Here is a 144179-nt window from a genome sequence, read left to right as displayed (position 1 = left end):
CCTCAGAGCAGTTAGATTTTGTACTGCCTAGCTCCTGCCTTTAGATATTTCATACCTACTCTTCAATATCCTCTCTGAAAGACTTTATGGTTCTTTCATGTGGATTAATAAGACTCTAATCAAACACAGTAAAATGTCTATGGCCAATTCATTTACAGAATATCCACGGAGTAAAAATAATGGTACAATAGTGCTATTTATATTACAATCTTTTGCAACTCCGTAAGTTCTTCCTATGGTTTGGCCTGCTGTGAGAATAGGAACTGATGTCGCCATCTGTTACTTTTAGGGAGCTCCTTTCAATCCCATGTGCGTCAAATGATATGCATGCGGTCCCAGGTGTCACTCATGGAGACATGAAGCAACATTTTCAAGTTCCTAGTGCATTATACTACAGCAGGGAGGGCACTGAGGTCATTGGAGCTTGGATGAAAAAGGCTGTGAGGGATTTTCATTTTTTAAATGACCCTGCAGAGAAGACAACACACAAATGGACATTAATGTCTTGTCCATAAGTTTGGGCTTTTCTGCTCACCAGACATTTGTGATTTGAACATTTGTTTTATGGAACCTCACAGAGTCTGTGCTAGTGCCAGGTCCTTGTGCACTGTCAATGCTTCTGGGCTCTGTTTTATAGCATAGATTTACAGCATAGATTAGCTTTTGAGGCTTTCCTTTACCTCTGACGGCTTTTCTTTTATTGTGGGATAGTCAGGGGTTTGTAAATCCAGGGGTACACAGCTGAATGGAGTCAAGCTTCTGGGGATATTTCTAGCTTATGTGTCTTTTATGTGATTTCCTGCAGTTGCAGGGAAGTGGCTCAGCGACCTAAAGGATCCTTTCCTGTCACTAAGATAAATGCTTCCGTATTGAATCTATAATGTTCCAATTTCATATAATGAATCACTGCTACCGACATGGCATAAAACAATATAAAAATATGCAAGAGGACAAAAGTATAAAATGATATACCATATAGCAGTTTTCCATACCCAATTTCTTTTATTTCCAGGACATTTTGGGGTTTTGCTTGTGTTTTTGTTTCAAGATAGAGGTGTTTTTAGAAACATGTGTTTAGAAACATTTTGCAAAATAGAAGTTCTAAGATTTGACAAGCTCTGTGAAGTGAAACATGCATAACTTTGAATGGTGAGATACAACCCAAGCTAGATTTGGTACGTGGTTCTAGCTAGAGGTGAGATATTTCAAATCTGATCTTTTACCTCTCAGATGATTCCTTCTAATGTATCCATTCCTCTGGTGTCGACTAAGTGAAGGCAGCAAAAGATTGATTATGCGCCCTCTCAGTTAACTTGGTGTTAACTTTTGAAAGGGGTTTTTGGAAAAAACATTCCTCTTGTAATCAGGCCGTAAGCTCGCTGTCATTTTGCAGCATTGCAGCTCAATTGGGTGACATATGTGAGTACCCAGATGAGCCCTCGTGTTTTAGCCATTGTGCAGCTCCAGAAAAAAGAAGTCAGGTCAGTCCAGGCAGTAAAATGTCTCATTGCAGGGGATTTATTATGTGGAAAGAAATGTTGCAAATGCGTCAGTTTCTTACTGGACCCTCTTGCTGATGGCATTAGTTTTTAAAAGTCATTTCTAGTGGATCCTCAGGGGTGCTAAGGCATTAACCTACAAAATTAATGTACATCTTGCTTCATAGAGGAGTTTTGGCAAGTTTACCAGGGCAGTTGGTGAGGCTGGGTTTTCAGGTGTCTGTTAGGAACAGAGGCCCATTGAGCATTGATGGGATTTGAGTTCCTAAATCCCCGTTACACTTCTGAAAATTCTGCCTTGTAGTCTGTGGGTTTAGTCACACAGCAACTTACAGCTGTGAGCAAGTGAACTTTAAGTGCTAAAAATTCCACAAAATAGCTGCCTTCTCATCTTTTTTTTTCTTTTTCCCCTTTTGTGTTTCAAAGAGACTGGCCTAAAAGCAGTATCCAAGTCAGCAGATTAAAAGGGATTGTTCACAACAGAAAATCTAGTAGGAGGAACTTCCCTGAAATAAGCTGTTCTGGGAGGAAGCCAAGTTAATAGTTTTTTATCAGTACTATAACAAGGCAGCAGGGGTACTCTAATTACTAGTGCTTAATGAGCAACCCAACACTACATCAGGGAGGATAGCTGTCCTGAGTCTTGTGGCCATTAAGAATGTAATTTTTAAAGTAACTTTGGGGTTTCAGTCTTTTGGTGGGATCAAAAAAGTGGCATCAAAAAGCCAAAACAACCTTGCCACACAAGCACCACCCTCATGAGCTGTTGCAGGTTCCAAACAAGAGGCAAACTTCAAGGCACAGATTCCTAGAAATGAAACTTCAGTGTTTCAGCTGTTCACAAAACTACAGATTTTTCAGTTAAAAATAAAAAAATTGCCTAAGTGGTAGAGCAAGAACAACATGATTTGACCAGATCTTCAGCTGGTATAAAAAGATAGAGACCGTTGACGTGTGTCAATGAAAATATCATCCGAAGCTGAAGTGGAATTGCAGCCAAGAAACTTTCAAGTAGTCACGCAAGCCTTAAAGAGTGAAAAGCAATATTTCCAGAATGCCAAAGACCTTTCTCTGAGGGACAATCTTTAATTTGCTGATAGAGTTTCTGTATATTGGGTTTTTAGATAATTGCTGAGGTGATGTCCACATTCACTAATGAAGAAGCTTTCAATGAAGTAGTAAGAGGTCTGCAGATCTCATGGGCATTGTTACGGCCTTCTTTGGGCAATGGTGGCCACTGCATTCTTCAGGAGGAGAGCCAGATCTCTGGCACATCAGTTCTTGCAGGTTGCAAGTTAATATATGGTCACACTTCACCAGGTGGCTTTATCAGGGTTTTTGTTTGTTTTCACTTGGAAGGCAAGGAATAGAAGTACCTTGATTTGGTAGAGCGCTGCATGAGGAAGAGAGAAACACATTTTTGTGAGCTTATATGTTCTGGACTCTGATAGGTATTGGATAATATTATTGTTTCACCGATGAAACTTTGCAAAATGGATTATCCAAGCATTTGTTCAATTGCCTGACTGAAAAAAAAAGTCCTGAGAACAAATAATATCTCATTATACCAAGCCAGATGACATTAGAATAAAATTCATGTGATTAAAAATATCAAAAATCAATTTTTATGCTTGGAATTAATTTTCTGGATAGGGAACCACTGAACATTACCATAATTAGTGCATTCCTCATAAACCTATTAGCACATCTTTTTCAGGGCTGAATTTACCATATAGTTACAGCTCCACATTTAAGTGCTCACCACTATCAGCTGCAGCCAGAATTTCAAGAGCACAATTTTAATATTGGCACCAAGAATGTGGCCAATGCATTTCTAGGTCTAAGAAGGAGCTCACTGTATTTTTTTAATTTCAACTGGTTCTGACTTCATTAAACAAAAATGAAGTAACTTGTGGTTTTTTTCTGGGCTTATAGGTAATTCCCAGGACACTGAACTAAGGCCTGAGACTCACGGGCTCAGTCCTGGCTGTTGAAATAGGAACAAAACACAGGTTTTCTCACACAGGTTTTCAGCGAGCCCCTCAAGATGGAGCATTGATTGCGTATTCTGCCCCCATGCTGTCTTTGTCTACAGGAGAGTTAGCATTTGTGGTGTCACTCAAAGTGAACTTTTACTGCCCACAACAACCTATTTCTGTATCAAAGGTCAGATTTGTTATCTATCAGGATGTAGCAGCACAGTGGAATAATGAGTTGCCACAATGAACTGGCCTTTTTACCTTCTGAATGGGCTTCTAAATCAAGCAGAGGGAGCATTGACTGAAAATCATTGGGTCTGTCTACTTGAAAGGTCATAGTCTGAAATACTGCAAGATAATTTCACCCTGGTTTATATAGCGAAGCAGTCTCTAGTACAGAACCCACCACCTACACCAGTTATTCAGTTCTCTAGCCTTCTTGGGATTTGAGATGGTGATGGGAAAAAAGAAAGACTACTTGGATCTGTCACAGACCTAAATTAGTCAAGGAAAGATAGAAAACAATAATGGTTTGGCTTTTTTTTTTTCCTTGTGGCAAAAGCCACCACAGCTTGCAGTGACTTTTCTTAGAGAAAGCACATGCTTCCTTAAAGTCCAAGTAGAGCTGCCTTCCTTGGCCAACAGTAGAGCTTACCACAGCCCACGTGTGGGCAATACATCTTTCCAGGCCTTGCTTTCACAAGTACTTTGTCTTGCTCAATACTCAGTTAATTATACCCATTTCCTTCCAACCTTACTTCTCAGTTCTTAGGCCCTTCTCTTTACACTCCTCAGTCAAGACAGGGTATTTCTTAAACACAGGGCTGCAACTTCCAGTGTAGCCAAAGAAAGATGTCCAATTCTCATATTCTCATGGCCCGTGACAGCAGTCTTTGGGTTTCAACCAGTCAAACATTCATCAGCTTTGTCAAACGGAGATTCTACATAAAAGCAATGCTCAGCATTTTACAAGTGAAAAATAAACCTCAGTAACTGGTAAATTAAGCTCTTAATAAACACAGCTGCTCCTTGATCTGTTTTGGAAGGGTGTTTGGCCCTTGGCATATGGATGAGCATCCAATATTAGGCAAAAATTTCTCTGTCTCCTCTAGCTCCTGTTTCTTTTACAGAGAAGCCAAAGCTCATTGACAGTAGCATGTGAAACAAACAAAATTCTGCTGTTTAAGTGAAGAATATTAGTCTGGATAGGGTCCAATTCTCTACCTGAAATTGGCTTTGCACTGCTGTGTTATTTACCTTTATGATGTTGCGTCAATACACCCAGCTTTTTCCAGTAGCCATAAAAATATTTTGTTTTACTGCTGCAAGACAATGCTATGACTTGCAAAATATTCTGAGCTCCTGGACCTGAGAATTTCACCTGAGTGAATTTGTCCTCCTGACACAAATCCCTCTCTGATACAAGGCAATTTCATCTCTTTGGTGCAGGAGGCAGAGCTTTTTTGGCTACTGGTCGGAGGCTGCAAAGCAAAGTGCTAAGAGTAAATGATTACCACAGACCTTTCCATCTTCCCTAGCAAAACCCACCAGGCGTCTCTGAATTACCCTTTTCTTCACTGAATACAGAGCAGTGGGTAGAAAAACCCAAACCACATGCACCCCATGAAAAGAAAACAGAGCGCTCCATGTCTCACACAGTGCTCTCCAGAGGCAGGATGAAAGAAAAAGGAATAAACCATGTCTGACAGATGTTAATGAAACACAGAGACTCATTTTAATGAAGCACTGGAAAGTGGCCAGTCTGTTGTAGTTAGGACATTATAAGCTATACAGAAAAAGGAAAGGACACAAAGAATTTAATCTCTTTTCTAAAAAGTATTCTTCTTTAAGGATACTTTGGGAGAGTTTTGTATGGTTGCGTGGTGGTGCATTTCTTCCCCCTCTCCAGGCTGATTTACGAACTTGGGAAGTCTTGCTAGCCCTTAGCATAAGTGTAATGAGTCAGGCAGTTAAGTGACCCTTGACTGTGCCAGGAACTTACAGAGCTAAGACAGGGAGATACACTGTGCGTCCCAAGGACTGCTGCTGCCCGGCGGAGGCAGAGGACAGGAGTAGAGATAGCCAGTTCTCATAACAACCTGCAGCCAGTTCTCATAACAACCTTGAGACATTACGGTCCTCCCCTGACAATCTTGGAGCATCCCGTATCTGTGTTTTAAGTTATTCTCAGACAGCTTCAGAGCTTCCCTTATCTGCACGTGAAATGGTACCAGTGCAGCCGTGATTCCAGAAATTCGTTGATGACAAAAGTCAGTCATCTCCCAAACCTACAAACAGTGGTACTAAGTGAAGCCCTTTGAGTTCTCCTGGACCGCAGCAGGCTGTGACCAGCATGTCCCTCTGAACGGGACGCCTCTCGGAGCTCACAAACTTTCCTGTTTGTGAAAATAGGAGATCTGTTGCCGAAAGCCAACAGGACCTGGGCTGATACTCTCCGCTCCTTGAGGCTCGACCCTTTGCCCGTTGAGAAAGATGCCAAAGCATTCAAAGTGAATCTTTTCACTGACCTCAAGGGGAATTTTTAACAGGTATACCTCTTTTACTCTCTTATATGTATATCTCTTAGTGTCTTTATGCATCCACGTGTACTAACCTGAATAGTCTATAATAAGCATATTATAGCAAGTACATTATAAGTTATTCCTTCCAAATTTATACTTAAATTACCGTTGTGAATTTTATTCAACTGTGAATTAATTTTAGGCTGCTATTATAATCCCTTTAGATATAAACCATTGCCCAAGTCTGGGACTAGGAGTTGATCCAGCCACACCTAGGCTCTGACAAGAGTTTAGAAATCAAGGGGATCTTCTCTGAACCTTGTGACTCAACAGGAGGATCTCCCCTACTTTTCCACATTCCTGATCTTTGCACAGATCACGAGAAAGTAATTCTAACTTGAGTTTTCTTTGTAATACTTATTTTTACCCTATTACATTTTCGGTTTCTATATACATACATTTAGTCTGATTCTAACCTAATTTTTCCTGAGTGCATTTCATCCATGTACTAAGTAATAGAGTGAACCTTGCCATTGAATTCTGTGAAGTCACACTTTCATATAAATTTCTATTAAATTATTTTTCTTATTGCTAATACAATTGGAGGTGATTCTTTAAGCGATCTGAACCTCTTATCTCTCTCATATCTGCCCCCCCACCCCTGTGACAGGTTGTCACAAGGCATCTTCATGTGCACACTAGCAGAAACCCCTACCTCCTGAGAAGCAGCAGAAGTGCTCTGATGACATTACAGTTCTTGGGTACCAGCACACCTCCATCCAGATCTGCTTGTTAAATGCTCCTGTAGCTACCTGGGGAACAGTTTCAAAAGGTCAGTAAGCACCACAAATTCCAAATGACAGTTCATGAATTTGGTTCAGAAGAAGCGGCTGGATTTTTCTCTGTTCTCCCACTGTAAGTGCTACTCAGGTCTTCCCAGGGATACCCCAAAAACCTCCTGCCTTTCTCTGCAAAGGTATCAACTGGTGACATGGGCTGCTGTTCCTTGCAGCAATACAAGACTCTGCCTGGCTGCTTTGAACTAGATTTGGTGTTGCATGCAGCCCACTTTTGTTTTATCTGCCATCACCCAGGGAGATTATGATATTTAAACATATTACATTTGAAACAATATTAGGAGGAATGAAATATTAAACTAAATGTAATAAAGAGATAAAGAAACATGTGCACAAGGTAAAACGCTAACTTTAAATACTAAAAAACCCCAAACCAAACGAATTGAGGGAACTTGTGGATCAGCAGTCTCAAGATTTATTCCGCATTATTATATTAACTTCAGGATTTAAATTTGGCTTTTGTTCCAAGTAGACTCCTTAAGGAGTTGTGGCTAATTTTCAACATATTTAAGAGTGTACACTGAACCCTCCCAAAAGAGTAGTTTCGTTAATTGCTTGGTACTGCTGCTGCTTGGACTTATAATCCTTTTTTTAAATTACAAAGAGTATTCAAGCCAAGACATCTTCCCTACATGCAGCACCATAAAAGATTACCCTCTATGATTCTGCTGCTGCTGTTGACACAGTGGTCCTCTGCAAATTTCACGATATTTCTGGAAAGGGATCTGTTTATAATAATATTAATGCACACATGATCTCTACAAGCCTTCACTTTAATCTTGGTTAAATAGCCAAGTTATTAAATAGTAATTCCTGGTGCTGGAAAAACATCATCATCCCATGAGACAAAACAGGAACAGGGAATGTTTAAGGCACTGGCATTTTAAAGCTAATTTAGGGAGAATTTATTACAATTAGAAAAAGAGTTAATGAGGGATATCTGCACATTGTCTGGCTAATAGCGATCCACATTCTACAACCGTCACCAAGCTGAAGCATGGGTTAGAAGGGCAAACTCCTGCCCTGTCTGCAAACACTGATGTGACTGCCACAGCGCAAGCTAAGCATTTCCAACATCACTTTCCAAAGAATCAGTGTGAGAGCAGCTGTGAGTAGTATTTAATAGCCCAAGACAACTGAAATGTTATTGAAAAGAATAAGAGAATTTCTGTGGCTGAAGGCAATATAATTAACCTTGCCTTCCACTCCCGTTTATCTACAGAAGAAATACCTAGGACAAATTTTATCGACTGCACTCGTGATTTCTGCAAAGAACGGTTTGTGAAAAGGTGAATGCTGGCTTAAGTCTTCATGACTAAGTTCTTTAAGTATCATCTGACAGGCGTTCTGCATCTCCTGCTAGAGCTGCCCATCTGTCTCTCTTGAACAGATCGGAGTGCAGGTACCAAGTTCAGTGCCATTAATACTCTGCAGGCTCCAATCTCAGGCATGCCTTCTAAAACTTCTGGTTCCTAGTCTACTTTTAGTGATTATATAGGCATTATTCCTGTCCAGACTAAGACAGAGTTTTCCCTGTAAAGCTAAAACTGTGTGTCTATGTAGATAGAGCAATGGGTGAATGGAAGAAAGAAAGTAAAGTAAGAAAGCAAGACACACAGGCAAAATAGCAGGGTTTTTGAGCTCTCTCCAGAAGCAGCATTAGTATTATGTGAGAATGGCAGCTATGCTTGGCAAGAGCTGAGCTGAAATCCGGCTCAATGGTAGGAAAAAACAAAGAAAATTGGGCCATGGAAAGCAAGCTATCGGATGGATGTGAGAGGTGGATATTTGAGAAGGTTAATCCTAATAGAGAAGGCAACAAAACATATGAAAGGAGTCTAATGTGTGTCATTTTCCAGGAAAAAACATTTTTAACAGCCATTCTGCTACAGCAGCAAGCTCTAAATAATGGGCAAGCACTGTCAAAGATTTGGCTGACTAGATCTTTCTCTGCAGCAATACCAAACACACTGCTTATAGAAAAGAAATTAGTAAAAGAATCTGATATTCCAGATTTTATTACTTTTGGCTAGGTGTAGCTGAAGGTGAGACCTTGCAGAAGACCTCTTCAGAGTGTGGGGTTCCATGTGAAATGGTTTTAAGGTCTAATGAAAACCCTGGGTAGATTACCTAAATATATACTAAAAAATCAGTAACTTTGGTGTCAGTGTTAGCAGTGGATTTTGTTCAGTGTTACGTTTTGCTGCATGTTTTTCTTGGGATTGTGGAGAGGAAATACCAGCATCTTTAAAGTACATTAGCCCAAATTTGGAATACTTACTTTATCCATTCCCTCCATGTGACAAATTAAATTTCAGGGCAATCTGAATTAGATTTTGGAGCAAGTATCAGCCTGGGGGTTTGTAGCCCCATCAATAATGGAGCTTGTGTTCTAATATGAAATTAATTCAGCACATCCTGTTTTACGTGGGTAATTTAACACAGCAGCTTTCGAATTTGCTGAGACTGAAGGCTAAAGTCTCAATAAGTCATTTAAAACATTTTCAGAAAATTGAGATGTTGTAATTTTTCAGCTTACCTGACTCACGACTAGGTTTTGCGCCAAAACCTTGGAATAGAATCATGTAACTCCTTTTTAAGCTCTGCACTATTTAGAGCCTGTACTGATTTAATTTTTTTTTTAAAGTGCAGCTATAAATCGTTTGTTGTGACTGATAAGCAGGCAGCAAGAAACACACTGTGTCTTTGTAGCTTCCAAGTGTACTTACCACTATAAAAACCAGCTTGATGCAAACTTAAACTCAAGCTGCTGATGCAGACTCTTCACAGGAAAGCCCTCAGAGGAAGGGATGTGCGTAGAAGAAAAGCAGAGTTGATTGAAACAAGGAGGTCTGAAATTAAATGCGATGTTTCTAGCCTTTGTTACAGAATCAGGAGATGATTCCTTTCCATCTTGGATTCTCCTTATTCTTCTCCTGCTGGTCAGCTGCTTGGATATTTTTTTTCTGTGCAATCATCTAGAAATTTTTCAGGAAGGTTTTGCTTGTGTTTGTGGGATATTGTAGGTTAGATAAAAATTCCGTATGTGTTTCAAATGTGCTTCAAATAAATTTAAAACTTGAAACAGTTCAATCTTTTGTTACCTTTCGATATTAACACTGCTAAATCCTTCTTGTTGCTCTAGTGAAGCCGAATTTGCCCTTTCAGTTTTTCTGCAGAACTAAAACCGGGGTAAAGCAGAAGCAATATTAATCTTCTTATGCCAAGGGGAAAACAAGTGTCTGCCCCTGTGGTCCATCTCTAGGCTAGAAGTAGAAGAGCTCCCACTTTGTTTAGTGCAGTCTAAACTTGTCACTCTAAGCGGATTTTTGCCAGTCTGGTCTCCCAGTCTGTCCCTGCTGTCCCTGCAGCCTGTTCCAATTTCAGCTCCTGTTCTGTTCTCTTTTTCAGAGATCCTCATACCTTTTTCCTCACCTTAGACATTTTCAGTACTGCACTAAATTACATGGCTAACATCTCCCAGGCATGGTTTTGTTTCTTCAGTAAATACCAGGAGATGGGAGTCAGAAATAGAAGATCACTCGCTGTGCCACAGGGAAAAGGTGGTAACATGAATACAGTCTCTAGCTCAAGTTTGTGGGATTTTCCCCTCCTCCATCCTCCTGGTCCCACACTCTGTAACCGTGTCAGGAATATTAAGAAAAACAGGTAGCCAATATAGTGCAACCATTCTAAAGGAAACACACAGTTATTGAAGTCTGAAATAACTTGGTCTTGACAGAAAATCCCCACCAGGTAAGCAAATCCAGTTGCCCTTAGCAAGTAAGGGTTAATACACCACAAATCTTGCTTTGAGCAACACTAACTACTGTAACAAGACTGAAAATCATGTCCAGTCCCACAAATGTTTTCTGCTTTTTGGCTGTTTCAGTTGTTTCTTCGTCATATTAGCTCTCTAGAGCAAGATAAAGATGCAGATGTCTTGGGTACGTTTACATGGTGCATCAGAGATCTCTGACACGCTCTGTTCCCCAGACACAGACCTGTGCGGCTCTGCACGAAGATGCCAGTTCAAGTCCCAAAAGCAACACAGAAGCTGCATCTGCACGGTTTGGTGTACACTTCAGGCTTACTTCTCAGCGCCGGCTGTAAATGCAGTGGGTCTTCTCCAATCCAAAGGCAAGCCGGCCCTGGACATTTACAGATCTCCGCATTTACTGATTTTTAGATTCCTTGTTTCCCAACAGTTGTTTTTGATTCTGAGTTGGAGCATTTTCATGTCTCTCATGGAATAGGATCTCTTTGAAATGTTACTTTTAATTCTAGTGTTTTTCCGTTCATAAATACAATATTTTCTAAATGGAAATTTGTTTTGAAATAAAAAGAGGTTCTCTGTTTTCAAGCAACATTTAGAGGGCAGAGAAGCGTTGAGCATTTGGTAACTTGTGATTGGTTCTTATTCCCTAAAATCTAGGAGCTAAAAATCATCATTATTTCCATAGCATCTTAAAGACATTAACAAGGACTGAAAGCAGGCAGAAAATATTGCATCACCATCCCTATTACTTACTTTCTGTTAAAAAAAGACAAGCAGGTATAACCAAAAATCAGAATAAATGGGGCAAAAGTCACAGCTGTAGCGAGTGGCAGGAGATGCATGCCCAAGGCCTTTCGAGTGTGATGGTGCTGCTGTGCGGGGCTGAAGGTGGTGGCTTTTTTCCACATGAGATTTTTGCCACATGAGATTTTTTTCCATGCAAGTTCAGCTTAAGTTGCTAGCTGGTACTTTTTCTCCTCCCATGTTTTTTTCAGCTCCCTTCCTAAAATTTTTTTTGCATGAGCTTTGTCCTTTTTTAGGACAAATTAGTATCATGAGTGTGATGATTTTACAGTCATACAGCATGCAGCTAATTTGAAAATCATCAAGTGGTCCAAAATGCAAACACGTGGAGTGGAGCTGTATGGCATTTGATGCTGGAGAGTCACAGCCATGCCGAGCCATTCTGTTCTCCTACAAACTAAATAATTTATTGGCATGTAAAGTTAACAATTTTGTTCACTTGTTTTGTTTCCTGTATTTACTCCAGCTTGTGGTATATCTATGAATACAAGCTCTTCAAACTTGCATTTTTATCTCATTTTTTGTAATGTTGGCAATAATTTTGCCATTTCAGTAACTCATCTTACTCACCTGCTGCTAAAAAGGTTTGTCATGTTGGATTCGCATTACTCTCCTCTTTCCTTCTCCTCTTCTCTTCTGCCATCCTTGTTCAGGTGGGTGAGGGTGCGGGTCACCCAGGCACTCCTGCAAAGGTGCCTGTGTCTGAACTCTGACACTGAGGACTCCTTCCTAGCCTTCAGCTGAACATTTATTTCACACCAGCGTTCAGATTTCTTCTTGTTCATATTCACTCTCCACCACACCAGATTGCCTCCTCTAATTATTATTTTGATGATGGTTCAGCTTGGCTTAGCTCCGTCTTCCTTATCTTTCTTTTGCTACCTGTTTTCCAGCTGCTCAAGTTTAGTCTGGTCATGACTTTTGTCTTTTTTTCAGATACTAACTTTTGCATCTTCTCCAACGCAGAATTGCTACGTGACATGGTTTTGTCAAGGAGCTTTTTGGGGCCTGGGTTGCTGAAGCCAAGGTATTCTCAGAGAATATCTTTCATTTAAAATATTGCTTTGTGGCTCTCCATAAGAGAAAAGGTTTGACAATGTGAACTCTGCACAGCCTGGAGACTCAGAAGGCAAATAAGCCTGTCAGCATTGTGTTCATAATGATGTTTGGGGTTAGGCCATGACATTTAGAGCTGGGTATATTACAACACAATTTGAGCTGCAGCTTTCTTACACCTCCAACCTCCTCTCCTTTGAGTCTCTCTCATCAAAACGTGCTTCTTCATTGAGACTGAAGAGTCTGATCATGTTTAATCTTAGGTAACTCAGTTAAGCTGATATCTAATCTTTCCTTGACATCACCTTAGTAAACCTTAGATGGGAGGTGCATGGGCTGACGGACCATCATCTGCAGCTGAGTGGATATGGGATAAAAATGGTGCAGTCCTTTGGCCAACTCTCATTTGTGTTCAGGCTCATCTCTGATGAGGGCGCAACCTTTTCTGGGCCAGGGCACCATCATCATTTGTTTCCTAAAGCTTCTTCAAAAGTGGACATGCTGCCATGAGCACCAGTATGATGATTTAAATAAGCTAAATAATAATATTTTAATGTCAAAAAAGTAAGAGGAAGAAGGGGAATACCAACAGACATTTAAGGCAGATTACAAATTAAAGGGCACAGTATAATATTTGGTGATGTTTAAGGGTAAAAAACATTATGCGGAAAGCATGTTTTATGCCTCACCTAAGTGAAAAGAAGCAGGTTATATTCCTGGGATTGAAGCAGGTTAAATTTCACAGCAAAATCTTTCTACGCTGGTCATTTCCTCAGGGACTACAAAAGTTTCCAACAAAATGAAGTCTTGGCATTCATTTCAACAAGTTTCAAAGTAGGTCTACCTATAGGTCCCAAACAAATTCACAATTCCTGTTTCTGAGTTTGATACTTCTTATATTTATGTAGTGGTCCCACTCCAAGTATAATGTGGGTGAGACCAACAAAATTTGAGTATAAGCTTTGGAATAAGGTGAATTAAAAATAGAAATGAACAGGGTCGGTTTATTTTTTTCTTCCTTGCAATATTGTGAGAGACTGAAAGAGTTAACGTCTCAAACATTGTGGTGGGGCAAGTTCCGCATAACAACAAACCGCAGGTGAGAAGCTGCTCAGCACCGCTCAGCACGGGACATCAGCAGCAGGGTGCGGACACCGGGCTGTGCTCTGCTGGCGCACGCGCAGTTCCCTCTTTGGATACACTGAGTGGGGCCACTCACCAGGTATGACCACAGGTCAATGGTCACGCCTGCAGGGAAGGAGAAGTGACTCCCCAAACAACCCCCCAAGCCCACCGACCCATTTCCGGAAGGTTCTGAAAGCACAAACCCCGTGTGATACCTAATTAGCCTAATGAGTTTGAGTGCCCACCTGAAGGAAGAGCAAGGAGACGATAAAAGGACACATATTGAAGCCCCACACGTACGCACCCTCCAGAACTGGACCCCTCGGCTGGTGGGACTGACGCTGGACCCAGGACCGGTGACATCTTTCTCTTTTCCATTTTTTCTCTCTTTGTCTCTCTCTCCCTCTCTCTCCTTTTCCATAATCCCTATACCTCATCCCTTTAGACACAAAACCGCTGACCAAGTCTGGGACTAGGAGGAGATCCAGCCGCCCCTAGGATCCTCTTGGAGAAGAGGATCTGCTCTGAACCTCATGACTCAACCAGAGGGATCTCCTTATTCCCTGAATTGATGTATATGGTTACTGCGGGTTACATGGTTCACTGAGGTAGTTTGATGCCAATTCCTGTTGTGAGAGACCCCACCACCTACTGTTAACGCCTCCCAAGCTCAGGCTGCTGCTGCAGTCAATAAAACGTTCAACTGATCGTTTGGTGTCACTTCACCTTAATTTAGCCCGAGGGAATTCCGACCTCACTGCAACACCTCCCTGGTCTGTCCAGCATGGGTTGTGACAAATATTTCGGTTTTCATTAGCCTTTTCAAGTTGGAGACTAACATTTAAATTTCCAAGCTTTGCTCTCTGGCTGGGAATGCTAATTATTACTTCTGAAAGATAAAAATATGAAACTCTTGGATAGTAACATGGCTGTAGGGATTTAATGAATTCCCGTGGGACTCCCCAAATTGCAAGAGTGGCCAGCGTTACATCACTTGATGGGGACACAAGATGTGTTTGGAATAATCATGTAAAATTAAGGCAAGTGATAATTTTAGTGGTTTCCCCTTTATTTTTCTGTACATAAGCGAACTGCCACTGCTTAGGATTTGTTGATGTAATAAGCAACCAAAAAAAAGAAATCAGCTTTTAAAATGAAAAAGAGCATCCTTATGCTTGTTTACAATGATTCTTTAGTAAAATTACCTAACAATGTTATTATTGTTATATTTGCAATATTTTAATATAGTAAAGTTTCTATTACAACCAGCAAAGCTCTAAAAGGAAAAAAATACCAAACAAACTAAAAATATGAAGTCAGCTGAACCTGAATGGAGCTCCAATTACACCCATTTTTTTTAAGCTTCTACAAAAGTGTTTGAGCTTAATTAGGTTAAGCTATTTCAAAGCATGCCCAGTTGTTGTAATTTGTTTATGATACAGAGTTGCTCTTTGATCATAAATGTTCATTTTTATAGAAACCCTGTTATCAGTCTCAGGATAAGAAATGAAATGAATGTTTGTGGTAAGAAAATTTAGAAAAGTTTAAGAAGCTCAGAAAATAGCTGTCATTAATAAAAGAAAGACATGACTTAATTTAGCATGTGATGGCAGTAGGGTAAGCAAATTATTTTTGGGGAAAGAGAGGGAAACTAAACTGTGTTCACTTATGCATCCTGCCTAAGATACAGTAGCCATTGGAGTATCTTTAATAACCTGATATCTAGTCTGAGTTTGAAATTCACTGGTTCTTGGGTAAATCACCTACAATATCAGCTCATAATTTCTATCCTTTGAAATCCTTCCATTAATTCTCATAGAAAAAGAAAACAAAGCACTCTCCATCCTTGAAATTGCTGTTTGATTCTGATATTTTTAACATGTTACCAGAAAGGTGAAAAAGGTACAATATAGGGTAAGTGTCCCTAAGAAAATACTCTGGCTCTTCACTTTTAAAGAATGAACCTTAGCTGTTGTTGGAATCGAGTGATAAGAACATATTCAGACCACCTTTATTTAAAAGCATTAATTTAGGTTAGAGGCCGTAGGCTGGTTTTTTTCAGATTATCTCTTTTTTTTTTTTTTTTTTTAATCTTTTACATGGTAAGATAGGTGCATTAGCTGCACAGTTTTCTAGCTGAAGATCATCCAAAATACATGAATACATCTTGGCCTTTGGGAAGGGCTGTATTCACAGAGCATTTAAATGAGTTTTTTCAGATATTGCATGAAGATATTTTTGCGCTCATAGGGGAATAATGCAGATCTGTCTAAGGTTCCCTGTACCAGCAAAGCTATCTCTCTCTGGAACATGCTGCAGAATGGATAAGAGCTTCATATGGAAAAATTGAGAATTTTAAGACCATATTTTAAAACTGCTTCAGCTTTCTTTTTTTATGCAACTGATAACTTGAGTTGCCTATATGCATCCTTGCCCATCCAAGGATGCCATGATTGGTCATCTCTGTGAGATCTCACCTGATTTATGCACATATCAGTCACTGATGCAAATTAGACATGCAGTATTTGTACACTTTTTTAAGTGTAGGTCACCTTCATAAATAAAATTTCATGACAGTGGCCTAGCGTGTCTTTGCCAAGCTGAGCATGCTGTTAGCCTGGCTCCACTCTATAAAACTATAACACATGCGGTACAGTAGGTTAATGATTGTACGAGTGAAACTACTGTTACCTTCCCAGCTGAAGGTTATCAGCTTTGACAGCATTTGCTGATGTCCAGTGAACCATAAGCCATATTCTAAGAGTACTTATCACTTTACTGTCTTACTGCCAAGGCAATTCAGGAGCAGTTTGTGAGGTAAAAATGTGAGCAGGGCTGAGGAGGACACATGAAATTTTGGAGGGGAAAAAAAAGTATTAGGTGATGCTAACTCATCAAAATAGGCCAGGAAATAGGCCATAAAAGAGATGGAACAATAAGAGAGGCATCATAGTGGAAGTAACTTCAGCAACATCCATGTCAGTCTGGTACATACTTTTCGCTCGCTCCCAAACCTGCCCGATTTCTTGCCAAGAGATCGCTGTATAGTTTCACAAATATTATTGAAGCCTTGCACAGTGCCTGTGAGGTAGATCAGTGAAGTTATCTCATTTTTTCAGATAAGCAAATTACAACATAGAGAAGTGAGTGATTTTTTTTTTTTTTTCTTTTTTCCCTGAGACCATAGCAAGGCTGCTTGAAAGTCAGAAGCGAGCTCCCAAGAGTCCTGGCTCCTTCATCCTGGTTTTATAACCTGCACTGCACTATCTCTGATTTAACAGAGTCCTGGTAAGTAATTTTTGTGCATTTTAAATATCATTTCTGATTATGAGTCAGATGTGTCTATACTTGGTGCTAGTCCCTATGCATTAGAAGAGAAGGAGGAGGTGCTGCTCAGTAGGATTATAGTTGCTAATGTTTTGCCAATCAGCCTAAAATATTCTTTAGTAGTCAGTGTCTGTTGTTCTTACCTAGATGCCAGCAGTGTAGAGAAATATTTGGAAAAATCATTGGTAATACTGAAAGGTTGAAGAGCTTTCCATATTACTAAGCTCATGGATATCCCATGATTTCATGTGATACCTCATCCTGAGGGAAAGCTGTGATTTCTCATGATAAAGACAGTCCAAAACCACTTCCATCCACAGAGTAGAAACTTGCAAGCATCTGAACTGTAGCTCCTATGAGGTACAGCAGTGCTTCCCACAGCTACAGAAATGTGTATTGACTAGAAATAATACATTTTTGCATTAAATAAAGTACACATTAAGTAAAACATTTTTATTTGGGAATGTAGAGAGAGTACTGAGTGACTGTTTATTTGTAGAGGTTTGATTGACAACTTCATGGTCCTAATCAAAAAGAAATGCCTAGTAAGTTTCCTTTTAAAAAGCAAAGGGCTAAGCACTAAGATTTTCTGGCTAAAAATATAAAATCAGTCATTCTGTGGAATGTATATTTACAGTCAGTCATTAGAAAATAGAAAGAACTGGAAAAAATTACAGGGGAATAAAGATTGACTCAACTGATAGCTAAATATTAAATATTAACAGTGTTCATAAGAACGAGGGAAATTACAAATGGCTTGCCAAATTGTGAATTGTCCAAAATGACTGACTGAATCAAGAAGTTAAACATCCTTGGGCAAAGCAAACTATATACCAGCAAAGGTCATTACTGTTTCCTCATAGGGTTTAGCTCTTTCACTTTGCAATTGAGCTGGGTTTTTAAAAATAGTTTCAGTATGCAGACTTGAAGGTCTTGGTCTGTGTTAAAACAGAAAGGCTTTGAAGCCAGTTCCGTCTAACAGTTGTTAATGAATACTAGCAGGTTATTAGGATGTTACTTGTAGCAGCTACACTGTGTGATATTGTGTGTGAAGGCTATACCAGCCACACAATGGTTAAGGATCAGAGGTTTAATTAGCCGTATTTTACTGGGCTTGCCTTTAGGCCTCAGAAATAAAAGGACCGAAAGAAGAGCAAAGGAAAGATTTGTCTTCCATGGGAGCAGCCTCAGGATCGCAGTCTGCCAGCATGCTGTGCACTGCATCTATGCTGTTGCACCTATTACCATTGTGTTGCTGTTTCAGGTTGTGGCAGTAGAATTAATTTCCTTTATTATAGCTGTATTCCAGTGGCACAGGATTTACTAAAAAACTAAAACTGATGTGAAACACTGAGAAACTAGCAATCGCTTTCCTGGTGTTTATGTAAACATACATCTATATTCAGAAGTCTGCTGACAATATTGCACAATATCGCATATTTTCTGCAATTTATTTGAGCAACAGGAACGGCAAGAGTCTAACTGCAGCTCAAGTAGCTTGTTCACAAGATGATGGTGCACTGTTAACTGATCAAAGCTAAGACTAAGCACTACTTGAAGCTTATTACCATTCAAGTGAGACCAGTTAAAAAGCAAGCACTAATTTAGAGCTAGTGACCTTGAGCTGTGAGTGTTGTATTATCAGATGCAGTTGAATACGGATTTGGCTCAGCTGAGGGCTAGGCATGAACTCACAGTAAAGAAATTATAAGTAACAAGCCACTGCATGAGAGGCTCTGTCTGCCTTGCTTTCAGCCCTCATTCCCCACAAAATCAGAAAATTGATGGTAAATGCACAACATCTTATCGTCCATGGGTGGTTAGAGAATTCCAAATTGAAAGGGGCTGAGGTTATTCTTGCCTAGCAGATGAAATGCTAACTATATTTCAGTGCATTTGTGTATAGCAGTGGAAACCATAATTTATATGGGATGTCAGGAATGACATTGCTTTTCATTAACCTTAAATAATGTTATGAGGCTTTGCTCTACTACTATGTAGGTACACGTACTGTCAATTTCTATGCATACATATAGATACAGAATTAAGACAGTGTTGGAAATTCCTCAAAACCTTGCTAAGAGAAACCTGTTAAGAGCTTATAGCAGGTATTTATTTTATGTTTTAAAAATTCAATAGACTGCAGTTAATCTGCCCTCTGGTAATCCACAGAATAGTGATTGAGCCAGACACTTAGCCGGTGTAATGTAGTGAAGCTCTTCTGAAAGCAACAGTCAGGCTTCTACTCTAAGATATAAGAGGCTTAGGCTCAATTCCCTAATTTACCACAGATCTCTTGTGTAACCTTGGGCAAATTCCTTATATCTAGATGAAAAAAGGAGTTTGCAGGCATCGAACAAAGTTCGAATCCTGACAATGCTCAGACTTGTACATGTCGCGTAAGGAGAGCAAGGCTCATTAAATGGAATGCAAAGTAAAAAACACAGTGGCCAGACGCTAAGGAGGCACCCTCAGCATCCTCACATAATTTCTATATGGCTTTAGGAAGCCAATTCTGTGAAAGAAGGCATAATCCCACATATTGCCAATGAGAATCCTCTGGAGCTACTCACATCAACAGCAGAGCACCTAGTTTCTTACTGCTCCTGAAGATAGGTGTGAATTAGGGGCCAAGCTGTTTGGTTCAGTCATGACAAAAGACTTTGTGGGCAGGCATGGAAGCAAAACTTTCCAGTCTCTGGTCAAGCCACAGCTGAGAGCATGTTTCAAGCATCAGATCTCTGGAACTAAGCATCAAAAGAGGGACTTCAGAGACATTAATGACTCTAACATTTAATCTTTCTATTGTTGCTTCACAACCTCACTATGGAATTGGAAGGTAAATGCATTACGGAGTATAAAGCATTCAGTTACTGTAGCAATGGGGACCATATAAGTAGCTAAAATTAATAGGTGCTGTCATTTATAATTGCTGAGAGTTTGAGCACCAGAGTGCATTACAAGTGAGTACGGTGGGAAGGTTTGAGCTCTTCAGAGTTAATAGTCTGATCTCTGATCCATACAGGTAGAGCTGTCTGGGGGGCCATTGTATGGAGATGTGCCAGACTATAAAGGTCTACCCTGCAGACAAGACTGCAGAATAGACACCGTATAGCAGTGATGCAAATACAGGATGTAGATGCTCTGTAAGCAAGTGGTCAGGTGAGTAGCGACGTCAGCGCCTTTTTTGTAGCTTTGTGTTTCAGTTCATGACGGAACAAATCTTTATTGTGGACACAGTTCCAGGAATAAGTGGATGGAAAACATTTTAGGGAACAATTCTCTCATAAGAAAGGCTGGAGAAGTGGACCTGGTAACAATTTTAGCGGCCAAAAGAAAATGAAAAACAAGTAGGAGAAAATACGAAATCGAATGAGAAATGTGTGGCGGGCCTTCTGTGAAATTAAACAAATGGTTTTGGGCAAACTGCACAATTACCACAGCACAAGTATCTAAAGAAGGTGAGTGTGTGAGCATGCATGTAGTACATCAGGAAACAAGTTTCATGCTTCCCACCTGCGGGATACTGTTTTGTCGAATGACATCTCACCATGAACTGAAAAGTTATTTGCTCTCTGTTACTCTTGATATTGACAGCATTTTCTCCAGCCTCATCTCCCCCTCTTCACATTTGACCAAGGACAGGTATTGATACCCACTTTGACTATTGAGGAACATTTTCTGACACAAAATCTCACTTTAAGAGAAGTGTGGCAATTTACAGTTGAGTTACTTATTCCTGGATCTCAAAAGCTCCTTTAAGTAGGACTGACAAAAGACAGTGATTTGTCAAGTGTGTCGGTGGGAGCCCAGAATTGTCCTTAGTGGTGAGAACAACCTGCACTGAACTACTGATAACTCCTGGCATTAGGCTTTGCATAGAACAAAGCATGTATGGGAGAGCTCCAGTCATCTTAAACTGGTCCTTCTGTAAAAGACAAGCAGAAAAGGCAGAAACGGTTACTGCTCTGTGCCTGGCGTATTTTCCTTATTCATTGTATGTGCTGTTAAACTGCACAAAGTCCCTACCAAAATCAGCGTGAAGTCTGCTAGGCATTCCCTGTCTCTGTAAGAGGGATTGTTCAGGTAGGGAATTCCTGTTCAAACTGGTGGTCCTGAGCAGGCATTTGCACCATCCAGCATGTGTGTAACGAGTTGCTCCTTTTGCCTCTCCCTTATGACCTCTGATACCTACTTCTATAGGCAATGCAAATACCCATGTCCCTTTTTCTCCCTGCCAGGACTGTTTGTTGTTCAGTGGTTAGCCAGAAAAAACACGGACCGTGACAGAGCAGGAACCAAGTTTAGGTTTGCTGGATCCTAGCCGGGTTTCACGAAGACTGCTTTCATGCTGAAATTCATCAACAGTTTTCAGAAAGCATCAGTTCAAGGCCAAGGATTATGATTCTTCTAAGCTGAGAGGTCAAAAGTATAGTTTGACTCTGAATTTCATGCGTCTTTTCAAGCAGAGCTATGTGTACAATTTAGCAGTCTTTCTACTCATAAGATCAGACGTAGGGAGTGCACATAAATGAATGTCATTGCAAGGAAAAATGAGTGTCCTGTATTAGTAGAAAAGGTGGAAGAACTCTCGCTTGTTTTCAGAACTAACCAAATTAGTAAGTAGCAACAGACTTGATGTAACGGTCTAGCATGGGAAGACCTGACATATTGATCACAGTGGAAAAAGCAATTCTTGGAGCCTCTTCCTCACAGCTGTCTTCACAACAAACAGTTCAAATAATTTTGATACTCTTCTAACTCTACTCTGCATTAAATATTTCAGTAAAGAATTCCTACATTGCTGACATTGGTGCATTGTTACCCAGCAATAGCTGTGGTGAAAACTCAAGTACGGACAAGCTGAAATTTCCAGTTTGCCTGCAGGACATGTGCTGTCTGTTAGAGTGAGCATGCACAGTGCATCCAAAACTGTTCTCTGCTTTTGGAAATACCAGTGGGATCCCTGCAGTGTGTGAACTGTACCTTTTAGATGTAATGAGAATTGTTTCACACAGCATTAAATTACTGGTAGCTTCATGGTCTTGCAAATGCCAGCGCTCCAGCTCCCTGGGTAAAATGTACTGCACAGAAATGTTTGCCAAAAACATCAGTGTGGAGATGCAGGCAAAGCAGTGAGTATATTTTGAGGTTTACAGCTGTTCTGAAGAGAGATTTAGAGATTTTTACCTTAAGTTTCAGAGGAGCAACCAGCAACAATTCCACCCTGCTCCATCCTGATACAGAGGACGTACCTTCTGCAATTTCTCTCCTTACTGAACTTAATCACAGTGAGCTTAGGCGCTATGACAGGTCACTGTACAACCCGTTTGGTTTATATACATGCTGCAAAACCCAGTGAACTGCAATGAAAAGTAAGAGTCTGAATTCCATGAGAAATGTAAGTGATTCCTCTGCTCCACAGTACTCGAGGCTTAGCATGACACAGAGGTGACAATGCCATAACTCTCCATTTAGGCCACATGCATTAATCTATTAGCACCAACTGTGCAGAAGCCCCGTAGGTCAGAGCCATGCACACTGGACAGCAGTCACTAACCATGCAGAATTGTGGTGAAAGTAAAAGAAATCCAAATACTTCCTTCCTTAGAAGAGAGCTCAGTCCAAACACGGGCAGACTTGGTTTCTGTGTTCAGATTAAGAAACCGGATAAACGTTCGCCTCCCTTGGCAACAGGGAGAGATGTTCTTCAGCTTTCATTGAGTTACAGCATTATAATCTCCATTCATTTGTTTCTTCTGTTAACTGGCAGATATATAGCTGATTCTTTCCATTTAACAAGTTGACAAAATTGTCTCTACATCCTCCACTGTGACAGCAGAAAAATCACTGCCTTTGAAGTGGGTCTTTTGGTAGGTCCCCATAGCTCTGTCTCCACTATTGGAAAGTGGGTTTGGTTGCAGTTTTTTAAACTTCCTAGCTCTGAGGCAATTAATGTGTGGTAAAATCTACAGCTGGGGGGAAATTTTTCCAACAAAACACCTCTGATGAGCAAATACTGATTTGTCAAAATCAAAACTGTTCCTGGGAATCTGTTTTCACTCAATTCTAATTCTGAAATCGTCAATGTGTCTGGTTCTGCATTCTCAAAATGAAACCTAATGATTTTTTGGCTTTGAATAATTTTTTGATTGATTTGGATGAGAACCATAGTTTGAACTGTCCTTTTGTTAAAGAAAAAACAAAACCACTAAGGAAATCCTAACATGGGCAAAACACTTTGTCATTTTTTATGTGGTAGTAACACATGAAAAAAATGGCTCATTCTGAAGAGGATTGTACCATAAATTGTGTATATGTGTTCAGTTTAAAAAAAAAACAACACAAAAAAACCCCAAAACACTCAAACCCTGTGACATTTCCTTCCTTAGCAGAAAAACACCAAAACAGAGACACAGAACCCATATCCCAATGACCCTCTTTAATAACAAACTGTCTACTGAAAGATTGTTTCCTCAGTTCAACTAAGAGACTGTGTATACCATCATGATAGATGAGACTTGCTGAGACTTTAGATAAAGACTCCTGTGGAACAGCATAATTGATGGAGAGCTCAAAAGCGTGGCACTGGCTTCTTCTTGCTTTCCTTAAAATATTGACCTTGGTAGCTTTTCAGGCCATGTCTGTGTTTCCTGTAATGCATTTATTTGATGTGAGCTAACATTTTTCTAAGCTGCTTTGTCAAGCGATCGAAGTTATTAGTAAAATTATGACAACATTTGTTGTGCCTTATAAGAGATGAAAATTAGTCTTTTACTTCATGTTATATATATATATGCTCAGTTTGAGTAGCAATAATTGTAGAGTAACCAACTACTTCTGTCATCTACCTTGGCATGACACAATTTTTTTTAAACTAATAACCTAAGAAAATAGTGGATTTTCTTTTCAGAGGAAAGAGTAAAATGAACCCAGCAAAAGCTATAAACCAAACTAAGAACACAGATTTATAAGCTTCTTTACCTTTAAAAATTAGAGCAAAAGCTGTTGCTATTGTTATTTTTATCCTGAGAAGTCACCCTGTGCAACAATATACTAAATGGTACTATGCACACTATCCTCTGTAAAACAGCTCAACATCCATGAGTCATTTGCTATCATTTCTGAGTTTTTATGCCAAGCACCTGCCTTTTAATTTGCTACGACCAACCTGAAACATCTGTCAATTTTTTCCCCATGAATTAATAACTCTGTAATTAAAATCCAGCAGAGAGCTCAGCTGAGACTCCTGGTTAATTAGGACAGGAGATAGCCATGTGAGCGGCATGGCATTACATTAGTTGGAGAAGACTTTAATTTGAACCAGGGCTCAATGGGTGACACAGAGCTACCAGTCCATGATTTAACTATGAAGCTTTTGGATATTTGTTCCAGTAGCCAGTACGTCTATCTGTGGGCAGTCAAATATTGCTGAAATTATTTAATCAGGATGCAGTGCCTGAAAACTCTTTTCTTTAAATGTGTATTTTGAAAGGATCTTGGTTTAGTTATTGCTATTTTCCAAATACTAAGAAAATGAGAAGCAGCGGTGCTGAACTAAGCTCTTGCCTAGAGCTGTTTTGCACTTTAAGTGGCAGTGGGAGTGTCACAAAGAGAAAAATTACCTTCTTGGTAAAGGCCATACCTCCTGCTAATGTGCAAAGGTTGAGGATTTTAGTTTCTTCCAGGATTGCTTTCTACACTGATAATTGCAATGGTGTCCAAATCATCAAGATTGTTCCTGGTACTGAAAAGAGCAGCTTGATTCAGGTTGATACCTACAGCTTTTGAAAGGATTCTTCTATCCCATACTTGATACATAAGGATTTGGGGATTGGTTTTTTGCTTTTTGTTTTAAAACAGCAAAAAAATATATTTGTTGTTATATCATATTTCAGTACACCTATAGATGAAAACATCTGAAGACCTCATCACTTGTCAAGTATTTTTTAATTTTAAAAAGTGCGCCAGTTAATATCACAGAATTTTTCAAGCTTCTTCATTGAAGGCAAGGAAATTTGTATTGCAGCTAAGAGTGAGATATGAAAGATTTTTGTCATGAACTTCAATAATTTGAAAACAAAGTTAAACTAAACTTGTAGCACACAGTAATGTATACCATATGTAATCTAAATGTCCTGTGTACCACAGAGAAAAAAGTGTCATGATAACTCAGAAAGCATTCCTATTTTAATTGGGCAATTGTGTTTTACTACTGTCCAAATCCACAAAGGATCCCCTATGAAATAAGCTTCTTTAAATAGCCTCTAATGTAGAGAGCGGTTTGGCCAATTCATATATTCTTCATTGTCAGCTTAAATGCGAACCAGTTATTTGCCATTTTCCTTTGCAGGCAAGTTCCCAACTTCTCGTACCTTATTTTCCATTTTGAGCTTGCTCTTTACACAGCAGTATATATATATAGCAGTCGCATCACATTAATGGAAAAACTACCTACAATTCCTGTAATTTAATTAAATTCAGGGAATTTTTTATTTCTTTATAAGTTTTCCTGTGGGATTCAAGCAGAGGATTCTACCTTCTAGTGGATAAGGTATATTTAATAATTAACCTCATACAGGAAAGTTGAGTCAAGACTCACATTCTCCAGTATAATAATGATTTCATTGTTTCTTTATAAATCTAGAATCCATTGCAGGAAAATACGTCTCTGGAGAGAAGCTGGGGGAACCAGATGATGCATCTTTGTCTCTGAGAAGGTGAACTTGAGAAAAGGCTTTCGTAGGTTTCCTAAATATACAACAGAATCTATATCTCCAGCCTTGATCCAGGGAAAAAGGAGGATTTTTTCCTGAAAGGAAAGGGAGGAGAGGCAGGAAAGCTTTTGGATTAACACCACATCATGAAGGTAGAATCCCAGAGGGAGGTAATAGTAATATCTTAAAAAAAAAAAAAAAAAAGATACTTATTGCTGAATGATTTTACACTCAGCCTTATGTAAAACAAGGTACACACGGTTTTAGTTTCAAATTAGCTGTGACTCCCATAGTGTGTTATTAAAAAAAAAAAGTTTTTCACTTGGAATTCTCAGTGTTTTAGAAGGGGGAGAAATACAGATTTGTCCAACTTCACATGAAAGTCCCAGGGCAGTGGCAGTGTGCTGAGGCTGTGTGGTCCAGGAAATGCAGCACAGAACCGAGAGTGAGAAAACCTGACTGTCATCCACTTGTCAGTCCTGAAAAATAACACATCCCTTACCCTCTTCTACCTTTCGAGACCTTTGCATTGCATATACAGAGAGATTTTTTTTTTTTAATTTCAAATGACAAGAAAGCATTATAATGCTAAAGAGCTGCATCTGAACCACACTGTGTATATGAGAAAACCCAATATGGCTGATAGGGTATGGCCTTTTCGATAAACCATCCTTCACTCCGAGTAGCCACCGCATGAAAAATGAGGAGATTTGTTGAACAAGATTGCCCTCTGCAGGCCACAGACCCCTCCATCCTTCACTGCGGTATTTGATCCCCTTTTCTACACAGGTAAATTAATTATGCTGTTAACATAACAGGGTTTGGATTATATTTTTTTTTTAATAAAACAGTAGTTACTTAAATAGATATTTGGGGACAGCTCTGTATTCTTAGTGAGACTGTGTCCCAAACATTAGTTTAATTTGCCCAAATAGCTCCCGATTAGGTTTGCTGTTATCTGAAGGCAATGAGCTAATGGAGATGATGCAGAAGGGATTTGATTTAGCCCTCTAGCTGTTTGTTCAAGTTGAGCTACCAGCACAGGCCATAACCAGCATCTGGTCTAATGAGCTACAGTGAGAATCCCGCTGATTGTATCTTTGTTGTACTGGATAACAAGGTAAAATCACACTAAAATAGACTTCTGGTGAAGACTGTGAGAGTAAATACAGCTCTTGGGAGATGGAGAAGGGAATACTTTGCAATTCCTCACCTAATCTCTGCTGAATAATGATCTTTAAGAATCTTTCTCATTTTTTAAACCAAAAAGCATCACCATGGTTTATAATTTTCATATAACAAATAACAGCAGGTACAAGTCAATAGCATAAATCAGTTTATGAATATGACAGCTGTTAAGTATTTCACTCAATGTGTTGTGTATGTATGCGATTCCTTGAAGATAGGACTGAAGACTAAATAAGGCAAAGGTGTGATTTTTAAAAAACTAAAATGATGATATATAACTCTGAACTTCAAACCCAGCAGAACTAGATTGAGAAAATCTCTGCATAGCTATAGCAATTCGGGATGTGATTTTATATTTGTAATTGACATAGCAACATGAAGAAAATCTCTAGTACAAATAAAATTACATTGACAGCCCTGCTTATGTTGGTATAATACATATTAGCTCAAGAGGCAGAAATAAACTATGCCACTAAACACTTTTCTTTCAAAACATTTTGCAAAGAGAAATTGTTTAGCCTCTTCCTTCTTTCTTTTTATAACATGCTATGTGGGCTTGCAAAATACAGAAAATGTCCCTTAATAGTAATAATTAAGTATAATACTATATCTGCAATAATAGTAAAATTGCAAGGAGTGCAGTAGGACTCTCCTGGGACTTTTCGACCACTGATTCATAAATACCAAGGACTCCAGTCCAGAGAAGGCTGAAGAGTCTGGCAGGCTTGTTTCAAGCAGAACCTGAAGCCCACTAGGAGTTCATAGATCTAGAACAGTGGCTGATTTCAGTGAGTAATTTTAATCAGTAAATTCCAATGAAAAAAGTCTTAATCAGATTTTTTTCCCGAGTAGCTCAATAAAATATGCTTTCTGAAACAAGATCTGACTCACATTGCAGGTTTAGCAAGGGCTAATTTAAATAGGCCCTTATTTCAGTTTTGGTGTTAAAGAGCAAATGAAATAAACACCTAAGTTTAGAGGATGTCTTTCAAAATTCTGCAACCAAGAATAAATAAACGAACTCCTGTTTTGACAGATGATGTCTGGCTTATAACCAAATGACAAGACTAACAGAAGTGTGGAAAATTGGGATGTGTTCATTAGAAACAGTCTCAAATGGAACCTCACCAAGCTGTGTGATGAACTCCACCCATTTGCTGTAGAAAGAGTAAGAAAAAGACTCAGCTCCTACGTTCATTGTACGTGACTAACTTGCCTAAAAGTTCTTGTAATAACTTGTTTTTTGTAGAGATACTCGCAGGTACACAAAAAAAATGTTCTTCTCCAGCCTTTATGTTAAAGCCATCCAGTAGATGGGGCCATAGAGTTACACAAAATGCAAAAGAAAGTAAAATGAGTTTATCCTAGGAAGAACATCGTAATCAGTGCTAATAGAGCTTTGTTAATTCATGAAATTCTAATCTCAGGCAAATAATTTATTTGGTTATATCATGTTCTGACTGTATGACTGATTAAGCTGTATTCAAATGCTAGTTAATATGATTCCATATTTGTTTGATACTGAAATAATTATAACTCTCAGTCAACAAAAATTACAGCTGAGGTTTTTAATTTTCATTCATGCCACATTCGTTCCCCAAGTATTGTGTAGGTCTGAGATACCGTCAGACTTGTGATGAAGTGACACAATGAGAGTCATTGATGGTAATTGTAGCAAGAAAGTCCCACATGTGGAAACATGTATGTGGTGAGAGGAACGTGTTAGTGGTTCCTACATAATACAAAGGATGACTTTATGAAAGTAACTTACATGCACTGGGTTTTTTCCCCCTGCTTGTTTGAGATCTGTGTACCTGTTCCTGTTAAATCTGTGAAACAGAAAGGAACGTACGGGTTTGAAAAAACATGTATGAACGTTCCAGGAGCAGCGGTCAGCCCCGGTGATTTCACAGTGGTGGATCCTAAAGTTTGAAATGAGTCTGCACGTAGTGTGCAGTATGGCATAGCAGAAGTTGCCACTCTCACTGCATCTGCAGTCTTCTTTTAAAATGAATGAATTGTGTGTAATCAATTTAACCAGCAAATTGCATCAGGTATCCATTTAAAAGCGCACATTCTAGTTTGCTTCATTTGAAAAGCCTGATTTTCTGCGGTCTCGTACCTGAAGTGAAGATCTTAACACTTCTGTCGTAAAGCTGATCCTTTAAACCCAGTTCTGCTATAAAAAGTTCTTCAAAATACCTGAAAAGACAAAATTACCATTCATCTTCCGTGCAGTCACTGAACAGATGGATCCATGGTGGTAAGTGCTGCAAGGCAAGGTATCTTTTTTTTCCCTTTCCGCTAAAGTTAACATAGGCTTCCGAGTCACAGGTGCCAACAGGCAGGTTGGAGCCGCGGGGTGGGTTCAACCCGGGTGTTCTGAGCATTGCTTTACGAAACGCCACGTTTCTCGTGGTTTCCGCTATTAAGTCCCATTGAGGAGATGGCCGAGGAACCTCTGACTTTGCCACATGTTAAATACTGGCCAAGCAGCAGGAACAGGAGGAGATGGCTACGTGATCCCGCGTGGAAGTCGGCGGCGGGGGGGGGGGGGGGTGCTCTGGGTGCGGGACAGGGGTGCGGGGCTGACCCTCCCGTGAGGCACAGCCGTGAGGGACCGGCCTGCCGGAGCCCCCAACGGGCGGGGCCGCGCTCCGGGCCGGCCCGGGGCCGAGCGGGGCTGCTCCCCCCGTCACCGCGTTAGCACTCGTTTCCGCGGGGACAGAAGCGGAGTGGCTCCGCAGGTGCGGCGGGGAGCCCCAACCCGGCCGGGAGCCCCAGCCCGGCCGGGAACCCCTGCCCCGAGCCCCGCGGGGGCGGCGCTGCCCGGCCCGCACGTGATCAGGCGGCGAGGAGCCGCGATGGTACCTGGAGGCGGCTCCGCCTCAGTCCCAGGAAGGGAGCGGCCGGATCCGGCGGGACGGGACGGGACGGGACGGGGCTGCCGCCCCTCAGAGGCCGTGAGACGCTGCCGGCAGCGGCCATGGCTTTCGCGAAGGCTCCGAAGGACCCTTTCGGTACCGCCGTGGGCAGCCTGGTCGGTGAGTAACGGAGGGGGGGGGGGGGCGCCGCGTCCCGCCCTACCCCGCCGCCCGCCTGAGGGGAGCCGGGCGCGCGCCGTTTCCCGCCTCGCCGCCCGGGGCCGTGAGGGGTGCGGAGGGACGGTGCTTTCCCGTTCTACCCGCCCCGGCCGGCTCGGCGCGGCTTTGGCGGTGCTCGGGGTCCGCGGCCGGCTGTACGGGGGCTGCTTTTGGCCTTTCAGACCGGGCGACGTTTGGAGCGCTGCAGGCGGAGGAGTGGGGACAGTTTATGCACATCTGCGACGTGATCAACGCGACGGAGGAGGGGTGAGCGGGGGCAGGGGGCTGTGGGACCGGGGATGGGGGGGATGCCGGTGTCAGAGGGGCCGGCAGTGCCGTGACCTGCCCCCTTCTCCGGTGGGAAATGACAAGAGCCGGTTTTTCGTCTCGGAGGTAGCACCGGCGTTGCTCGAGGGCAGGGCAAAATCGAAAAGGTGGTGTGCGTAAAGTTACCCCCAACGAAACAGCAGCAGGGAGCAGGTCTTTTTGGTTCCTAGGGAAGAGTTTTGCCTGTCTCGGTGCCTTGTGGTCAGCCATCAGGACTTGGAGGGATTAGACTTGTAGGCTGTTCGCCACAGACAAGCGCTAGCGAAAGGTGGTAACCTAGGTTTCTCACCCAGGTCTGACGTCTTTCGTGTAACCCATACCGCTTGTCAGGCTAAATGGGTACCCCAGTGCTCTGCAAAACCCAGCCTGGAAAAAGAGCTTGAGCGTTTGGTTGCCTACAACACTATTTAAAACTCTGTGCTTTTAACTTAAGCCGAGTTCCCCACTATGCAATTTCTCAGCCAGCCTACATCACAGCAGGAGTGAAGCGACGGCTGGGTTTCTGTGCAGTGAGATCCATCCTACGAAGGCATGTACCCAGGGCTCCCAGGACAGAGGTGGCCTCTTGCACTGAACAGCCACGTCCTGGTTTGCTCAGCCACTTGCTGCCTTGTGCTTCCTTGTTCCCACCTGTAAAAGGGGGGAGAAGGAAATTTGTTCTCATGTAAGATCTGCTTCAGCACTGTACTGCAAGAACTCACTGCTAGCAGTGGCATATTTTAACACTGGAGAGCTTTCTCCAGGAGAATGAGGTATGCCTTAGTTTTTGCACAAGTATCTTTTTTTATATTACCTTTTCGTTCCTTTCATTTTTTTTTTGGATCCCACACTCTCACCCATGGCTCTTAGAGCTTGGAAGGTCAGTAATAACTCCGTTCTGGTCATTGCCATAAGCAACAGCACGCTTTGACCCTCAGCGTTAGTTTTTACATGAAGCTTCTATGCAACAGAGCTTTTTTTTAAGAAACTGTTTCCTCTTGTGCACAGCTTATGCTTACAGAGGAACTCCTTATAACTTCCTCCTAGGCAACTACTACTAGTCACAGTCTGTAACAGGATACTAGGAACAGCAGAACTGCTGTATCTAATTAAGCAAATGGTTATTTTAATGCAATATCCAGCTCCTGACAAGAGCATTTCCAGATGCTTCAGTGAGAGAAGCAAGAAGCAGGAGTAGAATAGTAGTAGTACAGCTTTCTGCAAAGGTAAGTTTTCTTCTCTCTTGTGCTCCCAGCCGTCACTTGATGCTCTACTGGTATGACTGGGTATGATACAGAATTGAGAAAAATAGAGAAATCTCTGTTGAAGTACAACAACATTTCAAATTGAAAAACGCAGTAATGGTAAATACTCATTTAATTTCATTGGCTTTGAAATATTTTCAACACAGATTTCTTTTTTCTTTCTTATTGAAACATTGTATTTGTGCCTATTGCTCTATCTTAGATTCTGGAGAGATCCTAAAGAGACTTTAGGACATCTTGTTTTTGTTGATCATGAGCATTGAGCTGGCCCTAATAATTGTACACTATAGATAGCCCATATTAATCAGGCAAAACTGTTTCCCACATGTGATAAGCTTGATACCATCTTCTACCCTTTTCCTCCTACATAGATAGTTAAAAGATATAGGGTGTATATATAGAAATCAAAATGACTGGGCTAGAAATGCCACTATCTTTGGGGTGGAATGGGTTGTCCATCCGTACATGGTGATTACTCAGATGAGTTTAAAAGCATCCTGCAATTATAAGATTGGAAGTTAGCCAAGACACCCCTACTCCTGACAGCACTCCCAGAAGAATATTTTTTAATTGCATCATATGTGAAAAATAGGTACCAGTCAACTCTTGATGCAGCTGGCAATAGTTATTCCCTTTTATAGCAATAGAAGCTAGATAAGTAAATCTGTTTTACAACAATGAAATAATATAATTTTGGAGGAGGCTTTGCGGAGGAGAATAACTTTATTTCTCTGCACAAGTCTCTGGAGTAGCGCACAGCCTGCAATAACAAACCTGATTCACTGCTTTGTTACTCTAGCTCAATGCCAAAGTGATTTTGCTGAAATCAATGGGGCAATTGCTCTAGTTTTATGTGGGTGTAAATACAGGGATGAATTTTGTCCCATATCTCAGGCCAGCATTTTTGGCTCTTGGATGAAGTTACGAACTAGAAAAACAGTCTAACTTTACTGGAAACTTTCTCTACTTAATTTCTTGTCACAGGCCTAAAGATGCAGTTAAAGCACTAAAGAAAAAGCTTTCAAAAAATTGCAACCATAAGGAGATCAGGCTTACCCTGTCCGTAAGTACAGCCATATTTATATTAATTAGACACTGAGAAGGTAAACATTTTAAACGATAAGGTGGCATGCAAATTATCACTGACACAACTCTCCAGGATGTTTTCTTTGTTGTTTGCGTGTTACATTACTACCCCAGTGCAGATCAGATGGTCTACTGGCGTTCCATGGAGTCCTGGATGATGCAAATTCTTAAATTTATTGTTGCATTTTTGTTTTTTTTAAACTTGTACTACGTAAAAGTAGTATAGTTCTTATTTACTCCAGTGACTGTCCCTCTGTCAGTGCCCTACCTGTTTGTGAAAGATAAGGAGGTTGATATATTACACAAAAGTGACATTTGACCATTCTATTACTTGCCTTGTGGTACTGATCTTAGTTAAACTGAGCATGGTATGCAGCATGGTGGAACATGCAATACCTGTTTTGTAAAGGTAAGTGTTATCGTGTATAAATGAGAAACTTGAATGAAAGGGTAACAATGGTAAGTTAAGCAAGGGAGCAAGACTCAGGCTAAGCCACGTAAGATTCAGATGTTATGACTGAAGTTTGGAGTGGCTGGGAATATCCTCAACTGAGGTAACCTGGCCTCCAGGATCTGACAGTGTTTCTGAACTATCCCAGTTTGGGGAAGCATTGTGATTTCAGTCAATTTAAGATTTACTGGAGTATGTTAACATAGTTCTCTGCTTTCCACTACACTGATAATGTAGGCAGCAGCAGGAAGTTCCTAACGCTGTCCTAAGTCCAGAGTTGCCAACTTGAATTACTCTTGACTGACAATAGTGCAACTGTGAGAAGTATCATGCCATTTGTATTTTAAGTTGTTGGGGATTTGTGTCTTTCATTGTTTGTCTAGAAGTATTTTCTTCACCATTTCCTTTTTTGAGGTTGTAGAGGCCTGTCTGCCTTAGACTAAATACTATTACTCATGGGTTTGGTATTTGTTGTGCAAAATCATTATCTATATCAATATGTGCTGAGAAGTGATGAAGGAAGATAGGTGATCGATAGTGTCTAATTGTAGGACACTTAGCAATTGCCCAAGTGTCTCCTAACAAGTTAAGAGGTACAGGTAAATGTGTTAAACATACCAATGTGTACCTTCAGCTCGTTCCATTTCCGCACTTCTTTCCTGGCTTCCTCCTCCACTGTCTCATGAGTCACCTTTCTGTGTGTTCTATGTGTTTGCATAACAGAAACACTTGGTTTCCGCTGTAATTGCAATCCCTGTATCAGATCTGCTTTCTTTCTCCTACAGTCTTTGTGCACGTAGGTCCTTTGCTGAATACCTGACACAGTCAGCTGGAGTTATGATAATCCAGTGCTTACATTTAGGAGCCTTTCTTTGGATGTTTACTCTGCAGATACACCCAAGGTGACATTATAGCTTAGCACTTAAGAACATGAAAGTGGGAGAAGCATCTTGTTTCAGGTGTATCCAAGGAAGAACTTTATCACGTTGACCTGGAAGCTCATTGTATTTGCTCACAGATGGAGTGTGTACTAGGTTTCAGTTGTGCTTGTAGTTCAGCTCTTTCTCACAGTCTCTTTACTATTCCAGGCCCCTTTCTCCATGTCTGTTCTCACCCACTCACGTGTACGCATGTTACTCTGCCTGCCAGGCAATCGCATTCTTTTGGCCCAGCTTCTGTTTTCTGACTGTATGTTTCTTCTCCCTAAGTTCCTTAATTTTTTTGTTGTTGTTGTTGTTTTTTAAAAAAAGAAGTGCCAGCCTTTCCTCTAACTCCCCCTCTTCCTGCTTTTGTTCTTATATAAGGTCTTCTATCCTTTGCCTCTCCCTCTGCCCTGGCTCCTTTCCTTTTTTCTGGTTTTCTACCAGTACTGCCATCAGTTTGGCATGTGTAAAACCTTTCCTTTGATCTCATTGCTGACCACATATGACTTTTAACTCCTTTGTTCCCAAATCAGTCTTTCTATGTGCTATATCTTCTGGTTTTATGTTCTTGATTGCCTTAATGAAATTGTTCCTATTTCCCATTTTGAAATGCTTAGATTGGAACAGCAAATCATTGCAAATGGAAAAACAGAAATAATGTTCAATTCCTAAAACACAAGCCCCCCCCACTTCCTGTGCAACTCTTATCTCTGAAAAATTGTTTTTCTCCCAAATTGCTACAAAAATAAGGGCTCTTTTTATGATGAACTGTAAATTATTGCCTGTATTTCCTACAGTAAATGTGGCCCTCCAGCTTTTGACACTCTACATCAAATTGTCTCTCCTACCTACATTAGATACAACTAAGAAGGCACCAGATCTACAAATAGCTTTTCTTTTGAAATGTACTTTGATCCACTTTTATTTACTCAACCTTGAAATTCTGGAATTTAATCTTTCTAATGAAAATGCTTAAGGAGCTTATTCCCAGAGATTACACACAGAGCAAAATGTGAAAGTCTTCATCTGAAGTAACATGACTGCACGTGTTAGCCCTGATTCTGTCACTGAGACGTGTTAAATCTCAACAGTGTCTTCTTCCTTCTGGCTCATAGATGCTTATTTATTTACTCGGAGGAAGAAGGGTGAGTGCCAGCTGTATAATGTGTTGGCTATGGCTTGGCTTTGTGCACTCTGATCTACTGAAGTTACCTGGTGCTTGTGAAGTCACGTGGATCGAGGTGTATGTGTCAGGCCATGAAGTTGCTTCATGCACAGTTTTTGATAAAGCCAAGAGATCAGGCTTGGCAGTGGTGATTTTGCAATCAGAGTGGAGAGGATTAGAACTTTTAGGCAGGAATCCAACAAAGTGTGTATGTGTTATTTGACTTCTTATTAGTAACAGACTTAAGCTACGTAAACTGTTTACGTAGTGAACGCTGACACACTTGTTCAGTTGTCTCTGTAGATCTCCCTTGGTTTTGTAAAGCATTTACTGCAGTGCCCCAGTTCTCGTGCCTATAAGGTCTTAGGAACTGAACAGCACATAGGGAAGTAGTTTATGGAATGTGTCCCTCTGTACCTGTGTCCACGCATACACTCTTACATGCAAAGCAGTGGGCAGAAATTTCAGATGGATTTATTGTTTCATTTCTGCATTGTTGGAAAATATTTTAAAAGAAGTCATTGGTTAGAATTAAATTTTGGAGTTTGTTTTTTTTTTGCCTTAGGCTTTTTTCTCGTTTTCCTTTTAATATTCTGTAAGTTTTCAGATATAAGAAAATTTTAGCATGGCAAATGTGGCCTTCAGATTTTCCTTTGTTAAATTAACATTTCACAAAGCAGAGGATCTAAATAACCAAAACCATGAGAGAGCCCTCCAGTTCCTTAAAAAGTCCTAGTCAATTTTATTACACTTTGTTATATATAGGCAAAAAAGGAGAAGAAAAGGACATTGAGTGGGAGCAAAAGACTTCCATATTTCCATGTTTTTTTAATATATATATGTAATTTGAAAAATTCAAGAGTTCTGAAAAACTAATATTTTTGAAATGCAGAATCTTGGTAAAGTCTACATAGCCACTACGCTGTATTTGATGAATGCTGCTTGTACAGGTTTCTTTTAAATGCTAGCACTTGGAAACAGTGTCTTGCTGTTCAAAAACTCTACTGGGTGGACATCAGTATATGTTTAGTGGAGTGTAATCCTGTAGATGGATTAATGACTTGTTCCCTTTGAGTCAGAAATATGAATAAGCAAACTGTTCATCTGTGTTTTCTTGCATTCACCTTAGGTCTGAGAAGTATCCATCACAAACTACATCCATTCATTACAGCTTTATGGACAATACCTGGCTGCTTTAGGAGCAGATAGTCCTACTGAATTCTGAGTGAGGTCTCTACTGATAAGGAATGTAGTAGACTTTCTGTTATACCCACCAACTTCTCTCCTTTTTGTTGCTGCCTTACAGTTTGTCTTCACCTCTGTTCAGATGCCTTTTATCATTTTAGATTTGTATTGCTGTCATGTGAACCAGAGGGCTTTGGTTGTGCAAGTCGCCCCCATTTTCACTCAGTGTGGATCTCTTCTCAGCTGGATGTTTGGTATCAGCTAGCCTGGAACATAGCAGGGCTGTCAATTCCAACAGTTCTCAGGTCCTGCCTGTCATTTAGAGGAAGTTTAATGGTTTGGTTGAAGTTAATTTGCCAGTTCTGTTATTAAAACATGTTTCTGTTGAGATTCCATTGTGCTGTGTGGAGCAGTGGTTGACCTGGCCATCTTGGATCTATTAATTCCAATGGAACTGCTTGGGAAGGTGGAGTCCTATTTACAACGATAAATAACCATACTGAAATTCTAATGAAAGGTGTTATTAGCATGAAGGTGGCTTGTTCATGAACAGTCCAGTTAAAAATAATTGAGTCAAATTCTTCTTTTTCTTACACCAGCTTAGTTTCGCTCTAAGTGAGTGGGCTGGATTGGCATAATTGAGTAGAGGATCTAGCCCATTAGTTCAGCACTTTCATTCAGAGGGTAAATACTCAGTCCCTTAAGTAGGGAATTAGTAATAGGGAGTTGCATACCAAATTTCCCATGCACTGGGTTGAAAATGTTTTACACAGACCATCTTTGAAGTACTGCACAGGCAAATGACTTGGCTTATTAGCATATGTTTCATGTACTCTTTCAAATGAAAAATAATGATCCAAGCCAAGATTTTTTTGTAATTATCTCTCAGTTTTTTGCACAGCAGTCTGCCAGCGTCTCTTTGTTCTGCCCTGTTTTCATTTCAGCAATGTATTTTCTTCTGGTCTTAAACCTGTTCTCCCATAAGTTCCTGATCACACTGGGAGAAAAATCCCCAAGTCCTGAGGCTAAAAAATGAGTTACTAAAATGATTTCAACTTAGTCAAATATAGTCTGCTCTGAATAGGAAAATGTATTTAACCTACTTCTATCAAGATTACAATAGTGTCCCTTAAAATATGTGTATCCTTTTGAGAATATAGCCTATCTGTTGCATGATTCGGGGGAAGTTTTGTCTCAAAACCCATGAAATTTTGCAAAATTTTGTTAATTTCTACCCTTTGCTTTCACCTTTCCATCTTCCCTCTTAAATTGGGAGGGAAAGTAAAGATATGGTTGAAGAGCAAAAAGCAGAAGAGTGACCACTTTTCATTACATGGGGCATTATATTGCTCTGGTTGATCTCCAGATTTGAGCCAGGCAAGATGCGTTCTGTTCCTGATTCTGCCCCTGCTCTTACTGACCCCAGTTTCCTATCAAGACTTGTATTGGCCTGATTTCAGGTGACTGGGATGTAGTGACAGCTTTTGATATCTCTTCTGTAACGTGGGAATTGTAGTCAGCCACCTTGAGCTGTACAATGGAGAAATACTATGTCATTATCACATACTGCTATATTTGATAGGGCAGACATGTTGCTTGCAGGGATCCTACTCTAAGCATTCCAAGCAGAGTTTTGGAAGTAGACTTCTTTCATGAAGATGAATCTGACAATTGGAACAATTCAGCTGTTCTGTTTCAAATCAGGGTGACCTTTAAAACGTGTGGAGAAATTGTACTCCAAGTTCTTGAAGTTGTTCTTTTCTTTTTTTTTCATTAGTCTCTCACTTACAGGGCAGATTAGAAGAGAGGCATTTAGTAAGCTTATTTTCTTCTCCTGTAGAGCTCTTCAGAATCTGTCAGACCAGGGTACCTATGTGGCAGGCAATGAATTAATTCTATTACTGAATCTGTACAAGTAATTTTTTAAGCTATGGACAGATTTCATGCTGTTAAGGTACTCTGTGTTCAGTAACTGTTATGACATGGAAACAAGTGTGACCATACTTCTCTTAAAACTAGTATAACTCTGGCTAACACATCTCATTTTGTATTGTATATGTCTAACAGTGCACACAGTGAGCTACTGTTTCCCTGTAGTAACCTCATCAGACATTCTAGTGAGATAGCTGGCAATGACCTGTTCATATCCATTCGTACTCTTCCCCATAACACCTTGGAAAAAATTAAACAAAAGGAAACAAAAGCAGTCAAGTTGGGGGGTTTTTTTTCCTAGTATCTGTGTAACAGAAGCTTTTTGTGTGTGCAGCTGCTTGACATGTGTATAGAGAACTGTGGCCCAAGATTCCAGTCTTTAGTTGTGAAGAAAGATTTCTGTAAAGACAAGCTGGTGAAACTACTGAATCCAAGATACAATCTGCCAATTGACATGCAGGAGAAAATCTTGACCTTTATCATGGTAAGCCTAGAGTAAACAGTAAGTATTTGTGTGTCTGCTATATGGTAAACTTTTAATGATGCAGGCCATTTCTGTGATGTAACATACTCATGGGAACCTCTTCCTGGAGCAGACTTTATTCTTGCTGCTCCCCCTTCATGCAGGGGTAGCACAGACTGGAAGACAGAGGGAGAGAACTGGAAAACTGTCAACCTCCACCTTTTATATTCCCTTCCCAGATTGTGTATGTGCTCCCTCTGTGGCTTCACTTAGCAAGCAGGATGAGAGGTAACTTCAGAGCTTTTGTGGTTCCTGCTGCTTTGAATGGAGTTAGCTAGAGTGGATAGAGGGAATGACCTGCCTTTAGTACCACATGTTTTAGAAGCACTTGTCTGATCCACTGACTGTCCATTTCTGTGACTGTTATTGTTCCTGTTACTTCAAAACTAGACGTGGGCCCGAGGTTTCCAAGGAATGGTGGATGTGAGTGAAGTAAAAGAAGTTTATCTAGAATTGCTGAAGAAAGGAGTGGAGTTTCCGTCTTCTGACACCGGCAGAGGGGGACCTAAGGTGGGGATACACAAGGATACTTCATTAAGCATTGTAAATCAGAAACAGGTTGTGTTAATTGTATGAGCTCTGTAGACAAAGAAGGTGTGTTTGGTTTTTGTTTGGTTCTTTTTTTTTTTTTTTTAATTTAAATGCTTCAGGGCAGAATATGACCAACCCACTTAAGCATGTGAGCAGGAATCGGTTTCAATTGTAACAGCTAAGATGACAACAAAGAAACCTGGCCTATATAATAGTTGTGGATATGTTTTCAAAAAGGAAACCTCTCTCTCTTGAGACTTTCAAAGTGTGTAAAGGATTCAGGCATACTGTTTAACTCAAAATGAATGAGAGCTGAGTGCTACAAACTTGTTAACTTCTGAAAGCCTCAACTAAAATGAGCAAGTTTTTCAAGAAAACACATACTGTTCAGAATATGAGCATTATCTATCTTTAAAATTAAACCAGGAGAGGTAGAAATCTGGAAGAAAAGGTTATTGTCTATATATCTCTCCAGCTGTTTGCACAGCCTGTACACAATAAATGTTATTTAAGCGTATGTCATGTGTAGCATCTGGGACATTAAATATAAGTAAGGCTTGAGCACTGGACATCAGCTGAAAGTACAGGTCATGTGTTAAAGCCATTCTTTCCAGAATTCTTTTTCTATTAGAAGAGTTTTCACAAGAGTTTTGAGAAGTGTGAAAGCCATCCACCACTGAGTGGAACCTTGCAATTACAGAATTAGATGTCTATAATCAGTGCAGACAGGACTGATTCACATTTATCCTGAGTTTGATTTGATTATTGAATAGTGGAGTGCACAAAAGCTTATGTATTTAAAGGTTGTTTGAACAAGCTGTGTGGAGAATACTCTCAATAGACAATAATTTTTTTCCTCACCAAGTACAGTAGAGATGATTCTGTCTGCCATGTGTATCTGCCAGTTAAAATCAGTGGCAAACCTTCTGTTGATCTCAGCAACAGCAGATCTGAACACAATGTTTACCTCGGTCTCTAGGAATTGAGGGACTTTAAGTGTGTAGTCTTGTGCAGGTTGGGTTTTGGATTCAGATTTTTTTTTTATAGCAGTCGGTTCAAATTCAATGCAAACAAAGCTTTCTGCGGATGAAGTGTTCCAGCTTTTCAATCCAGAAAACCTTTGTAGTTCATCTACAGAGACCCAGACTTAACGCCCCAACCTTTCCACTGCTTTCAGGTGTGATGACATTCTAAACTATACTTCATTGCAAAATTGCAGTGGCACTTTGGGAAGGGCTCTTGGCTGTTAGATGGCTTAAGAGCTCAAGGAGCTAGCCTGTTCTCAGCCATTCCCACTTTATCCTGTAATGGAATTTACTTGCAAACCCATTTAAAAGATATCTGAATTCCAAGCCTCCTTTAATTACAAAACATCCATTAGATTTATTCTTGTAAATAGACCTTGCTCAACGAATTCCCAGGGAGCATTGATTATGAGAAAGCTAATGCCCAGTTGTCTAGTCTGACAGATATGTTGTGTAGCTCTCTCATCTGGATGTCTCTTTCAATTCTTTTGTTAAACTCAAGCTCTGCTCTTTTGTCTTTCAGCAGACTTCATCTCAGCCTTCTGCAAAGTCATCACCATCTTCTGCTAATCCTGCAAAACGTTCTTTACTGCCTCTTCCCACAGGCCCAACATTATTGTTGACTCCTGAACAGGTACAATACTACAGGTTTAGAGGAGGGTGGGCTCACTTGAAATGTACCATTAATGTGTGATTTCAGTAACCAGACCACTGGGAAGGACCATCATTTCAAGTGTCACAGCTCTATATCCATGGTTTTAGGTTTATTCTCCTGAAGATGTTTTATATGGTGGTATACCAAGGCAAAATAGGCAGAAGTGGGTTCAGTAAATGCAAGGTTGTACCTCAACCAGAAAGTGGAATCATTTACTCAAGCATGAGAATCTCAAATGATGTCTAATGATGTTGTTATACAAATTGATAAAAGTTACTTCAAAGATAAGTGCGAAAGCCAAACTTACTTTTGCATAAGGCTTGTGTGAAGAGATTATCCTAAAAAGCAGGAAGGAAAGGACAGTTCACTTCCATTACTGCTTGACCTGTAGGTAACTAAAAAGAGTAACAGTAACATTAGTGAGAGGGATTAACTGCAAGGAAAATGAGTACTACTATCAGATTTGGATCTTAGTTTGACTGCACGTATAAAAGCTGAGCTAATTCCATTCATTTTCATGGCATGTTACTGGAATAAAATAATGCTAATTAGGCCCGTATTATACCTAATGGGGAAGAAAGTATGTATTAGAGGCAAGAATTACTCTGCTCACTCTGTTCACTTACACAATATTCTGTCCTGTTGAATTCAACAGATTGGGAAACTGTACAGTGAACTGGATATGGCAAAAATGAACGTGAGAGTCATGTCATCAATATTAAAAGAAAATGTTCCTGGCTCTGAAAATCCAGATGATATGAATCTTTTACAGGTATGCGATAATTCATTGGTAGGGTATATTGGTTTGCTTTGGTCAAAGTTGATTTTAAAATGTGTTGTATCCTTTCTTTTAACATCTGGATTCAGATTGCCAAATGGAATCCAACAACAGGTTTCTACCTCTGGTTTTGCTCAGCTTTCTTGTCTCCTTCACCTTCCCCTGATGTCTAGATAGTCAGGAAAGGACAATACAGCTTGCAATGCAAATTTAAGCTCTAGGGAATTCCAAGGGCAAAGGAATTTCATAATGGAGCATTCTCTGTTAAGCATGTTCTGTCAAACAGCCCTGAGAACATTCCATTTGAACGCAGTTGCCTTGTGGGAAAATAGATGATGACACAGCCTTTCTCTTGTATCCGTCCTGGAGTTTTTGGTGCTCTCTTTATTATTACCAGTACCTTAAAGGCAGACTGAAGGCCAGTGAAGAATATGAAGTGTTGGTTTTATGTGCGTGACCTCAAAGATTGGGAGTTTGCTGTGCTATAGATGAATCCATGTGCTCTTAAAGTGTAGCCTGAGGGAAGCGTATTGCAATAGTCCAGTTTAGATTTGACAGTGAACATGCAGACATTCTTCCTTCTGTGATGTCATTTCTTCTAATTGCTTGTGGTGTATTTTTTATTTTAGAAATTAAAAATGCAGTATCACTTTAGTATTTCACTAGTGACCTATGTCAATGGACATTTTTCTGTTTCGTATTGTCTGCAAGAATTTAAAAAGCTTTTATCACATCCTTCTGTTTTTAAACTTACCTCTGAACTTCTATGATGAGGAAGCATTTTTGGTAATTTTTCAGCATTAAATGTGTTGGAGAACTGATCTAATTTTTGCAAGCCTTCAGTGTGCTTCTCTTGCCCAGTGGAGAGTTTCTCCTTTGCAATGAACTCTTACTGGGTGCTGTTGGTTTGCCTTCAAGGTCATGCTGTTCAGCTGTGTTCATTTATGGACTGGTTCACAACTGGAAGTGAGATATGGAGAGATAGCAGCAATTCGCCACTGTCTCTCATGTTTAATGACAGGCAGTGCTGCTGGTCTAGGGTAACCAGATAGGAGACAGATGCAATCTCTCAGTGGTTTTTGCTCCCCTGGAAATTCCTCACATCTCCCACACTGTCTCTTTTGCAGAGATTTGTGGAGCTACAAACCCAAGGAGGAAGGGCCTGCAAAGCACGGGTCTGAGCAGAGTAGACCCTAAACACGGGCAAATAGCTGTTGCAATAGGTTCCAGAGGGCTTGCTTTGCCTGCACTAAAGGATTGAGTTTAGGTTGTTCCAGCAATGCACACCACCTAAGCAGCTACTCTCTGGCTGTTCGGTGCACAATAATTGACTTCCATAGTGCTACTGCCACTAGGGAGGTTGCCAAGTTGCAAACTGGCCTTGATGATTTAACCAGCCAGTGAAAGATACCCCAGGTAGGAGAATATGCTCGTTTAATATGCTTGGCCACCTCTGTCCAGTCCACGACAAGGTAAGTGTTTCTGGTTGTGAAAGAGGAAAAGCATGTCTTTCATTTCCTGTCTCCTACTATGGCCCTTCTACATGTGGGTGCACAGATCAGGTTGCCCACAGTAAACCAGTGGATTCTTATTGACACTCCCAGTAATAAAATTGTTGGCAAAAGTTTGAGGACAGGGTGTGGAGTTCTTATTTGTGGGAGAGTGACTAAAAACTCACTCCTTCTGTGTTAATTTCACTGTTGCTCTCTCTGTTCTCTTCCCCTGTGCACTGAGTGGTATAAAGCATCAAGCATGGCTAGCCTGCTCCTTTAACAATGTTTAATGTTCCCTTTTGTTTGTGGCTCTACCTGGGTTGCTTGGATTAGGCTTTTGTTGTCAAAGTTCTTTATTAAAAGAGCTGCTTGTTTGGGCTTTGAGTGATTTGGAGACATTAGTTTCAGTCTTTCTGATTATCTGGGGTCTCTCAGTAAAAACTGTAACAGGGTAAACTTTATCAGTGCAACATATTTTCAGTTCTGTAGCTTCATTAGTGGCTAGGCTCCTCCCTTTCTCCACCCTGTTTTGGACAAGCTTTAAGATGGCAGATCTCACTTGAAATGTTGTGCTGATCAGTAACGTTAGCTAAAGAATAACTGAAACTCAGCATCAGCCAAGAAGAGTAACAAACATACTTGGCAGACATGCAGGAATTTGGGTCCAGATCATCAGTTGGTAAGAATTAGCACAAACTCATTGGAATGACTGATGATTGTTTTACCAGCTGGTAATCCATCATTGTAAAAGTCCAGTTTTCAAAATGTAAGATTGCATACGTCATTGTGGGTAGGAGCAAAGCCTAGCAAATCCATGCTTGAAATGAATGTCTCAATTTCCTTCTCTATTGAATATTGATATTTACAAAGGAGCTAGTCTGCCTGTATAATGGAGTCATAAGAAATACACATTTTTTAAATGCGGATCAGATAGTAAAGTGTGGAGTTGGAGAGGTTTCAATTTAATTACAGACATTAAACTGAATACATTTTTGTGTGTTTTATCCTGGGCTAGCTGTGGTTTAACCCCAGCCAGCAACTAAGTACCACGCAGCCGCTCCCTCACTCCCCTCCCACCCAGTTGGGTGGGGGAGGGAATCAAAAAAACAGTAAAACTCATGGGCTGAGATAAAGACAGTTTAATAGGACAGAAAGGAAGAAAATAACAACGATAATAATAAAAGAATTGGAATATACAAAACAAGTGATGCACAATGCAGTTGCTCACCACTTGCTGACCAATACCCAGTTAGTCCCAGAGCAGCGATCCACCCCCCTCCGTCTGGCCAACTCCCCCCAGTTTATATACTAGGCATGACGTCATATGGTATGGAATATCCCTTTGGCCAGTTTGGGTCAGCTGCCCTGGCTGTGTCTCCTCACAACTTCTTGTGCCTCTCCAGCCTTCTTGCTGGCTGGGCATGAGAAGCTGAAAAATCCTTGACTTAGTATAAACACTACTTTAACAACAACTGAAAACATCAGTGTGTTGTCAACATTATTCTCATACTAAATCCAAGATATAAGACTGTACCAGCTACTAGAAAGCAAATTAACTCTATCCCAGCCAAAACCAGGACAGCTATGAAGATACAGTACTGAAAGATATAGTACCCTGTAATCCTTATGCAGATTTGGCAAAGGGGTGCAAAATTTTTTTTTTTACATAAATAAAATAATTTATTTACGTGAATTATATGTATTTTGAGGAAAAATCAGATCACTTCAAAAATAATACCAGAGCAATTTCTGAATAGCAGTGTACAAATAGAGTAATCTCCCCCTCCTTTTTTTTTTTTTTTTTTTTTTTTTTTTTTTCCTTAAGAGGAGCGAGCCAGCATTTGCAAATGCACTGCGGGGGGAAATTTTAGCTGAGTCGAAGTTCCTGTTGCTAAAGAATTTGTTTCTTTGAACATGCAAAATCTGCAGTGGAGAGTAATACAAATAAGCCATCTTTCATTTCAACTAGCAATAATGCAAAACTCAGTAAACTCTCATAATTCTCTTATCAGCTGATTCCGCTAGGTTTGTGTTACTTTCTCAAAAAGTGCATAGATCAAGCGCATCCAAACTTCCCCACTTAGAGGAATAGTTAGAGCTAGAGAGTTGTGTCACAGAGCATTTCTGTCCTTTAGGCTACTATTGTCTTTTCTGCAAGCAGATGTTGAGCAGGATCACATCCATTACATCCATGTGAAGTATCCTGCTGAGTTTAATCAGCTTCAAACAGGATCGAATCAAATTTGTTCTGCATCACCTAGAGATCTTCGTTATTTTGCAGTTTGTAGTTTAGACTTGAGAGACAGATACATCTTTAGAAATAAAGGTGGGTCAAGAGGTAGGGATTAGGTAGGAGTGCTGGCTGTGATGATAGGAGCTGTCAACCTGCCTTGCAGAGATCAAAGACATGAAAATTATGCTATTTGCAATGTTTGGTATGCATGCGGTTTGTGTAAATTAAGGAATGTTACCTGTGAGTCTGCAGCACTCAAGTGTCTTATTCTTCTCCAGAACTGACAAATTTGGAGACCACTGTTACGATTTATTTTTTTTCTTCCCCTGCATTGGGCAGAAACTGTATAAGACCTGTCGAATGATGCAGGAGAGGATCATGGAATTGTTGGTGACAGTGGAGAATGAAGATGTGATAGTTGAGTTAATACAAGTAAATGAAGATCTGAATAATGTCCTCCTGGGACATGAAAGGTAAGTACAGGGCCTCTCTCCTCACATTTGCTATCCTAACTGAGTAAGTGCACCTAATGGACTCGGATGGTCCCTATGTCTAATGTTGATCCTCCACAAGGAGATAGATTTTATCCTTAAATCCAGAAAAGAAACAAGACTGAAAAAGAGAAAATTTTGTATTTGCCTTCTCCTGAACACTTCAGAAACAGTTCATAAAGGTAGTTAGAAAACCATTAGAATGGGGTAAAAGAAGTTAACAGCATAACCAGGAAATCAGATGGAGGCACACAAAAGTCATTTTGGAACTTGACATTCCTTTTTGGTAGTGCACAGTGAATTTGTAATCTGCTACAGACCCTTTGGTACTGGTGATGGTCCTTATCTCTCTTAAGCATATATGCTTCCAGGAAAGAATAGTTGTTCTCCTTTCTAAACAGCTTGACAGCTTTACTGCAGAAATCAGCCATGGAATAGCATTCTGCCTCATTGCATGCTTAAGAGAGTTGCTTGCTTTTCTCAACTGGATTGAAACATGCTGTTCTACTTGTCTTACAGCAGAAAATGTTTCTTTCTTTCACACATGGAAGCACCGCAGTGCTTGCATTGATATCCTGTGTATTTGTCTATTATGTCATGGGTAGCATGGCAAGATGCTAGCAAAACAAATTAATTTTAAACTCAAAATTCCAGTATTGTCCCCCAAAATATCATGAGTATACTCATGGAGAGTATTCTGGCTTAATAGGAACTAGCCTTCCATGTTAAGTAGTTGATCTCCTCCATGGCTAAGAAATGTTCTAGAAGTCATTATGTATCAAGTGCAATGGTTCATGATTAAATTTAGCAGATTTAGAGAATTTAGTCATCTTTTCTTTTTAATCCTCTTCTGAATGCTGCACTGAAAATATCACTAATTCTTCTAAGCATCATGGCACAAACTTTGGGCCTAATCTTGACAACATTTAGTTTTCATTTATCTTTAAATCTTATGTCTACAGCAGTGTTGCCATATTTTACAGTAACTGCCTTGAAAGGTTGTGTGCTCACTTCTTGCTTTAGGAAGTTTTTCATTTTAGTAAAGCAAAAATGGAATTCTGTTCAGCTTCTGTAAATCCACTGAAGTCAGATGTGGGCTTACATTTTTGTTATGACTGATGAATACTGACGAGGCCAAGAACCTTTTGAACTATGAATAGTAGCTTGCGGGTATAATTCAACAAATTCCTTATGAAAGACTCACCTGATGATTGAAGGAGCAATTAATTGGCCATTGTAAAACTGGACAGAAACTACTGCATTTTAGTACTATCATGTTATGGCTTATATGTAATGAGTCTTCCTGGGTGTAGATGCATTGCACTTTAGAGTTGATAAGTATTAAAATGTATTTGGTTAATGTTTGTTGCGTAAGACTTGTTCTTTGGAACTCCCTCTGAACAATGAGATGTGTAAAGGACAAACTCATTTAAAATAGCTGCATCTGTTTCATACTATATGTATTGTTTGAAGACAAGTCATGCTGCATTCTCTGTTTCTGATTATTAATATAGAGTCCAAATTAAATCAGGAGCAATCACCATTGTGCAATAAACGGGCCTCATGTACGTAACGATGACTCCCTCTAGTGTCTCTAGCAACTTTTTGGTTCTTCCTGTATTTCAGATAAATATTTTATGTTCTGCAGTTGGAAAGGCTTTTTCTTCTGTTTCTCCCTGCATATATACTATCTTTGTGGGCCTCACCAGTATGGTAACCCTGAACAGCAAATGCCGTTGTATAGACAGTGTCATGTCAATACCACTTAGGGCTCTTACTTCTGAAACAGATTGACCTTATGGATGCTGAATATCGCTTGACTGTGTCTCCTCTGGACCCAGTGTAGGACTGTTATGATTCCTAGTATATAAATATTTATGCGGGTGGATTTTTTGGTTTCCTTTTTTTAAAAAAAAAAAAAAATATTTCAAATGCCTGAAGTAATGAGAGGGCTGTGTGCCAAAACAGGTGTGTGGTTTGTCCTCAGATGCCGTGAGGGAATGTGGGGACCTCTGAGGACAGAAGGCTTCCTGGGACTCAGTTGGAAGAGTGTTCTGGTCAGGGGGAGCCGGATTTGGCATAGTGTATATTCATAGTTACCTCTCTGGCATGAACATTACAGAAATGTAAGAATGAATGTTTAACTCTGCAATTTCAACAGGTTCTCTCGAAACAGAGTTCGTTTTTTGGAGAATCAGAGAATACAACGTGAACGCACAGAGGTGAGTAATTATAGATGAACTTGTGAACTGCAGCATTGTAAACATTCCTTTTACTGTTCATTGTGGAAGAATACACTTTTGATATAAGCAGATTTTATTCTCTAGTTGAGAAGTACAGGGGACAACAGGCTGATACTACTCCTACTGATTTTCCAAAGTCTCACTTGCAGAATTTCATGCAAATTCACATAGTTAAAGTAGCAAATAATGTCAAATCTAAGATGGACGCTTGGTGAGGAGAAATGAGAGCGATATCTATTCAAATGCTGGTTTATTACCTCTACAGCTAAGCACTATTATCTGCCATATACAAAATGAGGAACCATAATGTTCCTTTCCACTTGTTCTCTTTTGAGCATTTATAGACTGGAATACTATTACACTATCAGAATTCACTATTACTGGTGTTTTTTTCTGAATTGTGAATAATGGCTTGTAGCAAATTTTTAATGACTACCCTTTATTGATTGATAATTATGGTTGTTAATTATATTGCCCAAAGTAGTTTTGCATGTTTCACCTTCTGCTAAGCCATAATTGTGTAGTCACCTAGCCCTCAATATGAAAATGACCGCATTGTGAATGCTGAAATACAGCTGACAATTATTAAAAAAGGATACAAGATGATCTTGTTTTCCTTGAAAAGTCACTATTAATACATTCTGATTATGTAGGTGGATGTTTTTCCTTGATGGATGCGCTGTTGGATTAGTTAATAGTCCAAATGGTGCAGTCTGTGCATTTTTATATTATTCAGGAGTCTCTAAGTTTAAAATGCATCATCTTTTTTAAAAAATATTTATTTATTTTTTATCTGGTGTGACCAAACCCATATAATTCAAGATGTGGTTTCATTAAAATCTTTGGTTGGCTACATTTTTAATTCTAACATGTTCACAGGCAAAGCAAATTGAAGCCTTTTCTGTGTCCTAGGAAAAAATTGTTGTGATTTTGAACTTTTCCTATCCAAAACAGGACTGAAAAAATCAATCTCCTAAGTATGTATCAAATCTCAATAACACAAATAAGTAGTATGAAAATAATTTTGCAGGATCAATCAGAAGATCGATATCAAACCTGTATGTAAACAAGATCACGGTTGCTTTTTAGAATTGAGTCTGTTCTGTTTCCTACTTCAGAATTGTTTTCCTTAATTTTTTGAAATAGCAATGTTGCTGAAACTGATCTTTTCTGGAAAGCATTTTTTGTTTCATTAGCTATGTTTCACACACACACAAAAAAATCCTGGTCTTCTCTCATACGTGCCAGTTTTTAATATTATGATTTTAAAATTTTATATTCTGTGAAAATAGCTATTTGTTTAAAACTATACAAGTTCCTTTAAAAGACAAACAAACAAACACCACCACCCCCACAATAAAACAAAACGCAGAAAAACCCCAAACAACTTTATTCCTTTTCAAATGTTAAGCTATACAGGAAACAGCCATCTGCTCCCTCGAGTGATCTACTTGACCTCTCTGTAGATTCTCCATCTCCTGTGTCAACAGTGGTGCAAACTGACTCTGCAGTGTCTCCTTCAGGCCTTAGTAAGTGATGAATGCACGTTTCCCTTGCAGTCTGATTTCCTAAAGCAAACCAACAAGAGCTTGGTGGATGAATCAAGAAGTTCCTTCTAAGAAAGAAAACAAAGATACTCCTTAACTTAAAGGATGTTCCTTAAATCTCCTTAAAAGGAGAATTGATGTGTGTATGTAGGAAAAAAAAAAAGTAAGATAGTATAAGGTTCCCTGTAATTTGTTTACAGTAGAAGCAATAATTGTTTTCCCCCATTATGTAAATTTGAACAGTAGAACATGCTCTGTTCTCTACTACAACGAAGACTGTAAAACAGTCTGGTAGTTGCTTGTTCTGTAGGCTTGGAAGAAAGAAACACAGATATGCTTTTCTCATACCCTCTTGATGTCCTAGGTTTTTTCAGGAGGCACTTGGTGTTAGAAACAGTTCACTTTGAGAAGGGTACTCATCTCTTCTAACTTCAGACTTCTTTCATAGTCAGAGGAGTGAGTAAAGCTCCTGACTTTGGTACCCAGAATTACTGTTTGCAGAAGCTCCTCCTTTATCCACTCTAGGGGAGGCCATATACTGAAGTTAAAGATGTGAATGTGCCCCCAGGAATAAATGCCTGTAATTCCATTTTAATCTTTTAGAAATAGCAAAAGGAGTTTTAAGTGGTATCTACCATGTATAGCACTACTGATGTTGTTCTGACATTTTAAGGAGATAAATACATTGCATCTAAAACCTTTTCAGAGTTATTAAAATTTTGTCTTTCATGTGATAAACAGCAACTCGTTTCAGACTCTTTATATGCCTTCCAAACAAAATTTTACCCTTTCAATGTTCATAGTACAAGTAACTAACATTTGCTTAATAAAGTTTAAATGATCATTAATTATCACTTTGAATTTCAGATTGCATATCTGCGCACCCTGAAGATAAAAACAGGCATCATCCATCAATTTATCCACAGCTAGATTTAGCAACTACAACAAAAGCTCAGCAATTCCCGTGAGTAATCTCTTATCAAAAAATTGTAACAGATAAAAGATCTTCAGAGGTATTAGTACTCTGTAATTCATCTAATGAGTTTATAGAAAGCTGTGAGAACACAGATTTACTACTTTTACACATTAGTCCAGTAAAACGAGTGAAAACTACCTGTGTGCTAGACATTGCTTAACATGTTTAAAAATACACTACTCCTTGCAGCACTGTTTAGACATAGACATAAATTTATCTCAACAGTCAAAACATACTTGAGATATATATGACTCTCTGCTTGAGTGTTGCCAGTGCTCCGGTGAAAGGGAGAAACAGATGAATTGTATGGGTTAATAAGAAGAGTTTAAGATAGCAGAGGTGTCCTTGTAGTTCCCTACCTTTTATGTGAGAATGGGACACTGGCCCACCTGCCCATGCTGCTCACAGTTGCGACATAAGGTAAAGACAGACCAGCAAAAAAATAATGTAACAATCAGAATATACAGTTTTTATAGTTTCTCAGTTACTTTCAATGTATTACTCTCTCCTAGATTTGCAGCTGAAGCACAAAACAATAGTGTAAGCAACCCAGCTGGACATTCATATAGTAATGTGAGTAATACTCATGTTCAGAATAATTATTCTGTGTTAGCAACTGTCAAATTGAGAACTCTTTGGATTTATGCCGATTGCTGTCCAATTGGGATACAAAGATCTGTTCAGTGGCCCTTCTCCATACATCAGGGAACACTCCATATTTGGTGACCAGGCCAACTTTCCTCTTTTGATACCACAGGTGCTAATATGAAAGTATATTTTCTGGGGTCCAGCACAATCTCAGGGGAGTTTGCAGAAAGCAGTTGCTCTATTATTTGTATTTAATCTGTTGCTGTGTGAAGCAAGCTGAGGTCTCCTTCTGCTGCCATTATGTTACTCTGGTGTATTTCCTATCTCAAACAAGATATTAAAAAAAAACCACAACCCAACCCCCAAAACCGCCCCACCCCCAAACAACCCACCAAAAACCCCAAACACTTAAAAACCAAGTACAGTGTAGGACAAATGGCATCTGCTGCAGGCAAAACACCCATGACAGAAGGAATGCAAATAATATGAAGGGGCTTTGAGGTGATGTAATGAATTTGAATGCTTTTCTGTGGTAGGCACTATGAAATGAGAAGTAGCCCCCAAACGCATGCGCATATTCCCTATTTTAAACTGCAAGTAAATGCAGATACCTATATTGTGAATACTGCGGTCTTTGAGCCTGTGTAGTGTAACAAATTACGCAGAAGTAAATTATACAAATGTGCTACAGGTAACACTAGAAGATGTTTTGAACGTTGTGTGGAGAATGGAGATTAGATTGGTAACTGTTGACCTGAGAATTTACCTGCTATAGTCTGAGAGTCTAAAGATAAGTCAGCAGTTATATAAGTTAATTCAAACCAGTTCTCATAGAACAATCGTTCATGCACTGTTTTGCTTGATCTCCTTAGCTGGCGACTCTTTTAAGCCCAGTGCCTCTGAATCCAGTAAATCTGCAAACTTCTACATCATTAAATGGACCGTCACCAGCAGGTAATAAATACTGCAGACCACCTAACTTTCATGGAGATGTATTTTTCTTGTTAGAACTTAAGGGCTTTACATAATGGCTGTTAAAGACTAGAGGCAGCAACAAACATTCCCAAAATCTTATACTGCTCATGGCTTCTCTTAGACATGTCTGTCCATTTTAGCATTTAAAGCAACTAGATACATAGGAGATAATCTGCTCCTTTCCGGAAGATACAAAAAAGTAACATGCAGTAAGCATGCTTTTCATTTACATTTAAATCTGCCTTTATCTGCCTGTCTTTATCTGCCTGTCTTTATTCTCCAGCTGCATCAAAGAACAAGTCACAATCACCTCATTACTACGAGATAATGGAATTTGATCCCTTGGCTCCCACTGAGTAAGTAACTTTTAAAATAGATAATATACAGTTTAGGTGTCAAAGGCAAGAAGGCTTCTGAGTTGGCTTTTTCTTCTGAGTGACAAAACAGATCGCACTATTTAGACTTGAGCAAGCTGACAAACTGGATCGCTAAATTAAATGAGAGTGGCTGCATTTTGTACATCTTCCAATATTTCTGGCATAACCAATTAAGGAATAAACTCCTATAGTGTGTTGATTGAACAGCATCTGTAAAAATGGTGGAGTAATGCTGCATCAAAAACGATCTACTAAAATCTTATCCAGTGATATGAAAAGGTGATAAGGGTCCTGGTAGAGGAAGCTCATTGACACTTCAACACAGGTAGTTCTGGAACAAGGTAACCAAAGTAATTCCTGTTCAGAGCAATTGTGATTTTTAAGAATGTTGTTCTACTGCATATCAAGAAAATCCTCAATTTAAATATAAGCTACAAAAGGGAATGGATGCTGGGGCTCTTTAGAGGGCCAAATAGTCAGAAAGTAATACGAAACTAAACAGATGGCAAAACTCTCCTTTCTACCAGTAATTGCAAAAAAATTTGAACCGTCTACACAAAACTAACTTCTGAGGAACCATCAAATTCTGAGGTAGAAAAATCTCAACAAAACTTTTTTTTTTTAACTAGTGCAGAAATTGCATGCCACGTGATTACGCCTGCCATCTGTGTTTTGCAGTCCTGTTCCCAAACTTACTTCATCAAAAGTGACAATGTCCAGAGGTATCTCATTAAATGTATAATCACAGATGCACCACAGGATTGGCTCTGTGTTTCCATGGAACCCTGGGCATCCTGCAATTGATGCTACTCCATTAGGCAAACACTATAAACTCTTGGCAGTTCATGCTTGGGCAGGATTTCATGGGTATATTTTGTCAAAATGAAACAACTGTGATGTAGGATTTGCCCTGTTCCTCCTCTTTCAGAGCTATTTATGAAGAAATTGATGTTGTGCTGAAGACAGAAGTTAAAAAGAATACAGAGTGCTGAAGCTGGAGGTGAAGTCTTCTGCTGAACACACATTATTCTCTGATGCTGGTCCTGTGCTGTGCTTCCAATAATGTACAAGTGAATAACAGAACAGGTTTTGTATTTTGACACAACAAGCAATAAGTATTGGAATACTAAGCTGTGTGGAAGTTGAAGCATTACTTGGATCTACACCTTGATAATTTGTCCTAAATGTTCAACTGTGTACTCTTCAAGGTGACTTGCATGATAATTTTTAAAGTATTTTAGGGGCCTTTAAAATATTATTTTCAAATTCACCTGCATATGAAGTAACACCTGACACAGGTGAACAAAAAGGACTTTTGCAACTATAGAAGAAAGGTTTTCTTTCAAGTTAACTGTTCCTTTGTATTGCTTTACCCCTTTATGCAGCAAACAAAACTGAACGTTATGTTTACAGAAACTGCAGAATCCAGTTTCTATTTTGGCCTCATTGCTGTCTGTGTTAATATCCCTGGGAATTTATTAAGGGGGTTTTGATATGTAGGACTTTTCTAAAATTGGGCCTCTTGATAGATGCCTGAAGACATGCAGTGTTACTTTCCTACATTCATATTATGAATACAGATTTCGTTTTCTTTCTAAAAGCCTGCAATATAATTGGATTTTTGTCTTGGTAAGAAACGGAGCTAGGCCATGAGGTGCTGTCATCCATGATTAACAGAACAGAAAAAAAACCCTGCTTGTTCCTATGTTGTTGTTGCTTTTCTTTACTGAGTAAATATTGGAGGGGGATCAATCATTTCTTTCAATGTTCCTGCCCTGCAGAGATTGTTGTTCTGGTGAAGGAAAAAATAATCATCTACAATGCAGATGAGCAATAGTTATCCATTTATTTTAATCAAGTTGTTTAACCCTGTTAATAACAGTTTTATCTTTTAATAATTAAAGTGCCTTATCTATTTTAATGCTGAATGTAAAATGTGCACTTTAACAGGTATAGTTCTCTGAATTTATAATTGATATAAAATTTGAGAACTTAGTTCATGTTCATAGCTGATAAGCTAATTTTCTGTGAAATACTGCATTTTAAATGTTAGTTATGTTAACTGTTTCAGTTCTCAGTCGGTTTTGCAACTTTTGTAGCATAAAATTCCAAATAAAAGCAAATGCTTACTGAGAAGTTAACCCTCATCACTTCTGAGTTTTTACCAGATAACATGCATATTCCATGAAATACCAAATGTAGATAGCATTGTAAGTATTTTAGTGTGAATCCCGGGAGTTTCATTGTAGTTAGCAATTTTGCAGTTTGCTGTGTGACCATTAGAACACCTTACTTCTATCAAAACAACAACCTTGAAGAAGTTTGGGGGCTTTTGTAAGCACAGGTGAAAACATAAGCTGCTTTATTCTTATTTTTCTTGCGTTATTTGCAATGGTTTGGACAGCAGCCTGAGAATACTGCTGAAAATAGGATTTGAGGTAGATTGACTTTTCTCCCTACAGCTTAATTGTATTGGTAAAACCCTAGCACGCTGAAGTGTAATAAATTAAAATAGGCTATTTCAGTATGGTAATGCATAATGGATGATTGCTAACTGAACTTTTCCATATTTAAAAGAAGCAAAATGGTCACAGATGAAAGGGAACTGGCTAATTAACTGAGCTTGTTTTAGTTGGCAAGTGCTCAGTCTCTGTGCAAAGTTCAGCTTTCAAACTCGGGGGGGAAAACCCCCCATTTTTATGAAACTGGGACCTGCCAGGGGGATATTGCTTTTTTTTCTGAAGCACGTGGCCACAATAAAGCAATGTGTGGGAAACTCCCATCATCAGTTCAACTTTCAAAAAGACAATGGACTAAAGACAACCCAGGTAATTTTTTTTTTCCTAGCCTGGATTCAAAGATTTATCTTGATTTCTGCCTCCCCCCACCCCCACAGCATAACTGGAATGACAAAGCTTGCTGCTAGCTTCATACAGATGTATTTCACTTCTGTGGGCTCTACATGTTTTGCTGGGTAAATTGCATTAGAGAGATGAAAAGTTTTAAAACCTTAATAAATACACAGTGAAGACCTGACATGTCATCCAGAATCTATTTAAACAACACATATAATTGGTACAGTAATGCATTTTAAAGGTAGCACCCATTTATTTTCAAAAAAGCACTTTTAAAATTATTGTATGCAAACACAATTGAGACTGAAGTAACTGGAAGTTATTTCTGATATACCTATTACCTTTTTAAGAGTCCAAACAAACCAACATTAGTCTTACTTTGTTAGATCTCATCTGCTGAAAGGGGTAGAAAGAACTGGCCTAGCAGATGAGATACTGGGCTGAGATTAATTCCTGTCTGAAAATGAGTAGGTCACTTACTTACTTAAACTTGCTCTGCAACTCACTCCTCATTTGCAAAGCTATGATAAAATGTTACTATGCCTACCCCACAGATAATGACCAAAAGTTACATAAATACAGGCTTACGTGTTCTGATGGTAAACAGTACCTCTGAACAACTGCTGCGCTGCTGGGCAGGCTTTGTCAGACTTAAGCTCTGAATGGAGTTGATTTTCCTTTTGGCTCTTGAGGAGACTCCTTTGCTATTAATTTAGCCTGCAATTCAGAGCAGTTGTTTACATACTGCCTTTCCCTTCAGAGCATTTCATACACGAGCCGAGCTTGTCTCTGTGTAGAGGTGCCCAGTGTACAGCCCTCTCAGAGTGAAAGAGCAGTCATTAGCAGTACAGATATTTAAAATGAGTTGAACACAACATCAAAATTTGAATATGGTATTTCAAAATGGACACCATACCACACATTTGATGTGCTTACATTTAAATTACTGTTCCTCATTCAAATGATAACAGTTTTAGAGCAGTCTGCTCTTACCAAACAAACTACTGATTCAGTAATAATTCAAGAGGGTGCCTCATCTTCTGAATCATCATGTCCTCCTGTGTCATGTGAGGGTTACATGGCAATACAGTCTAACTTTGTTTAGTTTTTGAGATTTTGTGAACTGATTACCTGTTTTTACCTTTTTATAAAGGTAACTTTCATGGAAGTTATTCTTCAGAGCCAGCAATGCAATTTTAGATGCTTAATAAACTGATTTTTTCCTCTGTATTTAAATGAAGATCTCAGTTTACACTTGGGTTTAAAAATTTGCCTCACCGTGTTCAGTTAACATGTATCATCTTATAAAAAGATGGCTTGAGAAAACCCTCTCCTCTCCAGGAACAGCATGTTCCCTTCTATTGATGAAGTGAAAAATACTATCCCTAAGAAATAATATTCCAACTACATAAGTTGTGGGTTTGGGTGGGTTTTTTTAAATAGAAATACATCCTTTTGTAACAGCAGCATGTGCCCATGGTGGTTTAATGATATAATTTTGTATTGCACAGTACTCCTGCAGTTTTTCCTTCTGCTGAAAAATGGTTTCAAAACTGGTAGTCAGGTAGAAGTCAGATTGTGCAGCGATTGCCCATTACTGATATCCAGGAAGTGCTAACTTCTGTCCTTCCTTTGCTTCAAAAAAGGTGTAAGAGAGAGTGATCAAGTCAACTTTAGCCATTTTAGGGTCCTCTGCAAATTCTGGATCAATGTAGAAAAAGACAGGCATGTCCACTTCCTCTTGAGGATTTAACCGCTGTTCTTCAAAACAGAAACACTGCATGGGGGAAGGAAAAAAAACACAAACCAATCAGACAACAATAGCTATGGTAAACTTTGTCTCTGCCAACATAACAGAAAGCTTCATCTTTTAAAATGAACTCTCATTCTCTGTACATTCCTAGAATCCTGGGAAGGATCAACCATATGAGCAACAAGACAGCAATTCTGTTTCTCTTGTGTTACAGGGAAAAAAAAATTAGCTCTCAATGAAGTGTCCAAACATGCAAATTGGCCAGGCTAGCTCATCTCGTTACCACTTGCCCTCAAAGTCAGTGGTACTAAATATCATTAATTTGGGAGCCACTCTAATTGGACATGTACTGCAGCTTGTTATGAAGACAGTAAGGCTAAGAATGAACTGATGCACTGTCATTTGAAAAAATCAAGGTATTTTCTTAAAAAGTTGGCATACAAAGAATGGTATCCAGGATTAAAATGAGAAAAAAGTTAGTGTATGGATAACGATTCTCATTCATGTAAAGAAAAATGCAATCTTTGCTTTGTTCACACTTACTTGTATTTTATTGAAATACTGTCCTGCTTCAAAGGGTATTACATTGTAGGTAGAGATTCCAATTATTGGTTTGTCAGTAGGATTTTTCGCTTTATAAAATGCCAATGCAGTCTCTCCTGGTACCACCTGTATAAAGTAATTGCACGGTCATTTTTAATCCACTGCATCCCTCAGAGTTCTTCAGACTTTAGCTAGAATTAGTTCATTTTCTCTTTTGCTGTTTCAAGTTGGTTACTTGACAAATATTTTGCTTATTGACAACTCACCCCCATTCAAAATTAAAAGCATCAATAATGTTATATGTGTGCATTTTTAACCTTAACCAGTTTGCCACTGAAGACTTCTATTATTTGCAGCAGTTTAGCAGCATACAGAGCTCTTCTAATATGCAGGTTTATATATGGTGTACACTTAATTTTTGAGGTTATCATTCTTTCAGTACTGGACTTGGAAACCAATGACTCCTGAGTGTTTTTATTAAGAACTAATTTTAAACAGCAAAGTTAGATTAAAATGTTCATTTTTTTTTTAATATAGAAACAGCCCTACAACGGTAGGTGCAAGAAGAGAAAGTACTAGGGGGGAAGTCTGGTGAAACCCCACAGGTATATATAAACATACTTTTGATGGCAATCCAGTTTTGGTAGCTTGATGGGATGGCAGGGGAGCAACTATATTTTAACTACAGCCTAAGGGGCAATAAACGTTCTGCCCTCTGGCACAAGGAGACATCAGCCCTGCCTTCCTGACCTGCACCGAAAATTAAACTCTGACGCGGAAAGGACTGCGGGAGCGCACTGGCCTAACGCGCCCTCAGTTGTGTGTTCTTCCAGACCGGGGCCCAAATACGCAAACCAATGGATCTGCGCCATCAGGACGCGAGGTGTGACAAAAAACGGAGGTGAAACCCGACGCCTTCACCTCCAGGTGCGAGCGGTTCTGTGCCAGGGCGAAAACGAAGTCACTCACGTAGATTTCGCTCTGCTGGGGTTTGAAGTTCCACTGGATGCTGGAATGCACGTCCGCGTTGAACGTGACCCTGATGACCCGGTCCCTCACCGGCTCCATGCTCTCGATCTGCTCCGAGCTGTGGCCCGCGCCCGTCGTTCCGCCCAGGCCCGTGCTCTGACAGAAAGGAAAGGCGGTGAGCGACCCGCGCCGGCCCCTCGCCCCCCGACCCCGTCGCCCTTCGCGGGCGGGAAGGGGCTGGCAGCCCCGCCGGCCTCCCGCGTACCTGGCAGTAGAGGCGGTAGAGCGGCACGGCCGCGTAGGACATGCCCACCATCCCCACGGCGGCGGCGGCGATGTAGGCCAGCGCCGACCGGTTCCGGCGCCGCCATTCCTCCTCCTGCCTGCGGGTGAAGGGGTTGGAGCTCCTTAGACCGCGGACCCCCCGCGGGGCCGGCACCCTTCCGCCCGCCGCCGCCCAGAGGCCGTACCGAGCCGTCCCCTCCGCCCGCGGGGGCTCCCACCCGCCGGTACGGCACGGCCGGGGAAAGGCCCGGCCCAACGCCAGGCCCCAGAGAACGCCCGGGCCCCCGCAGCGGGCCCAAGCCCGCCCGCACAGCCCCATACCCGGCACGGCTGCCGGTCCCGGGCGGGGCGGGCGGCGGAGCGCCGCTCTTCTCGCGAGATGGCGGCGGGGTGGGTCCGCGCTCCCATCGCTCCGCCGCCTTCCCCGCCCAGCGGCGGGGGGCGCGGGGGGCTGCCTGCTTCTCCTCTGGCCTCCCTTGGCTTGGCCCGGCCTGGCCCGGCCTCGCCGGCTGCCCGACGCCCCTTCGGCGGTGTGAGGGGCGGCCGCCCCGCGTCCGCCTTCCCGAGGAGGCGGTGGGGCTTGCGCCGCGGGGGCGGGGGAGCGGGGCGGGCCGCCATCGCGCCGCTGAGGGGAGGGAGCGCGGCCGCTGAGGGGGGTCCCTCAGAGCGGCGCTGAGGCACGGGGCGAGGGGAGGGACGGGGACGGTTCCCGCCGGTTGTCTCTCCCTCCCCAGCGAGACCGCTGAGGGCGGTGGTTTTGCGTGTCGAGGTAACTGTCGCAGCCCGTGAGGTCGGCGGGTTGTAGCCCCGGGCTCTGCCCGGGACGCTGCCGGGGCTGGTGGCCTCTGCGCCGCCGTTGCACCGAGCGGGCTTTGTCCGGGACCACCGGAAAGTCTGCCAGCAGCGGGTTAACCTAGCGAAGCCGAGGTGTGTGCGTGGTGCGGGTGGTTCTCCTCTCCAAGTACCTCAGCGGGGTTCTGTGCGGGGAGGAGCGCACCGACGGGCCGCAGGACGGGGTGGTGGACACGGGAACCTTCCTGGCTGGTTCCTCGGGGGCTGCGAGCGCACGGCCGAGTGCTCAAAGTCGCCTTTTTGCCCGTGCTCCTCATCTTGGAGCGTTGTGCTTCTGCAGGCAGCGAGCCGGCAGCACACGGTGCCCTGCACCGGGTGGTGCGAGGGTGTTTGGACAGAGAGAGGGGGAGACCCATCCCTTTGTTTTCCTGCAGGTCTCCCTGTCCCGCGGACACCGATTTTGGTTTTTTTGGGTTTTTTTCGCAGCGGTGCTTCGGTTCCTGATCAGTTTCATTTCTTTGTACTGTACTGTGTAGGGATTTGTTTTTGTTTAGGCACAAATATTGACATGCCGAAAAGCAATTGAGCGCTGTTTGTAAACAGCGGTAACTTCAGGACGGGCAAGGTCAGGCAAATTCACAAACACAACCTTTTTTCACAGGACTGGTCCCGTGCACTGTAACAAACTTCGCTGTATCAGTGCTTGAATTTGTTGCTTTAGATCACTGCTCTTCTCCTCTCGTGCTGGTTCCAGTAACATGAATCACGCAATGACTTTGGCAGCTCTTCATTTCCCATTTAGTTTTGTTGATAAAGCCCAGAGTGAATCGTTTGCCATTTAGTTGTGTTGGTAAAGCCTGGAGCGAAGCAATATTGTGGTGTTTCCTCTGTATTTAGATGGCGGGTTTTTTGATCCTTTAGCACGAGGTCTGAAAACGTTTACTACAGGAAAATTTGTGGTATTCCAAAGTGAATTTAACTTTTTTTTTTAATGCAGAAATGCGAAACTGCAGGAATTGGTCAGTGTGGTTTTGTGGAGGCTGACACTGCACCTAGGGAGCCTACTTTATTTTAGCCCAGGTTGGTAGGGTGTCACTGGTACCGCTAGCACCTGTGGCCATTTTTGCCTGTGCATTGTTCAGAGAGTTCCTTGTGCCCCTCGTACCGTGTCTTGGGACTAAGACTTTTTCTGATTCGTGGCCATGTGAGGGTTTAGCCATACAGCTCCTGAGGTCACGAAGATTTGCTACTGATACAAACAGATACTTTTGTATTAGTGCTTTTGCAGTAATTTTGCAAATGATTGTAGCTCAGTACTTTTAGGGTTGTATTTCTTGTTGACCTGTTGTATGCGCTAATAAAAATACAATGTGAATTACTGGGGTTTTGCTGCGTTAGTGGTACATAACCCCAGTTTGTGAGCGTTATGGCCTGTGTCTTACATACTTCATGTGAGAATTCCATAGACACTGCATCCTAGACAGTAAGTTAAAAAAATGTGAGAAAGCAAGACACACAAAACACCTCATCATTCTCAAAACAACATTCCCTCCCCAGGTAACCTTTGCTGGAACAAAATGAGATTGTTTTTGTCTTTAGCAGTTACGTTACTTTATCCTGGAATTGTAATCTCAGTTACTTCCATTTTTTAGAAGATTTTAATCACGGGGGCTTCAGGTTTACCCTAATTCCTACCTCATAAATTAAGAGGAAGTTAGGCTGTCTGGTGTTTTGGTACAATATACAGCAAAGTCCGAGTTGTTAACTGCTTATTGTTTTCAGCAATGAAGTGTATCTGTTTTATCGTGAAAGTTCCCTTTTCCCACTTGATTTCAGCTAGTCAGTAATAAATAAGAATTGTTGTTGGTGTCTGAAAATAAACATCACCATGTAAATTTCAAAAAGTGGTTTCTCCTTTTTTACAGCAGTTATTATCCTGGTTACGAGCCAGTGCTTCATGTGTCAGAATTCTTCATTTTGAACTTTTATTAAAATAGTGCACCTAAGAAGATGTCCAGTACAGATCCCCTAACAAATACAGATAAAAAGTAAGTATTTTCCCCACCCTCTGAGGAATACAACAATTACTGGATTTTAATATGAAAATTCTTGCAGTTTTTTTAGTAGGATCTTGTTTTGATGAAGTCTTAAACAAAAATAACTTTGATAGTGAAACAGCCTGAAGCAACATCTTAGAAAAGCTAATACCAACAACAGTGAATTTACACATAAAGGGAAGAAATAGCTCTTAAGCTTTTCATTAAGGTAATCAGCACTTGGTTTGGACTGGTTCTGTAAAGATAAAACCCTGCACAGAAATTCCTTAATGCTTCTGCAGCTATGAAGACATACTTGTGAGGTATATAGCAGATTACTTCCTTGTACATCTAGGGTACCTACAGTGACGTAAGACACTGTATGGAGTTCATGTATTGTAATGCATTACTTGTTCAGAATACTATGTCTGTGTGCCTTTAATGCTTTATATGTAATGCTTTGGAACTATCTTATTTTTTTACTAATGTCATGGGATATATAATGATAATTATATTCATTCTATAAACCGTAATGTTATCCACTTAAAAGTTGTAAGTTGGATCAGATTCTAAATGGCAAGCACAGATTCAGTTGTGATTGAAAATCATAACTCCAGACCCTTCCCAAACTGCTAAGTAACCATGCCAACACTGTCATCAAAACCATAATTAAAAACAGGTACAGACAGCTCTTGCTGGACTACCATGTTTGCTGTGCTTGTGCAATAGAACCCAGCAAATAGTATTCAAAAGTATCAGTTGTCAGACAATTTAGCATAGATTTTGAATTATGCCACCTCATAAATAACTTGATTTTTTTTAAAAACAAATCCACAAAACATAAAAAAATTAACTTGTTTTTTACTGGGATCTGAAGAAGTAAACACTCTGCTTGTCTGATGGAAATACAGGGTGTGTAATATAAAGATACATCTTTAAAACAGCTACGGCTTGCTAGATTGATGTGGAAGGTATATTACATGAATAGTTACTAGATCACTGTATTCCAAAGGCAATTTTTCACATAAGAGGTGAACATGAAAGGTGCATGTAACTGCACTTCAGCTACATGATGGTGGAAGACTATAATTTTCTATACTTATTTATTTTCTTTCTGGGAGACAGTATCAGTGCACAATGCTTCAAGAATGTACTTGGTTATATGTTAATTGAGGTTTACCTGAACTTTAAATAATACCTTTCTTCTCTACAGGAGTTAGCCTGAAACCGTTCATGCTTCTTCATAATTACAATGTTGCTCAAGCTTTTTTTCATGTTTAACAATTGCCATATAATGACATGTGTTTTCTTTTAATCTTTATGACCTGATCAGCAAAATGTATTTTGAATAATTAGTGGTTTTGGATAGATCAGAAGTAAGTGTTTGTTCATGCTATACGATACAGCGTTCTCTTGACTGTGGTCCTTAGTATCATAATGAATTTTTACCTTTTAGGGTTAGTGAACCTGAAAGGCCATAGTTACATAATTGACTTGTATAGGATTTTTGTAAAAGACCTTTGATTTATTTAGAACAAAAAGATCTTGTGATTTGTGCTTCTGAAGATTCTGCAAATCTTTTTGTCCTCTGCTAAATTACCCTGTAATCCATCTCAGTTGCTAAAGCATTACAAAACTTCCTTTAGGAAAGGTGAGTCATAATTAATAATGTTGCCAGAATAGAGTAGTTTACTAGCTGTTTGAAAAAGAATCTTTGTTTGTTTGCTGCATAAAATAACAAATGATATCTCTTGAAAATTTATTCTTACTTACTGATAATTAGATTTTATGGAGTCTTAAGTGGTTACAGTATTCCTAGATCTTTCTGGAAGTAAAAAGTAATTTGTGTTTCCCTGAGTATGTTCTCGAAAGGCAGAGAACTTACAAGAGAAGCAATAATACCATACTTCTATATGAATCCTTCAGAAACATTAAAAGCAGCACAGCAGCAGAATTTTAAGGTAAAGAGGGGTAGAAGCCTTGGGGATGAGTTCAGGAAGCTGAACAATGCATAGATTTCTTTGATGAAGGGATGGAGGAGCAGTTGTTTGAACAAGTGATGTATTACTGATAATAACTAATAAAAAGAGGTGGGAGCAGTAAGCTTCATACTACTTTATCTGCTTAAATTGTTAAGAAGTTTGTCATGTCTGGTTTAATAAAAATAATTTTTTGCTTTTTAATAAGGGAAATGCATAGCCTTGAGCCATACTTTTAATTGGAGGGGTGGGGGGCGGGTGTTTCTATTGCAGAAAACATGACACTGCTGGTCTGAGTGATTTGTTTTGACAAATGTTCCTGATAATGATACCACAAATTGAATTCCACTGGTGTTAAGAACAGTGACAATTTTGTTGAAGAAAGGCTATTGGTATTTTATCTTCTGTCACCTTACCTAGAGCAAATCTAATTGATACGGTACTTAAAATATCAATGGCTTTTCTTTCATCGGACTGTAACGCCACTAACGCCAACAGAGTTAAACTCATAGAGAAAAGACTACAAAGGGCCAAATTTTCATCACTGAATGGATGTGAGCAACCCAAATGATTCCAGTGGAGCTCTTCACATTTCAGGAACTGGGAAGGCTGCTTTGTGTTCCCACTTCCATCACTGATCTGCTCCTTAATCTGTGGTGTGTCACTTTACCCTTCTGCCCCTCTTGTGTGCGTAGATGCGGGCTCTGCGGGCTCTAGGGACTGACCTCTGTGTATTTGAACACCATATAGCGCGTTGCCTATAAGCAAAAAGATCCTTCCCGAGAACGATTACATGCTAACGAAACCACGGTCGCTACAACTTTAAAAAAAAAAAGTGCATGAGATAAGCATATGCATTCCTCGCATAGCCAAGCTGTCCTGCTGTGCAGCTCTAGACGCTGTGACAGATGCTGTCTCATCACAAGGTTACTCCCTGCTAGAGAGGATTCACCTTTCTGCTTAAACAAAGCCCTCGGCGAACACAGAATATTTGGTTGCAATTTTAAACTGCAGTCTTTTTAAGATCTTTTAGAAAGAGTGGGAGTAATAGGAGTGCATCTTCTGATGCAAGCCTGGAAGAAAACAGTAGTTAATCAAACTCATGTCAGGTGTTCACAAGTTCTGAAAATACACATATCTCTGCAAGAGCAAGCCTCATATCAGAAGAGAGTCTTACTTCTGGGAACAGTGGTATATTTTTTACTTTTTCAACTAGATTATTCGCAGGGTAATGATAGAAATTCATGATTTTTGTTTGCTTTTACAAAAAAAACAGATGTGTCAGCTTCCATTTCTAGAGAAAATATGTAACCCAAGTTCTGCGTTAGCTTTGGACTGTTGTATATTGAAAGAGTAAAAACCAAGTTAAAGCATGACACAAGTCAATACTGTGATTGAGAATGCAAAGTAATAGCATAATGGCATTTGTTTGATTAATGCTTTCGGTCTGTCTGCTTTGTTAGCTTTCCCTTTCGTTTGTGGATGTACATAATCCAGTCTGCTAGGAAGATTGCTTTAGAAAGGTCATGAGTTACTGCTTTTGACCTGGTTTGAAGGGAGCATGTAAATTATTGGAAGAACATGAGAAAATAAGTTTATTTTATTTATTTCATTTGCCTTTGGCTGCTAGATACAGATTGCATAATCACAGTTGTGGTAAATGCAAGTAAATTTTCTCTCCTTTGCGTTTATCAGTCTTTAAAGTTGCTATAAATTGCCATTTCAAACAGAGAAAAAGTAAACATTACCTCCATAGGTGAATTAGTCCATGTGACGCAGAGGGTTTCAGAGAAGATTAAGTAGGCAGAGACGCTCGTTTCAAGCTCTGTCTGTCTGGGTTTTTTTAGTTAGTAGCAGAAATTGTCCTGCATGTAACCTTTATCCAGCTGGATTGGAAACCTCCAGTGTATTTTGGTTGCTTTGTCATTGTCTTTGCTGCTGTACTGAAGAATGTCCTTACTCTCACCAGGAGATGAAGATGAACCAGAGCGTTTTGATGGTCTTTCTCTCTTATACTGGTATGCTTAACCATTAGGTTCTGACAGCATTTTTCTAGTCTGTAATTGGGAAAAGTACAGTAAAGATAATTTAAAAGCTGTAGACATTTTTAGCTTCTTTTCATAAGCAGCTAGAGTTTACCATTTAGATTTTTCTTTAAGTGTCAAGTAATATCTGTTTTGTGAGGGAAGGGTATTATTCTTCCATTGATAAACCTAGATAAATACTTTCTGCACATAAATGACTAATAATTTCTCAGGAAGACAGATCAAAAGAATATCTGGAGCCGTATGTTCTGATAAATTTCTAGAAGATACAAAACATAAGGCTGTTGAACTTCCTTGTGTATGCTGCTAAAAAGTAATAGAAAAAAGTATAAAAAAAGTTCATTTTAATTGCCTTTACTAGAACATCTACACAAAATTATACGCAATTAGTCTGTTAGCATTCCAGGACTCCAGTTGGAGTGTTGAGTTTAGTATTTAGTGTATAGTGTACATTTTGTAGCATCTTGCTTATTTCATTTATTGCCTCACATCTTTTCTTCTCTGTGCTAAAAGCTTGCTTACGAGTATTTTTACATGACTTCTCAAGGAATGAGCAGCGACATCTCATTATTTAATTTGCATCTTTCTCTACGAAGAACATTGAAATTATTTTTTGTTACTACTGCCAATTGGTTTAGAAGCCTGTTTCCTTACTTATTTTGTTGAGCGTATTTCTAATGTTTTGGGGGAAGTATTCTAACATTTCATGAATATTAAATAATGATAACATGACATAAATGTTGGATGGGTGCTAAATCCAAGTCTTTTTTATAGTGAAACTGTTAAAGCCCTGTTTATTTTATTAGAACTATGACAGGTGTCTTGACTTGAAGATCCATCTCTAAGTTATATGGGAGAAAAACTAACACTGGAAGTCAGCAAGATGTGATATGCTAAGCAAATTTGGGGCATTTGAAGAGCCTTGTCTTTACTTTTATGGGATGAAATAATTTTAAACCGCATGTATTGGAGGGATGTAGCCTTTAGACCATAAGTACAACTGAATGCCTTGTAAAGGTGTCTGTTCAAAGTGTCAGTTTGTTCTAGTTGCAGGTGACAACATCATGACAATTTCACTGTTTCAGAGATATCTTAGTCCTCTCCATTGTGAATTACTACTTTGTATGTTCTCTGTATCCACTTTGTCAGAATCCATTTTATGTTAGTTAGGATCTCTCTTTTGGAAGTATTGCCTGTTACTTCTAGAAATGTAGATCCTTTCCTGTGAAGTGTTCTGTGCCTATATTTGGTCATATTTCATGATCATTTTATATGGTAGTATATACATAGGTTCTAAGATTTCTGGTGAACTCTGAACTTTAAAGTCTGAGATTTGATCTTTTAAGACTTCATGAAAGTAGACTTCTGTGCGAGGTTGAAATAACATTTGTTCTTTTTTATTTTAATAAAAAACTGCTATGTGAAAACTGCTGAGAGCATGGCAGAGGAAGAAACAGAACAGTAGTAGCAAAAGGCAAGTCAGAAAAAAATAGAGTAATTGTCTACTTATTTTAAAGATCAGTGTATCTTCTTTAAGTTTTCGAAGATCGCTACAAATCAGGACAGACCTATAAAGAACATGATTTGTATGTTGTCTTTCAGCTTCAAAACAGTTTGAATGCAGGGGATAATTGAAGTGACAATACTAGGTAGTAATGCGAAAAACTCTACTGTTGTATAGAAGTAGTTTATCAAAAAAGTTTTGTTAGAGAAATAGCGGACTTAAGGATTTATTCTTCCTTTCTGACTGTGATTAAGTAAAAGCACTTTGGCTCACTTTTAGCCTTACAAAGTGTGCCTTATGCTCTGTCACATAGTAGCAAGGTCATATGCAGTCTTGTCAGTGGCCAAATACACTAACTAGGTTTCATCATTTCTTTTTAGCTTATGAAACAGATCCTTCAAGAATTACTACAGTGAAAATTATACAGTTACCCAGTTTTCTTATACAAAACCAAAAGAATTATGGGTGTTCTTTAGAAGCTGGATCTCTTGCCTGGTGCTAGAATTTAGGAACATTTGGACCTTCTGGATTTCTCTCTTCTCTCTGGCGCAGCACTTTGTAATGACATGTACTCTGGCTTTTGCAGAAATACCCAGTTTCAGACATGGAGTTCAGGCTGTGTGCTGGATTTGGTTGCGTGGGAGGATTTGGGTCACTATGTCCTCCACTTTGATCTTCTTTTCGCCCCTGCTAATGAATTCTAGTTGTTCCATTTCACTTTAACATCATGCTCTAGAAAGTGCAACTCACTATCTGATACAGAACAATATGTAGGTCAAAGCAGAAAAACCCAAGTGGTGCTTCTGCTTTTTTCTAGAAGGGATCTGGTGAGTCTTCTCCAAAAATGGTACAGTGGGAGGACAAAGAAGCTGTGATACAACTTGATTTTTTTTATAATAATTCATCTAAATGAAAATAAAAATGGTAAAGGGTAATCTGGATTCATAGGAATTCTTAACACTTTACATTCTCAGAGCAGCATGCTGGTCATGTTTCCGATGGAACCATATATTTAGGTTTCAAAACTCTAATTTTACTTTGTATGCATCCTTAATTCTGTAGCATTATCAACTGCCTCCAAAATACTCATCTGCCTTTAGACAATTTCAAGTGCCAACCTGGTATTTTGGCTTGGGGTGGGAGGGTACACAGGGGAGCAGGCAACAGAATTTGGAATGAAGCCTTTTTTAAAACAGAGAAAGAAAACAATGTTGAGTGAAGAAATGAGAGACTGTAGGGAAGAGATTATGTTCCTAAATAACCACAAAATTATATGTTAGATATCTTAGAAAATATTTTTGTATTCACTGTCTTAGCTGTGGTTTTGTTTTAATATTCATTACCTGATCTAAGATGTTATGATATGTTTTTCTATCCTAAATGCTAAGCTGGACCAGGTTGTGGGATTTTGTTTCTATTTAATCATAATCCTTTTATTATAAACAAAGTGGGATTCACAATTCAGCCTGAAATGCTTTGGGGGAAAAGGAAGTAAACTACATATACTTTGTTTTACCTCGGTACCTTGTATTTGTTATGAGGAGACTGATTTTTTGTTGGGGGAAGGGGTGTGGAAGAGGTATCAAACCACATGAAGTTGTCAGTGGAGAAAACTGGTTTTGGTTTCTATTAGAGTTAAAAACATGGTCACTGTAATTTCTTTGATATTAACATAGCTCTACATACGTTTCTGTAATTAGGGATTTAATGACTTTTATTTTATTTCTTAGGACTATTATGGGCCCTCATGGAATCAATCGAGCTGTTCACCGCATTTCTTTTTCTGATTGTCAAAATGGATTAGGTAATTAGATTGCACATTCTGTTGATTCAGAGTAAACCAAATCTAAAAGCACCTGGTGAGCTTTTCCAGTTCACACTGTCATCAGTAGAAGTTAAATTTATCTGGCTTTTATGGATTTGACTATAAATCTGTTTAGCACAGTAGGGGGAATAACCAATTTCTTGTGTGTTTCTTTTGTTTGTTCTGCAGGAGTTAAAATTATTGGAGGTTATCGGGCACAAACAGCAGAAGATTATGGGATTTTCATAAAGAGAATTCTGCCTGGAGGGGTTGCTGCTGTAGATAGTAAGTAATTTTAATTTTTTTCTTGCAAACACACTGCATATAAAAAAGCTGTCAAAAGAAGTCTTTATTTTACTTTGTGGATAAGGATATTTAAAATAGCATGGTTTAGTCAGGGTTCATGATGTTGTGACTTGCTTTAACATAGAGAAATGAAACTTGGACTCTTCATGGAAGATGGAAGAAAAAGATTTTAATACTCTTAGTTCTTGAAAATGTGTTCAAATCTAGATATGGCTGGTATGAAAGCAATTGGCAGTCTTTTAGAGCTGCTAAATAAGTGTTGAGATGCTGAACCTCTGTTAATTCATAAGGGATAAGAGTGTTGTTTCCTTTATAGAACTAGTATTTTTAATGAGTTCTGATTTTTTTTTTAAATGGTGGTTAAGATCTATAGTGTGGAAAGAAAAAATTATACTAGGTAGAGTTTGCAATAATAAAGTTACAGAATATACTTCTGTCCTAGGCCCGTATATGGGGTTTTTTGAGATTCCATCTGGTCTTGTGCAGAATGATCATTTAAAATAATCTAAATCTACTTCAGAATTTATAGTTCCTAAACTTGAGATTTGCAGGAGGTTAAAAATAGAATTTGTTTTAAAAAAAATCTTTTGGATGTCTTTATTAATGTATAAAACATTGATTGTATTTATACATGGTAACTTACATGTATGTTAAGAGCAAAATTCAGCTGAAAGGTAATTCCACAACTGTGAAATATAAATTCCAGTCCCACAAATATTTATGCTATGTATAAATAATACAAATAGCTAAATAACACTTATTTTCAGTGGTTATTCTGTGGTTAATAAGACCGATTGATAGTTACAAGTCTTATCACGATAACCTAGCTTAATTAGGACCAGAACCTAATCTGCTAAAAGTCATAAAGTTGTTTATTGCATTAGATCATAAAAAAGTGAAATACATAAAAGTGAAAGAAAAAGCCCTGTTTTATTACCGTGATATATGTTCACCATTTTCCTGTTGATTCATGCATTGCTGTCAATTTCATTACAAGGCCGTTTGCTCACTGGCGACCTCATTTTGGATGTCAATGGAGAAAACTTAATAGGAGTAACCAATGAAAGGTATGTTTGTACTTATTACTAAATGTTTATTAGAGCTTGGAATATTATATGGGGATTTTTTAGACATTATCAACCACTGATTAGAAGAGCAGAACTCAACTGAGGTCCTTGGAATTCAACTGGCAATTAATTTATCCTATAAATCTAATTCAGCAAAACTATTGTGGAAAAGTGACAGGCCTTTATATGCCCTTATAATGACAGAATAAGCTAGTTTCTTAATGATGTAGATTATAGAATGTATGTGAAAATAGCATTAAAACATATTAAGCTGTTAAAATATTTTTATAACTATCTGTTGGTTCAGTACTGGTGAATGTAAATGATGCAGCTAACAAGTATCATTGTAATGGGACAATGAAGGAGAAAAATCTGTAGAATATGTTGGATGTTGGTTGGATTGATAGCTGGATCACCAGAGATCAATGCAGCTTCGTGTTGGAGACATGGATTTAAAATTCAAAGAAAAATTACAGTATATATTGCTGAGGGAAATCCTGAGCAATGAAGCATACCTGAGCAGTAGTTTTATTCTGGTATAGGCTGTTAATCCTGAAGGAGGTCCAGGAAGGCAGTAAGATGGACCAAGGAGAGATGGGGACAAAAGGGAAGGGAAAGAGAGAGCAATCCCAGGTTATTCCTGTCATCAGCTACAGACTCACAGACTGATCAGTCTCTCTCACTCAGTTTGCCAATGCTTAATTTGGGTTAGCTGCTGGCAAGCTTTTTTCTCTGTATCTGGCAGTCAAAATGATTAACTACGTTAAGAATTTGTCCATTTTCCAACTCTCTTACCAATACTTACCATGTACTTCTTGACAGTACCTTGGTATACTGATTTGGTTGTTTTTCCCCCGTTCTAGGGCTGTTGACATCTTGCGAACAGCATCAGCATCTAATCACATGTCTCTGCTAGTTGCTAGAGATGAAGAAGCAAAGTAAGAGAAAAAGAAAACATTGGTTTAGCCTCAAAACTAATAAAAAACCAGCACTATATCTAGGGTTGGGTGGGCAGGCTTGCATGTATTTTTCTTTCAGATTAGTTTTAATCACAAAATTGTACCACGTCACATTTTTCTGTGTGGTATTCAGTACCAATTCATTCTGAGACCATTTGCATCAATTAAAGTAGGAAGCTCAGGCCAATTTCAGTTTAATGAAGAGGATTGAAATGTTATGTTACCAGCTAATACTATTAAAAATTATTTGCTGTGATAGTTTTTTTAATACTTTGCACATTTTAAAATAATAAAAAATGATGAATCTGTTAGACCTACAGTACCACAAAACTGTATGATTAAAGCTGGTCTTGCCTTCTGAAAAAAAGGCAGATTTAGTTATTGTTTCCCCTCAGAAGTTTACTTTTCAATCTTTAATGAGCTTTGAATTAGTTTGGATAAGTAGGTTAAACTGTTCACTGCAGCAGGTAGTCCAAAATACGTCCATTATAAGGACATTTATGTTAAATATTGCTTTAACCTTGCTGTTTAATGTTAAGCATATAAACCAATATTGGCAGAGTATAATCAGAAATGCTAGGATCCAGGTCTGTATCCCCTTTTGACTTAAATCTCTGGAGGAAATGGCTGTTACGTAAATATATTTGATAATCATCGCAAGAGAATCTGCTGTTACTTGCCTTTCCTGGGGTGCTCTGCTTACAGAGTAATCTCCCCATAAAGGAATTTTCTCTAAATTGCTTTAGCCTTTTGTCCGATTTAAGCTTCCTCTTTCTGCTCCTTTATTTTTTTTTGTATTTGACAGACATTTAAATCACTCTGTAGCCTCTGATCTCTCCTTTTTTCAGACTGCCTAGATATATGCGAGGTCCACTCTTAATCTGCTTTTATCTAAAGCATACTGACCTACTTCCTCTAAACTCCTTGAATAATTAAAATCCATCAGTCCTTTTATTGTTCTGGTGGTATGCCCAATGGCCTGTGCAGAATTTGCCACTACATACAGTCCCTCACTTAGACACCTGTGAGTTAATTTCTTGTGACTGTAAATTCCTGTGCTAAAAGATTATTTGATTTATACTCAGCTGTGTTTATGTTGCCTGGGTCTGGCATTGGTTCAATAAATTTTTTCATTTAAAAAAAAAATGCATCCAGCAGGTTTCAATAACCCTCTGCAGTCACTGGAATTACTTGGCAGTTATGTTCCCTGCATCAGTTAATTTATGTTCTCTCTCTCTAATTCTATAATATGAATTTACTGATGTTTCTGGCTTACATCATTCTAGATTATTTATATGTTTTTTTAAACTGTTATCACTAAGGCGTAAGCATAGTTAAGATTATAAACTGTTTTTTTAAATTAGGCTGCATTCAGTATTAGATTAATCAAGAGTTTTTGTTTTCTCTTTAATGCATGTAATACAGGATGTACATCTTCGCTGCTTTTTTGCCAGTTTGTTACAATATGATTGGTTTCTGCAAAGAACTTCTGCTTTTATATTTCAACTATTTTTTTTTCTCGACAATGTACCTGACCAAGAACTGCCCTTTGTTTCATCTGTTGGGGCTTTTAAAAAAAGATTTCATAATGAAAAAGATAAGCAAAGCCCAAGCACATACAATATTTAATATATAATGGTACCTACCTCAGATTAAATAGACTGTAAATTTCTGAGAAAGCTAAATAGAAGTTAAGAATTTGCATCGGTTTTAGTCATTCTTGAATAATTAATAAATATTCCTTCTATCGTCTTTTTTGAGGTGCCACATCTTTGTTTGCTAACCTCTTCTGGGTTCTTGTTCAGTATAGTTGAACTAAAAGCATTCTTTAAAAATATGAGTATGCTACAGATATATTTTCTGATTCCTTCTGATATAAACAACTTGTTCTGGACCTAAGTAATACCACTGTCTTATCTGTAGTTGACTTGAATTCCAGGTTTTTAAAGTTTCGAAACCCAGGGTAAAGAGAGGTAATAATTAAGCTTTTCGACCAGTAGTCCATTTCATTCATAGTCTATTGCTATTCCATTCTTATCCTTCTGTATTACACTATCTTTTTCTTGCCTCTCTCAAACGTTTGACAGGTCTTTTCTCTTTCGGTTCAGGTTGAGCTTCTCTCTCTGAGGAAGGGTAACTGTTCGGTAGAAACAGTAACATGTTTCAAAGGGTGCATTTAAACTAATGCCAAACCCTGACAGAGACGATTTTTTTTTGCCACAGGAAAGAATTTCACGACCTGATGGATAAGTATGGTTCTCACAGTGACACCAACTCTGCAAGAAGTTCTCCAACACAACTGTTAGCTGGTAAGAGATTGCTTCCCAGCCTGACATAATCCTGCAGGACAGTAGTCATACTTTGGTGGAGTAGAAGCTTTAACTTAAAAGTCTTTTCATTTTGGGGGAGAGTTTATTGAAGGAAGTGACTGAAAGTCAGGCAAAACACACGTTTACTTAGACTTTAACATTTAGTTTGTAGTCTAAACATGTAACTTGAGTGGCTTGTGTGTCAGTTTCCCCAGGTCTTAAAAGAAATATAATACCACCTACTTTCAGCAATTTTAATTAATGAAAAATGTGAAAAGTGTTTGGTATTTGTAGATTAAATGTACCATAAGATTTCAAAGTACTAATAAAAATTTGAGCTAGAATACCATAAATTCTAATCCTTGTGGAATTGTTGCCTAATTAGGGTGCCTTTATATAGCATGAGTGATTCTATGAAAGTCAGTTAAGGGGGTTTTTTTTGCACCCAGTTTGAAAAAAATCATCACTTGTTATGTTTTAAAGAATTATTCCTGGAACCCTCGGTGGCTCGCAATTCTTAGCTGTGTAGACTTAAGCTTTCTTTTGGTTGTCTGATTGCTTATAGTTTGTCTGTTTTCTAACATGAAAATAGTCATACTGAACTTACTTATGTGAGTTGAAATTTTGTGCTTTTTCCTAAATGTGTGTTTTATTTCTTTTTTTCATTATTTCTTTTCTTAAGCAAAGTCTATAGACAGCCCTTCTTCTGGGTCATCTTCAAGGTCACAGAGTCCTCAGTTGCATCCGAAGGATAATATCAGCAGAAATAATTCTGTCCCAGCACCATCTCCAAAGCTTGCAAAGTACTTTCCAAAACTGACTGTAACTCTCTTGTGTGAGCTGTTGAAAATGCTGTATTTGGCACGTCAGGAAAATTTTGCATTGAGTGCTAAGTGTCCAATTTTTTTTTTTTTTTTTTTAATCCTGTAACTTATAATACCATTACTGTTGCAAAATTTCGGGTTTAGTAAGTTATTTTTCTCATTTATTTATTTATTGCTTATATGCTCGAAGTAGAATAATCAGGTTGACTTTTGATCTTAGTGTCTCCTAATGAATTAATGCTTCTGGTTCATGAGTACCTAGGTACTCCCATAAGCCCTGGATATATATAGTAGAGAGGAGCCTTGTAAAAGAATGTGTTGATTTTTTTTGTAATTACCAGAAGTAACTCCTGAAGTTGCTGATTTTGTAGTAAGTAGGCAGTGTAATGGTTGACCATGGAGATTAAATGTCCGCTATTTCTATTTGTTGCTCTAATACATATTTGTGCAATCAATAAGATAAATATACTATATCACTTGAGTCTTTACTGAGTATCTAGTTCTGTGAAGTAATTGTACTTTTCTTTCTCTTTGTAGGGATAGTGCATTTCAGATAATTTCTGTTTGCAAAGGAACAAGCCTAGGTTTGAATATCGTAGGAGGAATTAACAGAAATGAAGGGCCTTTGGTATATATTCAAGAAATTATCCCTGGTGGTGATTGTCATAAGGTAAAGATCTTTCTTCCCTCCCTCCCTCACTCCTCCTTCAGTCACCTGTATTTTTGCCTTCATTTAGTACCTACTTCAGTATTTTATATATACAGTTATATTTTAAATATAAAATTTGTTTGTGTTTCTCCTTGCTTTCTCTTTAAACATAATTATCTCATTGCACCATAGCATGGTTACATGGTAATTAAAATTATTCATGAGTTCATTTGAGGTAAATGAGGATCTTATTTCCCAATTTACCTATGAGAAAGTAAGAATTCAACTTCTTTAAGAGGTTGCATAATGCAAGGTATATCAGCAAGGATGGGTCCAAGCTACAGGTTGCATCTTTTTTTTTTTTTTTTTTTCTTGGACATTCAAAAAATCATTTTTCCCTTAGACTTAATTTAGATGGGTCCGTGCAGTTGGAAAGCATTGTGTAGGCAAATTAGAAAAAAAATACTCTCATAATGCAGACTAATAGAATGTGTGAATCGGTACTGATTACTGTTTTCATTTATGACAAATGCAATATGTAAATCAGGAGGGCTTGTCACTTTTAAAAAATAAATACAGAACTGTTTGGTTCAAGTGTCATCTTCTGCATCTTGAGTTATTATGGTTATTTTGATGTGTAGATAACCAGTTTCTGCCTCTTGCCAAGCAAGAGGGTATGGGTTAATTTCACGAGCAATGAGTTTTGCCCCCAAACAATCTATAGCTATTTGTGACTGAATTTTTGTAGATTAAAATTAATCCTAAAATGCCAAGATGGGGGAAAAAACGCAAAGTTTCTCCAAGATTTCTTGTAGTAGATAAATTATAATCATTCTTCTTTTGTTTTCTCCTATTTTGTTGTGGCTTCTAAAACATTTTTCTCATTGTAAACATATAATTTAAAGCCTAACACACATAATAGATAGACTGAGACCGAGACATTAATTTGTAGTAGGTTCTAATATTAGCAATAGTAGAGGTAATTTCCCAATCTTGGTTATCCTGTTTGAGAAACCTAAATAGCAAGCATATTTTAAATCTCTGCCACATGAGGGCAGCATTGAAAAGGGTTTTTTTTAATAGGCTGGATGCAAGCAAAATAAAAGATATACAACTTTTTCTTTAATCAAAACCAAAACACTAAGTGACAAAAAAAAAGGTAGTAAGTGCTATCATAGGTTTGAAATAATACAGCTAAAATTATGGTGTGTGGGTATTAAAAATTTAAAATTATAGTGGTCTCGAAAAGGTATTTTACTTGTTTCCTATATATCTTTTCTGTACACAGTTTGTTTCACATGGCAGATTGATTCTGTGATTAGTTTCTTAAGAGCTGAAGAACACAGACATTATATGTAATTTGATGTGTATTACATTAGACAAATGTCATAACTAACTTTGTAACCATAGGTGAATTATGTGAATTTTCAGTTAAATTGTTGAGGCCTCTTTTAAAATGTGAGTAAAGAAAGCTTTATCTTAGTGAGAAATCTAATCTAGCACATTTAAAGTCTTGTCTTACAGTCTTCGAGACAGAAACGTGATATGTTCCTGTGTTGGTAGAAAGTTTGCAATGAATTCAACAGAAGGACAAACTTGACAATGTTATTTCTATTGTGGTTTTGACTGGTGAATTCCTAATAGATTAATCTGGTTTTCTCATTACGATTAGTATGGCTAGTAAGTGCCTGAAGAGTCCCATGTGAAGCCAAGAATGTTTGGTTTTGAAATACAAATTAATCCAGCTCACAGCTGAATTAGGAATACAGGAAGCTTCCTGTAGTCAGATGGATTGGTACTCCTTGATGGAAAATTTACTATCTGTGGTTTGTTTGTTTGGGTTTTTTTAACAGAAGTAATGCATCTGGGTCCAAATTTCTTCTTGTACACAATACCTGAGATCCATTCTGTCCGATGAAGCTTTTATAATGACTGCTATCATAGTGATTAAATGATCGTTTGATCTGCTGTTTATTTCTGAAGATTGTCAGGCAGAATATATAGCCATTCTTGATATTTCTTGTCTTAACAGAGCCAGAGGAATATGTTAGTGTTGTGATTCTACACTTCTTTCTGTAGTGTTAGCGATTAATATAAAATTTGCGGGTTTGCTTTTTTATTTATTATGTTAGGATGGACGATTGAAGCCTGGAGATCAACTTGTGTCCATAAACAAAGAGTCAATGATTGGTGTCTCCTATGAAGAGGCAAAAAGTATAATCAACAGAACAAAGATGAGGTATCTGTTACTGTCAAACACCTAATCCTCCAAAATGGTTTATTATATGATATTTATGATCAGATTAATGTGAAATGTCTTGTCATGTGTACTTAGAGGAAATGCAAGTGTTATTAGTTTTTTTGAAATATTCAGTTGCAATATTATTTCATAGAACAAGACTCAAATGCACCTTTTAGACCTGTAAAATTATGATCCTTTAATTCCTTTCAAAAGAAAAAACAAAACCCAAAACCACATTATTTGCCTTTTTTAGTGATGGGGAATAGAACATCCTTTCAGAAAAATAATTAAATAAAATCACACACAGTGTTGGGGAAAATGTAATTTTTGCAAGAGTAACTTACAATCCTATGAAAAGTATAGTATACAATATGTTAAAACTTTTTTAATTTTAATTTTAGGTTTGAAAGTTTTTGGGAGATAGCTTTTATTAGACAAAAAAATGTTCCCAGTTATTCAGAGAATCTGCAACGTCCTTCTAGCCTCTTAGCATCTTCTGTAGCATATGGAGAGCAACAGGCTGCAGTACTTAGTTCTTTTGCATCTCCTAATGGGAAGCTTGTTTCAACATTCACTCCAAATGCTGTGAGTATACTTATTACTCCTCTCAGTATAAAGAGAGCAAATGGTTGTTTTTCCTAATTTTATTGAAATTTCAGTGTAGGGTTATTTTAATTCAGTTTCCCTTCTAGTAAGAAAATGACAGGCTTTTTTTCCTGCATGATATTAATTCTTTGGAATATCAAGACTTTTCCAGAAAACATGTTGTGTAACGGTAGAGTGAACCACAATGATGAGAGGAATAAGAGTATTAGCTGACTTGTGGTAAGAAAACAAATCAAATAAAATAAGCATTAACCAGGTTCTTAGATACAGAGTTCTCCTTACTGTTTTTCTAGGGACTAAAGTTTCAGAATTAGATACATAGTTATATATTTCAGAGATAAATTACTCTCTGATTACCACATATGTGTGAGTACAGTACAATCTCACAAGTTACACTTCCTCCATGATGATGAGATTTTGGTTAAAATTCAGAGTCCTAGAAGAATGTGGGTTTCTTCCCCTTTCTTTCGGCTAAGCAACAATTGTTGGTTTAATTCATACAGCGCACCATTAGTGTGAAAAAGTAATGTTGACCATAAGAAAGAAGATTTTAAAACTACTCTATTATTTCAATTTTAAAAAAACATTTTCAATTTATCACATTTTTAAAACTAAATATTGTCTTTGAACAAGGAGGATTAAAATGCTGCATGTCAAACACAAAGTCAAAACAGGTGATTCTCAGTTGTTCTTACATTTGTACTTAAAATTCTTGCCCATTTTTCTTTCCTATTAGAGATATAAACATTGAAACAGGTTGCCTAGAGAGACTGTGCTATCTTAATATGTGAAGATATCCAAAACCTAACTAAGGTTTTGAGAAGGCCCTGATCTAAGTTTTTTGAATGGCATTCCTTCTCACCACTGGCCCCGCCCCCCCCCCCCCCCCCCCCCCGCCATGCCTTCCAATTTCTCCTAGGGTTGTTTTGATCTCTCCAGCCCTGTTTCTCCTCTGGTTTTCCTTCCTCTCCCACTCTTTTACATTAATGTGTATTTCTAGTTTGGCTTGTGATCTGCTTTAGAAGTGGTATTTCATGACTTTTGATTTTCTTTCATAGGTGGAAACTGGAGTCAAGATGGGAGAGCAATCTCCAATTACTTCTCTAGACAGCAGTCCTACTGATGTGTCTGCCACTGGTAAATGGTGATTTAATTCCCTGCCACCCTTTTTTTCTTCAATAACTGTCATACAGAAAATAGTACATAGTGAGACTCAATAGTCTTTAAAAAAAGGAATATTGCACTATTTTGTAGTACTAAATGAAGGACTGAGATCAATGGATTGTTTAGTAGCTTCTGTCAAATATAACTTACATTGTCTTTAACAAACAGCTGACACCAAACAAAAATGAGTGATCACAACATTTGCTATACAGCAGTAATGATAATAGACTCAGTAGAAACCAGATAATGAAGACTCACATATAGATCAAGGTTAGGTTGCCATAGAAACTGTGCTTTCTTGATTTGATGAAATTCTGTGGATGTATACTGCTTGCACTTTTTTCTTTTTTTTTTTAATCAGGGCAGCCTACTGGAAGCATAGAAATAACATGCAGAGCTCTAACAGTCAGTTTTTCAATTAATAACAAATAGAATATATACGTGTATATTTATATTTGAGAGTCATGACATTCAAACAAAGAGAATAGTCACTTTGATCATATCTCTTAATATGTGTCTTGAAAACAACACTAAGGAAAAATGGAGGTTGTGGAATTTGGTCAGAACCGAATCTGAACAATTGTAATTCATTTGGGAAGCAAATATGCATTATATTTACAGTGAAAATGCAGTAGTCTGACATAATAATGAGGGTCTCAGTTGACACAGTAATATAACTGATTCTGTTCTGTATTTCTGTATGAAGACCTGAACTATATTCTTTTCCTTCAGGCGGTAGTAAGTAAGCATAACCTGTGCTTCTCAACTTGATGTCTAATATACTGAGAAGAGGGAAGACAAACATACAGGATCTGATTCATTCTAGATGTCACTCCACTGATGTTATTTAAATTGTACCTGTGTTTATAATGGCCCATATTAGATATCCTAATTTTAAATGAAACAGTCTACTTATTGCAAATCTGACCAGTTGGCTTCCTTGCTTGAAGGGTGAGCTGACTGAATGTGAACTTTTGAAACTGGAAAGGTTGTAGTATTGAATACAGCTGGAGTTTAATGATCACAGAGTTTTTTCATATTAATCATGAAAAACACCACAACTAAATCAGGGGAACAAGACAAAAGGCTATTTTTTAATGTATTCAGAATATAAGACTCTTGGTTAATAAAATGCAATACACAGGAGCTTCATTGATGCTTAAAGAGACCAAGAAGGCCACAGTTTCTTAACATATCTGAATAATGTAGCTAGTAGAATGGAAAGCAGAAATACTTGCAGCTCCGGTTTGTACTGTTTCTTGTCATTTTTCTTTTTAGTCATACTTAATAGCACATCCTTTGTCAAAGCTGCCACTTCTCTTATGCTGCCCTTTTTCAAGGATAACCTTTCAAAGATGACCTTGCAAAAGTAAAGTAGCTCTTAGATTATTTTTTTTTAATGCTGTAAGAAGTATGAGCATAATTTTGAGAAATTCTTCCAAAACTCATACACAAGGCTTTTTCATTCTGAGTTGAAAGGAGGTGTGCCAATTCAGCTGAGGTTCTAGCCCACTATCTTCAGAATTTAATATAGCATGTGAGAGGTGTTAGTGTCAGAGATTTTCAAGATGTTTTGGTTTATGCTTTTGGCATATAAAGAGAATGTAAATTACTTGGAGCTTGGAAACAGATATGCTGTGAAACTAAAAAAAAAAAGAAAAAAAGAATTCTGTGTGATTCCTTCTGTTCCTTTAGAGAGAATCTCAAAACTGCAAGATCCCTTAGTTTTCAAATGCTGGTTTTGGTTTCAGTAACTCTCTAGTCCATTAATGAAATAATGAATCTAAATAAGATCTAAATTACATTTATAAATAATGAATACAAACAAGTATTCTATTTTCTTCTGCAAAGAACAAGTCAATGGATTTGTTCTATTTATATACATCTAAAATCCAAAGAAATTGATAGTTAACTGCTCCTTTTGCCTACTGTCTATGATCAAAGGCTTCCAAAGGTTGCTGCTTCTTGTGTTGTATCCACAGGTGTGTCTGAAACATGACAAAGCTGTCACTGCATTCTCAAGTTCCATTAAAACTAAGCGCACCCAACAAAAAAAAACAATTATTCTGAAATCTTGCATATGGAGTGCTTAGTACTGCTAGCTTCTTTTCCTTTCCTCAGCTTAATTATTTCTGTATGTTGGAAATAAAATAGATGCACCATAAGTTATTAATGCAACTAGCTAAAATTATGCAAACTTGTATTTCTGACTATAAGGACTGGAGGAGAGGGGATGATGGATGATGGCTTAATGGATGGTAGTTCTTGGAAGAGAGTTCCTCCCCAGGAAAAAATACTGAGGAGCCTGCTGGAATTCAGTCTAAGCTACCTCCACACAGCCCTTAGTTGGCAACAGGTCATTCCCTCTCTTTCCACAATGTTTTCTAGATCACTAGATACGGTTTTGGGAACTGATGATTATGCTGAGGGTGTGTCTTGAAGGTCTTTCTCGGAATTCACAAGTGTGTTTCCCCTTCTGTTTCCAGAGTAACTGTGTATCTCTGAGAGAAGAGAAAATATCACAAGTCTAAGCCATATGCTTGATGGATCGCTCAAAGTTATTCCTGGTTTCTTTCTGCTAATTTGCTACTTGTCACTTTTTGATGTGAAAAAATGGTTTAAGTGATTTTTGTTTATTATAATTATGTCCTTTAAAAAAAAAAAAGTCAATCTAAATATTAACATTTATTTGTGGTATTTAGTTGGCATCTGTTTGATGAGCAGAGCTTCAGAACAAATTTTTCAAAGCAGTAGTTACATTTAATTTTAATTTTTTTTCTTCTTAGTTATTGCCCCCAGCCAGAATGACGATTATGAGCTACAAGGAAGGAACTCTACTATTCGTCTCAAAGCAGAAAAGCTGGAGAGGGTAAATACTTAAAATCTTTTGAGTTTTCCTTTCTCCGCCTTCATGATGCATGTAAAACATCTGGAGAATATTTTTAGGCGGACAAACTTGAAGGTATAAATTACACACTAAATTTTCTGTTTGGATAGTTCTTTCAGGTTGCAGGCCAATATTTCATTTTATATATTGGGCAAATTACTGTTTTTGTTAATCTAATTACTGATTAACTCTTCTGGGAATCTGAACATCCCTCAGGATTTTTAAGGCAGTTATTAAGGACAAAGGGGTTTGCTTATTACACTCATCTGTATTCAAGGTTAAATAATATCTGAATATCTCTCAATTAGAAGGAAAAGTCACAGAGTGTCTCTGGAATAAAAGTGTTGTCAGTGAGAGTGTACTATGATACAAAGGCTCTTTGAAGTATAGCTCTTTAATTACTCCCCCATGTCCCTGCAGTCATTATCCCTAGTCCTTTCTTTTTTTTCTCCAAAATAAGTTTTCTCTTTCCAGGCATTGAATTATCTTGGGATTCAGCCCACGGATGAACAGCAGCAAGCCCTAAGGCAGCAACTTCAGAAAGATTCTAAAGGAACAGTGTCTTTTGGAGGTAATAATTTGTTAATTACCATGGAAAATAATGACATGTAGAAATACAGAAATGATAGATAACAACCATTAATACATTTTCTGTCAGCATTGGGTTGCTACTGCAAATAAAATGATACTCTGAGGCAAGAACCTTATTCTACTGTGTAAAAATAAGCTTGGAATTCTGAAACTAAGTAACTGGAAAGCAAATAAAAAATTTATCTAATTAAGAGCAGCCTTGAGAAAGTTTTGGTTTTGTGCTCACAAATTCCTAAGTTTTTGCCTCGACAATAGGGTACTGTAATTGTTCCAGAAATTACTTGGGAGAGTATTAATGGTTAAAGAGACTTCCTGAAGCAACTGAACTGAGAGATTATTAAATTATTTAGTTTGTGAGAAGCAAGAACATTGCAACTATTGCACGTGGAAGAGGTTTACATGGAGACAATCATGATTCTTCTTCTAGCTAAATCTAATTCTGATGCGAATGAGCTGCTTCTGTTGGTTGTGACAATTTTGGTAGGTGACACTAACAATTTAAGAATATTTCTCATAAACTGTGAGACATATGATGGTTCTGATGCTAAAACTGATGGAAATTTCACTTTTCCTAAAGTTTACAAAAAACCAGCATCATACACTAGTATATGAAAAATGATTTCTTGTACTTGACCATCCGAAAAGACACTGGATTTTTAAGTACCTTATCAAGAAACATACGGGATTTTCCATCAGATTTTATGTGGTATAAACAAAGTGACCTTTATATTTCCACTTTTCTGTCATACGTAACAGAGTATTTTTTTTCTTTTAATACATTCAAAATGAATGGATAATCCAAGCCATGTTGATAGAGAATGCTGTAGTGTTTGTATTTAAAACTTTCAACTCGGTCAACATCAATTTTACCAGGTCTCTATCAGGGATTTAAAGGAAACTATGAGGTGTGAGCTAGCACGGAATTTTTTCTTTTTCCTGCAGAGACACTGTATCTCCTCTAGTAAAGTCAATTCATTGGGAAGGACAGGTGTATAACAGGTGTGCAGATTTCTTTTACTTTTTCATGGGGGTCTGCCAAACATAGGGCATCTCTAACCAGGTACTTTGAAAGTGAACTTCACACCACCTTTTGTTTTGTTTTCTCCTTCACAACTTGATTCAGGGATATTTCATCCCAAGACCTGTTTTGTACATTTTTACTCTTATTCTTACCATCTTTACCAAATGTTTCTGTTCAGAGTTGTGTCTGATTTTCATATTTTCCTTTAGAAAGCTTCTGGAGGACAGATGCTGCGTTTATAAAAGAGTAGCCATATATTGCGATATTAGTAATTGTGTTGCACCTAGTGATATTGCTACTAAACTGAACTTGTGAACTACAGCAGCAAAATCTAAACTGTTTTTTAGATTTCATTGAAGTTTCAAGGAATCTGTTCTCTATGCAATTGAATGCAACAGATGATGGCCAAAAATCTGTAACATTTGGGATCAATGAAATTGCCAGCTTACTGGATTCACAGGTAAAAGATGTGCCTGTACAGTGTTTAACTGTTGGAAGGAGATTATTGGAGAGCTTATTATATGTAAGATTACTCCAAATCTTGGGCAGATGTTTACAACAGCTCCATATCATGGTGTTCTTGAAGATAACCTAGTTTCTGTAAAGCTTTTTAAAGCAACCTACTTTGCAGAAAGCAATTCACGTAATTATGTTGTGATTTGTTATTAAGTGTGGACAACAGTGATTTATTGAGGTTTCTTAATGGAATACATATTGCTTCTACCTGTGTGAGTGATAAACAATTATTGGGCCTAGTGATTTGAACTACTACTACACTGTCCATCACTTTATTCTAGAAGTGACTTTAAGAAAGAGCATTTGCAGCGTAGGAATACTAAAATAAAATTACGTATTATTTAAAATATTGAAGAAAACAGGGGCTATTAGTGTTATATTCTTGGTACTTCTAAAAATACTGGTATTAATCCTTTTTAACAGGAAAAATAATTGTTCATTTGGAAGATAAGTTGGTCAGAATTTTCTTAAACATTTTTAGTATTTTCAGTGCTTTAAGTTATTTTAAAATTAAGATTATCCTCTCATTTTATTAACAATACGTTTTATGATAAGATGTTAAAGATTATGGAAGATACAGTTTGCAATACACTCTTAACCTTACATATTTAAATACGCACAGTTTGTAACCTATGATTCTTTGGAGGATGACATGGAAAGGCTTAAGGAAGAAAGAAATGAAGCTTTAAAAGAAATGAGTAAATTAAAGGTAATACTTAATTCTTATTTGCTTTAAATTATTCAGGAGATTAATTTCTTTTTGAGTGTATATAGTAATTTACTGTTTTTCTTCTGAATTTTATGTGCAATTTTTGATGAATAAATAAAAAGGCAGAGCAAACAGTCCTAATTATGTTTGAAGATTGTATGCTTACAATATATTTCTGGAGAGAGTGAATCTTATTTGTTAAATAATCTTGCTTTTTAATCTGATTCACAGAGAAATGAGACTAAGCAGACATTTCACAAAAGTGAATTTGGAGAAGTGACTGATTTGCATAGCAATTTTATTTAAAAATGTGTGATCCTAGTAACCGCAGTGTCTGAGCATATGCTAATACTTTTGAAAGAAGTCGGAACTGGAGGATAAATTAATCTGTTTGCAAAATTAATACATATTTTCACAGACTTTACAAAATATGTGAGCCCTAAAGCAACAAACATATTTATTGTTTCTTAATACCCTGGGTGACAAGCACAGTCCTATGCTCCTGAATTTCTTTTTTGACAAGCCAAAAGATAAAAAATTCTGGTTCTGTATTCAGCGTACCCAACTCTTATCTTTGCGCAGGACTGGAAAATTGATCCCAGGATATAGGCAATTCTAGAAATTGCCTCCTGGTCCAAAAAAATTCTTTCTTGCTGTAGTTACAAAAACATTGGGTTGATGTGCCCAAAGATCTGTTCTTCATTCTGTGCGCAAAGATTCTTCTGGAAACTTTGCACTGAAAAGAAATAACATGATTTACATTGAAGTAGTGAATACTTATCATGAGTCCCTAAATTGCTGATGTCAAAAACTGGAGATGATCAATCTATAATTACCTCATTTCTTATACTCTTCCCTTAAAAATCTACAGTCAAATACTTGATCCTGAGTGAGAAATACCATTGGTCTGACTCAGTATAAGAATCTTCATGCTTTTAGAGCACTTTTTTTTTTTAAACTCTGTTAGAACTTTTAACCTTCTGAAAGTGGCGTACCTACAGGCTTCTGGTATCAGTAGGTGAGTGAAAGAATGGTCAAATGTACAATGCTTTAAAATAAGTTGATGTGAATATTAGGTTGTACAGCAATCTGTTAAAGCCACAAAAAAGTCTTTATTCTGCTCATTTGTTAGGTGGCTAGGTAACAAAAGACTTCAAATGTGTATTTTACTTATATCACAGGAATGTTCAGTAAGTAATCCTCAGATGCTCAAGGACCTTAAACAGTATGAATGAACTCTCTGAAAAACTAGCTTTTAGAGATTAAAATTTGGTTTTGTCACAGATTTTATAAAAGCTGTTGATTATTTATTTCCACCAGAACTTTTCTAATATGTGTGTTTCTGATTATACAACATTATTAGCAGACATATGTTGTGGCCTAGAAACATAATAGTTGTGCAGAAGGCAGTAAGTACATTGATAGAAGTTAAGTATTCCTACCTGTAGTTTTGAAAGAGCTAACTGGGTTTTAGGAATAAAAACTCTTTCTCTTTCAGCCTTAATTATTAATTATTTATTCCTTTTTTTTTTTTTTAACAGGAAAAATTGTCTGAATCTGTGAATTTACAGAAACAGTTAACAGAGGAGCTACAAATAGTCAAGCAAGTATGTTGAAGTTTCTTAAAAATAAATTATTTTCTTTTACTGTTTTTTGTGGAAGGGAGAAGGGAGCACTTCTTTCTTGATGCTCATATAGACTATACTTTCACACTGATTTCAACACAAAGTGGTTCTTTTGTTACTACAAAGCTTATGATTAGAATTGGAGAATATTGATCCTTAAGTTTTTTTTGAGCAATAATACTTCTCTGCTGTTGAATTGAGGTAGGAACCATAAGACAAGCTGGATCAGATATGTTAGACAATAATGTAATAGTACCTTTCTGGTCTTAAGTGTTCTTGAACTGATTTTGCTGTTCTTAGGCAACAGCGTGCCTAATCTACAGTCCTAATGTTAGCTACTTTATATGTCAACCAGAGTTTTAAGTATGAAAAAATAGATGCACTTGACAATACCTGGAATTTATCAGGAAAAAAATGGTAGTGTTTTGTGAGGAATGTCTTGTTTCTGTCTCCATTATCTATCTATAATTATGAGAGAAGAAATCAGAGTTTCTTATGAAATTAAGCCTTCTTGTGTCTTTTAGAGGAAATTTCCAAATAAACGTTAAGTGTCATGTCATTTATAGCCTGGATTCAAAACCAAGTAACTTTCCTATTTCCTGCTTCTACTGAACATCATCCTGTCAGCTCTTTTCTTCTTATGAGCTGGCTGCCTTTCTTCTTTCCTGTACTGCTACATGTATTCCATGTAGGTTTCTCATGGCTCTCTGTTCCATCAGATGTCATATGTAAAAATGCAAGATGCAGTTTAAAAATCTTCCTGTGTACTGTTATATAAAGATTAGTCTTATGTTTTTGCTCCTATATTGTAGATTGTTCAGCACCTTCTTTATCACCTTTTATTCCTTGACTATAAGAGAACTGCTTGAAAGCTTTTTCCATTAATATTGTGATGTTGCCCTCTATACACTGTGGGACAGCAGGGAAATAAATTGGATTTTTTTGTGATAAAATTTAGCTGGAAGTATGTTCCAGTAGTGCACCTTATGTTTCCATTCACTAATGGGTATTCAGTCTGTTGCTCTAGCCCAGAGCAGATGTTCAGTCTATCAGTCTAGACTAAAGCTAGTACAAAGTACTAACTCCAAAATGCAAACAGTATGGACATCAGGTCCTCAGCATCGAGAGTTTCAGTTCACATACCTGCTCTTCCTGGGAAGGTAGACTTGGGCAAAGCTGGTTTAAAATGCTCTAAGTGGCAGCAATGCCAATTTTCTACCACGTGAGGTCCTCATACTTTTATTTTTCTCTCAAGTACTGTCATGTGATAGTGAAGGTCAGTTTTGCAGTAAACCTCCAGGGGATAAATATTCTGACTTTCTAGTAAGCATTTTAAGTAACTGCTGTTGAAAAGGTTTCATGTAGTGAAATGAAAGAGAAATAATAAATTATATGTAATTACAGCGCTGTGTGACCTATTTTTAGGAGATACAAGCAGGCTTTTAATGGAAATTTTAGTTCTGTTTGTACTTGGTGCATTTTCAAGTGTTTTCTATATATTTCTGTAGTTCAGAACCAGTGTTGATGCTGAGATTCATGGTGATATGAAGTTTAAAAAAAAATAAGCTACTTTACAGTACAAGTTGCCATTTAAATTATGATAATGCATTCCTGCTTGAGCTGAAGTTAGTGAAATGAGTTAATAAGTACAATATTGAGCCCTAATGGCCTGATTAAAAGTAAACAAACAAACAAACTTAAGTATGTGCTTAAGGTCTTCTGAATTCAATACAATTTAAACATTTTTTTAAAATCACTGCTTTCCTGAAAAAAAAAAACCAAAAAGGTTTTAAATAAGGATATAGGGTACCAGTCATATATTGAGCTATCTTTTGTGGTATTTCTATTGTCTACTAATTGTGAATCACAGAGATTACAGCTTAATTAGGACAGGCATACAAATATTCTGGTTAATGAACATGTTTTGTTAGTACCAATTCATTAAAAAGTGCTTGAATCAGTAGCTAACAGGATAAACAAACTCTTAAGATTAGAAATATTGCTAAATTTGAAATGAGGTAGTAATTATTTTCGATTATTGGTCTATGACAATTAAAATACCTTAATTTATAGATCTTTACTTTGAGATTTTGATATAGCACTATCTTTGGGTCTTCCTTGAAATCATATGGAAGCTGAAATTGGCACAAAACATAGAAAGGCACTTTTGAGTACCTGAAGTCTTGTCAACACTGTGAATGTGAGATCTGTAACGATGTCTTCTATCTTCCTGGACAAGTTTGACTGTATTCTGTGCTGCCTGAAAGTCCTGGGTTATACCAACCTGAATGATTTCTTTACTAGAGGTTTTTTTTATGCAGTTATTGTCAGCTGAAGCACCTCAGCTAAACATAGTAAATGTCAAAGGTCATAAAGATAGGATATTGTTTGTGGTATCCCATACAGCTGTGCTTGTATTTCATAGGGCTAAGAATTGCTATTCTATGCTTATGTTTTCTAAGGGGAAGAGAGGTGCTTTGCAAACTAGACTTGAATGGCTGCTATTTTGGAAGCAATATGTAATTTATTTCCCCCTGCCTGAAAGAATCATTGGATTTATTTTTTATTTCATTAGTCTTTTTATTTGAATATATAGTAAAGATACTCAAAGTTCTTTTAAAGGATGTTTTCAGCATACAATTTTTGTAGAATTAATGAATAAACATAATTGAATTGTAACTACAATTTTTCATGTAGTTTGAAAGAATTCCTTTGTTCCTGTGTTTGTGGTGGCTGGAATATTACTCAGATAAAACCTTCTCCTGACACTTGAATTTATCCAAGGAAGAAATAGAACCTGGCTTTGAAAGAAACCTGTACCTTGAAATTGATTCTGTTAAGGATTCAGTTTCTCTCCTCCAGCCTGCAGTTTCTTATTTGTTGTAGTGGCTTCATACCAGATTAGGACAAATGGTCCCATCGGGCATTTATATAGATTAAATATTAGCAGCTGCAGATTCCATTTCTGTTGCGTCTTCCTTCATACAAACAGTCGAATGGGACAAGAGAAAATGTTGCTGAAGCATGCTGTAATCCATCTGTTCTTCACTGATGGGGGCCCCTTACCTGCATATAAGTAAGAGAACCCACCAAGTCACCGCAGTGCCAGCTTCAGTAACTGTAGAACTGGGAAACCTGATGGTATTGTTACCCTTTGTGCCTCCCTGCTCTAGCAAACAGCTCCGGTTTGTCAGAAAGTTTTGTTAATTCTGGTTTAGTGTAGATAATCTTTTCATTGTAATGTAAGAATCCATTGTTCATTAATTATTCCTTTAGGTCTTTCACTGTTGAAATCTGGTCATACTTAGTCTGCTATTACAGAGAAATTAATATTCAACAATTGGGTTTCTGAAAAAACAATGGAGGAGTAAAGGCAATTCTGGATTATAAGAGATTAAACCTTTATCTCAAGGAGGTCTTATTTCAAAATGAAGACCTCCCTTTTCATTATAGCAATTTTCCCATGACTTTTCTGATGTCAGTTTATTTCAATAATTCCTATGTGTGCATTTTTAAGATGCCACTCTTTGTCAAAGCCTTTGTGTTCTTTTATATTAGTCAAACTTAATACCAGAGCATCTTCTCTTTTTTGTCTCCAAGACTCTTTTTCCACCTCCAGCCTATTGCTGAGGGCTACCTTTGCTACTGAAGACTACCAAATCATCCTTTGTATCAGTAGGGCCAGCTTTTCTGGCTGTTCAGTCACATTGTTTGTTACTGTGGCAAGAAAATGTCATCTACAGAGGCAGTATTTTTGACCTCTACTTCTGTAGATTCATAACTTCTTAGAAGCCCCTGTGTTCTCTGAATTGTTTCTAGGAAAAAGAACTCATATGAGCAGCTTGCAGGAGGGGTGGATTGTTCTGGTGGTCTTTCAGTGAGTGCTTTCAGCAATGACCCCTTGAACTGCTTTTAGCGCTGTGCAAACAGACAACTGTAAAACGAACTAGCCGAATAACAGAAAGGCATGCAGCAATAAGCTGTTGACTAGTCTGTGTTTCCAGGTGGAGGTGATTGTCATGTAGAACAGGCTCATCTAATGCTTTGTGCTTCCAAAAGAAAAAAAAGCTAAAAATCATTATACTTGCTGTCAAATTAAAGGTTATTTAAATTTATCTCTTATCACTTGTGTTCCTATAACAGAAACCTCTAAACTATATAACACCGATGTCATCTGTATTCACTAGTGATGTTGCTGTTTGCTACATGTGTGGTTACTTTTTCTAACGCTTTATTTTCTAAGACCAGAATGTCCCTGGCAATCATCCAAATTGGTATTATATTGCAAAACCATTGTAAATATGAGGAAGATGATGCCCTATATATATGTAACAGTGTACAGGTTAAAAGTAATCTGAAACAGAGATTGGTAGATCATTTTACAGAAAAAACATTATAACAAAGTATAGAAAAACCTGACTTGAAGGATAGTGACTGCAGAGAACAAATGCTTCTAAGTTAGGAAATAATAGAAATAAATCTGCTTCTGTAAGCTTAACTGACCTCTCTAGAGATTTATATTATGACACCTGTTAAATATTATATGAAATTTCTTCCACAAAAATAGGAAGATTTGGTCATTTAGGTTTTTCAGAAATAGTGATTTCAAGCCTAGTTTCTAGAAGGTTATTTCCTACTTATCGTAGATTCATGGTGTGTTTCTCCTCTACCCCTACCTGTTTCACTTCTAGTCCCATTCCCAGCCTTATAATAATAATAAGGTATAATAGGTAGACTAGGAGTAGGATATTCACCTAAGTGTCCTTAGCTGAGGAATTCGTCCAAAGAATTTCTAGCTCTGTGAATTTGTATACTTAAAGCTTATAACTAATGATTCAGAAAATTCATATAAAGTGACTTTTTTCACAGATTAATAAAAAGCTAAGGGCAAAGATGGTTTACTGGTTTTGGTGCCAGTGAGCCTGTATGTCTACATTTTTAATGAGCAGTTTGTTTTTTTCCTAGTGTAAACTCATCTCTTGTCCAGACCTTTAGTTTGACTTTCTAAATTTACAAATCAAAGTTAACTTGAGCTAATATTCAGTAGTAAAATGAACTGAGCAATATCCTTCTTGAAATGAGATTTTACATTGAGGCATTACTTTAGCTGAACTAAAAGCTAACAGTTTCTAATTTCCTGTTTTCCATACATTATTTATATATAAATTCTATGTAACACTTTTCTGTGATAATACAGGATAATGATATAAGAGAAGGAACTAGGCAGAAAAATAAAGAACAGCACTTATTTTGAGAACAGTGTGGACTGAATACTTACATTAGTCCCTCTACATGGTGTGCGAACTCTGAATTGAGTGTGAATTCAGGCAATAATAAAATGAAATAACATCTCATTAAAGTACTTTTTTAGTATAGAAGTGATGGGGCAGATTAACAGTATCAGGTGCATTTCTGTAAAACCTTTCATTCAATTAGATTTACAGTAATTGTAGAATTCGTGATTTAATCTGTTAGGAAAATTATCTCTCTCTGTAAATACCTGTTCTTTGTTTGCACATCATACACTTATAAATTAGCAATAGAACCATCTGACCATAAATACTAGAAGGTAGCTCCAATGCCAACTCCAGTACTTTTGAGCTAAATCTGTACTTCTTTGTTAGGTGGAGTTGTAACTTTTCGGCTAAATTCTATCATCTATAGGAAGCCAAGGCAGCAGTAGAAGAGACAAGAGCCCTGCGAAGTAGGATTCATCTTGCAGAAGCTGCACAAAGGCAGGCTCGTGGAATGGAGATGGACTATGAAGAAGTAATTCGCCTATTAGAAGCTGAAATTGTAGAGCTGAAGGCTCAGCTCACTGATCATTCTGGCCAAAATAAAGTAAGCAAAGCAGTTGCCTCTCATAGTTACCATGGTTTCCTTGCTGTTGTCATGTATCTTGTTTTCATTTTCTTTTCATCTGCTTTTCTAAAGTAGGTCACTGTTTGTCTTGTATTATTCAATAACTGGAATGATGTGTAGTGAAGGGGGTAATGTGAAGTGTGTGAGTCTTCCTTTATCCAGATATCTTTGGGCTGGAAAAATAGGAGCTAGAAGCGTATGTGGGTCATAGGTCAAAATGGCACATCTCAAGCATTAAAATATGAAATACCTTCTGGACTGCAGATACATTGTCTTTAAAGACTATACATATATTTGTATGTTTCTGTTAGGCAAATAATAACAGTATAAAGTCCAGTACTGTTCTTAGGTAAATTTAGATTTAATCAAGGTAATCATTTAAATGGTACTAACAGTATCCTGCCTTTTTTTTTTTTTTTTTTTTTTTTTAATTGAGCCTCCTATTTTAAAACCACTTCCATCTCCAGTGAGGCATTTCAAAACATGCTAAGAAATAAAATATTTGAGGCACTTTTAAATTTTTCCCCATAATTGCAGATCCATTTTCTCCACACAGTTTGAACAAGTGCAAGCAGTTTGGCATTTGTGTGTTTACGTTGTTTTTCTCATGAAAAATGGATATGCATATGAATTGATGAAGAAAGCCTTCTGAAATGTTGCCTTATTTCATCATGAGAATTAATTCAATATTACAAGGTATTAAAAGGTAAAACCGAGCTCTATGGTATACAAGCTTGCAAAGAAGCAACATAGCAAGTACATGTAGCTCCCAGGGAGGAATGCCTCTCATCTAATTGTGTGTGTGATGAGATGAATCACACCCTAGAAGTTCTTCTTCCAGAACATCTGGGTGAGATGTCCCATCTTTTATGTCAGGTATTTTTGCAGCACTGTTTTCTAGGATTTGAATAAATATAAAAATTTAAAGAACTTCAGAGCATGTGGGTTGCTTTCTTAGAGACTTGTTACCGAGATGATAGCTTGAATTCCTGAAATTCTGAGTGAGCACTCGAATATCTCAGTTGAGATGTGATTCTCTGCATTTCTTTTTCAAAAAAAGCAGTATCAAGTAGGTACCAACTCTATAGTATACTCTTTTTAGTATGAAAGAGTGAGGTCCCTCTGAAGGTTTACCAGCTCCTTCTCCAATAGTGGACAGTGAGATTACCAAAGAAAGGTGTTTTAATCAACAGATTCTTTGACATTCAGAGTGACCATGATTCTGCTGCTTTGTACAGTGTATACAAACAACTATGTCTACTCATTTGCTTCAAGTAAAGATAATACATAGGTTTTGCTTATTTTTTTTATAAGAGTTTTATGGTAGGTAATGGGCTTTCAGAAAAGATCGCCTACAGTGATGTAAAAGTTTATTTTTACTGATAATGACATTTTCTTAATTTTGGAGAGTATTTTGGTCTAGATCTTCTGTTCAGCAGCCAACTTAGCTAAACAAACATGCCCATATACTTGTGAATACTTTACTTGTGGTCCTCTCACACGAACAGTGCCAGGGACTCAAGCTGAAACCTTGAGCCTCCAGAACTTGATCTAATGGGGCTCACGTTCTCCGTAGCTGAAGTACAGAACGATGCATAACACTAATCAACAGGTTATATAAGTGCATGTAGAGAAACCCTAGGGAGTAATTTTTCTCCAAGGTATGCCATAATTACTCTGTTGGCCAAAGGATGTACAGATGCAAACTCATGGACTGAGTTTGTTCACATACTGATTATTTATGCCACCCTGCTGACAGATACTGTCACCATCAGGTTGGTGGTTTTGATCCATTCATGAATCAGTTGAAACTGTCTTAAGTTTTAGCCCTGTTACTGTTGTTAGCTGCCTATTTCAATTTACCTTTTTATCATTTGCCAAAATCTGTTGCAGTTTGGAAGCTGATTTACTAGCAGATCAGGCATATCTGCCTCAGGAGCAGCTATGTTTTTCAGAAATGTAGAAAAGAGTGTAGGTTAAACATTTCAGAAATCCATTTCAATTCACACCATATATCTATGTGAGTCAAGGGAGAAAATGATTAGAATAAAAGCCTTAAAATATCTTTCCCAGGATAACATCCAAGACTTGAGAAAGAGAGTTACAGTGCTTGACTGCCAGCTGCGGAAATCAGAATCAGCTAGGAAGACCTTTGAGGTGGCTACTGAAAAATTGCTACAATTTGTAGAGGTAACTTTGACTTTCATTTCTAGTGATTTTTTTATCTGGAAAAATTTTGTGTTGATGTTTCTAAGCAATAAACATAATAAACCAACTATAAACCAGTTTGTAGAGATCCTTTCATTGCTAGCAATAAAGATGGTGTATAAGTGTGCAGATCTATGTAGGAATTTACTTAATCTTTAAGTTTTGCTGTATACGAAACAAATGAAACTGATCAGATAATTTTTTTCATCTAATTTTTCGCAAACTCATACCAATTTCTGTGAAATTTCCCAGAGGAGAAAGGCAGGAAAAGTAATATTTGATAATATTTTGAAATGTTATGAAACAAAAAAAGTTATGTTGTTACATTTATTGCATTTAAAGGGGTTATAGTGTTTTGGTTTTTACTTTTACACTGCTAGCTGGGAGAGACTAGACTCTTTAATTACAAATCAAATCCCCCACACCCAAATAGAACATCAAATAATAAGGTGTTAACTTTTTGACTGTGTCGATTTATAAATTGTTAACTTCTTGACTATGGCCAACAGGTTGTGCATGAAATACTTTCAGATAACTCTACTTCCTCGACAGTTTTAAGGTAATGAAATGGCATAGTTATTAACATTGCAATGGCAATATGAATGTTGAAAAAGTCTACTATTGTTTCAAAGTTTCCAAAAACTGTCTTGTAGCTATTTTTCATATACTTTTTGCTATATGTTTCTGAGTGTCGTTTTATTGGAGGAGAGGGAACGGCATGAATTACAAACTCAGCTTTCCAGATGCACCTTCATTAAAAACCTCGGCATCAAATTAAAACTGTTAGTAATTACATAGCTATGGTTGTCTGGATGCTTCCATAAAATAATTGTAACATACTAAGGATTAGTTAGAATTGCAAGGAACCTTAACAGTCGGTTATAACTTTTTTTTCTTTTTTTTTTTTTAGATTTGCCCAAGAAATTTTGCATCATCATTAATCCAGTAGCATATAAATAAATTGATAACATGTATACCCATTTCAGTTGTATTACTTTTCTTGTTTAAAAATGTACCTAGGAAAATTCAACAAGATTTAGAGCAGCCTTTGGTCCTTCAGAATATCCGCATGATTGTGCCTATATATCACAGATAGCTTTCCATTAATATTTATGTAACAGTAAAGTAAAGCTCTCAAGCAAATCAAATTTATTTAAGTGAAGTTAGCTGGAACTTTATTTCAAAAAAAACCTGCAGGACCAGATCATCTATGATACTGTAGATATCTGTGTTCTCACATGCTAATCCTAAACAATTAAATGCAGTTCCCTGCACTGGCACCACACAAGAGCAATGTTGCATGTTTTATAAAGTTTGCAGACTTTATTTTAGTAAATGGATTGAAATATTAAACACAAAGCTAAGGTGACAAACTGACTCACTAACAGCGTAAAAGATAAGAATTGGGTCCCCTAAAGCTGTGTCCCTTCTTAAATGCTAATATGAAAATTACTTGTAAGTTACTTTCCTGACACCCACTGAGTTCTTGACACTAGGTTTTGAGACATGAATGTTGTTTGAATTGAACTTTCCTAATACCTTTATTGTACAGACAGAACTGCTTCTAAGGCAAACTCATCAATTTGGTAGTATGAATCTTTTTGTTCATACAATGAGACCAAAACCAATCTAGAAATACAAAGTTTACGTTATTAAAATAACCATTTCTTGCATAATCATACAAATAAACATTCTTTTTTGTTCTTTTAGTGACAGAAGAACAACATTGTCTGCTAAAGCACTTCTTGCACGGTTGGGAAGGATTGGACCTACTGTCACAACAGCTCTTGCAGCAGAAGCGAGAGACCTTGCCAAGTCTGTCCGTGCCATTTTGGAAGTAGACTGTGAGTGAGTGTGAGTGTCTTCGTGTGCGTGTCTGCATGTATACACATGCATAAATACTTCCTTTCTTCTATCAGATGTTGTGGCTTTAGCATCTTGCTTGCTAACTGAGAGTAGCATGTTTCAGTAATCACCATGTGGGCTTTTTTTCCTAAATGTGGAAGAAGGATCCTGAGTAGAGGTTCTGTCTGGTTTGGGTTAGGACTGTGGTATAGGTAGGGGATCCAGAGTCCAGTGTCTTTCAGAGTGGCGGAAGACCTACAAACACAGGGAAAGGGCTGCTGCTGCTAAGGGCTATCCCCTTTGTTTTTCTAACCCTAACCATTACCATAACCTAAACTTACCCTACCCACAGTCAGAACCTTCTCCTACAATTGGACTGTTTTCATATGGTGATTTGGCCACTTTTCTGTTGTATGCTTCACCCAGTAGAATTGGTTCACTGTATAATTTTTTTCATTTAATTCCAAGATTACAGAGCTGCCTTAATTCTAGCTGCTTAAGATTTAGTCAGTACTTCCTAGGACTGATGTAGCATGCAGAATGAGGAAAAACTAGTATCTGTTTAGAGTTAGAAGTGGTTTTCCCTATTAATACCCTTAAAATAGTAAGTGCTTTTCCTCCTTAACTTTAAGCAGATATCCCAGGATAGTTTATTGCATGTGTTTTACCAGTGTCAAATGGGTGGAATAATAATGACCTTATTTAAGTAAGTTTGGTATATCTTCTAATTCACTGAAGGCTGTGGAATAAATAATAGTGAGACTTTTACAGAAAATATATAGAGTAAACAAAGAACAAAAAAGTAAATTAAATAAATCTTTGTAACAAACAGTGTTTTGAATTATAATGAAGTCACAAAATATTTTTTGGATCATAAATACCCAATGCATTTTTCTGGAAGAATATTTCCTTATCTGATAGCATGTATGTTGTTTTGTTAATTGTCAGTTGAAAATTTCTTCTGTTTATATTAAGCCAAAGAGAGGAATTTTGTTCCTCTTTTACTGTTCTTTTACTAGCTTTTAATAAGAATACGGTTGTTTAATAAATTAAGAAAATATTCATTCTTCTGAGGTTTAACCTGGGAGTAGGTAGACATTTCTGAAAAGACCTAATAATTCAGAGGTACACAATACATTTCATCCCATTCTAGAAAGGCTGACTGGGCAAGTGATAAGTTCTATGCAAGCTGAAATTAGTCGCCTGTTACAGAGTGCAGTAAAGCCAGTGGATGGTATTGGAGACTTCAGTAATTTGCTGCCACAGAGCAGATCATTTAGAGATCTCTCAGTGGATTCAATCTTTCTTTTCACTTTTGTTCTGTTTCCCTTGCCTTTTGCACACTCTTTACTTTTGGGTTCAACAGGCTTTTTTCTAGCAAAGACCTCATGAAAGGAAAAACGGAAGTGTAATATTTTGGTTCTGTTACTAGCATTCATCACTCTTCCAAAAACAATATACCAAGGACTTTCTTGTAGTTCAACATCATCTTGACCAAAACATTAGGAGGAAAAAGTCAGAAGTAAGCATCACATGGGATTCTAGGGACTTGGGTTTCCTTGTCTCAAAAGACATTACCTGAAACTCATTGAAACTCATTGGTGGGAGTATTTTCATTTACCTTGATGGGCTTTAAACAAAAGCGGTCTAAGTCAACAGGATTATGGAATATAAGCTTTAATAGCTCAGTATGTTAAACCACACAGATATAGATCCTTCTTCCAAGATACGAAGGATGCATCAGAAGGAGAAGATTTCTTCAAATTTTTAGAAAATCAGGGCATTATTGTTAAGGATTTTTAAATGTGAGTTTTGAAGTCAGGAAATGCCCTTGAGGAAGCAAATCCTCCAGAGCTTTCAAATCTGGTATCAGTTCATTAGCAAAGAAGATAGATATTTTTATTTAAAATTGGATGCGAACTGGCAGAATAAATCATTCATAGCACCGGAGGACAGTGCAGGTTCAGTGTCAGTTCAGTGTGCACCTTCATCAAACTATAATTAGAATATAAAGTTAGTCCAGGGTACGTTTTTTCCTGGAAAACTTAAAGCAGAAAATTAATGCCAAAATGAGGAATATTAATATTTCCAGAATCATGTAAAACTAGAAGAATTTCCTGACTGTAATGCTCTATTTTCATACCGGAATGTGTACAAAATGTTATTCTTCTGAATTTACATGAACATGTATCAAAATGTCTTAATGAAGATTTTATTGCTGTAGGGAGTGAATGTAGCCTGCAGTTTCATTTGGAGATACATGTATATCCTTGGGTCAATAACAGAAATCTGTTCCCATTGGTAAAAATTATGCTAGTTCATGAGCAGTTACTGTAATAAACTGCATGCAGTTAGAAATCTAAGAAACAACTGTGGCTTATTATATGATCCCCTGTTCAGATCATTGAAATGATTGTGTATTTTGATCGTATTTACCTATAGTTGAGCAGACATGTCAGTTCTAATCCAGCTTAGATGGACTGATTTGCAAAAATAGAACAGAAATGGCCTGACACATTACAGGAGTTTTTGGAAAGGTGAATTATGGTTGACAGTAATCATTGAATCAAAGATTTGAATATCCTTTTTACATTGGTTGGGAATTAATTTAGAAAGGGACTGAATAAATATATTTGTTGAGGAAATGTTTCAAGATATTAAAAATGTCTTATTTGACATTATTTATGCAACATTTATTTATTACATCACTCTATGGAGAAGAAAGCAAAATAAGAAGATAAATAAATTGTTCAAAAGTGTTCAGAATATTAGAATTAGAGTTACTGGTGGAAGCGAAAAGAGTAACACTGGCCAGGAGAGGAGATAATTGGTTTTCCACCAATGACGGTGGTACAGTTCTGTCACATTGAGTTGTTTCTATCACACTACACAGGAAATCGTGCAAGGAAAACTTCTAGTTCTAAATGCAACTGAATTGTAACATGTGGTTGTGTCAAACATAATAGGTAGGATACATGTTAGAAAGCTCTGGAGCCACAGCAGGGATCCATTTTATGAACCCGAGAGTTAAAAATAGCTCTGCAGAGAAGGATTTAAAGATTGAACGTCATCCTTCTGAGTTCATTCTGATTTGGAGAGTATTACAGATAGATTTGGGCTCTGACGAGCTTGTGTATGAGATTAAAGCTTTAAACCTCGCTCGCTTTCTCTCTCTCTCTCTTTCTCTCAAAAAAAGTAGTTAAGGCAGAGTAACTATTTAATAGCATTCTGTCTGCAGTGCTCTATGCCAGATTCTCACAAAATGTTTCCCATGTAATCTTCAGTTTTCTTGCAAATGGGCTGTCATAAAAAGGGGGCTCTTGTGTATGTAGCATTTTGTAAATATCATACATCAAAGAAAAAAGTATAATGGACATTACATTGCAGACTGAAGGTTTTCCTGTTTTCTGGAAAGATGTCCACAGCATAATAATTTGTTAATGAATTCTTAGAGAATTGGAGTTAATATTTTTGAAATTGCTAAGTGGATTAAAATATATAGCTGGGCAACCATCGTGATATATTTTACCTTCTAAATAGAACTTCTCTTTCATTATTTGCTTCATTTTGTACAACATGAAGTAAAGGAGCCCTAACCAAAATATCTTTTCGATTCATTTAAAATACATGTGAAATAAAGTCTCAGTGCAAAGACAAGGTTGTGGAGTGTTCTTCCAAAAGAATACCGCTTCCCTTGTTAAAGATCATACTTGACAACTGGGTCAAAGTGACATATTTATGAATTAGCCACACAAACTGTCCTCATCCTCCATAATAGCACGACATTTTGCCTGAGAGAAGAGGTTTAAAGAAGTTTAGTGTATTCCTGAAGATCTCCAAGTACATATTGCCTTGTGATAATGCTGCAAATAGGTTTTCAGCTTTGTAGGTTGAATGACAGATATGTGAAGTCAGTTTGGCAATTCTTCAAGTGAGGACTCTGTTTGGGAAAAAAAAAAAAAAATCCCAACTTGTTTTCCAGTGCTTACTACTACAAGATCCTCAAGATCCAAAAATGCAAATAAGAAAGTAATAAACAGAATAATCAAGCTCATCCCTTGAAAGATTCATCCTTCATCTTCTTGAAAGACTGTAAGCTATTTTTAGACATTAAGTCTTGAGAGGCCTTTCTGCCTTGTAGAATACAAGCATCTCCTGAAGACATAAAATTACTTTCATCATACAAAGGATAATAATGCCTTAGTGAAAGAACTGTAGCACTTAGTACACCATATGGTGCAAATCATGCTAAAAAGAATTGAGAAAGCATTTTCTTCTTTTCTGTTACAAAATTAGAAAAGAAATACACTTGGTACTGTTAATGGCCAAAATCTGATTAACCCTGGAACATACTTATCTCTTCATAAAAGAGCAGGCAATCGGCATTTTGAAATGTGCACTAGCATAATGCAGCTTTCAAGTATTTTGACTGCTAATTTCCTCACTCTGCCTCTGAAATTTCTATCCAAAAATACAACCTTGCTGTTGTTGATATAATCCCAGTCATCAGTATCCGTTAAATGCTATGAAGCCTGCTTCTCTGCTCAGCAGGAACTCAAGCAGTGCACCTTGAACTATTTTTTCCCATCATGTTCCTTTAATCTGTTGTCAGCCTGGGATCTGACACATGGCAATCATGCTGAAGTTCACTAAAATGATCTCCAAATTAATATAGCTTCCAAAAATCCCACTTACCTTACTGATACTGATCTTACTAGTCACTATACACTTGATTATGAAGATCCTACAGGCAGAATTTTAGTTGCCCAGTTTTTGTATTCATTTTCCTTGCATGCTGACTATCTATAGAAAGAAGGCAATGGAGACTGCTGGTGGTCAGCATCCATTAGTGCTCCTTCTCTTGATAGTTAGGTTGCTTTTGATTTTTGGACCACAGACGAAGTCTTACATCTCGGGCATTAAAAGCTGAAATATGGAATCTATCCATTTTTTCAGTTTAGGTGGTTTTTAACTATGTTATGGTCAATTGCCAAAACCATTCCGTATTCAGCAAAGTGTTAGTTGTCCCCTCCCATTCTTTTGACAGTGTGGGTGGAACAAAGTTAGAAGGTAGAGTAGCAAGTCTTCGCAAATAACAGTCTGCTATTTTGAGAAGAGCTAATATTGTTAAGTATTTATATTTCTTTTATTTATTTGTTGCAGCCCTGGTGTGTTTGTTTATTTCAACAGAATTAATGCTGTATACATTATTACTATTTTGTTCTTGAAATTAAAGATGCAACAGTACTATAATTTTGTACAGGTAGTTGGCAGTAGTTCATCAGGAGAGCTCTGAAAAAGTTGACATGTAATTGTGGGCTGTGCCCCCCCACCTTTTCAGTTTATGTCTGCACATCAAAATCCAGATTTAATTGTAAGATGGATAGGCATACCCTGGCTAACTGACTTTTGTTAATTAGGCTAGTGATATTAAAGTTGCATTTGCAGAGGCTGAATATCAAAATATGAGTCTTCTGTTGACCCCAAGGATATTGCCTGATTGCTAGCATTTGCTGAAACTCATTCTGTCTTTTTATGTTTTTAGTATCAGAAATAGACAATTATTTCCTGCAAGATCATCTTTGTGGGGACAATTCTGCACTGGGAGGATAGCATACTTCTAATATTCTTTCAGCTAATAAACTAGAACTGTACCTTTTCTTCCTTACTGGAAGAGCTGCTTGGGAAGGAGCAGCATAATGGATAACTAGAGAGATGACTCTTTGTATTCATTGTTCTGGCAAGGCCATAAATATTTCAGTGAATTACTGGAATCAGAAATAGAAGAGACCTATTAAATTATATAATGTATATCCTGAATGCATCTGAACAGCTCCCCTTTTTAACAGTTTTTGACTAGCAAAAGAATTAAATCTTAAAATCAGCGCTGTATGCTTTAAAGATAAAGAGGTTATGTTTGTTTGAAAATTAAACATTTTCTGAGACAGTGCTTCCATTAGAAAATATTAATTTGGTGAAACTAAAATCTATTTTCTTTGAAACTTTCAACAACAACTAAAGAGGTGAGTTTTATCCAGTGGAAAATTTCAGAGTTTTGCTAGTCCTGAAGGTTGAAGATTTTTTTTCTTCAGAACAAACATACTTAATGGGAGGGTGATTTCATTTTTGTAGAAAGTAATAATATAAAGTTATTAAATGAACTTCTTACTGTTGAATCTTTTCTAAGTTGACATTTTGAAAAAAAGAAGATAAATTCCGGAATCACCATCAGTTACCAAAATTGGTAATCTTAGAATATGACCTGGTCATCAGTGGCTCCATTTACTTGCAGAATCATGCTGAATTTTGAGCTCATGGGGACTGCTGTCTTTTGCTGCAGAATATTGGCACTGTATTCCTCGTGTAGCATCATGGCATTATACCAAACATTGTCAACTTCTCAAGAACAATGCTCCGAAATTGATTTTTCCATACACAAGAGCAGGACTTAGGTGTGCCTGTAGCATGTCTTCCTGGCCTCCACTGAGTTCTGGAGGCAACATGAGACATAAAACCTCTTCCTTATATAGTTGAAGCATCTCCCAGTTTGTCTTGAATTTGGAATTTAGTTCCTTTCTTGTTTGCTCAGTCTCATCTTGTAAAGGCAACTTAGGTCAAGATAAGATAGAGCAAGAGAGGAGCTTCATGCTGGTGCTGAATGCATCACTTGACCTAGTCTCTGCGGGGCAGTGGTTTTCTGGTTTCCAGCTCTGCTCAGCAGCACGCTTTGTAGGAGCTAGGGTCAGTTGTCTTCCAGTTCAACATGTGCTCGGGATCATAGGTCCCTGCTATCAACCACACACTGTGAGTGTGTGACGCTATGCAGAAACAGTGGCTACTACACAAACTGATAGTTTGTCCAAAAATTAAAGTAGCAAGAAATTTCAATATTATTTTTGATTAAATTGCAGACTACCCACATTTCTTTACTGATCTGAAAACTTTGCTAGTGCAACACAGGAATATAGTTTGGGAATTGAAATAAAACTTAGTAATTTTCCTTTTACATCTTCAGTGATGTAAACTGAGAATAACCCTTGACTTAATTTTAATTGTTCCAATACATAACATCAAATACACAAGATGAGCTTTTGCCCTGTAATATAGACATTGCTGAATTTTTGCCTCGTTCTAAAAATGAGAATGGTTCATGAGAAGATTGATAGCTTATCAGCAACTCTTTAGACACACTGCAAATCAGATCACAATGAGAAGCCCAAAGGTGAACAACTTATGTACTTTCAGAAAAATTAAAATTCAAAGTTGCATAACAGGCAAAATGGTTTCTATAGTCCCTAGGAAAAGAATCCAAGCATATTTAATACAATTTTACAAGGACACCATCTAGAATTTAAAAGCTTATTCTACATAACTGTTTACTGCAGAAAGACTTTGAATTTTCTGCAAATCATTTAAATTTCCAATCTTGCCTGCATGGTAAATAAGAATGAAGAGTTGTAATTCTGAGAGTGTTCAAGAACTGTTCGAAAAGGAAAATCTGTCCAAGAATTTTAAAATGTTTCATTGCAACAGAAAGGAAGCGTTCCACTTGAGAAATATAATAGTGTACAATTCTTAAAATATTTCCAATTTAAATTAAAATGAGTGTGCTTGGATATTACATTAAAAATGGAGCACTAGACCTGTGACACAAGTCCGTTCTTGAATCTGTAAATCTAACATGATCTACTTTATTTCCATCATTTGTACACCTTGATTAAAATTATTATTTCCATTTTAAGGAGGAATTTGAGCCATGAAGCAGCTGACTTGCTCATTCATGGTGAGGTGGTGGTGGGGAGGCAAGGATTTAACAGAAGTCTTCTGAATTAAATATTTTTTTTTTCTGACTAGGTGTCATATCTGTAGGAAATCCTGAAAGCAGCTTTTTTTTTTCTTCCTGGATAGTAACCTACTACTACTAGACTCTATTACAATATAGGTAATATTCTTCTACATTCTTAGATAACTGTCAAGTTTGTTAGTGATTTATAAAAATACTTTGTTTCTGTTTTACCATCACTGTGTGTTGTATTTATGCAGTGCATTTTCACTGAACAAAAATGTCAGTTGGTACCTTGACTGTGGAACGGTGTCAAGTAGCGCCTTTACACTGTCTTACCCTCTTAAAGGTTTCATTAGAAAAGGAAAATGACTAACGAGGAAGCATCGACTTAAGAATAGAGACAGCCAGCATAGGCTCCGTTAAAGTTTTCTGAAAAAAGTTTTACTGGTTTTGGTTTCTTGCCTTTTTTTGTTGTAGTTGCTATATTTTGGTACTATATGTTTGATGTTATATTTCAGTGCTGTGTACTTGATCCAAAATAAGTTTTTAATGCATGGTTATCCACATATTTCAAAGTAATTTAGAATTATAGCTGTGGTTTCCAAGCTGTAGTTTGTCAACAGCCACTGAACCACAAAACTCTTGTAACTGATTTACAGCTTGTCTACAGAAACTTAGCATTTTTACATTCTTTTCAATTACAAGATTCATTATGATAATCTATGAGAATTTTTGAGGGTGGCTAGTGATGACTGACTGAAAACAATTTGAGACCACTGAGCTATAGCATCATGACTGCTGAAATAGCAGCATTTAAGTGCCTACCTGTACTTAAAAGCAGTACCTGTAATGTTACATAAATAAGGCCTGTGAAGCCAAATCAGGGTTGAATAGTTTATTAGAAAGGTAGTAGACAGCAAAAAAACTTCCACAGTTTCACCTTTGGCTGTGGTTTTGTTGTTGTTTTGGCTTGGTTTTAGTATTATTATTGGGGTGTGAGTTCAGGTGCTATCTGACAAGCCTGAAAACCCCCATATTATAAAGCCTGTTTCTTTGGCCAGGATTGGTTTTGTTTTACAATAAATACTTGGAAGGAGACAAGTGAAGAGTTGTTCAGTACATAATGTAATTAAAATGTATTACTCCTGTGAACATAAGACGTAAAAATGCCTTGCAAATGGGAAGCAGAAGAAATCTCTGCATGTAATGTAAATTATGCAAAAGATTAGAAAACTCGCACTCAGCTAGTACTTTCCCACCAAGGAATCAGAAAAGATTCGGCTAGAAAGGACCTCCAGCAATTGGGTAGCGCATCCGCCTGCCTCCAGCAACATGAATTATATCTATATTAATCCAAACATGTATTTGTCTAGCATATTCCACAGCTTCTGTAGGCTAACTATTCCCATCTTTAATTATCTTTGCCATTAGAAAGCTTTTCCTTTGGCCTAAATCCTCCTCGTTGCGGTTTAAGCCCATTACTACTTGTCTTCATCCCTACAGTTATTGAAAACACCCTACTACTTTCCTGTTTGTGGCAGCTTTTAACATATTTGAAGACCTTATTGTGTCTCCACTCCGTTTTCCGTTCCCCCAAATAAACTGATACCAGTTTGCTCATTTTTTCCTTACAGACCATGTCTTCTAGCCATTTCATCACCCTTGTATTTCTTGGAATTCTCTCCAATTCATCAAAATTGTGTTGAGTTCTGTAGTTGAGATCTTCCTGTGGGAGACAAAAATGGAACAATAAGTTTGTTTGCTTTAACATATAGCACACCAGCTCTTATGTCCCCAAATGGTGTTCCCTTTCTCTGATAGCTTCATGTTAGTGATTCGTATTAAGTTTGGGCTTTCCTGTACTTCAGAGCCTTTTCTGCTGAACCAAAGGCTCGCTAGACAGACCCCTCTTGCTTTTGTGCAGCTGATTATTAGCTCCTGGAGTAGTACTTTACTTTTGTCTTTATTGAATGACACCCTATTTATTTCAAATATTTGATCCAGTTAGTCAAGCTCTTACAAAATTATAATCCTGTTTTTCAATGACATTTCAAAGAAATGTCCATTTACAGATGGGTTTTAAATCCTGAATTACCCCTGAACTTTCCTTACTTGGACTAAAACTACATTTTGTTGAATGTGAGTGAGGAATGACATTGTTCTCACCTAACTGGTCTTACTTGTGGGTATTGTTGCAGGACCTAGAAATTAGACCCCACTTATAAAAGGTGACACTAATAAAGACAGAATAATTTTATAACCTGATCAAATAAAAAAAAAATATTTAAAGTATCAATGATGAACAAGTTGCTACTTAATTTATTGGTGATTGAACATGTATCTTATTCCCAATGTTTCACAGCAAGGAAAAAGACAATTCAATGTCTAAAGCCTGAATTTAAGACAGTTCTTTAATGTGACCTAGATTTCAGAACTCTGTTGTTGCTGCTAGGAAAGCAATTTATTCTCTCTCCATTCACTTCCCTTTAATGAGAAAAGATGAGTCAGCTTTTGAATAGGCACTGTCTGTACTGACTTTCAAATCAAAACATTTTAATAATGAAAAACAAGTAAGTGATATTATTATACCTTAAAATGCAGATGAGCTAACAAGATTATTGCAGTCTCGTTAGTTTAATTTCCAGTATCTCTGAAGAAAGATTTCATTGAAGAGCAGACCTTTAGAAGTCTATGGACTCGTTTAGTCCATACTGTGTCCCCACTATGAAAAAATTAATTGACTTTGTGCTCTTCCCATACGAGTTGTTCTTGCTCTTGGTAGCTACAGTGACTGAAGTCAAAACTCTCCAGAACTAACAATTTTACTGGATGGTAAATGCTTCCTAAATTGTCCCTCTATTAATTTCTGTTGACATAATGCTTAGAATTTTGGTATATTGATCCTTAATTATAGTATGATGTTTTGACATAAGAGGGGAGGAAAAAAGCTTCCAAGTTTTATAGCATGGAGATGCAAATTGCTTACAGAGGAAACACACAGATGAGACAGGAATTGAACCTTGAGGTCTCAATCCCAAATCAGTGTCTCAGACTCAAGGCTGCCCTCCCTCTTTTGATTTGCAAGCACAGTTCAGACATAGTCAGCTGGTTACAAGGAGAGGTGGGTAACCTGGTGTGTCTCTGTGGGTATGTATGTCTGCACACCAGCCACAGAGCAACTGTCTCGTTATTTCAGATGCCAAAAAATAAAGCAACCGTTACGGTATGGAGCTGAACCAAAGCAGTTGTGCATACTTTTGTGCAGTTAATGCTGAGTTAATTTTCTGTGGCTACACAGCTATGAGAGAGCTGGATTAAAGCTGGTGGGGGGTTGATCAGACCTTTGTTTCGAATGTCACTGTATGCTAAAGCTATCAGTGCTCATCTTGTCTAAGAAGGTTGGTATGCTTTTCTGTCAGTTCCTTCAGTTGTCACATTTTTTCACTTTTTTTCAGTAGGTAGGAGTGAGAAGCTGAGGGCTAGCAGAGTTACTTAGACATATATGGTGCACAAATGTGATAATTTAAATGGAAAGAAGTACAGAGAAAGTTGATTGCCAAGAATGATATAGGAAGCTTTTTAAAAGTATATTATAAGGAGAATTTGCAAGAGGAAAACATAATTGCTTGGTGCTTATGAAGGAGACCTAAATGATGTATAAAATGTGCATAAGCCTCATACTAGATCTACTACCTCATGCCATAAAGCATATGGATCATTAACTGGAAGTTAAGGATGGAGGTTTTGCCTTGCATTGGTGATTGCTACAGGTATTACATTAGAATCCTTTACAGCTAAGGTAAAATAAAATATGCTAATTTAGGCACACGGCGGATTTTTTTTTTCCCTTCAAATTTATAATAAAAAAGGAAAGGTATCTATCCTAGTTTCTAAGAACTTTTGACACTATTTTTAAAATATGCTGACTTTAAAGTCATGTCTTTCTGTAAATAAAACCCTTCTTTTATTTACATGTAGCTACAGTAACAGGCTAAAAGGATATCTTGTATTAATGTATTTTTACAATTCTTTCTTCAAAAGGAAAAAGCATTACCTTCGTCTGTACTTACTGAGAAATGAGCTCAGCAGAGCATAGTTCTGTGTCTTTCAATTGTAGGTGGTTCATGCCAGCCCCCTGTGCAGTTTAATTTCATCATCACTGAAAAAAAGTAAGATATTACTTAGCAAGAAAGGCATATCATGTAATACTATTGCTTTTTAGATCTCAGACAATTTCTGCTCAATTCTAATTTTAGACAGTCATTTTAATTCGTTACCAATGAATGCTTTCTAATTAAACTTATATTTAACAATCACATGCGTCAGTGAGCAATGTGAGATGACAGTGATGGAAGTGGGTGGATAGCACAATAGATGGTGACAAGAGAAGTTGATCCAGTAAGAAAGGAGGAGATGGATGAATTCCGGAACAGAGTAATCAGGGGAGCAAGAGAGTAGGGAAACTGAGGAGAAAAGAAATGGTTTAGAGCTGGGCCATACAGTGAAGTATTCTAGGCTATTCCTAATTACCTAGACCTGGTGGTGAATGCCCCGTGTGCAGAGGCTTTTATTTCTGGAATAAGAATGTGTTATTCCAGATTCTTTTTGATCAGCTGAAGGTGGATTGTACCAATTCAGAACAAGAATGTTCTCAGAGAGTACTTACTTCTATGAATTTAACTTTTTTTTAGCCTATGTGGCATTCGTGTAGAATTCCCCAGTTATGGGCCATTTCTCTAATTTTATAATAAATAACATGTTTCCTGACTTCTCTTCAGCAGTTTGAGATTTGTAGGTATAAACAAAATGAATTTCAAATCAACTTATGCAAATATTCTTCAAAAATTACTTGTAGTGTATTCAATCAGCAATGGAAATAATAATGTGTTCTTGACCAGTCACAAATAGACAGCATCATGTTAATAGTCAATACTGGAAGACTGTAGAAAAAAGCCTGCAATTAATTCATAGAAAGGAATTTATTTTTTTTAAAGATGGATAAGACTGAAAAAAAATGTAATGGGAAGCATGCTTACCGTTTTTAAGACCTTATCAGGGAGCACTAATACCTATATGATCCTAGAGTGCTGTATTTCTCTTGCTGTGTCACTAATTGAGACTCTGTCATTGCAGCCTTTAACATTAAAATAAAATAAAACATCTTTTTGTTGGCAAACTAAAGCAGATGGGAGCCACTAGAGGATAAGCAGAACTGATATGATTTTTTTTTTTCTTTGCAGCCTTCTCTGTGAAGGAGGTAGATTTCTGCATTCTGCAGATTTCTGATTTTCTGTATTGCCTCCACGTTATCCACAGATTCTTCAACCACAATAAACAAAAGAATTTGGGGAGATTGGTCACTGCTTTCTTATGTATTTTCACTGGACAGCCAGTAGCATTTTAATAAGAAGCAGTGTAGGTGAAAAATACAAAAATAATTGTCAGATAATCAGTGTGCTAAATGCATTTTTAAAAGAAAATAATATGAGCCAGTAGATTATGCAGACTTTTTGTATTTGGTCCGAATGAGCTAGTCTTAAACTCCTCTCTGCTTTTATTATCCCTTACCTTTGAGGGCTTATGCTTTCCTGACCTAATGGCTAAACAAACGTATTACATTCATGACTAAAATAGCTATAGTGTTGAAGGACATACTGCTTAATGGTATCTTGGCTTTCTCAAAATTGATTGTTGAACTTCTGACTATCAAAGCTGTGGTATGTGAAAAGGCATTGTAAGCCAAATGTGATACATATTGATTGTATTATAAGCATATTGAAATGATAAGCTTGTTTTTCTCAATGTAAGTTGCTAAAGAATTCATTTTTTCTGAAAGGTGATTACATTACAAAAATAATAATCCCTAGTAGTACTTTGAATTCCTTTCACATCAGCATATCAAGGAATGCAGTCTTTCTTCAGTTTTTTGTATGCTAAAAGATGTTCCCAGTTTCACATCAGTAGCTGTTGCAGATGCTGAGATTCTAGCCTGTGACAGTAGGTAATGGCAAGAATCTTCTGTTCTACCTCTGGGCTAAAAGGAGGACTTATCCAAAAGTCAATAGGTTTTTTTTTTCTGTTGGTTGCTAGTGGCTTATTTACCTTCCCTGTTCTCACAAAAGTCTGCGTCTTCCCCAGTGTACCTTAGAAGAACAGCTTCTATTTGCTGAAGCAGACTGTTCAGTACTTAACTGGCTGTACTCTTTCTATTCCCTTTAAAAGTCAGAATGTTCTATAGTAACATTATTGTGAAGTATGTACTGCAAGCTCTGGTGACTTCTGCCATTTCTGTATAATTGGTTGTACACATTTGATTGCCATCACCTAAGCAGAAGAAAGTATTTTATTGCCCTTGTTAAGTGTGTTGTGCTTATTTTGTACTTTCACTACTAACCTCCTGCATGGATAAAAATGAGCATCAGCTAGATTGCTTGCTTCTCATTTTAATAACAGTCCAAATTGCTTAGATCCTACAGTACCTAAAACTTTATTTGAAAGGAGAATATTAGTCTTTATTTGAAGAATATGCAGTTTGGGGTTTTTTTTGTTGTATTTCCAATATTCAGCTTCTGAAAAGGTATGTTTTTAAAGTAATGTTTCAGGAGGGCAATTCTTGAAGACACATAGCAGCAACCTCATTGCTCAGATGACTATAGCTCTCACTCATTTCTGAAGAACTTAAGTCCACATGCTGGGCAGAGTTTGTTCTAAATTTGGATTTCCTTATTTGTTAGGTAGGAGAGCAATATGTCTACAGTAATGTCTGATCACATTTACGGACTGAGGTAATTCTTATTTCCTTAAATTAGTCAGTTGATGGGTCATTGTTCATATATTACAATTTCTGTTGTATCCATACTGTTTCTGATTAACTGTACCAAGTTATTCACAGACAAGTATTAGAAGAAAGATATTCGTAACAGTTTGTAATTTCAAAATTACCATAAAGATCTTAAAGTTGATTTATATAATCCTTTAGCACGAGAAGCGAACTATTTTATAACTCTCATTCTAAACTGTAACTTGATGTGTAATTGTTTTAATAAGAGATTAATGAGTCTGAACTTCGATGGGTCAGTTATTAATCATATGATTAATAGGAAATGGGAAAACACAAGGTCATCTTTCACCATGCCCTGAATATCCAAAGTAAGAAAAATATTTTTCCTGAAGCATGGTTTCTAGGAACAAGACTGAAGGGAGACAAGCCGATCTGCCAACCATGCTCTAAATTAGCGTACATTTCAGTTGCTAGTATTTCCCAGATGTCTCCACTTGAAAACTACTTACTCCATCTTTGTTTTATTAAATTACCAACAACAAAAGAAAAAGAACAATTTCTTTAAAATGGAATTTGATATGTGAAAGAAAGGAATGGAATGTCCCCTTAGCAGAGTATTATTCATAAAATGAAACACATTTGTTTGTGGGAAGAGCACTTGAAATGGGCTAAAGAATAAAGTGGCACACAAGCAAATGCCAGAAGTGCATACTCACTTCTGAAAGCTGCTTTCCTGAACCTGAGTACTTATACTTAATTCACAAATAAGCAGTACAATACAGTATATATTATTGACAGCCTCAAAAAACAAAAGGCCATTTTATGCCTGAACCCCATTGAACATCCTCAACAAACAAGGCTGGCTATTTCTCCACAAATTTTTGCTTTAGCTGTGTCAAATTGCGTAACTCGCAGAAGAGTGAGTGGTCTTGCATCATATGATACCTCTAGTCTCATATCTGGGATATTCCCATATTCCAGTAGCACTCAGGAGTCCAAGACCAGATAACTGAGAACCAGCAACTCAGATCTTCAGCTTTCCATCCTCTTTACATTGCCTAGATAGCTCAAAGAGAAGAGCCAAAGGCATTTGGGTTCTTAACTAACCAATTTTGCATTATTATTGAGGCCACATGAAGGTTTAAGTGTTGGTAAGAGCTGAATTGGTGGATATTGAAAAGAGATCCGAATTCAAAACCTCATTTACCAAGTGACAGAGAAAACTGTTTATCGTGTTCTTTAGGAAATCTTGTAAATCAGAAATACTTTTAGAAGGTAATTCCTATTTCTTAAAAAACTTCATCATTTTTGAGAATCTACTATTAAATATAAATAAATTATAAGGAGGTAAATAAAGGGTAGTTCTGAGCTAGCTCATCCTCTCTTACTTAAAAAAAATATGTATAACTGAAAAAGTCAAGCTAGGTAAAAGGATATGTAAAAAAGACATCCTTATTTCTGTTGTTGGTCAAAGAATGTGTTCAATGTGATACTGAATACTTGTACTATGTGGCTTTTGAATTCCAGCTGATATTACATCCCTTAAGCTTGATACTTTATATTAATTCCAGATGAGGTGGTTTAATGATACAGCCATGAGATTGTTTAGCCCTAACAGGAAATGCATTGTAGCCAGACATCCTTTTTATGGTGGATGACAAAGCTGTGAACGCTGCTGGAAATAAGCTGATGCTTCACAAAAGAGTTTTTAGGGTGAGATTACCACCTCTGGTAGGCAGCTATCCCTAAGCAGTGTTTCCAAATTCATCAGTAATGTTTGTATGACTGTTTATAATGGAAGCAGAGTTTTAAAGTCTGGCCTTAAGGCCAAAATAAGGCAATTAAGGACATACTTATCTTGAAGCATCTAAATAGTCCCATCTTGAAGCATCTAAGTAGTCCCACTTCAGCCAGATCTAGATCGAATCCTAGTGAACAGTAAATTTTTGAATAATTCTTACTGCAGTCTCTAAATCTCTCATTTCCTTTGAGCAATTTTGTCAGAAAATAAGAAAAATAAAACATATTTGGACTGCAGTATTTAGGCATTAGGGAAATAACTGTCAATTTTGAGTCAACTGAATATTCATGCTATGGTATCTGCTTTTATTAGTTTCATCTGCTGATCTCCACATTTCTTTCGCTTTAATATTTTTTAACTAACTTATTGGAAAAAAAACACCCAACTACATTACCGCAGGGTTTCTAGGTTTGATAACTGCCCAGTAAAATGGGGCTTTTTCCTAAAATCTTTATTTTCCCCCTTCTTCCCTTAGGGACATACTTTGATTGATCATGCTATGTGCCGCTTTTATTGAGGAAGAGTATATGCATTCCGTCTTGGAAACAGTAGGCAAAATCCTCAATGTCTGTCACTTCATACAAGTTTATAATTTGGGCTGATGCTTATCTTTCTACTTACTGCAACCAACCAAGTATTGATGCTGGTGCATTTTCTTTGTCCTGTTAACCCAAGGAGGTGATAAAGATCAATGAGATGCACGCTTTATCAAGTATCAGGAAAATTCTGTTTGCCCTAGGGTTTTAATTCCTTTCTGCTTTATGTAATGTTAACTTTACAGTAGTGGTTATCACAGCAGGCATCTCGCAGCTGAGGAGGCAAGCAGTCACCAGGGACACTGCCTTGGTGCTCTGTGACCAGCTGCAACACTACTGGTATACATACAGCAGCAAGTGGTTCGTTGTTTTTATTTTTTGCGTAGAATTATAGAAATCTCTTTTGCATTAACCCTAATTAAATGCATATACTCGGAACAAAATAAAGGTAGGTTATGTATTTTGGCTAACATGCACTCTCTCAGGAGACTGTTTATTCTGTTTGGGCTTTTGACTGTCTCCATTTCTTTTGCATGCATAATTACTTTTGCAGTTTTACCTTTTCTTTACCTTGCAAAAGATAAATAATCACAAATATTTGAGTAGCAAGAAGCCCTGTATTTTCTGCTGAAAAGAAATTATTTTTAAATACTGTAAATCTGTAATTTTTTTTAAGATTATATATGCAGACAACTGCAGCCAAGATATATTATTTATGAAGTTTCATCAAAGACTGTAGCAATTCACAGAAGAAATTATAAATATGTAGGAAACCTAATACTGCCCAAGTTTATATAGGCTAAATCCTGTATCTGTCGGACTATATTTCTGACTGTTTGAGCTCCTTTACCTCCCATTTACTCCAGGTGAGAGCTTAGCAGTCTTTCAAAGCAAGTCCTAGGGCAAGCAACAAATCTGACCCTGGATTGTGTGAAAAAATAGAGCACTAGGAAGTAGATCAAATTATGAATGATTCATGGAGAAAGTGAGCTTGAAGGAAGCGAAGATGATGTCTAGGGAAATACGATGTAAAACATGAGAGCCTCCCGGCTACCATGGGAAATACCAAGAAATATAAGTACAAATCTAACCGTGAAGGAAAGGAATAAAGGGAACAGCAGTGAAAAACGAGTGGAGAAAGAGTAAAGATGTGGAAAATAAAGGCATTAAAAACCCTACAGATGTAGGTGGAACTTTGAAGCATATAAAGAGTGGATAGGATATACAATCCAATGCGTATAAAGTCAAGGCAAATAAAGCTGTGGAGATAATCTCCAGAGTCTCATTTATAGGTGACAAATGTATTCAGTGTTTTTGAAAAGGGTAGTCTTTCATGGTTAATAAAAGAATACAGAGCATCAGTTGTCATTGCTACCTTTGTGCTGTTCTTCATTTAGAAGGGAAAAAAAAAAAAAGAAATCATTTCAGTCAAGTTACTAGTGGAAAAAGTGTAATTATCACTGGTGAATGAAACAGGTGATGTAGGGGATCCATGTGAGCACAGAGCAGATGCTGAGGGTTTTATTCATAACAGCAAATCCGTTGTCATTTATTTTGTATATGCACGTTGCATGCAGGAGTGAGTAAAGGCCAGGGCAGATGGAAGCAATTGAAGGATGAATCCTATTGCCATTTAAATCACTAGAAAATAGCCATGTTGAATAAAGGTCCCATCTTTTATGGGAGAGGAAGGAAGAACTAGTGATCATGTCTAGCATATTTATAACTTAAAACATTCTTTTCTTCCTTCCTTCATAGGAGCCACAGCCTGAAAACCATGACACAGCAACTACCTTGTATTTAAAGGGAAGTAGCTGTGGATTATTCTCTTTCAAAGGTAGTAGGTGGCATATTTTGAGGAACAGACTGTATAGATCTATGCTAAATTGAAAATGGAAGAAGCCTGAGATAAGTGACTAACACGGGGTAAAAGTGAAAGGAAAAAAATTAGTCCAGTGTGCTTTTTGCTTTTCAAGCTGTACTAAACAGCAATGGTGCTGTTCTACAATTACCAATTTTCAAGTTCCTGAATTCTGAAGTTTTGGTAGACTTACTTGTTGCTCTTCACTTGGTGCCTACAGGTATAATTACTTCTCAGATGGTTTGTACCTGCTTCACTGTGCCAAGTCATGATTCAGTAGCTGTTATGAACTCTGTTTACCTTTGAGAACTGAAGTTATCCTTTCCAGGTTTTTAAGAAGTAAGGACCACACTAGGGAAAAAGGTGTGATGATGGGAGAAAACAAAATGAGCCTTTTAAGAAAGAAATTCCAAAAAAATATGTGTGCATTTAGGGCATGCCTTGGTATGAAGCAGCTTTCAAAGATCATATGGTGCGTGCAGTCCAGCACATTTTCCAAATAAAAGTTTTAAATCTAAAGCAGGCTCACAGATGGTTCTAATGAGCTGGTCTTTGAGATATACTGTGACTTGAACAAAAATAGTTTAACTCCTAAGACACTAACATTTCGAGATGATTTTCAAGCTGAAGCACTTGCAATACAATTTTCATGCATATTTTAATTTTATATATATTTCTAGTCTCCAAAAAAGAGAGGTTTTTCAGGACCTTGCACTTTCCTTTGTATGCATTAGAATACAGTATCTCAAAAGCATACATCAGGAGCATTTTTGCACTTTGACGGATGCTTCTTTCTCCAGCACCTTTCAAACTCAACAAACATTTGGTTTTGAACAAATAGTAATAAAAAAGTTAAAGGTTTCCTATGAAAATTTGAAGTGATATAATATAGCACCCTACTAAAAGTATTACCATTCTCATGGACGGGACTTTCAAACTAAGAACAAAGTCCAACACTGAGTTTTTAAGATTGGCGTGACTGATAGTTACAAAAGAGGAAAAGAGAGCACAATTTCTTAGTGCATGTAAAAATGGCACCCTTTCAGAATTATTTATTTTAATTTATGCTAAACTTTTCAGTATTAAATACTTTAACTCCTGGAAACATTACTGTAAATCACAAAATTAAGCAGTGCATTTAGTAAATTAACGTTTGTCAGGGTATGTAGACATAGATAAGTCTACGTAGAAATATCTGTACATATTTTCTCTGAATCTGTCTCTAAGTGTCTCGGAGTTTGTGTGTAAATTCCCAAAGAATTAGATATAAACACAAAAGTTGGTGATAAATCAAACAGCAGAGTATTTCATTCTCCCCAGACTTCCACCTCATATAGTTACTAGCTTCTGTATGTAATAGCTGTAAAAACAGACCTCAGCAGACCACAGGCATAGGGGTTTTGTGGTCACTTCATATTGGTGTAAATTACAGTAAAAAGTTCAAAAAGAGTTAACTGCTACACTCTAATTTGACCAGACTCTTAGCTTCTACAAAAGAAATGCTAGTAGTAATAAAAGTATCATCAAATGGTTTATAGCTTTCTAGCACAGCAAATACTTACTAATTGTATTGTTTATATTATTTTCTGTTACAAAAATAGTAAGAATTAATTTATAATCTTTTTATGACATGCTTTGAAATGACAGCATTCTAACTTACACCATTTCAAAACTGTTCTTTGTGTCACTTAAGCTTTGAGAGACATCGTATTTTTTTATTTCATCTTAGGTCTGCCTTATGGATGGGAAGAAGCTTATACAGCAGATGGAATCAAATATTTTATCAAGTGAGTAGTTCTGGGGTGTCCTGGTTTCAGCTGGGATAGTTAATTGTCTTCCTAGTAGCTGGTATAGTGCTATGTTTTTGAGCTAGGTAGGAGAAGAATGTTAGTTTCTTCTTTTCTGTTCTATTAAACCATTCTAATCTCAACCCACGAGTTTCACTTCTTTTCCCGATTTTCTCCCCTCTTCCACTGGGTGGGGGGAAGTGAGTGAGCGGCTGCGTGGTGCTTAGTTGCTGGCTGGGGTTAAACCACGACAGGGAGTCGGTCCTGCCCTACAGCAAGAGGGAAAATGGGTTAGAGTTGAAATAAAAGCACATCAAACTAAACACATTTTTAAACCTAGGATTAATGGGAAAAATGAGTAAAATAACAAAAGCTGTTGTATATACATCTTTATTACATGCTTTGTATACATCTTTATTACCAACATCACTTGTTCTTTTCTGGGTTTTGTAACTTCACTGTCCAGAGGGCTTAGTCACAAATCCAACTGAAATCCAGTGAGAACTGTGTCTCAGTCCTTCAGGTGTCTTTGAAAACCCTAGTCTACAATGTTGAAAACTTCCCCAGTTATGTGTTTGACCCAGTAATGGACCCAGGAGATAAGAAAAAAAAAAAATCTCATCCCCTAAATAGTTTACAAGTATAAATATCTATTTTTTAAAATGCCCTTATATTTTGGGAAAGTGGAAGAATTCTTAGAATTCTTTTAGATTTTTAGAAGGTAATGCTCTGGTTTCACCTAAATCTAAAGTTACTGATGTTTGGCAGGGGGGTTGATGTCATATCCAGCTCCCTTGCATGGGAGTAAATTGTTCTGTTGCCGCAAGGGGGTGAAGGAACAGGACTGAAAGCATTTAGTTATATTTACAAAATAATCAAGAGATTTCCAACTGCCATACCATTCATTTAGAAGAAAAGTCATTATACCCTAGACTTTACACTTAGATGCTAAATGGAGACTTACTAACTTGAGTATCACAGAATATTGACATTTCACAGTATCACTGGCTGCAGGTTAAGCAACTTTTATTCCATTGATAATGCCACTGAAGCTGCACCAGATGGAAAAGCCTTCTCTCATATTCTGCATATATACTATTTTTTGTTCTTGATTTTTACCCTATGAAATTATGCCTACAGTTTCCATAGGGTTTGCTTTCTACATTTGCAAGTGGTTGCCAAAGATAAAGCCATACTCTTCATAGCTGGCTTATTAGAAATACTCATATTAACTAGTAGTGAATTTTACTGACCGGTGTTCAGGACAGACATTGCAACAGTGAGCAGTTATTATGCACCCCCACAAAAAAAATTACAGAAAAATATGTCTATGTTAGGAGTTACCTGTGATTTTTTTAGAAGATATTGCAAACAAATTACTTTTTCAAAACTCTCCAGAGACTAGAGGAAAGGTGACATTGATAAGATGTTGCAATAACACACTGTCTAAAACATAAAGAAAACTTCTACAAAAGCTTTAAAAGCAGTAATCATTTGAAGATGTAATCATCTGGGTAAAAAAAAAACCACTACAAAACAAAGCACTAATCTTGGGCCGTTATTATTTGCTTTTTGCCTTTCCTTAACTCTAAGATTTCCTGAGTTATCATTTTTCAAAAGACTAGAAGAAAAAATGCAGTGCAAGTTCATTATTTACAAAAAATGATTTTAAAAAAAATTTTTTTTTTTAACTAAATCCAAAATATGGTTTATATCCTCCTGATGTCTTGCAGGTTGAGAATTGAAAGCTTTTTTACAAAGACTTGCTTGATAAAAGCTATAGGATTTTGTTGTGTACTATAGGAAAGATTTTTTTTTCAGTTGTATTCTCTGATTCTGGAGGAAAAATGCATGAAAAAAGTAGCTCGTGCTGTATGTCCCAGAAACTTCAGGAAGTTAATTGGACAGTATGCTGTTGTTTTTTCCAGAATATAGTGAAAATTATTTCATATAATAGGTTTTTTTATTATTCCTCTAAAAGATTGAAACAACTGCTGAAAAATATAATTCATCTCCATTCCATATATATCATTAATCATTGTTTAATTAATAGCTAGTTATTCTAGCTGCTGAGATTTGCATATTGTTTAATTCTTATAGTGCCACGAAGACACTATTTTGCAGGTGGACTTCCACAGTCTCCTGAAAGACAGGAAGGGCAGCAAATAAATCTTTGCAGTGAGGTAAAATTACTTTTATCCCAAACTCTTATAAAAAGTCACATAAATAACATTGAAGTTTATGTATTAGCTAGCCGAGAAAAGCAGGGACTTTTTTTTTTCTTTTTTTCAAGCATACTGCTCTGTTGTCCTTGACTCACCCCATGGTGCCTCGAGCTAGATGTATTAAAGCAGACATGGTTTTTTTCTGCAGAGGTTTCCAAACACACCGTATATGATACTGCATTCCAGCTCTAATCAAAGGGCAGCTTTTATTTTCAGACAGATGTAGGTTACTACATGGGATTTATACCAAAAAAAAAATTGTAGAAAAATAACTTAGGAAATGAAAGTGAATTAAAAGCCAATTTCATAGCAATGGAAATAAATACAAGAGCAACTATTAAAAAAGAGCACTGTTCCCTTGTTCTCCATCTGTTGATACAGGGATCCATTATAGGACAGCTGGAAAGTTAAGGTGGATGCTGGATTCTGTTCTGGGCAGAACACTTGCAGTACTCTAGGTTTATCCCTGTGTAACTGGAAACTGAGCCTGGAGATAGTATTATCTAGCAATAATAGCAAATAAAATTTAGCAGCAGAACAGAAGAAATCTCACATTCTTGAAAAATTTTCCTGCTTTTTTTCTTTTCTGGTTTTGTTACTGTGCTTCTCGTACAAGTACTTCTCTTGATGACTCAGCAGAAAGCTAGATTTGCTGAACACGCAAGAAATTTCTTTTAAGTTCTGTGCTTGGATGCCGAACTATTGCAGATGTGACAGTAAGATGTATATTAGCAACAGCAGGATCTCAGCTAGTCTAGGTGGTGGAAGCCTAATTTGCAGAAAGCATCAGATGTTTTGCATGTTCTCCCCACTTGCTGAAACTACAGATTTGAATTGAGTAGTTCACATGAAAAAGCTTTTTCAGGAATTTTTGCATATCTCATCTTTGATTGTTAATGACTCATGAATGTTCTTCCCTCTTCTTAATGCGCTCCTAGCATTACAAGTGGTAGTGCCCCAGTTTTTCCATCGTTGTTGCCTTCTGTAATCTGTCCTGTAAAGTTCTGCATACCAGTCTTTACATGGCGGGTGAGGAAAATCTATCCATTTTAATTGCGGAGAAGGGTATGAAATCACCCTTCATGATCACTGTCTAAAAACTTACATTCTTCTGAATGGAGCCACCACACTGAAGTGGTGTTAAGAGCTCTTAATGCAGTTCATTAGAATGGAATTAACTGAGCATTGCAATAAGACGTCATCATAATTAATATTAATTTTAACTATTTCCTTATTTTGCTTTCATCACTGTCTCCAAATGCCTTTGCAAAGCGTAAGCCAGGCTTTTTGCATGCTTGAAAATTCATACCTCTTACTACACTTTGTAATGTGTATGAAGTCAGTCTGAGAAAGTTAACTATTTAGAGCAAGGAGCAGGGGTTGCTTAAGTCCCTTGTTTCTAACACTGAATGGTAGAGATTTCAAGATGAAAGTTCTACCCAACATTGAAAATATCCTTTTCTAGGAGGAACTTAGCTTGAGGTGCATCGTATCAGCTGATCCTTTTCAGTAGGATTTAATCTAATTGTTTAAAAGGGGATTAGCAGAAGAGTTGATACTTTACCGCCCTGGTACTAGTACTGTAACCTTCTTCTTCTCTTTGGCTGTGAACTTCAATCCTTTCATTCGTTGGTGTTTAGAACAGCCGAAGCCATGAGGGGCTTAAAAGTATTTAAACGCTAGCCCACTTCCACGTGTACAAACAGCTAGAAAAACATGTTATAATTCCCGAAGTGTAGCCATAGTTAAACTGATCTTGTATGTGAATTGTAAGTTTTCCTATTGCGCAGTTAGGCTGTGAGGCTATATAGAAGCTGCAGTGGCTCTGTTTAAATCCACAGCAGTTTTACAATATGCTAAGGACAATCAAATATTATTTTAATTAGTAGTTGCCTTCAGTTCCAACATGCTTTATTGGGCCATCAAGTAGCTGAGTCCATAAATCTATATGTTATAAATCTAATGCAGTAAACACCCCAGAATGGAATCTTAATAGCGCATAAGCTTGAGACAGCTTGCTGTGAAATTTCCATAAATATCTCTGAAGGGGGTGTAGCAATATGAAGTGCATGAGAAATCAGAGTTTAAAAGAAGCAAACCAGCTGGCTTGTGTTACACACTAAAGTGAAACCCACTTATGTGAATAACTGACATGAATAAAACATTTACATGGCTATATTCCTAAGGGGCTGAACAGCTCTCTATACCTACCAGGGAAAGCTGTATCTTGTCCATGAATCCTCACCTTAAGACAATTTTTGAAATCACGTCTTTTATTCAGGAAATCATTTCAGTTTCTCAGTAAATTATTTTCAATCAACCAGGTTGCTAAGATCAGTCACAACGTGCTGGCAAGTTTGAGAAAACTACCTTTTAGACCGCTGGTGTGTCGTAAGCTCACACGATTCTGTGCTAGGCGTTAAGGTCATGTGTATAGGTTTACAATGAAATAGCAAACACTAACGTAAACCTCTCTGAGTTATATCTCGGTATGCATTGGAAAAAAAGCAAGTTCAAGTGTCCTACTAATATGATATAAATTAACAGTTATCAGAAGGACAAAAATTACACCAGTAGACTAAAAGGTAGGGATGAGCTTCATTGCTAGTATAACTGTGCTTCCCTTCTCCTGGAGAGTAAAGGTTGAATTTGGCCCCAGGTATGTTTGAAGATAACCTGGTGTACTTTAAAGCAATGGAGAGGGCAAGCACTACTTTATTTTGCGGGTAACAATACAATCAGTCATACGTACATAGCACCAGCTTCATGCCCCATCAATTAATGTGTAATGGAAACACGATACTGGTGCCTGTTTCGTCGCCAATTTACGTCTGGTATTTCTATCACTGTTTATATCAGGCAGTTTGGTTAAGAAGAATTGAGATGCTGACCTCATTTGCTCAAAGTGACAACTGAATGTACCCTAATAGGGTTTTCAGCAGTCTGTTGCAGTTCCAAAATCATAAAATAAAATCATAGAAAAGTCTAGATTGGAAGGGATGTCTGGAGGTCATCTCATTTAACCATCTGTTGAAGAGTAAGTTATCCAGAGCCCTGTCAAACCAAGTCTTGAATATTTCCAATGAGGGAGATTCCACCACCTCTCTGGGCACCCTATTCCAATGTTTAGTTGTTCTCACAGTGAAGAATATTTTCTTAGTCTGGACAGATTTTCCCCTGAAGCAACTTGTGCCCATGGCAACAGACAAAAAGCAATACATCTTTGTGGGAAAAGTGCCTCCATTTTCTTCATAACTACCTTTTAGGTATTGGAACACTTTGATTAGAGACCCACCCTCCACCCCCCAAGCTTTCTCTTTTCTAGGCTGAACAAACCCAATTCCTTCAACATTTCTTCATATGCCAAGTTCTCCAACCCTCTAATCATCTTGGTGACCCTCCACTGGATCCTCTCCACTTTTTCCATTGTCGGTCTTGAACTTGGAGGGCCAGTGTATTGAAGAGACCCCACATAATAAGGTAAAAAAGTTCAATATTAATTAATTTTGCAGCAGTGCAAACAGAAAGTGTATTCTGTCATTGAACAGATTTTGTGAATTAGTAATTTCTGGGTTTGGTTTTTAAGTAGGAGAAAGAGTCTGTGCATAACTGCTCTCACAATGAAGTACCATATATGCTAATTAGTTAATGATTATACACTGGTGCTTTAGAATCACACAGGAACAGTATAAAAAAACTATAGCTGGGACACTAATTTTTTTCCCCAGAAAACCCACTATAGTTAATCTCTTCCATCCTCCTACTACGTTCACCTTTAACATATGGCAGCTCTGTATCATGAGACTGGCACCTAAAATTAGGTAGGGCCTTGCTATTCTCCCTCCCACTCCCACCCACTCCTTGCATATGTATACAGTTTGTAAGGACCAGCTGTGAATTTTGCCCCTGTAAACACTGTTTTTCTAGCATTTTAATAGGACTAGGTTCCAACTATTCCATATTAACTGTTATTTTCCTCAAGAACATTTATCTTAAATTAAATTTTCCTGAAGGACAAGTAAAAGTTCCCAAATATTTTAAACTTTGGAGATCTTTTCCTTAGATATGTTAGAGCCTGTGATGTTTTCTATCTTATAACAAAGGGGAGACAGTAATATTTGATTTAGGGTTATTTTTCAGCAGTTTATCTAAAAATCAGAAGTTTTACATGGAAGCTTTGGATGCTTCAGTGTGACAACGTAGGCATGAAGGTGCCTTAATTGGAAGGTATAGAATTTGGTTCAAGTTAAGTAGGAGCCTAAAGTCAATACTTGTAAAATACAAATTAATAAAAAACACACATGACATGTTCTGGTAGCTTTTGAAATCATACCTAACAAATCAGGCTTCTGCTCTGAAAGCCAACACATCCTACTTATATATTTTATAATATTCTATTTTGTTTGGTTTTGCTTGGGCAGGAGCCGTCATTAATTTTACTGAAAGCTGGGCATTCACAGAAACCGTTTATGATTTTATGCCTGAACTAAGAATAGCAAAGCATGTGTGATAGATGAAGAACTTCTGTAGTATAAACATGGATGTTTTATAGCACTAGAGCTAAAGGTAGCATCATAAAAGGAAGATAAATCACAGTTGATTTTACTTACTGCATGCTAAATTGAAAAAACAAAGCTGTTCCTTTGATAAGTGTACTCTGCTTGTCAGGAGGGACCCAAACCCCAACATACTGAGGTGTGTTGGACTGGCCCTTCCTAGAAGAAGTCAGGTTCAGTAACATTCAAATCAGAACATAGCTGATCTAGAAGTAAACTTCTGTATGTTCCACTCAAGTTTCAGTGAATTTAGTTACACCAAAATTATCAGTTATCAAATCATCATTGTAGGTGTCCCGATCTTAATAACTTCGATGTTTTGTGAGTAGGAATGGGTACTCTGAGGCATGGAGTGCCCTCTATTTTCATTGAGTTCAAAGAAAGATGCAATTACTTTGCATCTCTTAAAATTGGACCTTTCCTATTTTACATGTCACTCGAAAATAGAGGTTGCTTTTGAAAATGTTTCCTCTTACCTGTCATCCTCCAGTCCTCCTATCTGAAAACAGAGGAAAGAATAGTTACAACAGTCACAAGAAGTTGCAAATATTTAAATAAAACTGGCTCAGCACTAACCAAGTGCTAACTGTTATTACTGCTTTTTAATGTGTAACAATCCAAAGCTCTCTGCATCCATCAGCTCAACATCAGTTCAAACGCTTTCAGATGTAACCATATGAATTTGGGTAATCCTGACATTTTTCTTTTTGATTTTTGGATAACCAACTTGAGACATCTCAGAGAACTTTTATTTTCACAAAGTGTTAATGCCTGCCGCCTGAAGTACATGACTCTGCTGTGTCTCAAGTTGTTCACTAGGTATAAATATATCCACAAGTAACAGTCCTCTTCTGAAAATTGTATCCCCTAGCTGTTCTTTGTCCACAGTCACTGTTGAATGAAGAAAGACTTCTTATTAAAAGACACAGCAATGATTTAGTGTAAGACATTTGTAACTAAAAATTCATGAAGACTTACAGATAGCTAGGATAAGATGAAAATTCCAAGTAATTTCTAAGGTTTAGAAATGGTTTCTTGCCAGATACTTGGGTTGTAGGGAATTCAGTTTCTCTGATTTTCACTGAAATCATTTTGCATGACTATAAGGAAAATAATCTCAAATGTAAAACTAGGAAACTGGGCATTGGATTTTATGACATGAGCTTGTAATACAAGAATGTTAAGACCTTAAGCTGCTTTTGGTTGGGCAATCTTTTTTTTTCCCTGAGAGCTTGGTTGTTTTTTTAATATCAAGAACCAAAATGGAGAAACATTCTTTCAGCTTCCACAGCTATGGCACACTCTGTCCAGGTACTGGCCTATCATATAGGGCAGCTGTTAAAATTTCTTCTGTGAGAAAATACATGAAGCTGAAATTATTTTTTTGCCGTAGACCTACAAATCCCACTGAAATCAGTGTGCTGATTTTTGTTACCTCTGCTGGGTAATTTTACTCTTACACTGATGTGACCAAAGGTCTGATTCTCACCTGTCTAATTACTTCCATGAGTAGGACTGGAAATATGACAGTTCAGGCTCCTAGTAAATTTTTCTTTGTTAGGGCAGGATTTGGCACTTGTAGAATGTTATGTACACCGTGCTACACCATCAGTTCTCCTGAGATCTCCCTGGGTTTGGGGAGAGCTGTCAGAAGCAGAAAAATGCACAGCAAGGTTTTTCAGTACGCACTTCATGTGAAGCATGGGCCTAAGCCATCGCTCCAGCTTTATTTCATTTTAGTATGCATGTAGTTTAAACGTAAGCCTTGAGCGTGCTCTGATGCATTTGCAAATAAACTGCACCAGAGTTTGTATTATGTTCACTTAGAGACACAGGATTATGAGTAACTGCATATATTAAAACAGCACTTTTAGAGTAATAGCAGTTGGCTAATACTGGGGTGAGATGGATTTCAGGTAGTGCTTTAAAACTGTGAAAAGTTTGCATATCCTGTCACTCAAACCTTTGGGCTTATTCAGCCTTGGCTCAGATCCTTCTGTTACTACCGTTTTTATTTTAGATTGGGCCATTTGTTTATTGTTGACAATTTTTAATGATATAGCACATTATTTGGCTATATAAATCTTCTTCCTTGTGATTACTGCCTTCTGAAATTGCTCATAGATTTTTCATAGTAGGCAAGTGTTTAATCGGTTTAATCAAGGAATAAGTAGCGAGACTGTCTTCTGGGGTTTCACTTTATATCCCTCAATCTTTAATTAATACTCAGGCAAAATCTGCGATCCCTGAGGGAAATACAAGAAACATTTATGTTGCCTTAGGACACGGTTCCATGAGGTGACAAGTGCTCTCGATCTTATTACAGCCAGTAGAAGTTAAGGTCCCTGCCATCTTCCAGGACCTGCCCAGCACTCCTGGGGTACTATTAGATGTTGTATGTTCCTTTTGAAATGTTGTCTTGAAAGAGGGTACAATCTGAAACCAGTTATAACAAAAAAGGAGAAAGAAAAAAGAATGTTTAATTTCAAATAATCTGATTTTGATAAATACAATACAAAAACCTTTCCCAAACTGCCTGTAGGTTCCATGTCTGGAAACTGTCTTCCCTAAATGCTCTCAGGATTGATTGATTATACTTGCATCAACGTCACCCAGTTGTTTTATTTTGTTCTAATTGCTTATCTACTAGATTAAAATCCTTTAGTTACAGTTTAGAATAAGTTATTCCTTGCAGATCCTCCCAGCATTTGCTCTTCAAAATAGCAAGAGTTTTCCATTGCGTGACTTGGTATCCCCTTACAGCATCTGCTTTCCAACCACTGGCATTTTCAAAGGGGATACCAAACATGACAGATACCGTGACTGGGTCTGCAAGCAGCTTATTTCATGATATGCATTGGCATTGAAGAAACAAAAAAATAATAACAAGTTTAAATTCATAAGGGACAACAGCGAAGTGTTAAAAGCCCTGGCTCTTGAAAGCTGAGAAATAGTTCTGCTCCCGAAAATCATGCAATCCTAAAGAAAAAAGGAATGCATTCACAAAACGTGGCAGGTGCAGCACCAGTAATGACACATTATATTCAATCTGATTGTAAAGTGATTTAGAAACACTATCAGGTAGAGATTTGAGGGCAACAGAATTAGCACGCTTCTGGCATTTTGACCATCCTGTGTACCAAATCTTGCTATATAGTATTTACCTAAACTCCCCAATCATGGGAGGGAGCTGGCCTGTAACTAAAAGGTCTGCGATGACCGTGATCCTGGGGTCTGCCTTGAGGAGTAGCAGCTCCCTGATACTCCTTTAGATACTCCATTGCCACCTGCTGGCATGAGGAAGGGTAATTCTGTCTCGCCCTACCAAGACATGAAGGTCTTCCAGGTGCCTGGAGCAAGCTAGGACTACTCCATTTTTGTGCAGAATCTATTTTTGATGGTATATTTTAGTATGCAATGTTGCAGAAGGTGCATAAGGAACATTGATCATGGCCCAAGGGACTTGCATTAGCAAGTTAGAGAAGTATGAGTGAAATAGAGATGAAAGAGCCAGGTACCTTCTCAAAGCCGCAAGATTTGGGACAGTGGATTTTAAAGAGGAAAGAGAATCCTTGCAAAGCAAAAGGCTGTTCCAGGCGCAAGGGGAGCAGAAACAGAAAGGCTGAGCAACAAAAGACAAAGGCAGTAATTAAAACAAATCTTGCAAAGCTGTGCGTAGTCCAGAAAAGAGCTACACAGACGGATCCTGTGCAAGAGCAAGCAGAGAAGATGATATAACCTCTAGATGAAGTATTAAGTTTCAGGATCTTTCTTCAGTGGCATTGTTCTTTATTTTCCTGTTGCTCTGGCCCTCATTAGCCTCCCAACCACCACTGCATGGGGGCCTGCCTACTAGCGTGTTACAAAGGAACGCAGTCTCCCGTATTACTAGTTGTGTAGCAGATGGCATATACTCCTTTCACAGTAACTTCAGAAATTCCCACTGGGGTATGCGTGTAAGTCTAAAAACTGAAAAGGCACAATATGGAATATATTTCTGGGTAGTATGGAGCATGTCCCTTTCCAACCCATTGCATCTACATCTAGCAGTGCTATTTGATACATTTTTAAATGATTATTTCAATAACAACAGTGAAAGAACTAAAGGGTAAAGCTTTCAGAGCGTGCAGTTTCCTACGTCTCAGCCTTACGGTTATCAGCAGTACTACACTGCGACAATGGCTTTGCAAAAATTTTCAGTTGTGTACAGATCGGTAGAAGCTGCATCAAGCATCAGTACTCTTTAGCCGAGCATTATTGCATTTTAAAGGGCTAGTGAAGTTTGGGAAATCAAAAAGTAAGACAAGAAAGATTAAAAGTTTAGCAAAATTACTACTGTGTACTAAATGGATTTGGATTATGGGGTATGTTCATTTAGGGAAGAAAATAGCTACCTTGGGGTTTGTGTTATTTCATATGAGCAGAGTTCTGCTTTCATTTTCATATTCAGTGCTGCTCAATTTGGTAGGGAAGCACAGGATTCATATGAAACCAGATACAAGTCAGATTCCAAGTTCAGATACAGCTAAATCCTATTTGGTCCCTAATGAGTAATGGTCCCTATTCATTATGAGAGTTCGACTGATCAGTTGTTTAAGGCTGCATATTGTCTCCTGAACAGAGCTCAAACACATGGGTCTTGCACAAGATTGTTCCTTTTAAAGCTAAATAACCCTGGTGCACTGGTAAAATTCAACCAGGCATTATGAATGTCGTCCTATGTCAAAAGGGGAAAAAAAAAAAAATCCAAGAATACTGCATGACTGCTTTGTAGCTCAGCATCCTGCACAGTGCCCTGCAGCAGTTGTGTTCTCTGTCAGACTCTTCATGATTCCCTGTTAGGCTCCAGAGCTTGGCCCTAGTTGGAGAATACAGTTTAAGGTGAAAAGCATGTCTTGATAATGCTCAAAATCTAACAAAGGGCAGACATTTTTTCCATTAGTTTTTCTTTGAAATTTTCCTTTAATTATTCTTTTCTTAAAAGGGAAGATTGTCTGAAGTTCTCATTTTAAAAGAAATCATTTTCCATGCGAAGAAGTAAGAGCCATAAGGACCGTAATTATAATGGTATTTTAAATAATTCTCTACCATTTCTCTGCCAAAAAAATCCCTGTGTTCTCATGTTTTGTTTTTCCAAACTCTGAAATTTTTCCTGCAATTTACTAATGTTAAAAGGACAGAATAAGCTACTGACATATTTCCAGATCAAATGTTTCTGTTTTCTAACAATAAATTTGGCTACCCTCTGACAGCAATGACTTGTCTGAAAACCTAAAAATCTTTAAATATTGTTAATTGCTCTGAAAATGTGAAATTAATCTTTTGAACAGGAACATTTCGAATAGAAAACGTTTTACATTTAGAATTTGTAATGCTGGCTTTCCAAATATTCCTTTAATATTCAAAACAGTTTCATCAATTAAGTAAAACCTAGAGGTAGATTTTAATTCCCTCTCACTTTTATTGCTGTCCCTAAGACACAAATCAGAGAGAATGTATTTCTAATACAAGAATGTTCTGCAAACCAGTAAATCTGGGATTATCTCTTCGGACTGATTATGTCAAAGCTCTTTAGCCACAGCACTTTTGGAGAGCTAAAAATAAATAGCGGGGAGGAGGGGGTGTTATACATTTATTCTGTACCTAAATAGTCTGTGCGTATTGTGTGTGTCTGTCTACAATGTGAGACATGGTATCTGGACTTTATTTATGAGAGTTCTCCTCCTTGTAAGGATTTTGGTAAAGGTTTTAATACAAACCGTCCTAGTAGAAACGTTCATGGGATAAAGTCTAGTGCAAGTTTAAGAGAACTGAGTTCAAATCAGAAGCATTTACAGCAGATTGACATTAGAACAAAATTTGGCCCCATATATTTTGACAATGGATAAAAACTAGTTCTCTCCTTTCTTACCAGTGATTGAACAATGTTATGCCATTGAATATAGAAAATTGTATTCCTGATTTCAATGCCACAATTCTGCACTGTTAAAGATCTGCAGAATTTCTGCATTTAATTTGTATGAGGACAAAATCAAGTTCTTACAGTGGTTAGCAGAAAGTTGGGCATGCTATCATTTGCCTCCTGGTCCTAAAGTATGTAGGAGGAAAATCTTCTGAAGAATAAACACTTAACAAATAATTTTTTAGTTGGTTACATCAAAGACCCGTGAATGCTTTTCCACATAACTCTTCTACTCCTGTGCAGTTTCTCCCATTTCACAGGATTGATACTGCATGCTCATGAGAAGATAAGAGCTAAGGATGTAGGTACGCAGCAGGTCAAGGCACGCTACATGGGGAAGTCAAATGGGAAAAAATAAAATTTAAAATTAATTTTGTTCTTATTTAAATTCAGTAATGGATTGCTGAGAAATGGCTTGATAAAACCAGGCAATATAAACTCTTAAAATAGTACTGCAGGCAATAAATCTTGCATTGGCAGAGCTGGAATGGGTGGAATCCAGTTCATTCAGCTCCCATGATTCTGCAGGTATTGGAAGGAGTTCTGTGTCATTATGCAGATAAATGAAATCACATGCTGGGACTTTAATTTAGAGTGCTATCTTCAGCATTAAGCCATATTGACTAAATTTTTTAATTGGAAAAAAAAACCAAAACCACCAAACCCATGGCATTTCCTGACATTATAGAAAACATTGCAAAAAATACAGCAAAGATGTTTTCCTAAGTATATTTACAAATATAAATATATTCATAATATAAATATGAATACATATGTTTCCCTGTGTTGTGGAATAATGGAATCGATGTTCTTGATTAGACAGATTTTATTCACAAATCTCTCATAAAACATTGTAACAGGACTCTCTAATAGTCTTCATGTTGGCTATCTTCTGACTTGCTAAAGGTAAACATTGGAAACTTTTGGAAAGTTGCTCTCATTCCTAGTAAAAATGGTACATTCACTTTCTTAGAATGAAATGATTACTGTACTTGAGAATGGTTAGTATCTGCTGCATTGTTATTTTCTGTAGCTACATGTTATTCAGTTACACTTTAACTTCTGTGAAACTGATCTCTACAGCTCCAGTAAGGTGATGCACATTTTTGTAATATACTCATGAAGGAATGGAGTCCATCCAGTGCTGCTCTGACCAAAAAAGCACTTATGAATTGCTTTTACACATAACTGGAGCTTTTGGGTTTGTGTTTGGGGTTGTTTTTGTTTTTTTTTTTTTTAAGGGTAAGAACTAAGGATATGGCCTTTATCTTCCACATTTTGTTTTTCTTGCTTGGTTCTTACTCAGGCGTTGCTTCAATTGAAGTAGTGGCTAAATTCACGGATTACCGGTTCAGAGATAGGTTAATCTACTAATGCAGCTCAAGATGTGATTTACGTTAGCATTGTACGCACCTCTTGGTGAACAGTGTTGTTGTCCTCATCATATCCAACTTATTCTGAGCTCAATATACTCAAATGAAAGGCGTGAATACAAGATAAGATAATAGCACGATCGTGTTGAGTGAAATAGTGATCCCCATACCCATAACTCAGTGTAGTGGAACATTGACTCAAATTCCTACTTTAACGTATCAGTTTCCATAATCGGATATTCAAGAGAGTATTCCTGAAGACAGAAAGACAAAATCCGTTTTCACTTGAAAAAGTAGATCTGGAGTAGTTCCATCATGGCATGTCATATTTAATTAAACCCATGCATCTGAAAGGTGAGTATAGGCATGGGCTTTAGGTACGCTGTATGTCAGAAGTTGTGAGAAGAGCTGTTTGTCTTTTGTGGCGTATATTATAAGTACAATATTTTTCAGCTAGTTCTTGTAATGAACTTATATTACAAAATTCATCTTTGCACTGACTTGACTATAAAAACTGTGAATTTATTAGCAAGATTTTTTTAAGTGAAAAGAAGCTATTTCCTTTACCAAGAACACATTATTCCAGAAGGGAGAAGAGGCTGTGTCTTGCCCACACACAGTATGGTTAGCATGCATACTACCAATCATAAGGTGTACAGCGTTCTCACCCACAAACAGTAAGCCTATTCCACTTATCTGTCCTTACCAAGCCTTGATCAGGTTCTTTCCATTCATATAGAAGCTTACCAAAAACCATAAAGCCGCTTAGACTGCGTGTCAAATGTAGGGTTTAAGCCTTAAAAAGTAGTACTGACTCCCTTTTATTACATGTGTAAAGGCTGTGGAAGCACGTCCAGAATTTGGTCTAGAGGACGTGTAAAGAACATTAGTTTTTGGATTTATTCGTCGACCTTTTTCTGCAAGAAGAGGAGTGACTTAATGATGCTAGAATATTAGTTCATGTTCTAACAAACTGAGCATATTTCTATGATGTGATTCCACATTTGGTCAACTTCCTCTTGTCCACTATGCCTCAGGCTTTAACTGGTATGATGGCAATGTTAATACCTTACTAACTTGTTGGAGTTTTGTAAGACTTTGCTAGTCTGGGCTGTACCCTGTTGCTGGGTTAATTGTCTACAGCTCAATTAACAGGAAATGTCACCAGTCTGTATCAGGAGTCTTACAAAAGCATCCTAACGTATTGGGAAATGAGACTTTCAGTCCAGGTTCTAGCACCCAGAAGACTCCACATTTTGTTTGTAAAAATCTCATAGTTAGCAAGAAAAAGAGAATTCTGTATTTGAAGGAGTTGTAATGATCATTACAACTCCAGACTCCATCTGGTCTTGTTTTGAGATTGGTAAACCTGTTTTTTTCCTTCTTGTTTCTTTTTAGCCATGTAACACAGACAACATCATGGATCCATCCTGTAACAAGTGCACTAAGCTTGCTTTGCTCTGAGGATGATGACGATGGAATAAGAGAGCTTCCCAGGTCCAAGAGCTGAGGATGTCTTTGACAGAAAGTAGTTTGTCTAGTTTCCGCATGTTAGTGAGGAGGCGCACCCTTTTTAATCTATGTACTTTCTAGTCTAATATAATAGTACCTGATGACAATTCTCCCCTTAAAGTCAGAGGAAGTTCTGCCATTTTTTAGGTGGGTTTATTGATGGGTGCTACAGAAGATGCAGGCGCTGCAGAAGTCTCCTTCAGTCCTTAATCTGTCCTGGTTTGGTGTGCAGGGATCAGTGTTATCTTAGGGCCCAATCCAGTCTTTTCATGACTTCTCTATTGGCATAACTCCCCTGACCTGAAGTGAAATTTTCACAGCTTTGACCAGCATGAGTGTTAAGATGGGACCATTGCTTGTAATTTCACATGGCAAATTCCAGGTCATGGTTGACTGAAAGATGCAAGGTGAGCTTTTTCCTTTTTTTAACCAATGCTAGCAAGTGTGATGTAGATGCCTTTTCTTTAACTACTGAAAAAATTTATTTTTATGGAAGAAATTTGCAAATAAGTTTTTCTAATAGAAATTTAGCAACAAGTATTGGAGCCCTGATGACATTTAAAAATAATACTTTATTAAGGTTGGTGGTTAAGTTTTAGAAAACAGTCTTCGATAAGTTGTCAAGCAAAAAGAAACAGTTTTGGTAGAGGACACCATACTCTGTCAACAATATGAGGCAAGAATGAAAATTATTCTACTTTTGTACTCTGCTAAACCGATACATACATGCATCAAATACTTCAGTGGAAGCTGTGAAGTTTCAAGTACAATGAAACCTGTGAAACCACCTCCAGGATCAGCAGAAATCAGTCACCTCCTCAAAGCTGGTCTTTAAGTAGAACAAAATCATTTTGTACATATTGGCGATGATTTAAAGAGGATAAAGAAAATGACGGGAGGTGCTAGTGCAAGCTAATGAACAGGTTTCACTGTACCTCAATAGCACAGGATATTTTAAATCTCATTATTCACAGCACAATGTATGATGTCAGCTTTGTCAAATATGATTCTATGCTACATTTTTCTGGAGGATCTTTATATATGTGTGTGTATTTGTATAACATATATGGTCGGTGTTGACTAATGAATGAAAGAAAGAGCTGAAACTTTGCAGAAGCACTGATGAATACGCCAAAGGAAAACCCTATCTCTGACCTTCAGTCCAAGAAGCAGAACAGGATTGTAACAGTGTGAGGAAGGCAGAGGCTGCAATCTGGTTTTTTCTGAGCAGCAGACTTAAGGAATTCAGAACCTCCCTGGAAAGGTTCAGGCACGCTGCTGTACGCCAGCTCACCTCTATTGGCCGATACAAAGGAATGAGGCTGTGCAATCACGTTTTTTTAAGGTCGGTTTTCAGCAGGTGTGGCATTGGATTTAAAAATCCTTGTACTCTGAGGAATGGATATAAAGACCAGACTTATTTGGAGCTCTGGTGCCTATGCCACACTCTCTGTCCTCAGCATGACAGAGCTGTGCCAAGTCAGGCACACTGTAGCTGTTGATCCTTTGAATCAAAAATAATATACCTTTTTTTAAAGCCCAAGTCAAGTCTCTTCTTTGAACGGCAGTGCAGCCATCTACTGCATTTGGCCTGTGAGCTGTAGGGCACGTCACTAAATGTTCTTCCTGGAGGAACAAAGTGCAGCGCACAAAAAAGTTTTTTGCAGGCTTTGCTGGAAGTAGATGTCAGGATATTTTGAATAAGCAAATAGGAAAAATTGTTTTGTACTTTTAACTAGGTCAGAACCAAATTATCCATGAATCTACACAGGTGGTGTGGATTAGGAAGAAGAGCTTGCTCAGCAGACCCACAGTAACTTATATTTCTAAGAAAACTTCTCAGAGCAATAACACATAAATGTTTTAGCCATATTTTGCTCCAATGGCTCCTACGTGCTTCACAGACTCCTTTGTGTTCCTGGAGAACACGGTCTTGACGGGACAGAGCATGTGCTTCAGTTTCAGGGTTGGACACCGTAGAAGCATTTTTATTTAAATCCTTTTTCCTGAAAATGGCACAGACTCATGACCCATAGAGGATCTATAACGTTCTGAATTCCTTGTGGTATTTGCTGTAGCCTTAGTAGTTGTTTGGATGCTTTATGACGGGCGCTTTCTGTTCATACTTCCATGCTGTCCAGATTGCATATAGATTCCATTTTTCCAATTCTCTTCAAGTGAGGTTTGAATCTCCACTTGACCCTCACAGTCTTGATTTATTCTACTTGTGGCTTTGTGACAACTAGCTGGGTGTTTCAAATAGGAGAAGCTATTTAGGGACAGAGGCGATGGATCAGGCAGGCTTCATGAGCAGAGACTTTATAGAGCCCTAACAGCAATTTAAAGCTGTCCTTCTGTTAGATCAGCTGGAGGAGGACAGCTATGCACATACTGCTTGCCCTTCCTGGGGAGCTGGTAATGATCTCTGGCTCTGAGCATGCAATGCACAGCCTGCTGTGCACGAGAGGGGGAGAAATCGAGACAAAATCTTGGCGATCTGCCTGCTCTGCTTACTGTCTCCACCCACAGATGAGAACATTTCAGAAACTTGGAGACTATTTCTCCCTCTCTCTTATAAATTTGTCTAGAAATTAAAGGTGTTAGAAATAGATCTCTGCATCTATCTGGCTTCTTCTCCGGTAAGCATTACCTCTTCAGATAATCTGCTAGTTCAAATTCTCCGTTACTGAGACTACATTTTCATACCTACAATCTCCAAATGTTCTAATCTATTTTTGTACGCTGGCATACTTGTTTCCTAGGTTATTTCTCTCTCTCTCCCCTTGTCTCTTCCTTTCTGTGAAATAGTTTGTGAAATTATTTTGATTATGCTGAACTGTGTATATTGAGAAAATGGTTCTAGGATAACTTAAAAAGAATTTGTAAAGAGCAGTTGTCAAAATATGCAACACTGTAAACAACAACTTTTCATTTTTATTCCAGAATAAAAAAATGTAAGTGGAAAAGTAATGAAAGTGCATGTTATATCCTTTAAAATAATGAAACTGCCACTTTATAAGGGCCATAAATGATTCCTGTACCTCAAATTATTTTCCATCTAAAGGTGACATTGTGAAAAATACTGTTCTGGTACACAATGGTGTTAATCTTTACCTGAATACTTGTGCCACACTGCCCTTCAAATACTGCAAATATTCCAGTAAATTTAAAATGGCACATTCTCCCATCAAAGCAAATAGCTTAACACAAATACCTACACAGGCATATTAGATACTCAGCTTTGCAGGTGCTAAATAACTTCCTTGTAACACTACTCAGTGTCTCAATAAATTAGGTGATCCTTTCATCAACCCTGCCAGATAAATATAAGCACACATACCTATGTGAGCTGGCCATTCCATAAACACCGTTTAAATATTCACATAGCGGTCAGGCATATGTGCTGGCACGTGTACGGCCACGCTGACGTATAATGGCTGCACTGTAGTTTTCTACAGTAAAGTCTATAGAAAAGATACAGCTATTACGTAAGCAAATACATAAAGCCTTTAGATTTTTATGATCAGTCGGGGCGGGGGGGGAACAACAGTTGCTATTTGCACAAAGATATTTAATGCAAAGCAAGGACCACCTTGGACACAACCTTACGGCACTAAATCTGTTCTGACACCGATTTCATTTGGAGCCTTAAGGACTCACATGGGTTTGCAGTGGTGCCAGACTCCGTACAGAGAATTTCACTGTAATTCTCAAGTAGTGTTATTCTCCAAGGATGATCCTACTCGGCCTTTGTTTAGAAAGCTCCCTGTTTAATACCATCCCCTGTAAAACCATAACTGATGCAGACTACCGTTCCTCTTTGTACTCAAAACCATTAGTGGTGGTGGAAATCTCTTGTGTACTTCAGAGAACAGATTTCAGTGATAGAAATTACTTACTTCTTATGTAATTAAACAGTACAAATCACTTCTTTGTCTACCTGGGCTATGCATGTTACTGAATCAGCTTGTCCTTACTTTGTAGAGCTGTTATAGGCGTGTAATGGGGCAAAACCCCAACCATCGGCCAAGGACAGAGAGAGAACAAATCCCACTTTTCCTGCTCTAACAAAATTTTTCAGAATTATGAAAACCCAACTTTTAAAGGATGATAAAAAAGCAAATCAGGCTTGCTACAGTTCCTGTGCAGTCTCTATGGAGCCTCACCTACTTTGCTTACACTCCCCATGGTTGTAGTTTAAGGAACAGAAGCTAATGGTGTATCCTACCTAGAAATCAGTTGGAGGCTTTAGCCTCTACTGTAAATTAAAGAATAAGAAATTACTTACACTAAAATAAGAAATACCATAAAATAGAGGTAATTCCTGTAACTTATCCTTTTAACTATCATTTGATTTACTTCAGAATATATTTGCTTCCTGGGCACTATCTGTTGGGTGGCCTCATCCGTTCCTCAAAGCGGAGTTGGAGTTACCTTGGGCACCCGCTGCCAGAGCGAGCTGGGTTTCACCACGTGTTTTGCTGTGGAAGAGAAACCTGACAAGCCGGAGTATTGAGAGACAGGTTCAGTCAAGCAAAGTGTTTAACGCAGGTTGATCTATCCCACGTAACGTTCACCACCTATTTAAATGCTTCTCGTGACAGGCTGCTTTATGAACCTGAAACAAATGGTTTGGTTGATTTCTTTAAGTCTGTTTCTGACACGCAGGAGAGTGTCTGCTGGCATTGAGTTAAGGCAAGGAAAACCCTTTGAGAAAAATGTTTGTGGTTGTGGAACAGGCCAGGCTGTGCAGGACTGACTAGTGGGAAAGGCTCTCCTGAAGCTCAGGAACTGCTGTTATGACTTGGCCTGTGACATCTTGACTTTTCTGGGAACTGATGGGATTCTTAACACTCACCTCAAGAAACTCACCGAGTCAGAAACAGTAATGCTTACTCCAAACCAAGCGCCAGAATTCAGTGGCCTTTTTGCAAATACTGCTCTGAGTGACTTTTGTATGGCTCTACCTTAAGTCGGTAGCAAAACTTTAAGTCAGCTCAGGAGCCTTTGTTCACTTCGGTGCTCCTGGTCCTCGTGTATTGTCCATACCGCTCCGCTCCAAGGGGCATCAGCTTGAGCTTCAGCCACTGCACATGAGCACAGCCCCACCAGTTCAAATGGAGAGACCTGTCAGCTCAGGCTCTGGGGGCAGCTTTGCAAAGATGTTTAGCAGCTTAAAGATGTTGATGGAGTTAATGGGAATTAGGCACCTAACCTACTTAGATGCTGCTATAAATGCTGCTAGGCACGTTTAGGTACCTAAATACCTTAGTAAATCTTTCCCCTTACTGCTTGCAATGATAGCGTACCAAAAATCAAGTACTAATGAATAAAGCCTAACCTTTGTCCTCTGTAACCAGCTTTGCCTTTCCCTGAGGATTGTTTTCAGGTAATACTAAAAATACCAGCCATCTCACAGGTTGTACCATCCAGATTATGTTCATATTTTTTGGTGGCTTCATTATTTATTGCTCATTCTGGATTTTTTTTCCCCAAGCCGTGGCTGATGTTGCCATGGATTTAATAGATTGGTATTTTCATAACACTCTTTTAAGCGAAGTTATTTTATTACAAGGTAATGGTATTGAATTCTCTTCCCACAAAGATGCAATGAGTTTTGTATCATTCATCAGTAAGTCATATAGTTGAAAAAAATGGAATGGGCCAAAATCTGTTACAAATAGAGTCTCGTGTTTCCAAATATGAGGATGGGAAGTTGAAATCTAATAACCAACAGTGATTCTGTCCCCATGGTACAGTATCTGAGTCAAACCCAAACTAGTTAAAGCTGTTCATTTAAAGAGAGTAGATGAAAAAAAAAACTTTATCCCTCCTGCTCCCAGTTATGTTTTGGGAGGTTAGTGCGTCCCCTGCAAATTCTGTCCCTGAAGCCATAAGGCCATGTTCGATCTGACGTATGTGATAAGGATCTCCATTTACAACTTCCAGGATTAGCTGAGCTTAAATATGTATAGGGTTAACTACTGTCTAAGGATATTTTCTTGCATTAGAGCATATATATCTTCTAGGTTCAGCTATTCTCAGCATAACAGAAAGGACGATGATGTGTTTAGTAGTTACAATGGCGCTCAAGACTCACAGAATTTACTCCAGCATCTTTTCCAAAACGTACCTAAGCTATGTTCTTTCTTCAAGTTATGAAGGCTATTGATGAATAGAGATACTGAACTGCAACTATATGATGCCTTATTATTCACTGGGGGCAGCAAACGAGGGAGTTTGCTGAAATGATTGCTCGTCTTGACGAGGAAGTATCCAGTTTCTCAAGGCAGTCATTATGGGGAATATCGGTTTGATTGCTAGGCTTCTTGGCTAAAAGCAAACCATGGAAACTCAGTAGTTTTGCTTCTGCTGTGGATAAGTCACCCTGACCCCCAAAAGCCACGCACCGATCACAGATGTCTTAATCTCTTTTTAAGTACCCTGCTCTTTAGCTGTTAAGCAGTCAATATTTCCCTGTGGCCTAATTATTATTATTATCATCAAGAACAATCCTTGCTCTTGTACGTGAAGAGAACTCATTAAAACATATGATTAGAATGGAAAAAGAATTAAAACTATGTTTGTGGCCTAAAGTTAAAATATAACAATAATAGCACTGATATGGGAGAGAGAAAGGATCTTAGGAAAGGCAAAGCATTGGGGTTCCTTCTGATGTTTTCATTTTTGCTCCAAAGCCTGGTAATGCATCACCATCCCTTTCCAACCCCAAAGGCCTGAGAAAACCAAGAGCACTGAGCTCTCCAGGGATGGTGAAGCTTTCAGTCCCCAAGCAGCAGGCTGAACTGCATTTTTTTAATCTCTAGTCTATGCCATTGGGGACCCTAACGTTAGGTACTGTAATTAGTCACCATGGGGGTTACACGTCCCAAGTAAAAGACAACTGTACATAATTGATGTCATGGCATGAGCAGGAGCAGAGAAACCCGTTAAGAAAGCCACCTGTCACTCTCAGATCAGATTATTCCTTTAAATTAAATACAAAAGTGTTGTAAATAATAAAGATACAGAGGAATGGGAAATAGGACACCAACAGCATTAAAGTATGACTGTCTTGTTATTTGGCTGTTTGAAAGATGCAACCAAAAGGAATCATTTTGTTGTTAAAGGAAAATGTGTGAATGTGATTAATCTCATCTCATTCATTTCTGTGTGCTCGTTTTTGGGAATGTAGTCTAGTCACTTGAGCCTAAACTCTCTATGTATGTCCTTAACCCATTCTGATTTTGGATGCTGAAGTAGCACGGTAATACAGGCTCTGGTGTTCCAATAACCTTTTAGAGTCCCGCAGTGAATGACATAAAACCAAAAATCAAATCAATAGTAAATGTACACTAACAGAAAGACCTGTGGCTGGCTGAAGATCACAGAAAAGTCTGTTTTACTGCTGTGCTCAGAGGTTATTTAGTACAAAACTGAAGTCTGGTTCAGTTCAGGTTTGTTATCATTGCTTGTCCTGGCTCTTACGTGTACACAAATTAACCTACTTACAAGTGAATACAATTTCAGGAAAGTGAAGGAAAAGGCCTCAGTAACTTCACCACATTCATAAAAATACAGATTCCTTCTTGTAAGAAAACTTGTTAGCCATCGGGAGTGAAGTTTTGCTACAGCACAAGTGGGTACCACAAGAGGACTCCTCCAGGCAAAGGACAACTATCGCTCAGAGAGGTGAGCAGCACAGCAGGATAATGAGCAATTTGGTTTCTGGTGTGGCTGAGAGAAATGACTGCTCTCCAAGTAAGAAGTATCTAGTTTCTTTCTTTGCTGTAGCCAGAAGGGAAAGGCAAGCCAAGGAACCTGCAGCTGGGAGTGAAGACAGTGGCATGCGGTCAGGTGCTTCACCACATCCTTCAATCCGCAGTGCATGACGGCTGGTTCCTCAGAAACGATTATTACCAGGTGAGTTCCTCCTTGCTCTAACAAGTTTTAGCTTATTGTAGTGGAAAGTCCTCAATTAAAAAAAAACAAAGGTTGCTCTGTAAAGGTACTGACAAACTCTAGCTCCAGGTGGGAAGGTTAAAGGAGTAGAGACATGCACAGAAGTGTCCGTAATTCCTTGTCAAACCCAAGGCCACAGCACAGCCTCCTATCTCTTTTTGTACTAACCGCACGTAGTCGTTGTTCACGGTATGGATGCCAACACAACATCTGTCTGTAGCTCTCCTCTTGCCTTGCCCAGTTCTGCTCGCTCCCCTAGAGCGAAGCAGTTCTCAGCTGCCTTTTCCCTGTCATCTACCTTGTTTCCAAGGGAAAGACTGCAGCTCTGACAACTCCCAAGCAGGTAAATTGAGTTTGCAGTAATCCCGAATACCTGAGATGAGAAGGACGGCTCTGCCATGGAGGCTGAGGGCTTTAAGAGCAGGGAAGGACAGGGAGTCAGGCAGATGTACGTGCCTTATGTCATGTGTCCCTGCCAGGGCTGGAGCCTAATTGGATTTCACAAATGTGACTTCTGTGTCTCTTGATCACAAAACCAAATTAAACCTCAAGAAGTTTCAAATAAATCCCTACCTGAAAGTTTGCCTCAAAGAGAAAATTATGATAGTCTCGGTTCATTTTACTCTGCCCCAGAAGGGGAGTAAAATGAAAACTTCAAACCAAAACCATTGCTTTAAAACAAATAAGAAGAGAAGCAAAGCACAACCAGCCGATCTGCTGAATTCCTGGGTGCACTGAATAAAATCAGTCATGTGATAATGATGGGATTTTCTAGAACACCTTTTAGGCATGCCATTTCTGTATTAAATCTATTCAGACGTCCCTAGAACATCTGTTTCTTCTATAAAATGGGAATAACAGCCACTTTTTACAGTGCATTGACAGCTACAGATAAAAGCATGGTAATTGCTAGTAGTGACTACTGCCTAACAAGAGATTTTCTTGAAAGTTAACCTGTCAAGATTTTTAAGACTATTGCACATCTACGTGCAGATTCTAGATGAGAACCTCAGCCGTGACAGCCCTGTGCCAGTTTACACAATTTTGGGAGGTGGGGTACATGTTAAAATTATAGATAACAGTGGGATTCAAATAGATTCAAGCCTTGAAGTCAGATCACAAGCGGACTGATGTCTGGAGTCACGGTAGGAGAGGGAGCAGAGTTCTCCCTCCGAGGCTGCCTGTTCCCTCTGATTTGCTGCTAATGTGACCTAAAATCAGTCAGAGCTGCTTTAGCACACTGGGCTGCTCTCCCTCCCTTCGGGGAGACACGGAGACACCTGCTAAAATACTGGATAGCCCAGAAAGAGAGGAGCCAATTATAGCTAATGCCCGGGAAGATCCACAGCTCTACAGCAACACGGGTCCTAGCTGCTTTTCATCTAGCTCCCTCTTTCCCTATGTTTATTCATGAGTCGGGGTGCAGAGAAGATGAAAAGGCTGCCAGCAGACTTCTCCCTGGAGTCACCACTTGAAATGGTAGCACATTTCCAGGGAAGCCTCCTCTGCGTTCATAACAAGACTGATACTCCCGGGAACGCCGCAGTTCCTCTGGAGTTCGCAAGGCAAGCAAACGTTCTCCTTATTGTCCAAACACTGAGGCACAAGGAGAAGTGACTAAACCTAATCTACTTTGGTACGATCCAGAGCTAGAGTGAAATTTTACCTTTCTTGAACAACCCAGTGGCAATATTGCGATGGATTTGCTTGGTGCCAGGCTGTTTTTCTGGTCTTTATGGCAGCCACGTGAACAGCTGTAAAATAATACCTAAAAAACAAGGGACAGGGAAACGTGAACTGCTTTCACGCAGGGCTCTGTCAGAGCAAAATTCTGCTGCAGGAAACCTGGCTGACATCTTTTTTTGCAACGGGGAATGGCAGCTATTGGAGCAGAAAAAAACCCATGCCTGAATGAAAGCAAGGAGACTTTGGGGAGGCATCAGCTTGGAATAGCTCCTGCCATCCTTTGTTACACCCTTGCTCCGTGAGCAGGGATGGCCAGGAACCGACTGTCAGCGTGCTCGGTTCTCCGTATGCAACATCCTCTGCTAAGGAACAGCAGTTACTCCCCTGGAACCCCTACAACCTGGAAAAAAGCTAAATCAGACTGGTTTTGTTTTTTTTAATTTTGAGAGGAACTGTTATAAATATTGAAAAGAAATCACATCTCGTTATCTGTTATAAAACTGGACAGTGTAAAATTAATTTTTTTTTCTCAGTTGATTTGCAAACTCGCCTTAGTGCCCTCTGTGCTGATGCCTTACCATAAGGCTGTCTCTGAGTGCTGAAATGTGTATTCTCTAAATGAACCAAAAGCACAACATTTTGTGTCTGTAACTGCAATGTGTGTTAGAGCTACAAAATCCTCTACCATGAACTCATGTATATTTTATTTTTTGTTAAAAGTTACAAGCACCTTCAGATGACACCAAATCCTACATTTATAATAAAGCCAGTGTTACCTTTCCAGAAAAGATAGTGGCATGGACCCTTTTCTGACCCTTAGGCCAGAAATACAGTGTTTCCACAGATTTCTTTGATTTTAAAATCCAGTCTATGTGGCAGTGAGATACAGCACCTGAGAAATTTCAACAGCCTAGTGAGAGTGAATTGTTCTCGTAGAGATTACTCACGAGCTACTAATCTTAGCATAATAAAGCCTTTGACTGACTTCCAAAGGACCTCAGTGCAACTCCTAAGTAAACCAGTCTTGCCTACTAGTAACCCAGAGCAATCAAAGTGTTTCCTTGCGGGACAGAATCTTGCAGAGGTTCCCTGTCCAAGCCAGACTGACCCTGCAGCAGGCAGACTGCCTTTACCCCTCTGATGGGCTGAGGATGGCCCGGCTCTCAGCAAGCATTCAGCACCCAGCAAGATTAAACCCTGAAAAAATCTAACTGGGATCTAGGCAGTTCAGATTTCGTAGAATGAGCAATTATTAGACTGTTCGTCTGTCCTAGCAAAGTGCAGAAATCTGCAGTAACTGAGATCAATACTGACTCCGTTACTAAGCAGACACCATCTCCCAACCTCTGAGCAGCTCATTAACGGGGCTTGAGAGAGCAACAAGAGGATATTACTGCGAGGTTCAGAGAAACATAGTGTACTGCTACAGGACTTATTACTGCAAACAAGTACCGGGCTCTCGTGTAGGAGAGGCTTCCAATCTGTCAGTGTCATAATAGACCTTGTTACCTTATTTATGCAGGAAATCACACAGCTAACTCCTGCAAAGATTCACATGGGATACAGGTGTAACTCTCTTAAGATCCTCCTACCTGCTCCTACAGGAAAAAGAGACAAACGAGGAGAGAGACGACACTGACAGAAACCGAGTGACTTGCCCAAGGTCACACAGCAAGCGGTGGCAGGGGCTGTCAAGACGAGCATTAGTCACCA

General features: G+C 38.0%; 3 protein-coding genes and 1 long non-coding RNA gene across 16 annotated transcripts; 2 read left to right on the top strand and 2 right to left on the bottom strand.

Annotated features, from left to right (window-relative positions):
- Positions 1–29756: 29756 nt before the first annotated feature.
- TOM1L1 (target of myb1 like 1 membrane trafficking protein) lies at positions 29757–55584 on the top strand. Of its 2 annotated transcripts, none has more exons than XM_075044407.1 (15): positions 29757–29896; positions 30118–30202; positions 32491–32569; positions 38583–38732; positions 39162–39281; positions 40854–40961; positions 41638–41754; positions 45826–45959; positions 48139–48199; positions 49632–49749; positions 50635–50731; positions 51256–51316; positions 52204–52285; positions 52590–52662; positions 53612–55584. In XM_075044407.1, exons 1-15 carry the CDS (start codon positions 29839–29841, stop codon positions 53673–53675), a joined length of 1407 nt encoding a protein of 468 aa, XP_074900508.1. In that variant the 5' UTR covers positions 29757–29838; the 3' UTR covers positions 53676–55584. The 2 variants fall into 2 exon arrangements, with proteins under 2 accessions (XP_074900508.1, XP_074900507.1); XM_075044406.1 differs by having other exon boundaries at positions 40851–40961.
- A 137-nt stretch (positions 55585–55721) lies between these two features.
- COX11 (cytochrome c oxidase copper chaperone COX11) lies at positions 55722–59439 on the bottom strand. The gene is made up of 4 exons (XM_075044408.1): positions 59069–59439; positions 58804–58959; positions 57835–57960; positions 55722–57315 (listed from the first exon to the last, which is right to left on the bottom strand). The coding sequence occupies exons 1-4, from the start codon at positions 59405–59407 to the stop codon at positions 57133–57135; spliced, it is 804 nt and encodes a 267-aa protein (XP_074900509.1). The 5' UTR covers positions 59408–59439; the 3' UTR covers positions 55722–57132.
- Positions 59440–59488: 49 nt separating this feature from the next.
- STXBP4 (syntaxin binding protein 4) lies at positions 59489–135775 on the top strand. Of its 12 annotated transcripts, none has more exons than XM_075044400.1 (23): positions 59489–59661; positions 61809–61928; positions 69175–69248; positions 69438–69533; positions 70552–70621; positions 71485–71559; positions 73804–73889; positions 74572–74692; positions 75251–75383; positions 77495–77601; positions 78006–78189; positions 79269–79347; positions 82161–82243; positions 82736–82832; positions 84221–84333; positions 85012–85098; positions 86640–86705; positions 92388–92564; positions 94659–94775; positions 95303–95352; positions 96504–96637; positions 117133–117190; positions 132705–135775. In XM_075044400.1, exons 2-23 carry the CDS (start codon positions 61891–61893, stop codon positions 132814–132816), a joined length of 2157 nt encoding a protein of 718 aa, XP_074900501.1. In that variant the 5' UTR covers positions 59489–59661; positions 61809–61890; the 3' UTR covers positions 132817–135775. The 12 variants fall into 12 exon arrangements, 11 of the variants coding, with proteins under 11 accessions (XP_074900501.1, XP_074900499.1, XP_074900503.1 ...); XM_075044398.1 differs by having other exon boundaries at positions 59504–59661; positions 61806–61928; XM_075044397.1 differs by having other exon boundaries at positions 59513–59857; positions 61806–61928.
- LOC142038718 (uncharacterized) lies at positions 65486–89035 on the bottom strand. Its single transcript, XR_012652681.1, has 3 exons — positions 88899–89035; positions 71427–71540; positions 65486–65952 (listed from the first exon to the last, which is right to left on the bottom strand). It is a non-coding gene; the product is annotated as an uncharacterized LOC142038718 (long non-coding RNA).
- Positions 135776–144179: the final 8404 nt, after the last annotated feature.

Source organism: Buteo buteo, chromosome 13 (assembly GCF_964188355.1).
Source record: "Buteo buteo chromosome 13, bButBut1.hap1.1, whole genome shotgun sequence".
NCBI classification, from domain to species: domain Eukaryota; kingdom Metazoa; phylum Chordata; class Aves; order Accipitriformes; family Accipitridae; genus Buteo; species Buteo buteo.
Note: the sequence above shows the minus strand (reverse complement) of the source record. Positions and strands in the feature narration are given on the sequence as shown.

Excerpts from the sequence above, each read along its gene's own strand:
- TOM1L1 (XM_075044406.1), top strand. The coding sequence starts at position 29,839 with ATGGCTTTCGCGAAGGCTCCGAAGGACCCTTTCGGTACCGCCGTGGGC. Across the intron at positions 30,203-32,490 it reads ATCAACGCGACGGAGGAGGG|GCCTAAAGATGCAGTTAAAG; the intron begins GTGAGCGGGGGC and ends TTCTTGTCACAG. Across the intron at positions 39,282-40,850 it reads CCGGCAGAGGGGGACCTAAG|CAGACTTCATCTCAGCCTTC; the intron begins GTGGGGATACAC and ends TTTGTCTTTCAG.
- COX11 (XM_075044408.1), bottom strand. The coding sequence starts at position 59,407 with ATGGGGCTGTGCGGGCGGGCTTGGGCCCGCTGCGGGGGCCCGGGCGTT. Across the intron at positions 57,961-58,803 it reads CCCAGCAGAGCGAAATCTAC|GTGGTACCAGGAGAGACTGC; the intron begins GTGAGTGACTTC and ends TACTTTATACAG. Across the intron at positions 57,316-57,834 it reads AGTATTTCAATAAAATACAA|TGTTTCTGTTTTGAAGAACA; the intron begins GTAAGTGTGAAC and ends TCCCCCATGCAG.
- STXBP4 (XM_075044405.1), top strand. The coding sequence starts at position 68,981 with ATGAGGAGACTGATTTTTTGTTGGGGGAAGGGGTGTGGAAGAGGTATC. Across the intron at positions 69,534-70,551 it reads AGGGGTTGCTGCTGTAGATA|GCCGTTTGCTCACTGGCGAC; the intron begins GTAAGTAATTTT and ends TTTCATTACAAG. Across the intron at positions 78,190-79,268 it reads CAACATTCACTCCAAATGCT|GTGGAAACTGGAGTCAAGAT; the intron begins GTGAGTATACTT and ends TTTCTTTCATAG.